The sequence below is a fragment of the Capra hircus genome, chromosome 21, assembly GCF_001704415.2.
Source record: "Capra hircus breed San Clemente chromosome 21, ASM170441v1, whole genome shotgun sequence".
Taxonomy (NCBI): Eukaryota; Metazoa; Chordata; class Mammalia; order Artiodactyla; family Bovidae; genus Capra; species Capra hircus.
Window position 1 is genome coordinate 48,423,239 of NC_030828.1, and position 144,179 is coordinate 48,567,417.

General features: G+C 37.8%; 4 protein-coding genes and 1 pseudogene across 6 annotated transcripts in view; 3 read left to right on the forward strand and 2 right to left on the reverse strand.

Moving 5' to 3' along the window:
* SEC23A (Sec23 homolog A, coat complex II component) lies at positions 37,850-95,994 on the reverse strand. The gene is made up of 20 exons (XM_018066347.1): positions 95,841-95,994; positions 91,815-92,056; positions 90,383-90,440; positions 90,068-90,154; positions 88,919-89,155; positions 87,064-87,143; positions 85,720-85,864; positions 79,213-79,371; positions 77,699-77,814; positions 73,157-73,280; positions 70,498-70,578; positions 68,526-68,615; positions 66,782-66,888; positions 61,865-62,018; positions 58,019-58,096; positions 56,166-56,327; positions 52,993-53,079; positions 50,642-50,797; positions 48,313-48,378; positions 37,850-39,397 (listed from the first exon to the last, which is right to left on the reverse strand). The coding sequence occupies exons 2-20, from the start codon at positions 92,033-92,035 to the stop codon at positions 39,308-39,310; spliced, it is 2,298 nt and encodes a 765-aa protein (XP_017921836.1). The 5' UTR covers positions 92,036-92,056; positions 95,841-95,994; the 3' UTR covers positions 37,850-39,307.
* LOC106503371 lies at positions 87,606-88,180 on the forward strand (annotated as a pseudogene). Its single transcript, XR_001919899.1, has one exon. The product of XR_001919899.1 is annotated as a 60S ribosomal protein L17 pseudogene (transcript).
* On the forward strand, positions 112,544-128,627 carry GEMIN2 (gem nuclear organelle associated protein 2). Its single transcript, XM_005695252.3, has 10 exons — positions 112,544-112,797; positions 113,177-113,261; positions 114,631-114,720; positions 114,990-115,049; positions 117,971-118,084; positions 119,655-119,699; positions 121,106-121,174; positions 122,445-122,555; positions 123,905-123,963; positions 128,213-128,627. Exons 1-10 carry the CDS (start codon positions 112,628-112,630, stop codon positions 128,250-128,252), a joined length of 843 nt encoding a protein of 280 aa, XP_005695309.1. The 5' UTR covers positions 112,544-112,627; the 3' UTR covers positions 128,253-128,627.
* Positions 132,822-143,831, reverse strand: TRAPPC6B (trafficking protein particle complex 6B). 2 transcript variants are annotated; one of them, XM_005695255.3, is made up of 6 exons: positions 143,445-143,831; positions 138,473-138,540; positions 137,431-137,548; positions 136,407-136,490; positions 134,658-134,751; positions 132,822-133,965 (listed from the first exon to the last, which is right to left on the reverse strand). In XM_005695255.3, exons 1-6 carry the CDS (start codon positions 143,523-143,525, stop codon positions 133,934-133,936), a joined length of 477 nt encoding a protein of 158 aa, XP_005695312.1. In that variant the 5' UTR covers positions 143,526-143,831; the 3' UTR covers positions 132,822-133,933. The 2 variants fall into 2 exon arrangements, with proteins under 2 accessions (XP_005695312.1, XP_013828560.1); XM_013973106.2 differs by lacking the exon at positions 143,445-143,831 and adding an exon at positions 143,326-143,436.
* The window catches only part of PNN (pinin, desmosome associated protein), an 11,331-nt gene continuing 11,037 nt past the window's right edge, over positions 143,886-144,179 (forward strand). The window contains exon 1 of the mRNA XM_005695254.3: positions 143,886-143,954. The gene's annotated coding sequence lies outside the window, so the exon portion shown is untranslated. The remainder of the gene's footprint in view (positions 143,955-144,179) is intronic.

Below are 144,179 nucleotides of genomic sequence, written 5' to 3' on the forward strand. Positions count from 1 at the left end.
GATGCTGTTTTTACTTTTAATCAAAACAATTCACCAAGTCTTTTAACAGCTTCTCTTCTCTCAAGGGCACCTGGAAGGGCTCCCTTTGTGGACAGCCCTGTCCTACACCTAATGAAGATTTACAGAAAGAAGCAGACGTGTTCCCTGACCTTGAAGAGCTGTTGGGAAAATGAGGAGAAATGGGCAGAGTTGATCTCTTTGCATTAGCTGTCTTCATGATCAATATCTGTCTCCACTAAATCGATTTTATGGAGCCTCAAACTGATAGCTAAAAGAACAGTTTGAATATTGCAACCATGCTACATATGTCCATTCATATTTTCCATGTTGGCTGGGCCAAGGGCTACACATTCTGTATGGTACCATTATTGGGGTTAAAATTAAATATATATAGAAGTCAATCTAGAAATGAATTGCTATTCTTCATAATTTTTCAATATGAGTAAACACGAAGATCTTGTTATAATTTAAGAAAAAAAGGAGTCAGGAACTATAGCCCAGAGACAACAACTTTCAGACCTAGATAAGACTTCTTAGACTTTCATAATGTCATTTACTTTTTTCACTCTCCATAGGAATTAACAACAGAAACATTAAAAGAAACAACAAAAAGACTCTGCTTTTTCTTTATCTTTGGGAACTGGTGGCCAGTAGGTCCTAATCTAAAGCAAGCACTCAGTTGTTTCATCATGATTTGTAACACTGTGGTCTGCAGGGAGAGAGCTGGGGAGGTAAATACCCCAACTTCCCTCCCTCCGACTTCCTGCCAGGGCTGAACCCAACCAGAAGTCACAAAAGCCCACTGAAGGGTTTCTACAGGTCACCCTCCTGGGATGTAGAGCAGAATGGAGAAGAGTAGAAAGGGAATCCAAGGAAGCAAATGCAGGCTATCTAGCCAGAAGACTTGAAAACCTTTAAAATTAAATTCCAGAAAAATCTTGTGCTTAGATGCAGTTGGTGGCTCAGATGGTAAAAAATCCATCTGCCTGCAATGCAGGAGACCCGGGTTCAATCCCTGGATCGGGAAGACCCCCTGGAGAAGGAGATGGCTACCCACTCCAGGATTCTTGCCTGTAGAATTCCATGGACAAAGGATCCTGGCTGGCTAAGTCCATGGGGTCACAAACAGTCGCACACAACTGAGTGACTAACACTTTCACTTTCATGCCACATTAAAATGGTTAGAAAGATGGGGTCTGGAGTGTCAATGACTCATTCAAATACATAGTACTTCTTTTAAGAAATATGGAAGAATTGGAGACTGACATGTACACACAGCTTTATTTTAACTGGATAACCAACAAGTACCTACTGTATACCCCAGGCAACTCTGCTCAATGTTATGTAACAACCTAAATGGGAAAAGAATTTGAAAAAGAATAGATCCATGTATATGTATAACTGAATCACTCTGCTGCACACCTGAAACTAACATAACATTAATTAATCACATATACTCCAATATAAAATAAAAAGTTAAAAAAAATAAAATAAATATGGAGGAATTTGAACCACTTAACAAGAAAGAGACATCTATTAAGTTGTCTTTGAAGTGAGAAAGATTATTTACTTTAATAACTCATAGCTAGGAAATAACACCCCAATTTTCAAACCTTCAGGCCAGGTGATCTGGGAGACGACAATAAGTCAGTTATCACACAGGGATAAGTAAACCCACTGGGTCTCTCACTTCAAACGCAACTTAATGGATGTCTCTTTCGTGTTAAGTGGTTCAAATTCCTCCATATTTCTTATTTTATTTTTTAACCTTTTATTTTATATTGGAGTATAAGTGATTAACAATATTGTGTTAGTTTTGGGTGTACAGCCTTTGTCAGCAATAAAGGCTCCTGCCTCTGTGATACTGTGCTCACAGAAACTGTTAATTAACTGAGAAAGAATGGAGAATTGAGCCCAAAAGCACAGATGTGAACACACACAAATACCCACCACCACACTGAAAGAGCAGAAGGAAAATTTCTACACTGGCATGTGTCTTCCTCCAAAGAGGGAAGCCCTTACCTCCAAAACTCTCTCTGCTTCCCCTGCCTCAGCAAGCACAAACCATGCACTAACGGAACCAGACACGGTGCCGGTGAGTTCAGCATCTTATTCCGTGAATTAATCTGGCTGTCACGTGTGGGTTGTTTTCTAGAACACACGATTACTACATTATGAAATGCTAATTGTTTCTGCTACCCAGCATGACCTGCCTGGAAGATGAGATGCAAATTAAGACATAATGTTGATATAATTATGGCTGTTCTCACGCTATTCCAATGTATTTTTCTTCTCCAACAGGCTCAGGTAAAGTGGTCCTTATTTTGTTTAATTCCCATAAGTCTCAACTCCTGCAGCCTATGGACTCTACCCGGTGAAATGTCTAACATTAGTATAAGATAATGAGGCTTCTTGTTTCCAACAAACATATCAGAATTTCTGTATCCAAACAAGTCTTGTTTCTAAATAATCACCTTGGGAGGATAATTATTTAGGTCACATGGCTGCATTTTTATACCAGTGAGATTTCATGAAAATACTGTGTCAAGACAAACTCTGAAAGAGAAAAGAGGCACCATCAGAGAAGGATGACACACATCAGCTTGCGGGGGCGTGTGGAAAGGCGGGGCTGTACACTGCCTTAATGACCATGGGGAGTTAGCCAGGCAGAAACCTCTCTTCCTTACCAGCAGCTTTTAAAGCATCCTCTTAGCCTCCTTAGCCAGCTGCCCACCCTGATTCAGGCTTGGTATCTTACCAGAACGGACTGAAATACATTGCTAATGGAAGTGTTTCTAAAAAAAGAAAGAGACAGAGGGGCGTGAGAAGAGAAAAGAAGTGAGGGCAGGAACAGAATGAAGCAGAAATAAATGTGTTTTGGCAAAGTATCTGAAAATCTCCTGTCAATAAGACATTAAGCACTTAAGAATGTTGTAGAGTGTGAAGCTGTTTATGATAGTAAATACCTGAAGTTGCTGAACTGTAACTGGTAAAATAGTTTATGGATTATCCATGCATTAGAGTAATTGGCTGTGATTTAAAGCTATTGTATACATCTATTTTCATTGACATGGACAGTTGTTAGAAGAGAAAATCACATCACAGACTACATGTACAATGTGATCGCCTTTTTAAAATATGTATGTTTGCACATATAAACGTATATGTGTACACAGGGAAAGAGAGATAAAACTACAGGAAACAGAGAGGAGGAAGGGAAGAGTCTCAGTAAACATCAAGATGAAAATGGATATTTTTGAGAGGCAAAAATTATGGTTTCTTTCTTCTTGCTCATTTCAATTATTTTTCTATAAGAGATATGACTTACAAATGTAAAAATAAAGAAGGCTGCCATAAAGAAAACTGAGTAGTTGTGGCTGAAGATTATCATCCAAGTAGTTTCCCAGCATTTGCTTTTGTTTGTACCAGTGTCTCTTTCTAAAAGCAGGCAATGTTATGCTGTAGATACAGTGATGAGATTTGTACATAAACCTCCAGAGTCCACATAAAGTGCTCTTATACAATCATAAGGCTTCTCATCTCTAACGTGTTATTAAGTGAAAAAGCAAATTGAAGAAGCAGATAATGTATAAAGTATGCAGCCAATTGTTCACAAAAGGATATATCAGATTGGCTTCCATGTGCATAAATATTATCTGAAAGGATAAATAAGAAACTTAACAGCGTTTGCCTATGGGGAATAATGACTGAGCTGATGGGGGACAGAGATAAACCTCTGTGTGTGTTTTTACATTTGAAACTCGTAAATTTATTACCTAGTCAAAAATAAAAACTTTAATTAATCTTTCATACTTTTTAATGATTTGTCATGTATCCTCAGAATTATAAGTGATGGGTTTAGTGATTTACTCTTGATTTAATATTAATTATATTCAAATATCCATCTCCATGACATTTTTAAATATTTCTACTTTCTCTCTTTCTGAATGTTAAAGATTAGATGACCTGGGTGGGTGTGGACAGTCTCAGCATCCTACCAACTGAATAGGACTGAATATTTTTGCCTCATGCTTTTCTTTTTTGGGGGGTGGGGTGGGGCACATGGCATGTGGGCTTTTAGTTCCCCCACCAGGGGCAGAACTCTTATCCTCTGTGTTGGAAGCATTGAGTCTTAACCACAGGACTGAGAGGGAAGTCCCTGCCCAGTGTTTCTCAATAACAAGTTTACCAAAAAGGTCAAATAGAAAACAAACCCTAGCTGGGGGTTGGCTGCTAAGAGGCATGAAAGAGGCCACGTTCTCGTTCATCATTCTATTTTGCAGCCAGTATTAACATCTCTTGGATGACAATGCTGCCTTTATTATTTCCCCCTAACATGGGGCACCCAATGGGAACATCTGCCCAACATTAATGAGCTATTCACAGGAGAAACAAGAACTGGGTACCAGGAGCCAAGACAAAACAATTAGAGGGAAAGGGAGCCTGTTGGCTCCTGACCGAAATTGAATTGCTTTTAAGAGACAGAAACAGATTTTTAATTATGTAATCCCTTTGTTTCTCATTTCCTTTAAAATTTAAAGGTCAAATTTCCCTTTTAAATGCTAAAGGTCAGATCTACCATTATTGTACCTGATGTTACTGTGTCTCTGAGACTTGCTGGACTGAACCCAGAAGAGGTGCCCTGTTCAACCTAGACGGATGCAAAGCATTTTGTTGTTATTATCCAGACCACTCTTTGGAAGAATTAGTTAATAACTACTGTCTTTCTCTATTTCATTTTAATTTCCAAATACTGTTTGAAGAGAAGATTTAGCCTGCCTTTGCTATGAAAAAGAACTGTTCGAAGGCATGAAGATTTGGGATAAGAAGTCTAGTTAACTTCCACTTCTGCAAGGCTTAACTTAACTAGGCTTTGAGGTTTCTTTAATCTACTCCCTCTCACATGTTATTGCTTGCATTATTTCATTAATGGAAGAAATTTTTCTTTCCATACACTTCTCCTCTACCCTTCCATCCCTCTTTTTCTCAGCGTACACCTTTATCCTTCCCAGCCCAGCTAAGTCCACTTCTTCAACATCAACTTCCCCAGTTTGCACAGCTCCCTCCGATCTTAATCTCTGACTCCCTGACTCTTTCTATTTATAAAACTCATTTGGCACTCAGGCTCACATTCTCTTCTCTTTCGCTGGCAAGAAGTCTAATAAATGAACTGCACTGGTTCCTAAGGCAGGAAAGAAAAAGAATTAAGGCCTAGCTGTGTCCAGAGGTTCAATCAGTGTCACTGGACTCTCTGCCTCCTTCTCCATCCCTTTGGCTCTGCTTTCCCTCTGTGCATTTTCTCTCTCAAGCAAGTTCTCCCTACAAGGTGTCTTATATAATCCTAACAGTAGAAAATCCCAGGAGAAAAGGACTCTCCTTCCCAGAGTTCTAGGAGAAGTCCTAGGGCTGTTGGTAGGAGGCCCAGCCCTGAGTTAGATGCTCACCTCTGGAACAGGGATCAAGATCAGTTCTACCCAAAATCCACGCACTACAAAGGAGGAAGCTGCTGCTGCTGCTAAGTCGCTTCAGTCATGTCTGACTCTGTGCGACCCCATAGACAGCAGCCCACCAGGCTCTGAAGTCCCTGGGATTCTCCAGGCAAGAAGACTGGGGTGGGTTGCCATTTCCCTCTCCAATGCAGGGAAGTGAAAAGTGAAAGTGAAGTCACTGAGTCGTGTCCAACTCTCAGCGACCCCATGGACTGCAGCCTACCAGGCTCCTCCATCCATGGGATTTTCCAGGAAAGAGTACTGGAGTCGGGTGCCATTGCCTTCTCCGCAAAGGAGGAAGGGAGAATCCTAAAAAGAAAGGAGGGATTCTGACAGCAAAGCCAACAGTGCTACACACACACACACACACACACAAATCATCCTCTCAAGTTAGCATCAATACTATTGATAATGACAATTTATATGCGTCATTCACCTAGACATGGTGAATTTCCCTGGTGGGATTTCCCTGATCTGCTTACGATGCAGGAGACCCGGGTTTGATCCCTGGGTCGGGAAGACCCTCTGGAGAAGGAAATGGCAACCCACTCCAGTACTCTTGCCTGGAAAATCCTGTGAATGGAGGAGCCTGGTGGGCTACAGTCCATGGGGTCGCAAAGAGTTGGACATGACCGAGCATCTTCAATTCACTTCACTTCATTTCACCTAGACAGTAAGTTCTTGGAAATCAGAGACTTTCTCTATCCTTCTTCTTCCAACCTATTATGAAACACATTGTTAGTGAATATTCTACACACACTCACTGAATAAGAAAATTCCTTTTACAAAGAAAGAGAGAGAGAGAAGCCCTGTGTAAGACTCAGAGTCTCTATAGAGCTGGATACTTCCATCAACATTGGAGGAAATTTCCATGTCTGGGGACAACAGACAGTGTTTTCAAGGGTGACAGACCCCAGATGCTCCTGATTCCCTATATGGAAATCCCACATGTCGGCCACTCCTTGTGCCGTAGGGAAAATTCCAGATGCTCAGCTTCCTTTCTGAAGAACCTACAGCAGGGACCAGTGAACTTCATCTGTAATGGAGCAGATGGTACAAATTCAGGTTCCGTGGGCCACATGGTCTCTACTGCAGCTATTCAACTCTGTAGCATGAAAGCAGCCGTCGACAACACATGAATGAACTGCATGGCTGAGTTCCAATAAAACTTTACTTATGGTATTGAAATTAGAATTTCAGACACTTTTCATGTATCACAAAATATTATCTTCTTTTGATTTTTCTTTCAACAATTTAAAACTGAGAAATACATTCTTAGCTTGCAGGTCATACACAAGCAGGCAGGAAGCCAGAAGTGGTTCAGGGGCCATACTCTGCCAACCCTTGTTCTAGAGTATTTCAGGTTTTTTAAGAAGGACCTGCTTCTGACTTTACTGGAATAAGATAAAAGCAAAAAGTAAATAAGACAAGTTTAAACTTCCACTTGAAGGTTAACTTTTTGAAGGGTGATAACCAGTTGAGCTTTCAGTGTGATGGTACATAAGTGTACTAAGCTCTTTCAAAGCTGTTCTCAGTCTGACAGCCTACAAAATACATTTAGCCATGTTCACTGGCGTTTTCGAGAACTGAAGCCATTGACACCTGATACCAAGAAAACATCTTCTGCAGATTTAAAAGTCTATCTCTAGCATACTGAATTTTAGATTACCAATACACATATGGTTAATTTAGGTAACAGTTACATTACAATTTAGTCAGCCTCAAATTGATTAAATAACCAGCTGATCCAGGGAAGGGGAGCTTTTCTAAATTGGTGCATTGATTCAGTTAACATCATTCAGATACTGGATAACAACAGCAATGAATATTCTCTTATTCTATAAAGGAACTGAGGTAGCTAAAAAAATATATATATGGTACTCATTTTTTCAGATTGTTTTGAGAATAATTGTGTCATTTATGTGTCATTATGTCATTTAATTCTCCCAAATTGATGAGTTAGTTAGGAAAGTTTATATTACTACAGAAATGCACTTCACTTTAAGAAAACAGAAAGCCAGAGAAGTTAAAGGACTTAAAGCATTTGAACTTGAACCTAGATCCTTTGGCACTAAATGCTTGTTCTTTCCATGATACTTGCTCAAGGATGGAGATTTTGTGTGTTAAGTCAGGTGGTTTATGAGCACCAAATATCTGTGGTGTGACTAAAAATTTAAGCTCCATATATAAAGTCAAATATAGAACAATGAGACTATTGGTCTCTTTGCAAAAGAATTTTAAATTGAAAATCCTACCTTGTGAGGCAAACAGTATCTTAAAACAGAAGATTAAAAAAGACAAGAAATATCAAGTGTTAGGAGAAAAGGAAACCCCTATACACTACTGATGGGAGTGTAAATTGGCACAGCCACAGTGGAAAACAGTATTTAGACTCCTTTAAAACAGAACTATAATACAGTAGTTCTAAACCAAAGAATCCAAAAACAGATTGAAAAAGATACACGCACTCTATGATCATGCAACACTATTTACATTAGACAAAACATGGAAACCTAAATGTCCATCAACAGGTGAATGGGTAAGGAAGGTGCAGTGTGTGTGTGCACGTATATTATACTTCTCAGTCATTAACTTTTCAGTCCTAAAAAAAAAGAAAGATGAAATCTCACCATTCGTGACAACATGAACCTCAAGGGCACTATACTAAGTGAAATAAAGCAGACAGAGAAAGACAAATACCATATGATTTCACTCACATGTGAAATGCAAAAAGGAAACACAAACAGAAAAACAAACTATATGAACAAAACAAACCACATAAAGACAAACAAGTAGATACAGCGAACAGAGCAGAGGTTACAGAGGGAAAGGGGGGGAGGGGACAAAATGGATAGACAGGATCAACTGTACGGTGACGAACAGAAACGAAAGCTTTGGCAGTGAGCACCCTGTAGCCATTACAGAAGCTGAAATGCAGTGTTTTACATGTGAAACTAACGTAATGTTATAAACCAATGTTCATGTTTGGGAACGCATGTAAGAATTAAAGATTTTAAAAATTTAAAAAATAAAAAAATAAATAAAATTTAAAAAAAAAAAAACATAAACAAAAAAAAAGTCTTTAAGAACAAAAGATAGCCTTAGTAAAACGGGGCCTTTGGAAAACTCAACAATGAAAATACAGGCATCATTCCTGAAAAAGCTACAAATGCATGTTCTTCTAAAGGTAGACCAACCCTAAAATAACCCTAACCCTGATTTGCCAAGTTTTATCCTCTTTGTTCTGACCACACACGTGCCCACACTTCTTTCCCTCCTGAGCTAACCTCTGCCCAACAAATCGAAATGCATCTGTGGACTGGTGGTAGCTTAGAAAGGTTCTAAAACAAAGCAGCTGCTCAGAAAGGACTTTAAAAAACATCCCAGCTGTGGAGCCAGCTTCCCTGGTGGCTCAGATGGTAAAGTGTCTGCTGCAACACAGGAAGACCCCGATCTTCCTGGGTCGGGAAGATCCCCTGGAGGAGGAAATGGTAACCCCCTCCAGCATTCTTGCCTGGAAAATTCCATGGACCTAGGACTAGGAGCCTGGTAGGCTACAGTCCATGGGGTCACAAAGAGTCAAACATGACTGAGCGACTTCACTGTGGAGTGTGAACTATTATAGAATTTAATGATCATTTAGGCACACAACCTACCTTCTTCCTCCAAGGGAAACTCCTACCTGTCTATCAAGAATCTACCTCATTCACCACATATCTGTGACCTTGCCTGACCCTCTATCCCCTATTAGCATGAATTTGGCACTCGTCTAAGGTCTTATAGCCTTAATTCAGTATTATTTAACAATACCTGTATATTCACCGTATCTCCAACTAGAATGTAACTTTTCAACATCAGTTTCACTTCCTTCTATCTCCACCCCTTTGTCGATATCTACCACAGCAGATATCATTGTGATCATCTATTATTAATATGCCAGCAGCTCCCAGTGACCCAAAACTCCTGATTTAAACATGCTCATGTACTTCCCTCCCCATAATTAGTATATACCTCATGATTAGCTTTAATCATAGAATATAGTGGTGGTGCCAGTTCCCAGGCTAAGCCTTGAGAAGACCTGGAACTTCTGCTTTTGAGTCCATGGAACCCGTGGAAAGTTGGGAGACTGCTGGAGAAAGAGAGGCCCCGTTATCTTCGTGTCCCAATTTAATCCAAGCCCCACCTGACCTACAAGTTGAATGAGTCACCAGAGTGACCATCAGCAAGATCAGCAGAACTCTCCAGGTGACCCCATATTGCAGAACTATAAGAAAATTAAGTCTTACTGTTTTAAGCAACTTAAGTTTTCAAATTTTTAATGTAATAAAAGATAACTGGGAAAAGGTACCTGGAAAATATATGTTGATTGAGTAAATTAACGAATGAATGAAATTCTTGAGTTGTTATTGCTTTGCTACAAAATTGCCATAGCAACAAATATAACATTAAAAACTCATAAAGATAATGGATTGAGAGTCTGGGGTTAGCAGATGCAAACAACTATGAACAGAAGGGATAAACAATAAGGTCCTACTGTATAGCACAGGGAACTATATGCAATAGCCTGTGATAAGCCATAACAGAAAAAATATGAAAAGAATGTACATATATATACACAAAATATATATATAACTGAATCACTTTGTGGTACAGTAAAATTAATGCAAAACTAAATTAATTATACTTCAATAAAATAAATCTTTAAAAAAAGTCATAAAGAGTGGATTGAGAAAAAGCAGAATGTAAGAAAAAAGAAAAAAATAACATCCCAGAAGTTTAGAAAAGCAAGAAGAGAAGCTATGTGCCCCAGTCCAATGCATCACAATACTGACCCATATCCGGGTGCCTCCATGTATATGCTGGCTCAGTAAGTCTGGTGTAACAGCAAAAATATATGTACTTTTTTCAAGCTCCCCAATTGATTCTGATACACAGTCAGGTTTGAAAACCCACTGTTCTGATCCATTAAAAAATATAACTAATTCAGGAAAAACTGTTAGTTTTTACCCTTCAGAGCACATGTCATACTAATGGTATGTGAAAGATGATACATTTTTAATTATGTGGACTCTCTATCTTGACATCTTCAATTCACTAGATGTCATCAACCATCTTCTTTAATGCTGACTTGTGTAAAATCGGTTTAGTATCTCAAAAGGTGAGTTTTTAAATCTCAGCAGTCAGCCTAAAGCTGGTACCATTACCCCATAAAACAACAAGGTAGATTTAGGCTTGGTTCTTTGAACAGATACTAATGCATCTTTAGTATAATGTTTCCAGCTGATATAGTACACTAGATTCAAGCATATATACCTTGCCCTCATGTTTCTCTACTTTGATAGTTAAATGTAATGTGTTATAATTTCCAGATCAATGTGGAATCTGGTTTTGTGATTAGTCACTCAGTCACGTCCGACTCTTTGTGACCTCATGGACTGAAGCCTGCCAGGCTCCTCTGTCTATGGGGATTCTCCAGGCAGGAATACTGGAGCGGGTTGGAATCTGGTTAACAGCCTCCAAAAAGATGCTCCTATGTCTGCACTAATAACCCATGGAAATATAAAACTAAATCCACCACACACACAATGAAGTGATCAACAACCTCATGCCACAATCAGTGGAATCAACACAAAGCCCAAGGCATTTGAAAATACACTGAGAAAAACCTAATTGCTCTTCATCACATCACATGCTCTGGTGCGAATCATGAAAAAGAAGCCACTTAAGGAAAAAAAAAAAATACACGACCAAGAATTATTTTAATCCTTTAAAAAATCTTTTTATTTGAGTAACATATAGAAAAGTTCATGCATCATTAGGGCATCATAGCTCAATGAATTTTCACAAACCAAACTCATCTGTGTAACCAGCATACAGATCAACAGCCAGAATAAGACCAGCTGCCCAGAGAGTTGCCTCAGGCTCCTGCCAACCACTAACCCCCACACCAAGGCTTGTAGCTTCATTTAAAATTCAAAAAAGATATTTATATTATCCCACTTTCAGTCCCCTGACTCAAGAGTCCAAAAGAACGAAGCCCGCGTGCCTAGAGCCTGGGCCTCACAGCAAGAGAAGCCGTTGCAATGAGAAGCCTGTGCATACCGCAACAAAGAGTAGCCCCTGCTTGTCACAACTACAGAAAGTCCCAGAGCAGCAACGAAGACCCGGAACAGCCCCAAATAAAAATGAAAAAATAAAAAATAATGTCACAAACAGAGACGAAGCCCTCCATGCCCCTTGGGTGTTTTTCTATGTGTGAAACACAAAACCACACAAGACTCCCCTTCCCTACCTCACTCCTCCAAATCTCTGCATCCAGGCAGAGTTAGTAAACACCAGAAAGTAGTGGGCAATAAGCATGCGTACTGAGGTGGCAGGAGATGCAGGAAGGGGCTGGGGACATCTGTGTTCTCTGCTATGAACACCGAATGCTGAGGATTGAAGCTTGTGTGCACCATAGCGATTCACATGTCACAGAATCAAGCATTAGAAACAAACAGTATGTCAACCAAACAAATGCCCGCTTACAAAAGTGAAACTGGGCTGAAAGCGCAATGCATCAACCTGCCCTTCACATGTCCTGTGAAAAAGTGATCTAAATATCTAAATATCTAAATATCTTGGAACCATATCAATACACCAATATGGTTTGTTAAAGATATGAGTAAGGAGGTAAGAAAAAGTCTACTCACCCTATCTGAAGACAAATACGGAGCTTGGATTCATCTCACTTTGTTCAAGGAAACAAAAGGAGAAAAAACCAACATGAGTCTATAAGGGGAAAAAATACAGGATAAAGAAAAAGAGAACAACATATATGAGAGTCCAGGAAAAAAAGAGCTAATGTCTGAAAATAAACTCTTTATATTCCAGCAAAAAAATTTCCAAATTCTGATTAGTCTTCAAGAACAATATAAAAAGACATCTGATCTAACAAAGAGAATCTGGACAAAGAAAGAGCAGGGTGAAATGAGAAGGTCAAATGAATAGTTTTAAGGAAATTAAAAGTACTATAGCACACAGTACTGTTCTGGTAAGTGGTCTGAAAATACCTACTAGACTTGATTATCTGTGTGCTGTATTAGTCAACAAACCTTCTAGTGGATATATAATATTTACCCTAAGAAATATCACAGAGTGCACCAGAATACAAACTTCAAGTTAATGATACTGTATTGGATACTGGAAACTTGCTTAGATTTCAGGTGCTCTAATCATTTGCCAACAAACGTCCGTCTAGTCAAGGCTACGGTTTTTCCTGTGGTCATGTATGGATGTGACAGTTGGACTGAGAAGAAAGCTGAGTGCTGAAGAATTGATGCTTTTGAACTGTGGTGTTGGAGAAGACTCTTGAGAGTCCCTTGGACTGCAAGGAGATCCAACCAGTCCATTCTGAAGGAGATCAGCCCTGGGTGTTCTTTGGAAGGAATGATGCTAGAGCTGAAACTCCAGTACTTTGGCCACCTCATGCGAACAGTTGACTCATTGGAAAAGACTCTGTTGCTGGGAGGGATTGTGGGCAGAAGGAGAAGGGGACGACAGAGGATGAGATGGCTGGATCGCATCACTGACTCGATGGACGTGAGTCTGAGTGAACTCTGGGAGTTGGTGATGGACAGGGAGGCCTGGCGTGCTGCGATTCATGGGGTCGCAAAGAGTCGGACATGGCTGAGCAACTGAACTGAACTGAACTGAATCATTTAAAAAATGAAACTATACAAAGGAAAAATATGGTAATTAGCTTGACGGCGGTAATTATTTCACTATGTATATGTACATCAAATCATCATGGTATGTACCTTAAATATATATAATTTGTACTTTTTTACAGAATGCTAATAGCAGCATTTTTTTAGTAGCCAAAAACCATAGTCAACCCAACTATGTGGACCCAACCTAACCCCTGCTGACAGGGTAGTATGGTGCTGCACATACCGATGAGACACCTATCGTAGAGAAACAAAAATGCAGCAGACAACACCTACTCACCCCCCCACAGAGGAGTGCCACAAATACAATGACTTACGGAAGAAGCCAAACAATTCACACTGGCTGATTTCTTGTACATAAAGTTAAAAAGCTAAACTGCAATATTTAGGGATGTATACATAGGCTTCCAAATGATTAAAAAACAGAAACCAAGGCAGTGATTACCAGCAACGTCAGAAGACCATTACCTTTGAAAGGAACAAGGAGTTTGTCCCTAGGGATGGGGCATGTGGAGACTCCTGGGGTGCCGCCATGTTCTGTTTCTAACCTCCTTCTTAGAGAATAAACTTTATTCTCTTAGAATTTCTCAGTGTGTGCATTTAGGATATATACTTTTCTGTATGTGCATTACATTTCATGACTTTAAAAGTTTTGGAAACACATTAGCAAAATTAAAATCTAGGTTGAGAGAAAATGCAGGTTTGATAAAAGAAAAAATGAGAATGAATTTGTATACCTTTTTTTCAGTATTTATTTATTTGGCTGTGCCAGGTCTTAGCTTCAGCATGTGGGATCTAGCTCCCTAACCCATAATCAAACCCAGGCCTGCTGCTGGGAGAGCAGCATCTTAGCCACTGGGCCACCAGGGAAGTTCCTGAACTTGTATACTCTTATAAAATATAAAACAATAAGAGTTAACACGATGAAAGCAGAAGAAAAAGAAAAGGAAAGATTGAAATGCAGACAACTGACATCTCTGGAAAAAACAGACAGAAGGGAAAATCAAGTAAATAAATGAGTAACGTTACTAGGTACTGCAGGCTTCCCAGGTGTCACTAGTAGGAAAGAACCCACCTGCCAATGCAGGAGATGTTAAGAGATGCAGGTTCAATCCCTGAGTCAGGAAGATCCGTGGAGCAACCCACTCCAGTATTCTTGCCTGGGAAATCTCATGGACAGAGGAGACAACCAGGCTATAGTCCATAGGGTCCCAAAGAGTCAGACAATGGAAGGGACTTGGTAAAGCACAGAACAGAATGATAAGTACTGGGCTAAATATAGAAATTAACTCACTGAATGCTTACAATAACTCTATGAGGTTCCATACCATCACTGGGTTTCTTCCTCGTGCTAGTGGGAAAACTGAAGCCTAACTTACCCAAGATCTTATGACTGGTAATTGGTAGGCAGGTAAGTGGCAGATAGAAACCCTAAACCGCTGTCTGTGAAGTACTAAAGTCAGTCCTCTGAAACACTATACAATACTGCCCCCTCTTTTTTCCTGTCCTGGATTAAAATAAAATGTACTGCAACACTCAAGGCCAAAGGACAGAGGAAAAAAAAATAAAAACTCTTTAAAAGATTTAAGGAGAAATTTATTTTTCATTTGTTTATTTATTTGTTTGGGCATGATTTTCAGTTGGATTTTTTTTGTTCATTTTTTCCAGAGTTCATTTAATCCAATTCTAACCATGAACACTCATTACAAAAAGTATTTATTCAAACTAAACAGAATTAAAAATATAGATTTTCCTGAACCAACAACTATGAGTCATTTATTACAAAACCAGATGTATTCAATATTTACTACAGAGTCCAAAATTGATTAAAAAAAAAACTTTAAATAAGTCATGCTTGAATGGGTAAAAAACACCTTTTACTTAATGTTCTTTATAAAAGAAAGTCAAGTTTACCTTGGTACTAACTGGGAGTAGCAATAACACGCTCTGGTTAGAAACACTAATTAATTTTCAGGTTCTTTGCCTTTGTTCTACAGAATAAAGTACAAAGTAACCAACGACAATGGCCCTTAAATATTATGCTATTTTAGTTATTCTGTTCAGAATATATGACCCCGTATGTATTTTTTAACCCTCTTTTGCCGGAAAAGCCTTTCAAAGCAGATCATGCATCTCTATAGGATATAACTAGGTCGTGAAACAATGAACAATCAAAGCCATCCTATATTTAGTACAAAACACTTACCACTGGAGCCAAGCCTGGGCACCAGGCGCTGCTGCGGGTGGACATCAGCTACACTAAGACCACCGCGTACCGGCCGGCGCTCCTGGTTGGCTGCAGGGGCCACACGTGACCCACTTGCTGCCTGTGACCCACCTGGCGCAGCAGCGGCACGTGGGGACTGCCCGTGGGGACTGCACGTGGGGACTGCACGTGAGCTGCATACAAGACCAGGACCCAGCAGCTGGGCGGGGCAGAGAGGGTCTTAGACCACGTCTCGGAGCGCAGGCGGCGGGTGAGCTGTGCAAGCGCAACACCGACGGCCACTTCCGCATAGGCCTTCTGGACACTGGGCCGCGGTCTCGGGGCGCCGGGGGGTATAGGTGCACAGAGCCCGGCTCCGTACACAGCCTCAGCCTTCCACAGAGCTCACGACTACTCTGCGCCAGTCATCAACACGTGGGTCATCCACGTCATCAACACGTGGGTTGTGCTGGGATTTTTGCGAAGCATGCAGACCACCTTAAGGAGTCGGCCGCCTGACTGACCCTGGAGACCCGGCGCCGCAGGGACTCTACCAGGGCCTCGCCCTGCACAGTCGTCCGCCAGAGAACCCAGATGATCTTGAGTCAGGGGCCGGGTCCTCCACAAACCCTCTCTGCTCTCTCTTCACCTTCAGTCCTGGAGCCTGAAGGACAAAGCCCTTCTACTTAATGTTCTCTATAACAGTGCAGTGCAGAGATGTTTGCTGGGGAAAAGGCAGCAACTGGCCGGGCCTCCAGGCCACCGATGGTGCCAGTTCAGGGACCAGGCCACTCTGAGGAGCACCATCAAGTGTGCATGACCTTGTCTCCGCCCTGTTACACCTGAGGGGAAATTCATGGTGATCCAAGAATTTTATAACAGCTGTTGACTAAGGAGGGGGTGGGGGGAGCCTTAAATTTGATAATTGTGTTTTATTCTGAAGATATTCTGAGAACTTAAGCAAAGCATTCAACTAGCTGGAAGAGACTGCTCCAGCAGAAGTTAGAGAGGAGGTATGGTATATATCAGTTCGGTTCAGTTCAGTCGCTCAGTCATGTCCGACTCTTTGCGACCCCATGAATTGCAGCACACCAGGCCTCCCTGTCCATCACCAACTCCCGGAGTTCACCCAAACTCATGTCTATCAAGTCGGTGATGCCATCCAGCCATCTCATCCTCTGTCGTCCCCTTCTCCTCCTGCCCCCAATCCCTACCAGCATCAAAGTCTTTTCCAATGAGTCAGCTCTTCGCATGAGGTGGCCAAAGAGGTTTGCAACAAAAACCAGGTAGTTGGAACATCAAAAGATCACTGTTAATTAAAGAAAGTCAGACATCTGAAGTTAATGAATTTAGCACATTTCTCAGTAGGGGAAGATGCAAGAGTCTGGGCTCATTAAAATCCTGTCTTTGATAGGCCGTGTGGGGCGGGTGTCCTGTTTTTGTCCATCCTGGATCCCCTCAGGGGGCACGGTTAGGTGTGGCTGTAGTGGCCTCTCTCTTGATAGCCACAGCATCCTTCCTTTACTGGTATGGCAGGCAGCATTTTTCTCATCCATCCACCCAAGTTGTTGCATACTTGTGAAAGCAATAAAACAGACGCGGGTGTTTCAGAAACTATACCCACTCATATTTTTAAAACCTTTTTAAAAAATAAACATTTGAAAACCAATTTCAACTGGCCAAAAGAAGCCTAGAAGGAGGTAAATATGAAGGAGGCAAACATAGAAGTATTCCAGAGCTCCAAAAGTGGCTGAAAGATGGATTTAATCATCTAGGGAGAATTTAAAAAGAGAAACTAAAGCAGTCTCCAAATATTCCTGATGCTACAAATAAAAAGAAACATTTTTGAAAGAAAACATTTTTAAAATTTATATAATAATCTAAATTTTAAAACTCAGATTTCATTAAGAAGAACTGGGTGGGTGAGAGGTAATAAGCAAGGAGAAGGTGATGGTGGTTGTTTAGGTGCTAAGTCATGTCTGACTCTTTTGAGACCCCAAGAACTGTAGCCCACCAGGCTCCTCTGTCCACAGGATTTCCCAGACAAGAATACAGGAGTGGGTTACCATTTCCCTTCCAGGGGATCTTCCCAACCCAGGAATGGAACCTATGGCTTCTACCACATCTCCTGCATTGCAGGCAGATTCTTTACCATTAAGCCTCCAGGGCTCCTCAAGGAGAAGTCGGAGGGGAGTTTAAACTGCTCTAAATGATAATCAAAGATATGGTTTTACTCTTTGGGAGTTAGACAAATGTAAATTTATGAATGCTTTTGAAAAACTTTGAAAGCTAAGTACCACTAGCAAAATTTAAATAGGTGTGTGACTATCTCCGAAGGAAGATAAAAGCAAAGAAAATGAGATCCATATTTCAAAACAATGAAAATGCACAGAAATAGGAAAACAAAACATGAAACAAGATGACAGGTAACACCAAACATATTGAAATCAGAGGGTTGCAGATCGAGTCCCAAACTGCTGAGTTTAAGAGCCCTATATAATATCAAGTGACATAAAAAGGAAAGGAAAATGTATGAAAAACAAGGGCACAGGAGAAAGAAGCAGTGATGAAAATACTAATAACTAATTCATCCGGTCCCATCACTTCATGGGAAATAGATGGGGAAACAGTGGAAACAGTGTCAGACTTTATTTTTGGGGGCTCCAAAATCACTGCAGATGGTGACTGCAGCCATGAAATTAAAAGACGCTTACTCCTTGGACTGGTTCCAAATAGGAAAAGGAGTACGTCAAGGCTGTATATTGTCACCCTGCTTATTTAATTTCTATGCAGAGTACATCATGAGAAAAGCTGGACTGGAAGAAACACAAGCTGGAATCAAGATTGCCGGGAGAAATATCAATCACCTCATATATGCAGATGACACCACCCTTATGGCACAAATTGAAGACAAGCTAAAAAGACTCTTGATGAAAGTGAAAGAGGAGAGTGAAAAAGTTGGCTTAAAGCTCAACATTCAGAAAACGAAGATCATGGCATCTGGTCCCATCACTTAATGGGAAATAGATGGGGAAACAGTGGAAACAGTGTCAGACTTTATTTTTTGGGGCTCCAAAATCACTGGAGATGGTGACTGCGGCCATGAAATTAAAAGACACTTACTCCTTGGAAGAAAAGTTATGACCAACCTAGATAGTGTATTCAAAAGCAGAGACATTACTTTGCTGACTAAGGTCCGTCTAGTCAAGGCTATGGTTTTTCCAGTGGTCATGTATGGATGTGAGAGTTGGACTGTGAAGAAGGCTGAGCGCTGAAGAATTGATGCTTTTGAACTGTGGTGTTGGAGAAGACTCTTGAGAGTCCCTTGGACTGCAAGGAGATCCAACCAGTCCATTCTGAAGGAGATCAGCCCTGGGATTTCTTTGGAAGGAATGATGCTAAAGCATCATTAAGAATTAAGAGGAATATAAGGCCAAAAGCATTATATAGGATTGTTTTACATTAAAATAGGATTATTTTTCATTAATAAGTGATACAGTCCTTAGTACATGGACAACAGTCAAATCTCTATATGCCAACTAGGATTGTATCGAAAACACACACAGGAAATATGTCCATAGACATACAAGGATACATTTTCAGCAATGCAATAGTAGTAGAGAATTTTGACACTGTCTGCATCTTGGCCAATCAGATATAGGCCAAAAAAAAAAAAAAGATGATATTTCAAGAAATACAGAAGATCAGTTTATTGGATATGTGTATCATATTATTTATACCACAAACCGAACACCAACTCCTATAAACCTCCTAAAGTAAAACAGAAATCATTAAGATCAATTTAGAAATAGCCAAAATGAGAACACTTACACATTAAAAATACAGTATCACCAGTGAGGTACTCTGAGGAAAATATTCACGAACACTCAAAGAAAGCATCATAATAAATGAGCTGAGAACTCCTAAGAAAGCAATAAAGCAGGACATGGGTAAGCACAAAGGAATTAATAAGAGAGGAAAGTAATGAAGACAAAAATAGAAAAATATCAGAATGATAACCCCAAAGATGGTTCTTTGAAATTTAAAAAAAAAAAGGACAAGTTTCTGTTGGCTCTAATCGGAAAGCAAAGACAGAAAGTAGTTACAGAGGATCAAGAATCTAGATAAGAGACACTTTTTAAAGGAAAAGATTTAAAAGTTTTGAAAATCTCGATCAAACCATGGAATACAGCTTCACACCAATTAGTCCAGCAAAAATCATAAAAAGCTAACCAGTGTTGCGCATGTGTGGTGGATGCGCCGAGAGCGGCTTTGGTTTGGAGGGCAGGAAAGACCGGAGGAGACACCAAGTAGCTCAAAAAGTTGCTTTTCCTTTGATCTGCTCCCAATGCAGCGAAGAGTGCAAAGGGCACGATGCAGGCGGGTGGGTGTGGCTGCCTGTAAGTGCTCCTGCTTTTTCGTGGTGGCACACTAGAATTCCAGCCCACCATGTTAGAGAAGCACAGACTGGAGTGATCCCTGATGTTTTCATACACTGCTGCTGCTGCTGCTAAGTCACTTCAGTCGTGTCCGACTCTGTGTGGCCCCATAGATGGCAGCCCACCGGGCTCCCCCGTCCCTGGGATTCTCCAGGCAAGAACACTGGAGTGGGCTGCCATTTCCTTCTCCAATGCATGAAAGTGAAAAGTGAAAGTGAAGTCGCTCAGTCGTATCTGACTCTGAGCGACCCCTTGGACTGCAGCCTACCAGGCTCTTCCGTCCATGGGATTTTCCAGGCAAGAGTACTGGAGTGGGGTGCCATTGGCTTCTCCATTTTATACCCTAAGATACATTAAAATCCGGACTTAGATTTTGCTTTGCAAAAAGTCAAGTTGCCTTGCTTGTGCTTAATGTTCAGATTGACATTCCTGCTGTGCCAGCTCTGGGCCAGTCTCCTTGTCTGGGTCAATACTCTAGCACTGTAGGATCCAGGTGTTTTCAATCATGTTGACTCAGGGGATTTGGGTGCCAAAGCACAACATGGCATAGCTTTCCAGAGTAACACCTAGTACTCTGATAGGTCTGTTCATTTGTTTATTCACCCATTCATTTGTTAACCAAATATTTAACAGACTTTTATGTGTCAAGCAATGGAATAAAGTCTGCAAATACTTTGGAGGAAAATTACTGCCCTCATTAGGGACAGCACAATCTAGTGAGAAAGACAGACACGGTAAAAAAAAAAAAAAAATTATCATATCAAATGTGCACAGGTAAGCTATGGGAGCAAGCCATGAGAAGTAAGGGAAGTCTTAACTGGGGAGCTCTTTAAGGACAAATATACAGTATTTGTCTTTCTCTGGCATATTTCACTTAGCATAATGTCCTCCAGTTTCATTCATGTTGTTTCAAATGGCAGGATTTTTCTCTAAGGTTGAATAATATTTCTCTTTGTGTGTGTGTACACGCATATACATATTTTTCACATTTTCAACAATACTATATTGCACACTTGTAATTAGCTAAGAAGACTAATTTCAGTTTAAATCTTCTCGAGATAAAATTGTAGATGCAACTGTAACTGTGTAGAGCTGATTCATAAATTACTTAGCTTGATTATGGTGATATTTTCACATTTATCAAAACATCAAGCTGAATACTTTAAATATATACAATTTTATATGTCAAATATATCTCAATAAAATTGTTTTAAAAAATGAAAGAATAAGTATGAATTTTCTGGCTAAAATAACTCCAGGCAGAGGCAGCCTGTCTCCTCTCCCTCCTACATGAGTCTCTGAATTCTATCCTTCTCATTACCCCTCTCCCAGCATCATCCCTCTTGCCTAGATGTCCACAAGTACTTCTCAGCTGTCCTCCTTTTTTCAGGTATGACCTAAATCAAATCCCTTATGACTATACAATGAAAGTGACAAACAGATTCAAGGGATTAGATCTGATAGACAGAGTGCCTGAAGAACTATGGACGGAGGTTCATGACATCATACAGGAGGCAGCAATCAAGACCATCCCCAACAAAACAATATGCAAAAAGACAAAATGGTTGTCTGAGGAGGCCTTACAAACAGCTATGAACAGAAGAGAAGCAAAAGGCAACGGAGAAAAGGAGAGATCTACCCATTTGAATGCAGAATTCCAAAGAATAGCAAGGAGAGATAAGAAAGCCTTCCTCAGTGATCAATACAAAGAAATAGAGGAAAACAATAGAATGGGAAAGACAAGAGATTTCTTTAAGAAAATTAGAGATACCAAGGGAACTTTTCTTGCAAAGATGGGCACAATAAAGGACAGAAATGGTATGGACCTAACAGAAGCAGAAAATATTAAGAAGAGGTGGCAAGAATACACAGAAGAACTATACAAAAAAGATCTTCATGACCCAGATAACCACAATGGTGTGATCATTCACCTAGAGCCAGACATCCTGGAATGGAAAGTTATAAGTGTGCCTTAAGCATCAGTACGAACAAAATTAGTGGAGGTGATGGAATTCTAGCTGAGCTATTTCAAATCCTAGAAGATGATGCTGTGAAAGTGTTGCACTCAATATGCCAGCAAATTTGGAAAACTCAGCAGTGGCCACAGGACCAGAAAATGTCAGTTTTCATTCCAGTCCCAAAGAAAAGCAATGCCAAAGAATGTTCAAACTACCACACAATTGCACTCATCTCACACACTAGCAAAGTAATGCTCAAAATTTTCTAAGCCAGGCTTCAACAGTACATGAACCATGAACTTCCAGATGTTCAAGCTGGATTTAGAAAAGGCAGAGGAACCAGAGATCAAATTGCCAACATCTGTTGGATCATTGAAAAAAATCAAGAGAATTCCAGAAAAACATCTACTTCTGCTTCATTGACTATGCCAAAACCTTTGACTGTGTGGATCACAATAAAGTGTGGAAAATTCTGAAAGAGATGGAAATACCAGACCACCTTACCTGCCTCCTGAGAAATCTGTATGCAGGTCAAGAAGCAACAATTAGAACTGGACATAGAACAACAGACTGGTTCCAAATCGGGAAAGGAGTATGTCAATGCTGTATACTGTCACCCTGCTTATTTAACTTATATGCAGAGTACACCATGAGAAATGCTGGCCTGGATGAAACACAAGCTGGAATCAAGATTGCTGGGAGAAATTTCAATAACCTCAGATACACAGATGACACCACACTTATGGCAGAAAGCGAAGAAGAACTGAAGAATCTCTTGATGAAAGTGAAAGAGGAGAGTGAAAAACCCGGCTTAAAGCTCAACATTCAGAAAACTAAGATCATGGCATCTGGTCTCATTACTCCATGGCAAATAGATGGGGAAACAATGGAAACAGTGACAGACTTTTTTTGGGGGGGCTTCAAAATCACTGCAGATGGTGACTGCAGCCATGAAATTAAAGACACTTACTCCTTGGAAGAAAAGTTATGACCAACCTAGATAGCATATTCAAAAGCAGAGACATTACTTTGCCAACAAAGGTCCATCTAGTCAAAGCTATGGTTTTTCCAGTAGTCATGTGTGGATGTGAAAGTTGGACCATAAAGGGAGCTGAGCACTGAAAAACCGATGCTTTTGAACTGTGGTGTTAGAGAAGACTTTTTAGAGTCCCTTGGACTGCAAGGAGATCCAACCAGTCCATCCTAAAGAAAATCAGTCCTGAATATTCATTGGAAGGACTGATGCTGAGAAAGATTGAAGGCAAGAGGAGAAAGAGACAACAGAGGATGAGATGGTTGGATGGCATCACCAACCCAATGAACATGAGTTTGAGTAAATTCCATGAGTTGGTGATGGACAGGGAGGCCTGGTGTGCTGCAGTCCATTGGGGTCACAAAGAGTTGGACACGACTGAGCAACTGAGCTGAACTGAGCCTTACCAACCTCCAGATTGTCCACTCCAATCAGACATTTTCCTGCTTAAAATCTGCCATGGGATTCTCAGTGCCTTTAAGATAAAATCTAAACTTCTTAACCTGGCTTGCATGGCCCCTCAATATATGACCCGTGTCTATCTCAGCTGTTTCATCTACTGTATTTTCCCAGTGGATAAATTTGGAGAAGCAGATATTGCCCAATTGAAATACCCCCCTAGACTCTTGTAAGTTAGATTTTCTTGCAGGTTCCAACAGTCTCTTTGCAACACATCCCTAATGTAATACCCAGGTCTGGGAATTTGCTGTATATTCTCAGTGATGGTGACGATGCTTGTAGCAATGATAGTACTGGAAACAGACTATATCTCCATTTAAATTAAAGAAATCAGTCTGGGTGGAGAGGGAGAGGAAAATAGGTGGGAGGTGGGTGGGAGTGAAAGAGGGATATCTAGGACATATTTGCGAGGTTGAGCACCTCAACTCAATAGCAAAACACCCGCGGTGGAGGAGATAAGCAGCAGAGGGTTCTGGTAAGTGTAAATCCCAAATCAATAGGAGTTTGAGTCTTTGTTCCTGCCTGGAGTTCTATTCTAACAGGCAATCATCATGAAGGAGACAGCAGTGTGCAGAAGGTCTATGAGAAATGGTGTACCTGGATGTAGGCAGAGAGCTAGAGAGAGCAACCGAAGTTTTCAGAAACTTTACTGAAGGATCCTGAAGTTACTTGAAAAATCACAAATCAGTATACCAAGCAAGAGGTCACTGCAGCATGGGGCAGTGATGGAAGCCCACAGCCAGAGGCCAAAGTGTGGACCGACTGAGTTTGGGAAGATCAGTAGGACCCCTGCAAGCAGGCGTGGGAGCTGGTCAGCAGGGGCTCCTGGCTGGGCTCTCCTGAAACATCACCAAGAGAGACAGTCCACAAGATACAGGGGCCACAGGCAGCGAGGGGAAGGCTGATGACCAAACACCAAATGGAATGGCCTTCCAGCCGAGCCAGTGATGACCAAATGACACTTTGTTGGTTCAACTGGCCCCATACACTTAGAGCAAGGAAGAATTGAGGAAAGGGGCAGACCACTCCAGATTGGTGGGTGACAGTTTTAATAAACAAGAAAATTTGCATGCAAGACTTGTCTCAGGTGCCCTCTAGATGAGCTGATCTCTGGACTCACCCACCAGAACCTTAAGAGCTTATACAGAGGCTTTAATTAGGTTCTGTCACCTTTTCAGTTCAGATAGTCTCATCAACACCTGTTCTTTTAAGGCTGTGTCTTTGAAAGAGCCTCTAGTGTGGGAACAGTGGGCAGAGCATCAGGGGCAGGGGTGAGGAGCATTGATTGTATTGGTCCAGTTCTCCATGCAACTGGTAGTCACATCCTTTCAATGAGTTCCTCCCATACCCTTTCCTCATCTCAGGACTCCATAGAAGCTCCATAGGAACTTTTAATCACCCCCAGGGAAAATAGCAAAAATAAGTCATGGATTCTAGGGCAAATTACCTGGACTTACTCAAGTCTATCACCAAGTAGCTATGTCATCTTGAGTGAGTCATTTGATCATTCTGTGCCTTCATTTCCTCATTGACAAAATGAAAATAATAATGGTGCCTGTCTCAGAGGCTATCCTTAGCACATGAAACAGTGCCTGGCACAAAGTGAGTGCTCAATTCGTTATTAATTACTATTAACTTTGTTATTCAGTTACAGTTCATGGTGTATTTGTATACAATCAGTTTAATATAATCCATGTACTTTACCACTTATCAGGCATGCACACTTTCATAAGGCCTTTAAGTCTTAGTTACTTTATCTGTAAAAGGCAGATAATAACGTGGGGTGCCCAACAGACAATGAACAGTCAGAGAGGAGTAAAGCCTCCCATGACAAGGATGGCAACCAACACTTACAGGGCATTTAATAAGCGCCAGGCACTGTTCTAAGCATACTACAGGCATTTAATCATTTAATGCTCACACAACCCTATGAGTAGGTACTGTGATTTTCCCCATCTTACACCTGAGAAGCAGGTTCAGAGAGATTAACGTGCCCAAAGTGATTCAGCTGGGGAGTGGCAAAGTTGGGACTCAAACCCATGCAGTCATGCTCCTAAACATCTCACTCGGCACCCTCTGTCCCCTGCGTGTGTGCTTAATACCAACACCCATGGATTCTTCTTCTTAAAAGAGATAGACTATCTGTTTCCCCTTGTTTGCTAGATAGACAAACATTGATTATACTAAAGAAAAATAAAAGAGAAAGCATCTCTTAATCTAAACTCTGTTGGTTTACTCCTGCTGGAAATAGCAAATGCTCAACCTTGATGTTTAAAAATAGATGAAACACCCACTATATCTAACATTTACCAAAGTTGTTTATCCCTACAGATGATCTCCATTCATATGATAAGTTCACTAGAGCATGGAAACATAAGTCAGAGAATTTTTGGCATTTTAGGATCTTCTACTAAATATAACTTTCTTACACAAATTCTCCTGGTTATTTTTATTGTGCTTTTGCTTAAAAAATGAACATCATACTTTAAATCTATATTTAAATGGTAACCAAATGAAACATGACTGAAATATTAAATATTCTGCAAGAAATTGTAGGTCAAAAACGTGGTCAATCTGGAGATTTTAGGGTTATGTGTGACCTTGGAATCCCCTCCCAGTCTCTCTTAATTGTGCTGCAGAGTCCACAGTTGTTTTTGTTTTTTCACAATTGCTACTTTTAAAAGAATTGATTTACAGAAAATTTTAAATTTTATGTATTTGTCATTTTCTTCTGGGAACTCAGATTTTTAAAGTTTTGCATGCATGATGTGGAAATTAACTCAGACTTTCCAAATCCGTACACTTTCAACAAACTATTTTTTTACTTTGAGGGTCCAATTATTTTAGACAGTAGTAGAGATTAGCTGTAAAAAAAATCACACACTAAGGCATGAGCATTGGTGTTTTTTAAAATCACAAAAAATAATTAACAATGTCCAGAATTTAAAGTGGAGGAGAAATACTAAAAAATGACTTGTTTCCAGTTATGTAGTAGCTGCTGCCCCTGTGTGGTGAAAAAGTGTTAGTGCCTTCAAGCTACTTTCACCTCTTGTTTGAAATTTCTTCAACATTTTCTAACATTTCTCTGAAACGTTTTCCTTGTTATTTTTATTATGTCATTATTTCCTTCCCTTAGTCGTTTTCTCTTTTGTTTATGGAAGGCCTAACAATATTAATGTAAAAAAACCACAGTGAATTAAAATTTTCACACAATTCAAGAACTAGTTCAGCAATTCTACAAATCAGTAGAAAGTGAAAATAATACAGAGAAATGTAATGACCTAGCCCTTAACAGAAAAAAAAGCACAGAATAATTTTTGTCTCTTGACAAATTTGTTTTTCAGTCCTTCTAAAATCTAATAGTAAAGAAGACATGGCAGGAAATATTTTAGTATTAATTTCATTTAAGAACAAAAGTCCGAAATAAAGGACAGATACATTCTAATGTATGAGTCATCTACCATAGAAATTTTTCACTGATTATTTGAAATGAAATTATAATTTTCTTTACAGGAAGGATAAACGAGAAAATACTTCATGTCTCCCTCCCTGCATATATCTGACTGGCAGGTTAGTTCTTTTTCTAACTTTCTAGAATCATCAGCAACTGATGTTTTTAGCACAAGGCTTTGCTCTATAAATAATTTTCATCTCTAGTCTACAGCACTTATGCAACCTACATAGTATTGCTTATAAAGTGAGTGAATGACAGTATCTCTGAGAGAGTTTTTAGCGACAATTACCGAGGAACACTTAGTGGTTACACAAGGTGTCATAGACTTGTGCAAAGGAGCATCCAGTTTCAGCATGGACTCCCACCAGGGTGGGACTCTCGTCACTGAAACACCCTTCCCGTGGTTACAGCCCACAGAGAAGCCCCACCAGCAGGGCAGACCCAGTGGGCAGAGGAGAACATAACCACCAACATTCTGCACAAAGCCGCATGTCAGGTCACCACCTTCATTAACAGGAAAAGCAGACAGATGGCCTTGGCTAGCATCTGAGAGGCAAATGTAGCCTTCCACTCGAATTCATTGATAAAGATTGGTCTCTTTGGGTTTACTTTGAGCTGTTTGTAAGCAAATCCTGTGACTTGGAATAAAGGTCCTAAAGTGAGAATTGTGTATCACAGAGCAGATGCCGTGGAGGAAGAGGTGAACAGGTTGGACCCAGGAGGCAATCTCCAGGTCCCAGGAAAAGAGTATATGGACACTAGAACTATTCCCAAGACATGCTGATTAGGAAGCTTCACTGAGAGAAGAACCAGAGACTGACAATGGAATTCTCTGTGTCTGTGTAGTTTATACTCTTCTTGTGGATAAATGTGAAACAAGCGACTTGGACTAAGCTAACATAGATAGCAGAATACAACGTGAGCCACAAGATAGACAGCATGCAGAACTGTGAACAAAATGATGAACGCTTTCCTCCTAGCAAGGATATGGCTATTGTTAAGTGGGACTACGTCTATGACTTAAGAGAGATCTATTAGGTAGAAGTGGCGCCCAAGTTATCAACCTGCTAGGGTCTTCCTCATGTGGTTGATGGATAGAAAATTACACACACTGAACAAGCTTAAAGGGACAGAGAAAAATACAGTAGCTCTCAAAATTATGATTCATGATCTCTGCTCATTCAAAGCACTATTAAAGACGTAGAGTGAATCATGTGTAATTCCCATTACTCATCGATATTAAGATTTTTTGTTAGGAATCCTCTTGGATAGTTTTAGAAAGACACCCAAACCAGGTGAACCTTATCTGTTCCAAGTGAGCAGATAAGGCATCTTCTGGGACTCAAATGTGCCACCTATCTTGCTGTCTGATTAGTGTTCTCAATGCTGAATCCCTTTTCTTTCCAACAGCCAGATGAAAAGGTAGTATCATCATTGGCACTGTGACCACTGTTTCACCAACAAGTTAAACTCTTTTTCAATAGTGGGGATTTGATGTAAGGGCACATTTGCAACTGGTTCAAGAATCCGCCTGCAACGCAGGGGACAGGTTCAATTCCTGGGTTGGTAAGATCCCCTGGAGGAGGAAGAGACAACCTGCTCCGGTATTCTTGCCTGGAGAACCCCATGGAGCCTGGCGTGCTAGAGTTCACAGGGTTCCAAAGAGTTGGACACAACTGAGCGACTAAACAGCAACAACGACGACACATTTGGGAGTAAGGGTAAAGGATTCCATAAATACCCACGCTTCAAGATTCAGGGGCACCTAGGAACCCTACCCAGCCATGGCTCATGAACCTTCACCCTCTGGTTCTACAATCAACATGCCTCTTCCACTCTTTGTTTCTTCTCTATCATTTTTCCTCTCATTACAGAACAGCTGCTGCTCTCTGAGTTTTCCTATTCAAATTTTAGAGGAAAGGAAGTATACACAGTCTAATTAATTGCCAGTACCCTTACTGGGATATCCTTACACTTGCTACTTGGAAGAAAAGCTATAACCAACCTAGACATCATATTAAAAAGCAGAGACATTACTTTGTCAACAAAGGTTCATCTAGTCAAAGCTATGGTTTTTCCAGTAGTTATGTATGGATGTGAGAGCTGGACTATAAAGATAGCTGAGCACCACAGAATTGATGCTTTTAAACTGTGGGGTTGGAGAAGACTCTTGGGAGTCCCTCAGACTGCAAGGAGATCCAACCAGTCTATCCTAAAGGAAAATCAGTCCTGAATATTCATTGGAAGGACTGATGCTTAAGCTGAAATTCCAATACTTTGGCCACCTGATGCAAAGAACTGACTCATTGGAAAAGACCCTGATGCTGGGAAAGGCAGGAGGAGAAGGGGATAACAGAGGATGAGATGGTTGGATGGCACCACCGACTCAATGGGCATGAGTTTGAGCAAGCTCCAGGAGTTGGTGATGGACAGGGTAGCCTGGCATGCTGCAGTCCATGGGGTCACAAAGAGTTGGACACGAATGAGCAACTGAACTGATCCTTACTGGGAAAACTTTTTCATGCCAAATCACTTTATGGGTTAGCAGCCAGTCTGCAGCTTAGAGATGCCTTTAAATGATCCCATGCCTTTGTTTAAGGAAGAACCTGGGACTGACTGCTTATCTCAGCAGAGGGGCCGCAAGCAGACGACTTGCTGAGTGTTATAGGCGTGCTGATTGATATGTCTAGAATGCCATGTTAAGGATTTGGTTTTCTTACCCTGTAGTGGCAACCTTAGATTTTATTTATGAGTGGGTTTTATCTATGACAGGTGCAGAGCCATATATAACATGCAGCATGGCTACTTCATTATTAAACATATATTGTGATTATATTAATAAATAAAAGTAAACTCTGGTCATGTTTAAACATATCTCTTTTCAGCCATCACAGTTTCATGATCTATTTAATCATAAAAAATCCTTGCAGCATTCCACATAACTATTGTTTTGTGGAACGTCTTCCAGAAAGGTGGAGATTTGTTTGAATCCAGTTACTTTCCTTTATTAGACAGCTGGACAGCTAATAATATGGACATATGGACTTAAAACTGAAGGGTGCAGATGGAGAAGCGGATGTAGCTGTCTCCCATAGAGGCTGAGTAAGCACAATGGGCACCGTGAATATTCTTGCCAGAGAACCTGTAATAACAAAGCGTGAGCTCCCTGAAACCATGCTGGACTTTAGACTCCAAATGGAAACTAATCATTAGAGTCATTTACAAGCCACATCAAAAGCTGTATGATACTCAATAAGTGAACATAATTGAAAGTGCAACTGTAAATAAATATATAAGAAGATGACAGAGTGGGAGGTGGGAGGGAGGTTCAAGAGGGAGGGGCATCAGTATACCTCTGGCTGATTCGTGTTGATATATGGTAGAAACTAACACGGTATTACAAAGCAGTTATCCTCTAGTTGAAAATAAATTCAAAGAAATAAAATTTTTAAAAAGGAGATGACGTAATACACACAGAACAGCAGTCTGTTGGTGTAGAGACTGCTCAGACTGTTGAGTTCCTTTTTCTAATTCCATGCATATCCACGTCTGTCTAACCCATAATGGTTACCTAGTGTGTTAACTGCTCAGTCATGTCTGACTCTTTGCGACCCCATAGACTGTAGCCTGCCAGGTTGTCTGTCCATGCGATTTCCCAGGCAAGAATACTGGAGTGGGTTGCCATTCCCTTCTCCAGGGTATCTTCCTGACCCAGAAATAGAACCCAGGTCTCCTGCACTGCAGGCAGATTATCATCTGAGCCACCGGATATCCATGTCTATCTAACCAATAATGGTTGTCTAAGCAACTAATAAATATTCAGTTCAGTTCAGTTCAGTCACTCAGTCGTGTCTGACTCTTTGCGACCCCATGAATTGCAGCATGCCAGGCCTCCCTGTCCATCACCATCTCCCAGAGTTCACCCAAACTCATGTCCATCGAGTCGGTGATGCCATCCAGCCATCTCATCCTCTGTCGTCCCCTTTTCCTCCTGCCTCCAATCCCTCTCAGCATCAGAGTCTTTTCCAATGAGTCAGCTCTTCGCATGAGGTGGCCAAAGTACTGGAGCTTCAGCTTTAGCATCATTCCTTCCAGAGAACACCCAGGACTGAGCTCCTTTAGAATGGACTGGTTGGATCTCCTTGCAGTCCAAGGGACTCTCAAGAGTCTTCTCCAACACCACAGTTCAAAAGCATCAATTCTTCAGGCTCAGCCTTCTTCACAGTCCAACTCTCACATCCATACATGACCACTAGAAAAACCATAGCCTTGACTAGACGGACCTTAGTCGGCAAAGTAATGTCTCCGCTTTTGAACATGCTCTGTAGGTTGGTCATAACTTTCCTTCTAAGGAGTAAGCGTCTTTTAATTTCATGGCTGTAGTCACCATCTGCAGTGATTTTGGAGCCCCCCAAAATAAAGTCTGATACTGTTTCCCCATCTATTTCCCATGAAGTGATGGGACCAGATGCCATGATCTTCATTTTCTGAATGTTGAAATATACCTAGTGAAGAGCATTTCATAACATGCCTTCACTTTCACAGTCCTAAAAAATGGGATGTATCTTTCCTAAAATAAAGCTATTCCATAGTCTATTACTCAGAATCTTATTTCCTCAACATCTTTATCAAAATATACAAGCTGATTCTGGGTATTGCCAAAACCCAAGATTCAATAAACACATTCTCTTTGGGTACATGATACTGTACTCCCATTAATATTTCAGTAACTTAATAACCTTTGTAATAGAGATACTTACTTGCTGAAAAGGGATATTTGATAAATCAGTTGGCTTAATATTCTCATTAAAAATATAATTTTAGAATGATACATTTCAAGAGATCATACAGGATGGAATAACCTGGGCTCAGCAGAGGAGGACTGTGTCTGACTCTGTACTCCCCACCTACCTTGTTAGAACTTAGTCAAAATCTGCATTTATCATCACCAGGTGATTCTTATGCCGGGTCAAGCTTGAGAAGCACTGTGCTATGATTCTCTCATCTCCATTGAGTTTTTCTTCCCAGACGTTTTCAAACATGCAAATAACTTGACCTGTCAACATCTCACAAGGATTTTATGAAGATTCATTTTCTGCAGATTAAGTTATTTTTAAATTGCCTTCACGACAGGAACTATCAGCCCTAAACCAGTAAATCTAGTGAAATGTGATCGTCACTCATTGGAGGTTCTTCAATCAGAACGCTTATCACTTCAAATGATGTCTTTGCTGTAACTCCTAAGTAATCTACAGATTTGTTATCCTTAGAAAAATGTCTGACCCTTACAAAAATTGTTGATTTTATGGATTTCCCTGTTTTGCTAAAACAAACAGTGCAGTCCTCAGACAAGTTTAAATGTACACATAGGATTCTACTGTGGCTGCTTCACCCTGTTAAGGCAGCTGAGCAAGATCTTGACACAGATCAGAAAATAGAATTCATCCCAGCAGCAGCTCAGGTCACATTTTCCCTAGGAAACAGATTCGCACCCCCTGGTTTTTCATGCCCTTGTCTCTACCTAGAAGTGTACTGTGATTACTGCAGTTGGGAAACACATAGGACTCTGCCGGGAAGTAGGTACATGATGTCCTGCTTGGAAAGTGTATTGCTAAACTAGCACAGACTTCCTGCATTACGGGCTGCCCCGCTCTCATTTAATGACAATATCAGAGGGCCAGATGGCTTTGTAGGTCAATGGTTATAGTCCTCAGAATGTTGTGTAAAACAGATTTAAATATTCACCATCAAATTCTGGTCAGGGCTTCTTTTTGGTATGTCACATATTAATCCTTCCCAGTTCACTATCTTTTCTTTAAAAGTGTAAGTCACTTGTAGGGCTCAGCTATCTACAGCTCTCCTGTCTTAACTGTCACTGCAAGTGACCTACAGAGGTCAATCAACCATCAAGGATATTGTGAGGGAATTCTTGAACTGGGTAAGGAAATAGGACTTAATGATCTCAATGGACTCTTTTAACTATAATTTCTCAACTTCATTAAGTACTTCTATGTTCATAAGGAGTAAGTATATGATTTTAACATCAAGTTTTCCCTGAAATTCATTACAGAATAAATTTTAGATGGCTTGGTAATTAAACAACTAAACAATTATGCTTCTTAATTGGCCTGGACCAAAAAATTTGAATAATTGTTCATTTAAGATTTCCATTAAAAAACTATTCAGAATATGAGCTGATACTCAATTTCCTTCTTTGCTTTCAAAATGCATTTAAGATTTTCAAAGCTTATTATCTTTTTGGTTTTATGAAGCATCTCCATTTATTTTCTATCTCATTAAAATTCTTATTTTACCTTTATTCCCTTTCTCCTTCTTTCCTTAATTTGTTGTTCATTTTCATTTTCCTGAGTTGATACAAAGTTCATCTATTTTCAATCTTTTTTCTCCAGTTGCCTTTAAAACAATATATCCCTATAATAATTTTTTTCCATACCACAAGATTTGATAGAGTACTTTTATTGTTCAATTCTAAACATTTTATAATTTTCATTGAAATTTCTTATATAACTCATGAGAAAATAACCTTGTTTCCAAGGACAGCAGTGTAACAAAGTCAGAGCACTTGGTTTGAGTTTTATTGCCATAAGCCAGCAATTCCAAATAATATCAGTGATAAAATACTCCAGCTTGAAACAAATTTTATTGGTCTACAATCTATACAACTGCTATGGCTACCTCTGAGTTATAATATGTGTGTAACTTTCTGATTATTACATTGAGAAAGTGAAGAGGAACTAAAAAGCCTCTTGATGAAAGTGAAAGAGGAGAGTGAAAAAGTTGGCTTAAAGCTCAACATTCAGAAAACTAAGATCATGGCGTCTGGTCTCATCACTTCATAGCAAATAGATGGAGAAACAGTGGCTGACTTTATATTTTGTGGCTCCAAAATCACTGCAGATGGTGATTGCAGCCATGAAATTAAAAGACGCTTACTCCTTGGAAGGAAAGTTATGACCAACCTAGATAGCATATTAAGAAAGCAGAGACATTACTCTGCCAGCAAAGGTCTAGTCAAGGCTATAGTTTTTCCAGTGGTCATGTATGGATGAGAGTTGGACTGTGAAGAAAGCTGAGCCTGAAGAATTGATGCTTTTGAACTGTAGTGTTGGAGAAGACTCTTGAGAGTCCCTTGGACTGCAAAGAGATCCAACCAGTCCATTCTAAAGGAGATCAGTCCTGGGTGTTCATTGGAAGGAATGATGCTAAAGCTGAAACTCCAATACTTTGGCCACCTCATGAGAAAAGCTGACACACTGGAAAAGACCTTGATGCTGGGAGGGATTGGGGGCAGGAGGAGAAGGGGACGACAGAGGATGAGATGGCTGGATGGCATCACCGACTTGATGGACATGAGTTTGAGTAAATTCCGGGAGTTGGTGATGGACAGGGAGGCCTGGCGTGCTGCGATTCATGGGGTTGCAGAGTCGGACACGACTGAGCAACTGAACTGAACTGAACTAAACTACCTATCCTTTCATAAACATTGTGTTTGTTCCATACTCGGAACTTAATTCAGAGAAATCCCATACAATCCAGTCCCAACATACAGACACCCTTGCCTTTGGAAGGTTAAATTAGTAACAGTTTTTGAATCATTTCATCTCCCTTGAAGAGATTTTTTTTTTTTTTTTTGGTCTTCAATATCCATTGGTCAAAGTATCCTAGTGTTTAAACAATAGGTTCAATAAACAGTGGTAATTACAATCATGAAGAAACAATTCACTCAGTCTTTATATGGTCACCCAGAGTTTTTGTTTGTGGTTAAATTTTTAAACAGTGAAACAGTGTGAACTTTGAGGTGTAATCTTTTTTGCAAGTGCAAATTTTAGTGTGCATATGGAAACCTTTACTGAGTTTTAGTATCTTTACAATTAAAACTTTCTTTTTGAACTGTTTTAAAACTTATGGACTGACCAAGAAAATAAAACATTACATTAATGGCACAATTTAGAAATTTTTCTTGGTGCAAAGTTTTAGATGTGGTTGATCAGAAATTAAAATAGTTGCAGTCTAAACAGAACTAAACAGTGTACAGGAAAACATTTTTAAAATTGCTCCTCCATTTTTAAATTGTGAAGAGCAGCACACAGCAGTTGTAGAGAATCAGCTATGCGATGACAAAAATGTTAAGATATGCATTTACGTTGAATAATCAAATTTGAAGAATGCCAGGAAAGCAACAGATGTTGGTCTTAAATGATCAAAGAAATTAAAAGAGCAATGCTCAAATGCCTTGATCATTTTCACCATAAAAGGACATTTGTTCTAAATCAATGGATCAAATAATGTCAATGTTCACCAGCACTGAGGTATTTGTTCTCATTTTTGCAAAAGAAAAATTTTGGAGGATTTTTATCAGATTTAAAAGGAATTTATCTTCAATTCTCTGGTTTATATATATTAGTGGAATTTTTTAGTCCAAGAAGCATTTTGAAAGCCATTAGGATAGATCCTAAAGAAAGTTTTAAGAATCCAGGAATTGTGAAATGGAATATTTATGAATACCTATGAAACTTAACTTTATTTTCCTATTTGTGTTTCTGTTGCTTTAAATAATAAAGCAATTACTCACTCTACTATGAATAAAGAATGATCAACCTGGCTATGAAAACACCAGTTTTTACAGTCTCAAGACACATTGGCAGAATGTTCAAAAACAGTACATGTAACGTTATTATTATAGTGAAAGGCCAATAGATATTTTTATATATTCATAAAATACACTAACAAAGTATTAATCCACTATTTCTTCCTTTTTGTGTTCATTTACCATGCTTTCCCATTTGCCATACTGCCTTCTTAATCTTTCTTGCTTTTTCTTGATTGAGCAAATTACTTTCATTGTTTTTTTTCCTCTACCGGTTTGGAAATTACATATTCTGGCTTAAAAAGTATGTATCCTGGTTTTATCTTTGTTATCCTTAACTTCTAAAAATACATAGCTAATGTTATGTTGATTTAACAAAACCTAAAGTTAATATTTCTACCCATCTTCCAAACACTTCAGATGTATTTGTTACTATATATGTTTTTCTATGTTTACTTATGGAAAAACATCCTCAATTTCCCAAGTATCACATTCTCAACCCAAATAATTTGTCTTTATTTCAGTATTAGCCATAGATAGGGATGGGGGAGTAAAAAATGTGATTTAGCAATGTAACTTCAGTATTACACACTTGTTATTGCATGCCTATTATTACAGTCACCAGATAATATGTTAAACTTAGACAAGCTTTTAATATGTTAAACAAAGAAGGGACAATGCACATACGAAAGGAGAATGTATTAATTTCATAGACTATTAAAAAGCAAACAAAAAAATAGAAATATCTCTGAAATTACTTGATAAAATGCTCAAGATGAATACAAACCAAATATATACGAGTACAAGAAGTATGTATGCATGTGCATCAGAAACAGGGATAATATAGACATTAGAAAACAAATAATCCTAATTTGTCAGTATTGCTTGAAAAATAACAAAAAATATGTTCATTTGTTTTTAAAGCCCAGTGCAATAAGCCACAGCACTTGATCTGTAGCAGGCAATAAAGAACACGTCTGCTCCCGTCACTATACTGACCCCAAACAGCACACCTAAGACTAAAGCCTAGGCAGAACTAGAGACCACCCTCCAGCCCCACCTTTTCAATTGCTTCCTTTGTGCTATTTCTAGGGAGAGCTATAGATCTGATATATAGTATACATTGTTACCAGGTCAAAGTGTTTGGATTTTATTATGAGGGCAAAGGGAATGACATAATCATAACCCAGGTTTCAGTAAACTGAGGAGATGGAGAAAAAGAGACTGGGGAAAGCAGACTGGTTAGAAAACTAGTTCACCAAACCAGGGGAGATATAATGAAGGTAGAACAGCAGTAGAACGGAGACCAGCCAACAGCGGCTTCCCAGGTGGCTCACAGGGTAAAGCGCCTGCCCGCAATATGGGAGGCCCAGGTTCAATCCCTGGGTTGGGAAGATCCTCTGGAGAAGAAAATGGCAACCCACTCCAGTACTCTTGCCTGGAAAATTCCATGGATGGAAGAGCCTGGCAGCCCATGGCGTTGCAAAAAGTTGGACACAACTGAGCAACTTCACTTAAACTTAAAAAAAAAAAAAAAAAACAGATTAGGGAGATACTAAAGAGCTGGAATTGGTACATCCTGGTTACTAAAGATATTGAGGAGAGGAAGAGTTGAAAATGATTCCTTGGTTTCTGGTCTGGTCTGGACAACAAGCACATTCCTTAGATGCAGTCTGGGCTAGGAAATTTGAAACCGAAGTTTATCAAGTGGAGAAGTAGATAGAGAAAATATCAGATCGCTTTTGCAATCAACCAATAAAAGAATAAATTCATTCTGTTACAACAAACTATAACTGTGCATAGATGAGATCTAAATGCATTTTTAGAGATAAGGACACCAAGGGTAAGTAGGCTCAAGAATGAATTCCCAAACAGTTCTGGACACACCAAAGTTTCTCAGTGCTGCTCATGATTTAGCAAATATTCACTATCCACTCTAAATTCATAGAAAGGGTTAACATTTCTTCCTTCAAGTCTATTTAAATAGCTAGCATTTAGTAATAGCTAAAAAATAATCCAGATGACTTCTTTCAAATGGTAAGTTAAAAGGATATGATGATATATTTGTTCATCCTTACCCCTTAAATACAGAGGTATTAACACTTTAGTTCTCTCAGCTGTAATGAGGACAGTTTAGGGGTAAGTATCAACTCCCCACTCAAGAGAAGAAACAACAATACATTCTTGAAGGACCCAAGTTGAAGGGGCCAGGCCAACTAAATATGGATCATCATCACAGGGACTCTTCTCAGGTCCTGACAGCAAAAACAAATAACTACGTGGGGGATGAAAATGCTCTAAAATTGATTATAGTTATACCTACACAACTCCATGAATATTTAAAAACTAGTGATTTGTGTGAGGTGAATTAACTCAATAAAGCTGTTATTTGTTTTTAATAACTGACTTTTTGATCCATCAATAGCAGGTTTTATAAATGCTCTAATTTTACACTAGGCTTTTCAGGCTTACTAGATTTCAAAGTAAGCGGGAAAACAGAGAAAATGTATATTTTATTGGTATTTAGACCTATCATAGTTCAAATAAAATGGAACAGAGCAATTTATTTATTCTAATCAAATAAAACATAAACAATTCATTTAAAGTATCTGTTTTTACCATCAAATGATTGTGTTCATGCAAATACAATCATTGCACAGTCCTTCTAAGCCCATATAGTAGCACCACCTTTTATTGCAGTACTTGATGTAAATTTCATTGTCAAACATATCTGGCTTTAGCAATGTAAACATCTGCTACAAGTAAACTTTAAAAGGTAAAAGTGAATGATACTAATGAATAAATCAAAAGAGAACTGAGCATCATCACATGATAAAATTCAACAAAATATTAGATAATACTGTTTCAATAAGAACTACAACTTAATACAGTTCACGAAATGGAAGCAAAAACAGAAAGTAGTGTGTAAACTCCCAAGAGTTTAAAATACTGAAGGATATAATATAAAACTTACCTCAGAAAAACAAAAGGAAATAACAACAGCATGCAGTGAATATTAAATTTGGTTTAGAAGTTACAATAGTCTTTTTACCGCAAAGCCTTTCTAAAATGTACTGTGATGAAACTATTTCTTTTCTATTTCCCCTTACTAAAAAAAATATGTTTAATCACATAGTTGGGTCCTTTGTGGGAATTTCACATGTTATCAATTATGGGAATTATCACCCAAAAAAACTTTCATCTCTAAACTATTTTTTTCAAATGGCCAAAAACATTAAATTATCTTCATGAAAACTGCCATATATAAAGTCAAATAATTCCTAAACAAGTCATCATAAAAATAAATCTGCCTTAACAGAGTAGGTACAGAAGAGGTGTATACGTAAGCGCTGAATATCATGGAAAAATATTCAATGAATAGGTAAAATCGCTCACATTTATCATTACTGTTGATTTTGTTTACTTTCTGATTAAAATTAAGAAACAAGTTTTCAAAAAGTCAGGAACATTCAGTGCCACTTTGAATTTGTCTGCAACATACAAATGAGTTATATCCCTGCAGTGCAAAGCAGACTCTATTTTTACTTTTTAACATAATTAAGTTATAAAGCATCACCGACTAGATGGACATGAGTTTGAGTGAACTCTGGGAGCTGGTGATGGACAGGGAGGCCTGGCGTGCTGCGATTCATGGGGTCGCAAAGAGTCAGACACGACTGAGCAACTGAACTGAACTGAACTGAAGTTATAAAGACCTCAAATTTCTAAAACCAGTTATAATACTGTGGCAAGGAAAACAAATTTGTTCGTATTGCTCTTATACTCTAGCTTAATCTACAAACATGAACATTTTTCCAAATGCTGTCTCAAACCATACTAATACAAAAAGCGTCTACAGAGATCTCTGTTGATTTCCACAGAGTAAGTGAAAAGAAGAGAAAAAAAGAAACAAATACTATTTCATTCTCTCAATCTTAATAAGTTCAGCACATCAAGCAGCACTTGACACAGCAAGTTTTTTCAAGTGATCCATGAACACTTGCAAACTAACATCATCTGTGAGAATCGGTGCTCCAGACTCCTAGAAGAAAAGAAAGATATTTTCTATAATTAAAAACACAGGATGATACCTTAAAATATATAAGCAAATGTGTAAAAAAAAATAGACACGGAAATCATTTTAAGCAGAATAATGTCTACGTTCTTGTATAATAAAGAATCTGACTGGTCTTTGTCCCAGATTCCTGAGGGGGAGACTACATCCTTGGAATTAACCGACAGCAGCATCTGTTATTCATGAGCCCTTCAGATCACACTAGACTTTATGCTGTGAGATGAGATGACTCAGGATAGGGACCAGTCACCAGAAAGATCAACCATGTAATTAGATGGCTGGGCTTTAAGAGAGCCTGACCTCCAGGGAGGAAGGGATGGGGTGGGGGGGGGGGGCTAGATTTTCAATCAATCATACAAAACAAAGGCAAAGGCAAAAAAAGAAAACCCCACTGGATACCAGAGTCAAGTGAAGATTCCTATTTGAGGAATAAACACATCAATACATCAGCTGGAGAGTGACAAACCCTGATTCCATGGGAAAAGGAATTATCAGTTCTACAATAAAACTGTAATCATAAATACAGTGCTTTCCTGAGTTCTGTGAGTTGTTCTAGGGAATTTCCAAACCTGATGGGGGGTTGTGGGAACCCATCCTCTTATTCACCCCACCTACCCATCTCCCATCTGAACACTCTCCCTTTCTCACCACCCCCCACACATGAAATTGTAGCCAGCCGGTCGGAAATGTGGGTAACCTGGGATTCAACTTTCAGCTGGCATCTGAAGTAGGGTAGGTCTTGTTGTGGACCATGTCCTTTAACTTTTGGGGTCTGCACTAACCCCAAGTGGTCAGAGTCAGATTTGTACTGCAATTCATCAATTGGCATTAGAATGGCTCCATATCCAATTTAGTCTTTAAAGTAGTAAAGTGTTAATTTGTCTTGAATGTATTGGTGCTTTTATCTCTACTAAGAAGTAAGCCTCCCTCATTGCTGCCTGTTTACTAAAATAAAATTTCAATTACACATATTTTAGCAGAACTGCCAGCTGGAAGGAAGAGAATTTATATCATGTTTTAAATAAAACACACATATATTTTCATTCAAGTCATTTTCATTGATTCTTGTGGGTTCTATGTAATTAACAAGAGTTAGGGAAAATCCCTGACTTTTATTTTAATAAAAACCGTGTTGATGAAATGATCTTAATAATCCAATCCACTAATAATGAAATTTTATTGTAGCAAGAAAGTTTCCTGAAGTATTTTATATCTGGATTTTTAAATTCTTCACCTGATATCCAATTTCTTATTTATAGGTATATATAAAAGTCTAAAATGAGGAAATTCAGTAATTTTCAGAGGATATCAGCAAATTAGTGGCAAACATGAGATAAGAATGTACAGCTCTTGTGGTTCTTATCTGGCATAGCCACAGACATGCCATAACCTCTCCTGAAAAGGAAAATCAATCTTATTATGTGTTTTCATAGGTGAATTCATAAGAACTTGAAAAACTACATAATGAAGGGAGACAACAGCCCTGGCATTAAGAGCTTAGAGACTGGAGCCAGACAGACTGAGCTCAAATCCTGGCTCTGCTGCTTACTGCCTGTACGACTTTGAAGAAGTGACTTAACCTCTTTGAAGTCTTAGTTTCCTCATTTGTAAAATATAGATAAGAACAGAACCTATTGCATGTGGTTGTTATATTGATTAAATGAGTTAAATTGTGTAAAGCAAACAGAACAACACCTGACACACGCAGTTGGCCTACAACATTATTAGCTATTTTAGAAAATCTGTTCTTTTATAGGCTGAAATACTTCTTATTCTACGTTCACAGTTAACACAGGAAGTAAGGTATCAAAAATGTGACTTAAACTAGTAATAAGCCCATAGCTCCTTTTTTTTCTTCCTGTAATTATACCTGATTTTTCTTCCACTTTACACATTTTCCACCTCAATTCACCTAATCCCAGATCTATCTTTCCTAGTAAAGACAAAATATATATGGGTTTTCTACTTTATATACTGTGACCTTATTTGAAATGATAAATACTAAATGCTCAACTCAGTCTTATCAAAAATTTCCAGTTGACTGATCTCAGTTTTTCAGCTGTACCCTTTTTCTCTTTAACAAACACCCAGGATTGGGCAGAAAGGGCCAAGTTTTACATCATTTAGTATATGAAGCTCTACAGCATGAGAGGCCTCCAGCACCATCACAGAAGCAGTGTGGCAGCGGTGCCCCCTTCAGGTCATCCATGGATAATACCTACACTGGATTCTTGATTTCTGACAAAAAGAAAACTAAGGTATTAGATTTCATAATTTTTAGCAAAATGCTTGGCTAAAGCATCATGTTAACTCCCTATATTTCAATCATCAATTTAGCTTGATGGTTAAAAATTCGGATTCTGGAGTTAGAATGACCTAGGATCAAATCCAAACCCTTGTCACGGTTCATGTGATTTGGAGAAAGTTACTTTACGAAAGCGTCGATTCACTCTTCTGAAAAATAAGATTAACAGTACTCACCTCATAAGAGTGTTTTAATAAACAAGAGTTTATGAAAATCTTAGTATAATGACTAAAACTGTACAGATTCAGCTTATTATCTATAAAAATACTAACATAATTTCTCTTATAAAAGTCATAGTCAAGAAAAACCTTAGGCTCTTGGTTTCTTTCTCACTTCTAATTATCACATTTATTTAATTTTGACATTTCACACAGCGTTACAAAAAAGGGATGCTTTCAAATTTAACAAAATATAAAGACTGAGAAACACTGATTTAAATACTTCAGACCAAAATTTCATTGTTTTTAGACACATGAACTAATTCAACACAGACTGAAAGATCTTTCAAATAGTTTGGAACCAATCTAAAAGGAGTTGTTTGTTTTGTTTTCATAAGATTCTATTCATAAAAGATAGGATCAAATGCCAGCTTCCCCCAAAGGTATAACTGTGACTAATTCTTAAATTTTCCTAAACCGGATGCATTTCTGGAAAAGATTATTACATTTTCTAAAAATGTAATAATGAGAAGAAATCCAAACTGCTTTTAACTACCTCTTTGAGGAAAAAACTTTATAAAATAATCTAAGGAGAGACAGACCTGATAACATAATTAAAACTACCATATAGTGTAAGGATATAATTTAACCGAATGATTGCAAATATTTAAACAAGGTTTTATCAAATGAATAAAAAGAACTCCTTTAATAACAACAAAGCATATTTAAGTTTCTCCAAAGACGATGGCTTTCAAAATTGATAGATGGATGGGTGGATGGATAAATGAATGAGTGAATAAGATAAACAATATGTATGTTTGTTCCTTGGACTGGGATTTCCTTCTCCATCATATTCACTCAATGAAATGATCTTCCTCCTTCAGGGTCTGGCTTACAATGTTAGGCCTCTAATGTTTCTATTTCCAGGCAGTAATAATTAAGTTTCAGTTTAATTATTATAGATTATATTATTATAGGTTTTCTTTCCTATCTTAAATATCTTTAGAGAGAGACTGTTTTCTCCAGTGATAACAAGGAAAACTAATAACTAATATTTACTGAGTATTACTGGGCATATCAAGTAAGTGTCATCAAACTCTATAATAGATAAGGAAAAGAAGGCATATGGAAGTTTAGTAACTTGCAGAGTTTTCAACTACCAGCTCAGAATGACACATGGATTGATGCCTTTCCACCTCAACTCACCCAATCCCAGATCTATTTCTCCTAGACCAGACAAAATATATATGGGTTCTCAAATTTCTATACTGTGATCTTATTTGAAATGATAAATACTAATGCTCAACTCAATCTTTTCAAAAATTTCCAGTTGATTGATCTCTATTGTTCAACTGTACCCTTTTTCTCTTTAAAAATATATCCATGATGGTTTTCCACCTCAATTCGCCCATAGGTTATAATAATATAACCTATAATAATTAAACTGGAACTTAATTATTACTACCTGGAAATAGGAACACTAGAGGCATAAACAGCCCTAACATTTAAGCCAGTTCAACAGGTTCTTTATAAGCCTTCCATCTACATCTCCAAGTTGTAATTTAAATCCCCCAAAACAAAGAACAAGTCATTATTTCCAAGAACTAAACCATGCTTTCTTAATGCAGAAAATCAGCCACAAGGAGATATGTTTTATTTGGACTTCATAACGTTAGCTCACAACACTTTGTTAATTGAATTACGTGAACACCAATAGTCATCTGGAAGGGAGGAACAACTACTCCCTTTAGAGAAAGATCTGTGGACCTGCCCCATAAACCCTAGTCTGCCACAGCCCCCGTCCTCAGGTGTTGCTTTCTGACACTGAGACTGACAGGGGCTCTTATGCGCAGCCAGTTTCACTCATTTGCTCACCTAGTCCCTACGGGCAATTGATAAATGACCCCTGATGAATACTGTTTTAAAGTATCCTTTAACTTCCCCTTCATATTGATTATTTACTATTTTCATTAACTCTATTTATTGATGCTATATTTTCTATATCCTGTGATTTTCTTTTCTTAAATTAGTTCCTCTTAACTTGTGGGATCCAGAACCAAAACCAATACTCAACTGACTAAAGCATAAAAGAAAGGCTAACTCGTGGACATCCTGTAGTCCAAACTTCCACATCACAGTATTATACTTGGCTTTTTGTCTCCCCCCACCCCCAACCAAGTGGAAGACGGTGAAGGATGATATTCAGAATCTATATGTACATGTATTATGTGGAGACAAATTTTTCTCACACGTGCTATGTAGCCTTTGAACAATTTCCAGGAGTAAGTTCCTTTCCTTGCTATTTAAAAAAAAAAAAAAAAAAAAAACCTCCTCACTTTTCAGGACTGTTAGACCATGGACTCAATTTATCTATCTATATCACAAAAGCTTCTTAACTCCTAAAGCATCTCCACAGATTCCCCTACTCTGATCTTTATTCTCCTGTCCAGATATATTATAGTCAATATGTGCTAATGTTTAAGGTACTGCAGAAAGTCAAAAATGAAAGTGACACAGTTTTTACCCTCAAGTAATTTATATTCTAATAGGAAAAATAAGTGCCATCAGGAATGGATGGAGAAAGAGAGGGGGAATGAAGGGTCAGGGATATTCCATAATACCCAGTCATACAATCACAGAAAAAGTTTCATGGAGTCAGTAAACTTTTAAAACTGAGCCTTGGGGGATGGCTGCTATGTGTGACAAGTAGTGACAGGGGCAAGTTACATGCTCAGTATACTCAGAGTGCGGTAGGAAAGCCAGTTTGATTTAAAAGACTAAATAGTAGCTAAAAGTGGGCAAAGCTATGTGGAGCACACTACAAAGGACCCTCAATAGCAACACAGAGCTTTTAGAAACTCAACAGGGGGTTATTAAAGATTTCCAGGCAGTGCTTTGACTCAGAACTGTTTTAGGGAGACCACTCTGACCAGTGCCAAAATGGGAGGAAACGGCTAGAGCGGAGCCAGCAGGTAATTCCAACAGTCTATGTGAAGAGTAACAAGGGCCTAACCTTGATTAGTGATGGGGACAGGAGGGAATGGCCAGGGAAAATAAGTCAATTATTAGGGGCAGAAGGGAGAAAATGTACATGACTAAAGTTCCAAGCCCTGGCAACTCAGAGAATGGTAGGCTCCTCTGTAAAAAACCTCCAAGTCAGTAAGTGCAAGATGGTATGAAAGAGCTCAAGTTGGGGCATGCTGCTTATGAAACGTCTACAGGAAACTCAAGTGCTCTGCACCTGGTGGTTATAAACTCCAGCCTGCAGGTCACCGTGAAGCCAAAGCAAAGATGGAGACTTATAAGTTAGACTCAAATGAAAGCTGAAGCCACAAGAATGGATACAATCACCCAGAAAAAATTCTCTAAAATGTAGAGAAGTCAAGGCAAACTTTTGAGGCACCTCTGCATTCAAAGGGCTTCCCTCATAGCTCAGCTGGTAAAGAATCTACCTGCAATGCAGGAGACCTGGTTTGATTCCTGGGTGGGCAAGTTCCCCTGGAGAAGGGACAGGCTACCCACTCCAGTCTTCTTGGGTTTCCCTTGTGGCTCAGCTGGTAAAAGAATCCGCCTGCAATACGGAAGACCTGCGTTCGATCCCTGGGTTGGGAAGATCCCCTGGAGAAGGGAAAAGCTACCCACTTCAGTATTCTAACCTGGAGAATTTCATGGACTGTATAGTCCGTGGGGTGGCAAAGAGTCGGACACAACTGAGCAACTTTCACTCACTCACTCACTATATTCAAAGAAAAGGGCCTGAATTCCAATTATTGCTTTATTTCTCTTCTAACCAGCCTGGGCCCCATAGTCAGCTGTTTAACAATGCTCTCAAATATTCTACTGTCTTTGCTGTGTCCATCTTTCTTACCTCTAGTTCTAAATTAGCCCCAGTTCTTCCATCTTTGATGCAATGCCTAACTACACAGCGTGGCTAAAGAACATTACAGAACCATGCTCAAGAAATTGTTAGTAAATAAAATGGACCCTCAACACTGCTGTCTTTTATTCATCCTCTATTGTTTTCTTATATTCCTTATTGCTGTTTTTAACTTGTTCTGTTATCCAGTCCTTAACCCCAGCATTTCTCACTCTAGCAAATAATCTATTACTGAAAAGAAACAGGCTTCTCCAATGAGAGCTTTTCTCACCACCTCAAAATCTTTCTGTCTTCACCCTTCTTCTCACTCTTTGCTTTTGCAGAAAGAAATGTCCTGCCTCCCTACCAGTGCTTAAACTCTACATAATGTGATCACACTGTCTCCTTCTGAGGATCTTAAACATCCATACAGTGTTCTTCTGGATCTCCCCAACAATAGCTCCTTACACTTAGTCTACAAATAAGTTTTGTGCCCTTACTCTAATAACAATCATCCTCCTACTATTCATTCAGGCTAAATTTGCAAAATATTCATTTATACTTAATGACCTCCACTTCTTCACCACTCATTAATTCTTTAACAATCTATCCTCTACACAATGACTATATTAAAACTGCTTAGCAAGGGCACAAATAACCGCCTCGTCCTCAAACCAAGTATCTGCAGCATCTCAGTATTTGTTGCTCCCTTCTTCCTTCTGTAAAGTTCTCCCTCACCACTTAGGACATGGTGCTCCTCTCGGTTTCCTTCCACTTCTCTGATTACGTATAAAACACTCCTACCACTTGTACTTCCTCAAGGTTCTATCTCATCCTTCCTTTGCCTCTGTAGTCTCCTTGGACAACCATCCACTGTGCTAGCTTTCAGTATCACTTGTCTAATCCTTGCCCTGACCACCAAACCCAAATTTTCAACAGCCTACTCATTTGGGCATCTAGATGATATCTCAAACTCAAGGTCTAAAATGTTTTCTTTTCACTCTCATTCTTACTGGCACATGTTCTCCTCAGTTACCCAGGCTCAGAACGCCTTACTCCCTTGTTCTCCCTCAACTATTTTTCAAAAATTCAAACCTTAGAAAGAAAGTACAATGAATACCAACATAGCGTAAACTTAAAATCAATGATGAATATTTTGCCACATTTTATGTTTGTATGTATTTTTTCTTTTCTTTTTCTCCTTATTGAATCATTTTTGCAAGTTGAAAACATCACAATATTTTATCCCCGAACACTTTAGGATGTATCTCCCAAGATCACGGACAATCGCCTACATAACCACAACACCGTTATTACTCTTAAGTTATTTATTACTATACTAGTATCTGACATACAGTCTATATATTTCACAAATCATCCCAATTATGTTCTTTATAAGCTGTTTGCTCTAATCCAGAATCCAATCAGAATTCAGATTTTGCATACAGCTGTCTGGCCCCAGAGTAAGTTTTACTTTCCTGCAACTGTTAATCAAATCTCACTGAGTCTCCTCTCGAAATATAACTCAAATCTATTCTTTTTCACCATCTCATCTTCTTTCTCTCTCACTTGGATTACTTCAGCCGAAACAGTTCCAACTTACAGACTGCTTCCAACTAATCTTAAGATTCAGCTGTATTATCCAAGAGCCAAAATTGGCCCTCTGGCCAAAAAGCTTCAGTGACATTCCATAACTTAGCAAATAAAAACTTAGCTCCTCAGTCCTCAGCCTGGTATTCAAGAGCCGCCATAAGTGACTGCACAATTACATTTCCAGTTTATTGTTCACTGTTCATCTTGACATATACTCTTTATCTTAGTCCATACTGTCGTCTACCTAGAATTCTGTACCCCACACAATTTCTACTTATTGCAGTAATAAGCACTCTAAAGGAAATATCTTTTCCTCTGCCATCATGAGACCCTTTCCCCTCCTTCTCCTCTCTCCCCCAGTAACACCTTAAATTTTCCTAAAAGCACACAACCCAATCTGCCTTGTATTTTTAACAACTTAGGTATGTGTTTTATTTCTAATACTAGACTACAAGCTCTTCAAAGGCAGGGATGATAGCTGGGATCCTGAAGTAACCAACACAGAGTCCTGCAGATTGGACACTTGATAAGTGGTGATATAGTGTATCAAGAGGCAGAATTTCTACCAAATTAAAATATATTAATAATGATGTCCAGGCCTCTAGCCTCTCTTGTTCAACCACAATCCCTGACCACTCCCAGCGTCCTGTGGCCTTTTGCGGTTCACAGCCTAGCATTAAGTCTGAATCATCACCTTCTAGTTCATTTACTACACACTTTATTGCTTTTTGTCTCAAGGGAAACATGTTAGCTTGAAATATGAAAAGTTTCTATATATTTGATATAATCACTTTTGTATTTTCTGTGGTGCCACCAAATGCTAATTCTATTTTAACCTCTTTTTTTTCATTATTACTTTTCCAACAGAAACCATTACCAAAAACAAAGGCAAAAAATGTAGCTTTCACTAAAATAACGAACTATAAAAAACACAAAGAAATAATTTCCACGATCTGCTATTTACACTTACCTGTCCCCAGGCATACATATTATTATGAGTCTGTGAGGGGTTAACTTTTGAAAGCAGGAAACGAGCCTTAAAAGCAAAGAAGAAATAATATTATCCATCAAATATAAGATTTGGTCAATATAAGCTAAACAAATACATTATGCCATATAAAATCAATTCTATTTACTATATTTTCATAATTAATTTTATTAAAATGAAACTTTAAAAAATGAGATAAATCTTGAAATATGTCGACCACTATATGTTACAAATAAGTGTAACCTCTCCAAATCACACATACATAATAACACTTGCAGTAACAAATACAAATTGTAGAATTCAAAACTCTGCATATAAAGAGTGTGTGTACAACAATTATGACAAAGTTAGTGTGACATTTACCAAACACCTGGTCTGAAACATCAACAAAGGTTCAAAGTCTCCAAAGGTTCAAAGTCTCTACATGTTCTTTCACTTTAAAAATGACTCTCAAACTTTTTCAAACTATAGGCTATTCCATGAGAGCACTTGCCCAACATTTTGCCCATCTATCCACCATGCCTTATCATCATGAAATAATAATCAGAATTGAAAAGGAATATAGAAGTACATGTGGTGAGACATCAATGAGAGAACAAGTCATAAATTATTATTTCACATTAAAAGAACAAGACAATCCTATCATTTGAAATTTAGTACCATACAACATCTTTTTCTACTTCTAAAGAACATCTCGGAGAAGGCAATGGCAACCCACTCCAGTACTCTTGCCTGGAAAATCCCATGGACAGAGGAGCCTGGTAGGCTGCAGTCCATGGGGTCGCTGAGAGTCGGACACGACTGAGCGACTTCACTTTCACTTTTCACTTTCCTGCACTGGAGAAGGAAATGGCAACCCACTCCAGTGTTCTTGCCTGGAGAATCCCAGGGACGGGGGAGCCTGGTGGGCTGCTGTCTATGGGTTCGCACAGAGTCGGACATGACTGAAGCAACTTAGCAGCAGCAGCAGCAGCAAAGAACATCTGGATTCAAATCCCAATTCCTCCATCTACAGTTTTCCTTGGCCACAAGTAACCTAAGTCTCAGTTTTATTATCCGTAAAATGGAAACAATAATAGGACTGCTAGAGAATCAAATGAGAGAAGTTATGTAAAGCATTATCAGCTTTGCAAATTCTCAATAGGGTATAGTAGCTTCTATTATAAATATAGTAAAACCCTAATAATAATTGCTATCATTTCTGAATAATAGTTACTGATATCTACTACCTACTTTGTAATACAGTGTTAGGCACTAGGGATACATCAATAAAGCAAGGTCTGTACTTTCTAGGAACGAGTGAAAAAAGCTTACAATAACCTATAATTAATTTCTATACCTCTAATGAGAATTAAAAGGCAGCAGTAAAAGTGATTCAAGAGTTGGGCTTTCCTAGTGGCTCAATGGTAAAGAATCTACCTGCCAGTGCAGAAGACACGGGTTCAATCCCCACTTTGGGAAGATCCCACATGCCTCGGAGCAGCTAAGCCCGTACGCTACAACTATTGAGCCTGTGCTCTAAAACCTGGGCGCCACAGCTAAACGCGTGTGCCACAGCTGCTACAGCCTGCACACCCTAGAGCCCATGCTCCACACTAGAGAAGCTCCTCAGTGAGAAGCCTGCACAACAGAACTACAGAGTAGGACCTGCTCACTACAACCAGAGAAAACCCTGTGCAGCAACAAAGACCCACTGTGGCCAAAAATAATAAATAAAAAAAAAATTTTTTTTAACAGAAAAAAAAAAAAAATGAGTGTACGTTATGGGGTCCTGAGTCTTCTGTAAGGCCAAAAGGGCTATATGTACGTTATTTAACCCTCATAACTCTAAAAATTACACACCTTTTTATAATGCCATAATGCTTTCCTACTACATGACATTTTCTAGAAAAATGAAATGATAGAATAAGGACAACAAAAAATATGTTACCACAAACTTTATATTCACAGACTTTGTCAGTAAACAAAGAGATCTGAGAAAAGTACACTAAATTATTTCCTAAGTTGTTCATATCTACTTGCTCAACTAAAGCTGGCATATCACCAAAACACCACCCTGGCTCTTTACTAGAGCTGAGCTGGAGGAAGAAGATGGGAGAAACCACCACCTGTAGTCAGCTAGTCAATGATCTTACTGGTCTGCTCTCAAAACTAAGGCAAGAAGAAAGCACACTTTCCCCTGGAAACCATCTACCCATCTCTTTCCTTTTCATTTGCCTGGGGAAGCAGTCTATTCAAACTAACGTCAGAAGGCAAACAACAACTCATTGTAAAATCAGCAACACACATGCAAACAAACGCAGAGTATTACCTGACTGCCACCATGTTCAGTGTCAATGTATCTCGGCATTGGAAACCTGGAGTGAAGGATTTCCTGGGCATCATCCACTGGGGCTTGCAGAAGGTGGCGGAAGTTTTCATATTCTGGCATGTCCTGGTATCCTGACTTGCGCCACTGAGCTATGGTCTAATTTTAAAACGATTAAAGGAATTATTACTTTTTTTCTTGCCTAATCAAAAAAACTTTTTTTAAAATGAAACAATCCTCAGAAAATAAGAAAATCACAGAATATTATCCCGTTTATTTTTAAGTTACTAATTTTTTAAAGTTGCAATACTAATTTCAGTATTCTTGAGTAAACAGATGCAAAATTAGGATATTTCTTCTTTAAAAGTAAAAAGAAATAATAATGAAGAAAAAATTTTAAAACACTACACATCATATTAAAGTTAGCTAAAAGGTATCGCTGGGCTTCCCAGGTGGCTCAGTGGTAAAGAATCCACAAATCAATGCAGGAGACAAGGGTTCAATCCCTGGGTCAGGAAGATCCCATGGAGAAGGAAACAGCAACTCACTCTAGAATTGTTGCCTGGAGAATTCCAAGGACAGAGGAGCCTGGTGGGCTATAGGCCATGGGGTTGTAAAGAGTCGGACATGACTTAGCGACTGAACAACAACAAAAAGGTATCTACCTAAGCTTATGATAAGTAAAGGGGATTTCTGGTACAGAAGATTTCCTAGAGACTTTAAAATTAATTACTCTTATATTATGAATCTTTACCAATGGAGTTACATTCTCACAAGATACATAAAGGTAAAAACTTTAATAATAATAGCAATAATATTATAAAGATAATATACCTATAAAAGAGCATTTGAATCAATATTTTTAGGTAAATGACTCAAAAACGCCATTTAATTAAATCATCCAAAGATTTAACCTGGCTTGATTTCTAAGTTAAGTGAATCAATATATAGAGATATACTTATATCTCTATATTTAACAGAGGAACAGTCATCTGAATTTCTGATTTCTCATTTATGCATGTTAACAAGCTATTTGAAGAAATAAAACTACTGAAAGACAAAAGAAATAATCAACAATCTAGCTCTGTCACAGAGCTAGTGTCACAGGCATTATTCTTATAAGTTAAATAGCTCTAGTAACTGGTATCAATTAAAAATAATAATCAATAGGTCTTTAAAAGTCCCATATATTTAAAGTGATATTTTGAATAAGATCTTCCTTGAGTGCATGCATGCCAAGTCACTTCAGTGACATCTGACTCTTGGCAACCTTATGGACTGCAGACCGCCAGGCTCCTCTGTCCATGGGATTCTCCAGGCAAGAATACTGGAGTGGATTGCTTTGCCTTCCTCCAGAGCATCTTCCTAACCCAGGGATGGAACCCTGGGTTATGTCTCCTATGTCTCCTGCACTGGGAGGTGGGTTCTTTACCACTAGCGCCACGTGGAAAGCCCCTTCCCTATTACAGTGCAAATCTAAAATCATTTACAGTTATAACACTGGAAAAATATATCTGCACAAGTTACCTGAATACTAGACTATAAGCTTGAGTATAAGTTTATGAAAAAGGAGATCTGTATTTCTCAAAGTATCTAGATTTCAGTGCTTTCTTACACAGAGGAAGCACTTAAATACCGCCTGAATGAATAAACACAGGAATGAATAGAGTTATGCTAAATAACCTAGATTAACTCAATTGCTACTCAAGTAGTCTACTCTTTTCAATCATTTACCTATCCAATTAAGTTATAAATTTTAATTAGCTTGTGCTTTAAATGAAATCTTTAAGAGCAACTGAATTTTTTTTTTACTTTAAATACTTTGCGTGGAATATTTGGAGGGTGGGGATGAGATCTGTGTCAGGTTTTAGTTGCACCATGCAGGCTCTAGCTCCCTAACCAGGGATAAAACCTAGCCCCCTGCATTGGGAGTATGGAGTCTTAACCACTGGACCACCAGCGAAGTCCCAGAATACTTTTTAAATGGACACATGAAATAATAAAAAGGAAAGCCCGCCTACTGACTTTTCCCTTCTAAGTGTCTTAAGGTAAAACCCAAAAGTATGATATGCTCACTCTTACTTTCACAGCTATGCTTTGTATAAAATTCATTTCTCCAATTATGTGCAGACAGACGGACAAAATAACCACAGACAGGTCAACTGCAAATTAAGTCTAAAAATTCACAAAAGGAAGAACTGCATTTTACACATAACTTAATAAAAGTGGAAATAAAGTTTATCATAGAGGAGACACTAGTCATATAGTAAAGGAAGGAAAGCTTCTAGCAATATGAATTAAAATATGAATTTACTGAAACTACATGCATAGCTTTAAACACAAGAGAATCTTACCTCACCATGATAAATCAAAATCTGGAAAAATGTGTCCATGAGGAGAATACGATCTGCAAGAATGCTGCTGCTATCAAGAAGAACCGGCTGATGTGAAGATAATAATGAAAGAGGAAGAAGGAAAAATTAATTACTTAAAAATACAAAATTGATCTTTTTAGAATCTTTTAAATTTTTTAAATGTATTATCTTACTACTTAAAACCTCTTGCTATTATCAATTCTTAAAGGATGTTTCAATTTAATTTTCTGAGGAATCGCTAAACTGAAGTAACAATTGAAAATAGAGTCTCAGTTCAGTTCAGTTCAGTCACTCAGTCATGTCCGACTCTTTGCGACCCCATGAATCGCAGCACACCAGGCCTCTCTGTCCATCCAACTCCCGGAGTTCACTCAGACTCACGTCCATCAAGTCCACGATGCCATCCAGCCATCTCATCCTCTGTCGTCCCTTTCTCCTCCTGCTCCCAATCCCTCCCAGCATCAGAGTCTTTTCCAATGAGTCAACTCTTCTCATGAGGTGGCCAAAGTACTGGAGTTTCAGCTTTAGCATCATTCCTTCCAAAGAAATCCCAGGGCTGATCTCCTTCAGAATGGACTGGTTGGATCTCCTTGCAGTCCAAGGGACTCTCAAGAGTCTTCTCCAACACCACAGTTCAAAAGCATCAATTCTTTGGCGCTCAGCCTTCTTCACAGTCCAACTCTCACATCCATACATGACCACTGGAAAAACCATAGCCTTGACTAGACGGACCTTAGTCAGCCAAGTAATGTCTCTGCTTTTGAATATGCTATCTAGGTTGGTCATAACTTTCCTTCCAAGGAGTAAGCATCTTTTAATTTCATGACTGCAGTCACCATCTGCAGTGATTTTGGAGCCCAAAAAAATAAAGTCTGACACTGTTTCCACTGTTTCCCCATCTATTTGCCATGAAGTGATGGGACCAGATGCCATGATCTTAGTTTTCTGAATGTTGAGCTTTAAGCCAACATTTTCACTCTCCTCTTTCACTTTCATCAAGAGGCTTTTTAGCTCCTCTTCACTTTCATCAAGAGGCTTTTTAGCTCCTCTTTACTTTCTGGGATGTTGGCAATTTGATCTCTGGTTCCTCTGCCTTTTCTAAAACCAGCTTGAACATCAGGGAGTTCACAGTTCACGTACTGCTGAAGCCTGGCTTGGAGAGTTTTGAGCATTACTTTACTAGCATGTGAGTCTAGTCAAGAGGAAATCAGAGATGACTCCTAAGTCTGATGGTGTGCAGCACCACTGAGAGGGGAAAGGCTTTGGACAGAGAAAATTTGGAGATGGAAACAAGGTTCTGAATATGAAATAGAAGGAAGTGGCCTGAACTGACATAAATTTGGGTATCACATGCATGAAGATGGCAATTAGAGCTATGTAATTAGACTGTACCACTTCAAGGGAATCTAGAGAAGCCAGAGGTTGAGCCTGGAGCACACCAACATTTAGAGTTCAGAAAGGGAGAAGCCAGCAGGGGGAGTCTGAGAAGGAACAGGCAGTGGGGAAGAGGAAAACCAGTAAGTGCTGTAGGCACTGGAGAAAGTGAAAGGTGAAAGTGAAAGTGAAGTCACTCAGTCATGTCCGACTCTTTGTGATACCGTGAACTGTAGCTCACCAGGCTCCTCCGTCCATGGGATTCTCCAGGCAAGAGTACTGGAGTGGGTTGCCATTTCCTTCTCCAGGGGATCTTCCTGACCCAGGGATCGAACCCAGGTCTCCTGCACTGCAGGCAGACACTTTAACCTCTGAGCCACCAGGGAAGCCCTTGGAGAAGCCTAGAGCAGAAGGTTTTCAAGGAGAGTCCTCACTGTGTAAATGCTGTGTGAGTTCCAACAAGACGAGGGCTTGGTGGCCTTGATAAGAGTTGTTTCAGAATAATCTCAGGGACAAGAGTCTGACTAATATAGGTTGAGAAGAGAATGTAATGTGGGACCATATAAACAACAAGGAACTCTCTGCATTTAGCCATGACTGGGACCTGAGCAATGAGGCGGCAATTAGAGACAATGTGAAGTCCAGGGGCTTTTGTTTAACAGGAGTGACACTAAGGGTTCTATGTTAATGAGAATGATCATGAGGAGAGAAGTGACAATGCAGAAGAGAAAGAGGATAACTTCAAATGCAAAGCCTTAAGAAACGAAAGGGATTCATGGATTAAATGGAGAGTTTGAAATCTGACAAGAGCAGGCAGTGCAATTCCATTTTTCTTCTAAACAGTTTTTGACATTTTCTAGATGTTTACAACTTACAAATATTACTTTGAAATTGTTTTTTAAAAAGTATTTCTAAAACTTACTTTCCTCATTCAAACAACTATGAGACCAAATGTATAGCTAGACCAATTAAAAATGCATTTTCTAGAAAAGTAAAAACTATGACAAATTACTTTAAAAAATAGCAACAAAATATAACTTTTTACCCACTATTTTTTTTACAAAAGTGAATAAAGGCAGCATTAGAGATCATTAACCAATAGATATTATATTCTCTTTATACTGACCCTTCCTAAAGTTATTATTTTCAAATACAGTCATTACATACTTTTAAGTAAACAAATTGCTTTAATCATGAAACAGAAAAACTATCTACTTGAAAATAGGTTAAAATAATTGGGACAGTTTGCTAAGAAGGCAAAATGGATAGCTTTATCATTTTTCTGAGTATATATCTTTATAATCAACTATATCTTATGTTCCAAAAGACTATAGGAGAATGGGACTGTATTAAAACAAGAGGTTTTCTTTATACAGAATGCCCTAATTGTCAGACACGAAACTCTGGAATACAGTTTCTAGAATCATCATCACCTGTAGACATTGGTAAAGACATAAGACTAGTCATGAGCCCTACAGGATTTTTATCAACCCAATGACTAGACAAAACGATCTTTAAAAAGTCTGTTAAAAAAATTTTTTTAATAAATAAAAAGTCTCTTATAGCTGTTTATTTTTTGAAATAACTTCCTAATATAGCCTAGCATTTTATCTAGCATATAGTAAGCACTCATAAATATTAAGAGTATACATGAATAACAAGATATTCATGTTTGCATTAAATTCTCATATTTAATAAATATATTTCAAGAAAAACCTAGTTGTTTTAATAGCACACAGCACAGTAACAAAACCAATTTCTTTTTCTACCCCTCTTACCTCTGGTGGTCCACTAAAAGAATAAGCGTATAGAATAGGCTGAATCATGATGAGAGACTGGGTCAAGTCTTGACGCATAAAGTGGTGACGATAATATGAACTCTCATCAGGACTATTGTTGAAAACTTGCAAGAAAGGAGATCTTCTTAAATGAAACATAAACTACAAGATAAAACATGCGAGATAGCTTTTACTGATTTTAATATGGCAACAGAAGTTTACTACTATGAACACATTTTATTACAACTATGAAGACAAAAAAACAACTTACAATAAGAACATTCTAAATTGTATTTCTCAGAATCTTACCCATATTTATCAGTTACTTAAAAATGCAACTCAACAACAACTAAAAAGTAAAAGAGATGACTCAGAAGAAAAACAAGACTAGGGACAAAAACCCCTTGTTTGGATCTAAGTCAAGTATTTAGACTAAGGGCTTCCCTGGTGCCTCAGTGGTAAAGAATCCGCCTGCCAATGCAAGAGACACAGTTTCAGTCTCTGGGATGGAAGATCCCCTGGAGAAGGAAATGGCAACCCACTCCAGTATTCTTGCCTGGAGAATTCCAAGGACAGAGGAGTCTGGCAAGCTACAATCCACAGGATCACAAAGGAGTTGGACATGACTCAGTGACTAAACAAGAATAACTTAGACGAATGCCCTCAATTCCCTTACTATTTCCTGATACGAAGTGAGGTCCGAGAATTCTCAAAACACAAAGGGTTGCCTCCCTTAAGACAAGTGAGTGAGTGACAGTCACTTAGTTGTGCCTGAATCTTTTCAACCCCATGGACTATATATAGCCTGCCAGGCTCCTCTGTCCATGGAATTCTCCAGGCAAGAATACTGGAGTGGGTAGCCATTCCCTTCTCCATTAAGACAAGTAGACTCTGCCTTATTCTAATTCTCCAAAATCTCAACCAGAGACTTGGGGAAGTCTCCCCCTAGAAACATGGAGTTTCTAGGTTACAGATCAATAAAATATTTTCAAAAAATAAGAGTATCTCTGAAAAGAAGGTCGAAGCTTTAAACAAAGTTTTTGTGAGGAGCAAAAATTTGAATTTCCGTATCTCAATATTAATCATCTCTCCAGGTTAAGGTAAAATAAAATACCACTTGTTCCATAAAGATATACCAAATAATCCATTTGGAAGGATTCTTTAAAGTTTCCTTTAAATATTGTGTCTCTCTTGTAGTGTTGAATCTCACTTTCTTTTCTACATTGTTTACATATATTACAGATCTCACCCTTCAAAATGAAAGCTCCTTGAAAACAGAATCCATGTCAACCATCTTTATTCTCCTAAATTACTTGCACTTCGTATATACTCAGTTGAATAAATATTATCTCTATTACTCATCATATAAACCTATACTTTAAAGAATATCTACCAAAATAACAGACAGACAGACTCCACTATCCAAGCAGAAAGATTCTGTAAGATAAAGGTTCTTTTCTGTTTATCTGGGATGTCTCCATAAATCTGTCCTCAGGCAATGATACCATAAGACTAGCAGACTGTTAAAATTACTTCCTTTTGGCAGTACTGCAATTAGTTAGATCCCTTTTATCCGATGGAAAGCTAATCTGCTTCATACCAAATTGTGCTCCCCAATAAGGTTTTGGTGTAAATTTCTACTCACCACAAATATATGCTATATTCAAGGTTATCATAAAAATACTACTTACTTTTCACTAACTATTCAATCATAATACTATTTTCTTAGCTATCTCAAAACTTAAAACCTAACCAAAAGAATAATCCTGTAAGACGAATAATAAAAGAAAACAGGAAAAGTGAGACCCAACACTACTGTCAACACTAAGAACACAGATCTTTTGTCTACTCACCTGTGGATAAAGAGAGAAAGTTTCTGAAAATCTGAAGGAACTTGGATCATCTTTGTGATACTCGCCAAACTTCTGACACTAAATAAAATAAAACTTGTTAGTAATACATTCTCTGGCACAGAGCTAAAACTTCTGCCTATGTGCTTTCTATTTTTAAAAAGTTATTCTCTTTAGGAGGCAGATACTTGATACAGGATAAAACTGGGATATTATTTATAGACTTACCAAGAGAATGATTACCAAAAAAAGACAGAAATTTTAATTTTGGAAGCAAACAATACATTTGCTTCAGTGCAGAACAACTCATCTTAAAAGTGTTTGAATTTTTTTAAACTAAGTGTCTCTGATAGCAAATGAAGAGCTCTGGGTGATGGCCCAAAAAGCTCAATATGTGCCCCCTAAGACCCTACCTAAAAAAGACAACAGTCTACAGACAGAAAGATGTACTGTCAAGATACCATAGTGGCTCTAAAGGCAAAATGATGGTATAAAATTGGGTACACTTGAAAAAATGCCAAAAAGAAAGAGCTACTGAGGAAAAGAAAATCAAGATCAACAGGTAAACCAGTAAAGAAAGAACACAAAGGCAGAAACTAAAAGGCAATAAAGGAGACACATGCTCTAGCGACAGGGAAGTAAACCCTCCATGATAATATAACAAAAGGCATCAAAATAACTGAGATAATCCACAGGAGAAAGTGCGCAGCACAATGCCTGACACTAAGCACTCAGTAAATGGGAGCTTCCTCTTTGTTCCTCAGCAGTCTCTGACCTGAAAAGTTTCTATAGTACTTATGTAACTGGTCTGCTTCCTGGCAACATCTATCAGTACTTGCATATGATCGAGGGCAAAAATAACAAGCAAAAAGTAACAAAAGGTTCACTGCTGAAAGTAGTACAGGGCTTTCGTAGCCTAAAATGTTCAACTAAATCATTTACATAGCTATCTGTGCCATAAAGAACACATAAAAGGCATAATTGGTTTGATCACATTATTGGCTTTCAGGAAAAATCATTTCAGAACCACAGCTAGCCAAAGGATAAAAAAGCTGCAGTCGCAGCACTAATCCTCAGAAAATAGATCTTGGTATCTGGGAATAAGAGTATTTCTGACACAATGCGCCCTAACAACATTTCACTGATAAAACTTATAGATTAGGATAATAATTTTCACTGTCCAATATGAAAAGCCACTAGCTATGATAAATTTAAATTAATTAAAATTAAATTAAAATCCAGCTTCTCAGTTGCACTAGCCATATTTCAAGTACTCAAGAACCACATGTCGGCAGTAGTTCCATAATGGACAGTGCCGACGACAGAACATTTCTGCCATTGTAAAAGTTCTCCTGAAAGCACTGGTCAAAAATATAAAATATACGTGAGATCTAGAACATCAAACACGTTGAAAAGATTCTTCAGAAAAGCCATGTCACACATCGTTTGATTTTATTAAGAGATCAGCAAGTTTTTCATGTTTTTCATTTTCATTTTTATTGGTCACTGCTTTCCTTCTTTTGCTAATTCCTTGTCCATGATCTTTGCTTATCTTTTACCCCAATACTACTGATTTGCAATAGCTCTTATAGATGAAAATTTTCACATGTTGCCATACATGTAATAAAGTTGGTAATAAATTGTGCTAATGGTATTTTTAACCACACAGACTTTTGTTTCATTTGAATGTAATAAATCTTTTAATATTTTTATTTATGGCTCCTGATTATGTTTCATATTTAAAGTCCTTTTTCATCCAGAGGTTAAATACATATTAACTTATTTTTATAAATATTGCCTATGCCACAGATAACAATATACATTTTGTGTAATATACACATACATAAATTTCTAATCTTTGGGTTACTTTTTAAAATTTTATTGAACACTCAAATGCCCTAGCATTAATTACTGGAATTGTGAGGAGTTCTTATTTACAACCCAACCAGAACACTACCACAAATGAGAAAAAAAAAAAAAAAAAACTAAAGCAAAAAGGAGGTATATCAAAGATCCACTGTTTCAGTTATTTGGTAGTAGTAAGATTGGGCAAATAAAGCGACAGTAACACAATTTTCTCGGAGAAAATAACAACACTTGTAAGAACTTTAGTCTTTAATTCAGCTATTAGTTATGCACAAAGCCAGCCACATAAATGGGCCCAAAGGGTCAAAGCCTAATCTCTATAAGAAAATGGTAATGATGGAAACAGTCCTTAAAAACAGCACAACTAAAGTGCCTGGTCCTACCAGTATACCAGAAAAAGTCCAGCTTCACACTGAAAGCTACTTATCAGTGGGTTTTACACAAGTTGATAACCCAAGTTGTACTATCCAATTTTGTGTCATATGTCATAACCTACAAAAGCAGTGACAGCTCCAGCAAAACGGAAAAAAGTACTTCACTACAAATCATAACCATATGGCAAATAAATGTGATTACTTCAAACAGCTTTTAGATTCTCAAAGCAGTAAAGTATTTGTTAAAATTACATAGTCACAATCAGTGAAAAAGCTCAGGAAACAAGATATTTCAGAGAAAAATTTATTATCTAGAAAAGAAAAAGTCACACAGTGGATAAGAACCTAATAATGACCACATGTAAAATTAGAGTAAGTAAAATGCTAGGATAAGATGAAGTCTGAGAAATTAGAAAGGTTCCATTGTAAAACAATATAAAAAATGAATGCATTCATGACATGTTACATGATGTTGAAGAGGTTTGTATAATTGGCTTAAAAATAACAGCTTCCCTAATCAAGCAAACAAGTCAATAGATTTCACCAATGTCATGCCAAGTTGCTAAATAACAGTGAAATTGCAGAGGACTTTTCTGCTGCCCTAAACAAGCAAAGGGCAAAACATATTTAATGCTTGGACCTTCTTATATGGAAACCGAAGTCTACCTTGGAGAAAATATGCTGGCATTTGTACTGATGGTGTCCAATTAATGGTTGGCTCCAAGAGAGGTTTTATGACTCTTGTCAAAAAAAGACAGGCTGATGTTGTCAGAACACTGCTTTCTTCACAAAGAGGTACCAGCATAAAAACGCCCTCAAAAGTGAAAGAGTGAAAGCACTGGAAGATGCTACAAAAATGGTTAACTTTATTAAACAAAGACTGGTTCCCTCAATAATGTTTTAAATATACATGAAAATTTAGACAACACAAAAACTTCCTGCTAAAAAAAGAAATTTGATAGCCTAGCAAAGAGAGTTCTCAATAGAGTTTTCAAACTCAAGGAAGAACTGAAGAAGTACTTTCAAGGAAATCATAGGCCAGAATTTGCTGAGTAAATAGGAAGCATTAACCAAGCATTCTAGGTCATAACATAAGTGATGGGTTCCTGACATGTTAAAGCCCAAGTATAATTATCATTCTTAACAACTTTACTAACATATACTTTGGTAGCCTAGATACAGATAATAAAGACTTGTCTATGTTTTGTATGTTAATGTGTATAATTTTTATATCCTAATTAATTTCTCTTCAAACTTCCACTAAAATAAAAATAGAAAATTTAAACCACAGCAGTGGAGGAAACTATGTAAAAATACAGTAAAAACAAATACAGCAATTAAACTGGGAATTAATTTGGTATCAGTCCCCCCAAATAATAATAGGTTACATCATTGTGACTCCTTCATTTTAAGGAAGAAAGGCATTTTCATTTACTGGAAGAGATCAATGAACTCTACTATTCATCACTATGCCTTTCTCAGCAACTTGATCAGTAGTCCCTCACACAGTCCTTCAGTTACACTGTCAAGTACCTTTGAAACAGATTATCAGAAAACACTGACCATAAATAAATGCATACCGATTCAGAACAGTATGTTTACTTCTTACCAGTCTAATGAGCTGTCTGTCTAGCCATCTAAGCACATCTGGACCTTCTTCAGTTTCAGCTCTATAAATCGCCAGCCGAGCCATAAGAATGGCAGCTGCCTCCTGGTCAAAAGATGCAGCAATGTTTTGGATCTGAGTTTGAGCATCTGCCCAGCTAAAAACAAGAAGAAAACACAGAATTGCTGCTAAATTATTGTGTTCATGATACCTTAGTTGGCTATTACACAGATTTAAATTTAAAAGATACAGAAAATTACTTCAATATTTCAAAATTCCAATATTACCTAGAAAAATTAGGTTTAAAAAAATCACTAATAGTAGTTTCAGTATAGTACTCACTGTTTTTCAGAAAGAAACATCCAAACCTAATAAAATCCTCTAAAATAATTGCATGCGCCTAGGTGCTTCAGTCCTGTCCAACTCTTTGCGACCCCATGGACAGCAGCCCGCCAGGCTTCTCTGTCCGTGGGATTCTCCAGGAAAGAATACTCGAGTGAGTTGCAATGCCCTCCTCCTGGGGATGTTCCTGACCCATGGATGAAACCTATGTCCCTTACTGCTCCTGCACTGGCAGGCAAGTTCTTGACCACTAGTGTCCGCAGAAGCAGTACATTTCCAAACACATTCCTTAAAACAGTAAGATCATTACACATAAAAATAACAGCACAGGTATGTGCATACGTATGCACACAGATACACGGGTTGGTATCACAACAAACTATGGAAAATTCAACAGTTAGAACTGGACATGGAACAACAGATTGGTTCCAAGTCAGGAGAGGAGTACATCAAGGCTTTATAGTGGCACCGTGCTTATTTAACTTACATGCAGAATACATCATGAGAAACGCTGGACTGGAAGAAACACAAGCTGGAATCAAGATTGCCGGGAGAAATATCAATAACCTCAGATATGCAGATGACACCACCCTTACGGCAGAAAGTGAAGAAGAATTAAAGAGCCTCCTGATGAAAGTGAAAGAAGAGAGTGAAAAAGTTGGCTTAAAGCTCAATATTCAGAAAACGAAGATCATGGCATCTGGTCCCATCACTTCATGGCAAATAGATGAAGAAACAGTGGAAACAGTGACAGACTTGATTTCTGGGGGCTCCAAAATCACTGCAGATGATAACTGAAGCCATGAAATTAAAAGACATTTGCTCCTTGGAAGAAAAGTTATGACCAACCTAGACAGCATATCAAAAAGCAGAGACATTACTTTGCCAACAAAGGTCCGTCTAGTCAAGGCTATGGTTTTCCCAGTGGTCATGTATGGATGTGAGAGTTGGACTATAAAGAACACTGAGCGCCAATGAATTGATGCTTTTGAACTGTGGTGTTGGAAAAGACTCTTGAGAGTCCTTTGGACTTCAAGGAGATCCAACCAGTCCATCCTAAAGGAAATCAGTCCTGAATATTCATTGGAAGGACTGATGTTGAAGCTGAAACTCCAATACTTTGGCCACCTGATGCAAAGAAGTGACTCATTTGAAAAGACCCTAATGCTGGGAAAGGTTAAAAGCAGGAGGAAAAGGGAACGACAGAGGATGCGATGGTTGGATGGCATCACCGACTGAATGGGCATGAATCTGAGTAAACTCCAGGGGTTGGTGATGGACAGGGAGGCCTGGCGTGCTGCAATCCATGGGGTCGCAAAGAGTTGGAAGTCCATGGGGTCACAAAGAGTCAGACATGACTGAGCAACTGAACTGAACTGAACTGACATGCGTTGGTATATCTGACTTTAAAAATTCATTTATTCAATCTTATAAAATCTTCAATCTTATAAAAACAGAAAAATGGAAACACAAAAAATAAAATTTTCTCCCAGACTAAATAATTATCATTTCCTAAACTGGAAAATGAATAAAGTATCAGAATTTTTTCTCATTGGTCTTTAATTCAATTATTAGTAATAAAAATTACCTAATTAAAATTATTATGTATTCTTTTCTCTCCATATGACACAATAAAACCAATCAAAAATAATAAGTAAAATTTTAGTCTAAGTGATTCATTTGCTATTATATATAAAATAGCACAATTTATTAAACCCACCTATTCTATAAATTTAATCCAGTCAAGCTGATAACAAGGAGACCCAGCAATAGCTCTTGTTTGTTTGTCTAACATTTCACAGGCAGAGTTTTTTAATACTTCAGCTGATCCTGTTCCTAAAGTACCTCACTTAAAGAAATTCTGGCAATACTTATAGGTTCATGAAAAGCTGAACCACTTTTACATGACTTAGAGCTCTAAGAAGGGATCCCAAGAAAACTCAGGCAGCAGCGCTCAAATTCTTCTCCTTTTTCTCTCTGCTTTTAATTTTTTTTCAAGTAGACAAATAATTGTTTACTATTTTCCAGGTGACTTATAGCCATAGATTATCTCAGTGTAATGAAATACCAAGAAGCAGAAAACAATGCGAATGAATAAAGGAATAAGAACTGATAATTTTAAAGGTTATTTTTAGTGCAATTTAAACACAGTGATTATACTAATAGTTTAATTACTTTTTAACTAAAAAAATATCATAGAACTAAAAACAAAGCTGTTGCTTGTTTGGCCACGCAGCAGGGCTTGCAGAATCTTAGTTCCGCAACCAGGGAGTGAACCAGGGCCCACAGCAGCTGAAGTACCAATGGTTAGAACCACTAGAACACCACGGAATTCTCCAAAGCAAAATTGTTTTAAATGGGAATTTCCCCAACTTGTACGACCATGATATTCACTTGCTGAAACATTTTTCTCCTGAAAACAATATGGCTCAGCAGTGAAAAATATATTAGCAAGCAAACACATACAAATTTACTACTTAAAAGTTATTTAGCCATAAATTTAAAATTTTATTCCTAAAGTTTAAAGGGTTTGTTCACATGGCAAAATCTGTCTTCTGTATTTTCAATACTCATTCACTATGATTCTTACCAGTAGTTTCAAACCAAACTTTCCAGATCAAAGTTATTTTCTCTATACAACAAAGGATAACTTGACTGTATCTCAGGAACTTAAGTCCTTTACTTTCATACGGTTTATTCACTTAACAAATGCACTTGCCTCAGCCCCTAAAGTCATATTTCTAATAAATAAAGGGAAAAAAATAAGACTCGATTATTGAAAATGGCCAGGATAAGTTAATTTGAAGAAGCAGGTGCTTTGGTGAGACACAATGATATAAATGGCATCAAAACACATACGGTATCTCTCTACAAATAGCCACAAAAATTCGAAGCAAAAAAAATTTGAAGATCTATAAATCCATGAAAAATTTCTTACAACAAAAGTTCCCCTTCTCTTGAAAGATTAACCTCTTTTTAAAACTTTTCATTTTAAGAGTATTTCAAACATAAAAGCAATGAGTAGAATGATCTATATATTCATCACCTAGATTAAACAATTGGCAGCACTGTAACATTCTGTTTTGCCATTCTCTCTTCCTTTGTACACACACACTTTTTCTTTTGCCAAACTTTGTGAGAGTAAATTAAAGATAAATATATCACCTTCTCCTTAAATACCTCAGTGTGTCTCTCCTAAGAATAAAAAAGTTCCCTTATACAGCTCCAGTTACAAAATTAATGAAATTAAATACTGACATAACTCCAGTATTCCTGTCTGGGAAATCTCATGGACAGAAGAACCAGGCAGGCTATTGTCCGTGGCATCACAAAGAGTCGGACACAATTTAGCAAATGAACACCACCACCAAACCACACAATCTGGAGACTAGGATTTGGGGAAATAGTTCTTGATGGAAATTTGGCATAAAATGGAAAGTGAAGTGACCTAGCAATATGGAATATAGACTTTTGTAAGAAATTAAAATTTGAGTATAGAATAATAGTTGCAAATATTCAAACAATAAAGTCTGTGGTTAAAGGAAAAAGATAAAACATTATTATCCGATACGTAGATCAAATTCAAATTGCCCCAATTGTCTCAACAATGTCCCTATAGCAAAAATTTTCCGGACAGGATTTTATCCAGGATTGCATACTGGCTTTAGTTGTAACATCTCTTTCGTCTCCTTTAATTTGGACAAGTCACTAACAGTTTCTTTGCCTTCTAAGACATTTTTGTTGTGTCTAAGCCAATGGCTTTGTAAAGTATCCCTCAATTTGACAAGCTCAGTTGTTTCCTTAAGCAAATATTTTGAATTCCAAATTAAGTTATACATGCATGTGGGGGTGGGATGTGTACATGTTGCTAAGTCACTTCAGTCATGTCCAACTCTGTGCAACCCCATAGACAGCAGCCCACCAGGCTCCTCTGTCCCTGGGATTCTCCAGGCAAGAACACTGGTGTGGGTTGCCATTTCCTTCTCCAGTGTGTATGTTGAGGGGGCATAAATAAATTGACCTATTTGCCAAGAATCAATACTTCAAAATTTATAGTATGAAATCTGAACAAACATAAAGGAAAGCTCAATTGGCACATTTTCTTCAAAAGAATAATATATTCACTTAACATTCATTCAAGGATTTTAAGTCAGAGCAAAGTTATAGCAGGACAATATATCTCATCTCTCTACATACTGCCCTCTACTATTTAACAGGCCATCTAACACAACACTCTGTTGAAACATTAGGCTGTGTCCATCACTCACCAAAATAGTCTCATGGTTTTCAGAAATGAAGCTGGAATTTAAACACATTTCAATACAAGGAGAGCTATTTCCTTCAGTGTGCATTTTCTAAACCATACCTAGATCAGGTTAAGTTTATACTGACCAACACTTCCTACCCAGACAATCAAGTCCAAGACAAACAAAAATAGACCAAAAGCCTGTTCACATCTAGACTCACCTCATCTAAGAATTCTTTCCAGACTAACTTCATTCCAAAATGTCATTCAAAATAGGAAGCCAGTTTTGGGAGCATGACACATAAATTAAATCTCTAACAAATACAACTTACTTCCTAGCAATGGTGGTCACTCGTATACGTCTCTGCCCACTTGAATGCTGATACTGAGTCACAAACTGGATTGCACCACGCCCTCCTTGAGGAATTGGAGCATTATGCTGCATAAAAATAAAAGAGCAGAATCTAAGCACAGTCTATTACAGTGTTGTCATATACTCATGGATTGCACATCCTAGCACTAACAATTCATTCTAAAATCTATCAGGAGGATGCTTATTTCAAGGGCATACAGAACAATGGTGATTCGCCACATGAAAGAGAAATATATTGGGGAGAGGAGAAAAATTATGAAGGATAAGAGGGGATTGAGTCAAGCTAGTAAACCGATTTCAAGTAATATATAATTCAGAGAAACATGAAAAAGCAAAATGAAGGGAGAAGCATAAAGAAATTAAAAGATTAAAAAAAAAAAGCATATGTGAGGCAATTCTGCCTAACAGTAACTGGATAAAAAGAAATGGAGCTAACATAAAAAAGAATGAAATAATGCCTTTTACAGCAATATGGATGGACTGAGATATAATCATACTAAGTAAGAGAGACAGAGAAACATGTATATCATATGATAACATTTATATGTAGAATCTAAAAAAAAGATACAAATGAACTTATTTACAAAACAGAAATAAATTCACAGACATAGAAAACAAATTTATGGTTACCAAAGGGGAAGGTTGGGGTGGGGGATTAGGGTTTGGGGATTAACATAGACACACTACTATATATAAAACAGATAACCAACAAGGACCTACTGTATAGCACAGGGAACTATACTCAATATTTTGAAATAACCTATAAGGGAAAAGAATCTGAAAAAGAATAGAAAAATATACATGTATAACTTTGCTGTAGACCTGAAACTAACACAACATTTTAAATTGACTACAATTCAATAAAAGAAAGAGAACTTGAGCTAAGTTCTCCTCCCCTAGGTACATAAGATGAAAACAGAGATTTTAGGAAGATAATCACATGATGAACAGATGACCAACAGAAAACCATTAATGAGAAGAGACCAACAGTAATATATGATAATAATCCTCAGAAAGAAACAAGACGGTCAAAAGGGAAACTTTCTTCATGCCCTTTGACAACAGACATTCTTGCTTTGTGGTTGTTGTTACCGTCTGTCAATAAGAGCCACTATCTTTTTCACAAATTTTAATAGTTAAAAAAAAAAATTACTGCATCTATTTTAGGCAGGCTCACTACTAATACTTCATAATTCATTTTATGCCCCATAACTACTGGTATATCAATATTTATACGTTATATCATTCCTTAATATGATAATGTTCTCCTGCAGCAGAACAAAATATCTTTCCAAATATTGACATCTTTTACCTTCCAATCTTTTTCTATAAATTTTGATATCTTAAACTTTCTTTCAAAAGGACTCATATATCAGTATATACCTTGCAACACCTAGGAGGAACTAGATACCTACCTACAAAAATGCATAACTAGAACAGAATTTAAGATTTTATTTATGCTACAGTTTTAAAACAAAAGACTAAAAGCTGGGTTCCCCAAAAAGGTTGGGTATTTGCAGCTCTCCCTGATGTCTCTTATTATATAGTATGTCCTCTCACCAAGGAGTATAGCCTTGAGAAATAGAAAATGACAAAGAAAAATTTCAAAACAGAATAATCTTTTGGTCATAGCTCTGGAAATACTCATGGCCTAAATTATGTTTTCAAATATACATTTCCATATTCAAATATAAAAGTCATACCTGATTGACAACTTCAAAATATATGGCTAAGGTTGTAGTGGGACTGAGTCCACATATCTTCCACTGACAAGTGCCACCTGTTCCTATCTCCTGTAAAAATAAAACAGCATATTTGAAAGCTAGAGAATACAATTTATCTCTGGTGGTGGTGGTGGTGGTTTAGTCAATAAGTCGTGTCCGACTCTTGCGACCCCATGGACTGTAGCCTGCCAGACTCCTCTGTCCATGGGATTCTCCAGGCAAGAGTACTGGGGTGGGAATTTACCACTGCTGCTGCTGCTGCTGCTAAGTCGCTTCAGTCGTGTCCGACTCTGTGCAACCCCATAGATGGCAGCCCACCAGGCTCCCCCGTCCCTGGGATTCTCCAGGCAAGAACACTGGAGTGGGTTGCCATTTCCTTCTCCAATGCATGAAAGTGAAAAGTGAAAAGTGAAAGTGAAGTCGCTCAGTCGTGTCCAACTCTTAGCGACCCCATGGACTGCAGCCTACCAGGCTCCTCCACCCATGGGATTTTCCAGGCAAGAGTACTGGAGTGGGGTGCCATTGCCTTCTCCAATTACCGCTATATATATATATGTACGGGCTTCCTTTGTAGCTCAGTTGGTAAAGAATCTGCCTGCAGTGCAGGAGACCTGGGTTCGATCACTGGGTTGGGAAGATCCCCTGGAGAAGGAAATGGGAACGCACTCCAGTATCCTTGCCTGGAAAATCTCATGGACACAGAAGCCTGGTGTGCTGCAGCCCATGGGGTCGCAAAGAGTCGGGCATGACTGAGCGACTAACACTTACCTATTTATACACACACACACACACACACACACACACACATATATGCATATATATATAAAGGTGGAAACGTAGAAAAAAATACCAGTGAGAAAAAATTTACTTCAGGTTTCTAACTAATTCTCTAAATGTCAAATGTCTATGATTTTTTTAAGATCATATAAACATGCCATGAAATAAAATTAAGCAGTTTTCACACAAATAAAATTAATTCAAATCCTTGCTAAGTAAATTGTAAAAATATTAGCATAAGTTCCTCATATTGTAGACATTAAAAGTATACTCAATTTAATGAAGTACTTTCAACTAACATTATCCTTCTATCCAATGATTTAATCCACTTAAAGAGATAGTGATTTAACATATGCATATATGAATACAGGTTCTTTGGATCAGAACTGTGTAATTTGAGCAGTCTAATTTCCAAGAAAACATCTCAGATATAAATTTTTACCAGGCAAACTGCTTAATTAATTTTTAAAGTGTCATTTCAAAGATGATTGCACACTTTGTATTTTATCACATCATTTTCTTCACAGCTATATGATTCTACCATTTCAAAGTACGTTATACATCTCCTAGATAGAATAATAGTAAAGAAAGGAATTAATTCAGCTTGTGGCTTGGCTGGTAAAGAATTTGCCTGCAATATGGGAGATCTGAGTTAGAACCCTGGGTTGGGAAGATCCTCTGGAGAAGGGAAAGGCTACCCACTCCAGTATTCTGGCCTGGAGAATTCCATGGACTGTATAGTCCATGGGGTCGCAAAGAGTCAGACACAACTGAGTGACTTTCACTTTCAAAATCTTTAATTTAATTACTCCAATGTAATCTCTAATGAAAAAAATGGGGGGATTAATTTTGACTTTCAGAAATCTCCAACTTTCCAAATCATAATAGTTGCTTTTTCCCCTCCAGGCACAATGGGGCAAGGAATAACTTAGGCATGAAAAATAGAAGACTAGTGACAGTGCAAAAGTTCTAATTTAGGGACGGATGGGAAAAGTAGTATGTGGAAAGAACAACCACAAACAGAGGTATACCAATGGGAGCTGAAGTACGTTCTACTGAAAAGCACCCACACGGTCATTTTGAAAGGAATGCTACATACTGCCACCCCAGGTCTCTATTGGATCTGCCCTGAGAATTAATGATTTTCTTTTTAGAAAAAAAGGCCGTGACTTACATTTTCAGACACACAGGGTCCTTTAGAATTGAGAGACACACAGGGTCCAATAGCTCCTGAAATCTTTATTTCCCTTGAGGTCTGCAAAATAAGAATATACAGTCAGCCCTCCGTGTTGGTGGGCTCCACATCGGCATCTGTTTGAATGAGAGCTTTCTGGATACATGTGGCAATTTCTTAAAATAAGACAACAATGAAGTTTGCTGCATCAAATGACTCTTCTTTTCACAAGCAATTTCTCTGTAGAATGCAACACTGTTGGACAGCATTTTACCCGTTAATTGAACCGCTTTCAAAATTGGAGTGAGTCCTCTCAAACTCTGTCACTGCTTTATCAACTAAATTTATATAATACTTTAAATCCTTTGTGGTCATTTCAACAGTCTATACAGTATTTTCACCAGTAGATTCTATTTCAAGAAACCCCACTTTCTTTGCTCTTTCTGAAGAAGAAACTCCTCTCCATTCAAGTTTCATCATGAGACTGTGGCAATTCAGTCACATCTTCAGGCTTCATTTAAGTATTTATTTATTTCGCTGCACCAGGTCCTAGTTGCAGCACACAGGATCTTTGATCTTTACTGCAGCATGCAGGATCTTTTAGTTGTGGCACGTGGCTTCTTTCAGTTGCAACATACGAACTCCTATTTGCGGCATGTGGGATCTAGTTCCCTGACCAGGGATGGAACCTAGGCCCCCTGCATTGGGAGCACAGTCTCAGCCACTGGACCACCAGAGAAGTCCCCAGGCTCTAATTCTAGTTAGCTCTAATTCCCCACTGCTAATTCTAGTTCCCTAGTTGTTTCCACTATATCTATAATTACTTTCTCCACTGAAGTCTTGAACCCCTCAGAGACCCATGAGGCTTGAAACTTCTTTCAAATGCCTGTTAAGGCTGATATTTTTTTACCTCTTTCCACAAATCACATATGTTCTTAATGGCATCTAGAATGGTGAATTCTCTGCCAAGATTCATCAAATGAATGGCAGCCATGACCTTATGAAACATATTTCTTAAAAAACAGGACTTGAAAGTTGAAATTACTCCTTGATCCATGGGCTGCATAACGGATACTGGGTTAGCAGGCATGAAAACAACATGAATCTCATTGTCCATCTGTATCAGAGCTCTTGGAGTACCAGGTGCATTTTCAGTGAGCAGTAGTATTTAAAAGAGAACCTTTTTTTTTTTGAGCAGCAGGTCTCAACAGTGGGTTCAAAATATTCAGTAAACATGCGGTAAACAGATATGCTGTCATCCAGACTATGCTGTTCCACTTGAAGAGCATGGAGAGAAGATTCTTAAGGGTCCAGGGATTTTCAGAAATGGTAAATGAGCCTTAATTCAATTTAAAGTCACCAACTGCATTAGCGCCTAACAAGAGTCAAGACTGTCCTTTGAAGCCAGACACTGACTTCTCTCTAGCTATGGAAGTTCTCAATGGCATTTTCTTCCAGCAGAATACCATTTCACCTACATTGAAAACTTGTTTTAATTAGCTACCTTCATTAACTATCTTAGCTAGATCTTCTGGATAATTTTCCTGCAGCTTCTACATCACCACTTGCTGCTTCCCTTGCAGTTTCATACTTTCCTTAAACCTTATGAACCGACTCTGTGCTAGCTTCCGATTTTTCCTCTGCACCTTCCTCACCTCTCTCAGCCTCCCAAGAATTGAAGAGAGTTAGAGCCTGCTCGAGGTTAGGATTTGGCCTAAGGGAATGTTATAGCAGGTTTTATCCTCTACCCAGGACACTAAAAATATCCACAATCACGCTATTTCACTTTCTTTTTTGCTATCATTCATGTACTTTTAATTTCCTTCAAGAACTTTTCCTTTGCCTTCATAACTTGGCTAAATGTTTGGTGCCAAGAAGCCTAGCTTTTGGCCTGTCTTGGCTTTTGACATGCTTCCTCAGTAAGCTTTTGATTTAAAGTGAGAGATGTGGGACTCTTTCTTTCACTTGAACCCTTTAGAGGCCACTGTATGGTTATTAATTGACCTAATTTAAAATATTATTGTGTCTCAGGGAATGGGAAGGCCTGAGAAGAGGGAGAGAGACAGATGGAGTGATCAGAACATATACATTTGCTGATTAAGTTCACTCTCTTAAATGGGCATGGTCCATGGTGCCCCAAAACAATTATGGTATTAATGGTAACATCAAAAATCACAGATGACAAATGCAATAATAATGAAAAGGTTTCAAATACTGTGAGAATAACCAAAATGTGACAGAGACATAAAATGAGCAAATGCTGGTGGGAAAATGGTGCTAACAGACGCTCCACACAGGGCTGCCACAAATCCTCAACTTCTAAAAAACACAGTACCTGCAAAGCACAATAAAACGAGGTATATCTAGCCTTAAAAAGTTAAACCCTATATAAACAAAAAATGGAGTCAAAGGAAATTTTACTTACATGATTTTTTCTTGTTTTAACAATTATCTATGGATACTCAAGTAAAATTTCATTATATGTTTAATAATGAACAGTATTACAGTGAATAAAATCTCTAACTCCAGGTTTCAATATAAAATAACCACTATTTTTAAAGTATATACGGAATTTGACTGATGGTATTTTAAAATTATGATCAAGCCTACAAATTTCTCTCTTGGTAACATACCACACATGTCAAGTTTTAGCTCTTACCTTTATTTCTAATGTACCACCAAAGCCCATCTTAAACTGCCCATGCATATCTTTGGTAAAAACTCTTTGAAAGGTCTGCTTGAATAAAGAAGTGTTGAAAGAGTCGCCCATTACCATGTATCCTCTGCATGAAAAGAACAAGAGACAATGTGATGCCAGTACTTGGGTCCATGTGGTAAAACCAGAAAAGCAAATTATTTCTCAACACTACTAACAACATTTTAAAGATATTTCCTAAAATGTGTTTATTAACATTAATTTTAAAAACTCAATTATATGAAAATATTCCTATCCCACAAATAATCTCAATCCTGAGGGTACCTGAGTGCCCCTAACACTTCTATTTGTCCTCAGTAATTTTTTAAAAATCTTTTTTAAATACGTTATACATCATACATTACAAAATTCAGAAAGCAAAAATAGGTACACAGTAACATGTGTTGGATGTGAGAGTTGGACTATAAAGAAAGCTGAGCACCAAAGAATCGATGCTTTTGAACTGTGGTGTTGGAGAAGACTCTTGAGAGTCCCTTGGACTGCAAGGAGATCCAACCAGTCATCCTAAAGGAGATCAGTCCTGGGTGTTCAATGGAAGGACTGACGTTGAAGCTGAAACTCCAATCCTTTGGCCACCTGATGTGGAGAGCTGACACATTTGAAAAGACCCTGATGCTGGGAAAGATTGAGGGCAGGAGGAGAAGGGGATGACAGGATGAGATGCTTGGATGGCATCACCGACTTGATGGACATGAGTTTGGATGGACTCCAGGAGTTGGTGATGGACAGGGAGGGCTGGCATGCTCTGGTTCATGGGGTCGCAAAGAGTCGGACATGACTGTGCGACTGAACTGAACTGAACATATGTGTCTCTCCTACCCCAGTTACCCAGTTCTCCCTGCTAGTGAAGACAGCTGAGTTAATGGCAGGCATTCTCATTTTTAAAAACAAACATCTACATGTGTATGTGTATACACATGTATTTGTCTCTGTGTGTCACAGCAAACTTAACGGTATTATACACAGTAATGAGAATACAGGGATACTTTGGGAGCATTTTCACTTTATGCACTTAAATACTGTTAATTTTTTTCCATAACCATGTACTTCTGTAAATTTAAGTTTTAAAAAAACATTATCAAATAGAAACTATCTGAGATGCCATTTCCACCCTAATAAATCAGCAAAGCAGTCTGACAATGTATTCTGTTGAGGAGATTGTGGGAAAAGTAGGCACTTTCATAACTGCTGATGGGAACGGAAAATGATGCAACCCCAACGCAAGGGAATGTGACAATATATAACAAAATTAAATATGTATTTTCTCTTTAATCCAGCAAACACACTATTAGGAATCCATCCCAAAGATCACTAGCAAACAAAACCAAAAAGCAAAATACAGGCACAAGTCTATTCACTTCAGTATTTTTACAGTAATAAAAGATTAGAAATAATCCAGATGATCATCTGTTGAACTAGCCAAATAAAATACAGTATATCCACACAGTGGAGTAATATACAATTGATCCTTAAACAACACAGGTTTCGAACTACATGCGTTCACTTACATGTGTGTTGTTTTGTTTTGTTTTGTTTTTCAGTAGTAAATACACAGAACCATACTATCCACTGAGGGTTGAATCTGAGAATGTAGAACTGCAAATATGGAAGAACCACAGATAACGAAGGGCCAGCTATAAATTATATTCAGACTTTCCACTATGCAAAGGGTCAGTTCCTCTAATCCTCAAATTGTTCAAGAGTCAACTGTATAAATCTATTTCCAGGATGTGAGTAAAAAATGCAAAGTAGGAAAAAATGCAAATTAAGGGAAAGTGAAGTCGCTCAGTCGTGTCTGACTCTTTGTGACCCCTGGACTGTAGCCCACCAGGCTCCTCTGTCTGTGGGATTCTCCAGGCAAGAATACTGGAGTGGGTTGCCATTTCCTTCTCCAGGGGATCCTCCCAACCCAGAGATCAAACCCCGGTCTCCTGCATTGCAGGCAGATGCTTAACCCTCTGAGCCACTAGGGAAGCCCAAAGTAGGGGAAGGCATGTAAAATTTCTGTTTACATTAAATGGGGGATTAAAAAGACAGTTTTAATAAAAAATTAAAAAAGGACACATATACTCATAAACAACATGAGTACAAACATTTATAAACATTTTATATAGTTTTTAAATAATAAAAACATTTTGAGCAGTTTTAAATAATAAAAACAATCAAAAATAAAATTAGGCAAAAGAATAAAACTGATGTGGTACAATTAATCAACGGTAATCTTTTTAATGAGATTGTATTTATTTATTTATTTATTTATTTATTTATTTATTTATTTGGCTGTGCCAGGTCTTCACTGAGGCACGCAGAATCTGGTTCCAGGACCAGGGATTGAAATCAGACCCCTTACATTGGAAGTATGGAGTCTTAGCTACTGAACTACCAGAGAGGTACTCAACAGTAATTTTATTTTTAATATTGCTGAAGTCCTAATTTATATCATCTCTGATGCAATCATAGATTGTATGTTGTTAAATTTTGTTCACTCTTTATTGTTGACTCTTGAACAACCCAGAGTTGGGACACAGACCCTTATGCTCTAGTCAAAAATCTATGTAAAACTTTTTAGTTACCCCTTTGTATCCAGGTTCCACATCCCCAAATTCAACCAACTAAGGATGGTGTAGTAATTCAGTGTATATTTACTGAAAAAATATCCACATATAAGTGGACCTGTGCAGTTCAAACTCATGGTGTTCAAGGGTCTACTGTATTTGTTATTGGTACACAAAAATATAATTGAAGCTTGTACACTGACCCTGATTTAGAAGTCCTGACAACCTAACATACTGATTTTACAGTCGGCATGTACATTCTTTCAGATTTTCTACTTTTGTAAACATACCATCTCTAATGATCTACGTTATCACTACACCTAGTTAAGCATCCTAAATTAATGGCAACATATACCGCACCCTATTATCTGCTCCCTTTTACAACAAACTTTTAGGCAAGAGCTGTCTATACCCTTCCTAGTCAGTGTGGCCCTTGATCCATCAACATTAGCATCACCAAGGGGTCTTGTTTGAAAAGCAGAATTTTAAGTCCCATCCTATCCATACTAAACCCAGAATCTGCATTTTACCAAGATATCCTTCTGACGTGTAAATGTGAAATGGAAGTCTGAGAAGTTCTGGTCTATACCAGCTGCTCACAATCCCCTCTCCTGTTCCTTTTCTTATTCATTCTAAGTCAACTTTCAACGCTCTTAGGAAAGTCACCAATGACCTTCACAGTGATAAATTACACAATCTTATAATCTCATCCACTTTTACTACTTTAAAAAAACATGTAATATTCTGGCAACTCCCACATTTATATCTACAGATATAAATCCAGACCTGTCTTCTGCCTACCAGGTTCTAATATCCAACTGCCTACTCAACTCCTCCAATGGATGTCTACTGGCATATTAAACCAAACACGTTCAGAACTGAACTCCTAATCTTCTCCCCAACTGTTCCTCCCAGTCGTATCCATTTCAATAAAGAACAGCACAATCCCTTCTAGACTCATTTGCTTTTCTCAAACCCCAGATCCAACCTATCAGCAAATCTTCTACCTTCTGAATATATCCAAAATCCAACCATGTCTCACCACCTGTGATACCACCACTTGCTATTCCTGTATCTCACTGCTGAAGACAACTGAAATCAATGACCCTTTTAAAACATTTAGTCAAATCAAATCACTCCTCTCCCGAAAACTCACTAATGACTTCCCATCTCACTCAAAGTAAAATCCAACAAACTAGGGATAGGAACATATTCAACTTGATAAAAGCATCTACAAAACCCACAGCTAACGTTATTCTTAATGGTGAAGGACAAAATGGCTTCCCCCCAATGTCAAGAACAGTCAAATGTATAGAGACAGAAAGTAGTTCAGTGGTTGTCCACGCTGAAAGGGGAGGGCAAGGAAGGAGAAATAGACAGTGACTGCTAATGGGTACAGAGTCTCTTGCTGGGATAATGTAGATGTCCTAAAGCTAAATTATGGTGACAGTTAGAATATACTAAAAAAGTAAATTATATGCTTAGGGACGTCCATGGCTGTCCAGTGGTAAAGACTGTTCTCCCAATGCAGGGGGCACCGGTTTAATCCCTGGTCGGGGAACTAAGATCCCACATGCCGCATACCATGCGGCACAGCCAAAAGAAAGTAAAATAAATTCTATGCTTTCAATGGGTAAATTTTACGGTATGTTAATTAAATTTCACAAAAGCCACTAAAGTAATAAAATACAACAATGACTTAAGAGTATCAAGATGAGCTTTTCAAACAGAAATTGTGCCTTTTTAACTGTATTTTAGAAAAAATTTAAAGTGAGCATCACTGAAAGGAGTATAAGAAACTTAACAGCTGTTGCCCTAGAGTGGCAGGATGATGACTCGGTTACTTTTTCCAAAACTGTCATTGGTTTATATTCGTAAACTCTCATTATTAGTTTATAATTGCAAAACTTATAAAAATGTGCATACATACCCGGTAAGGTTAGGACAGCATTTCATCTCCAGGAGACCTGTCTGATCTAATGCACATGCATAGATATCAATAACATGACCAGTGGTAGCAGCACGATTAGCCAATGCTTCAAAATGCTACAACAGAATTTTTAAGATCAAATCAGAGTAATGTACAAACATCATCATCCTATAACTCTTTTACCATTAATAGATCAAGATGATCTAAGAAATGTTCAGAGTCTACAATAATTTAAATGGGATCTGTCCTAATTTCACTTTCTATAATGTCTCATAAAATAATACAATAAATTCTAGTAAGTCTGGCACTTTCTTTACTTTAACTGCTATTCTTTCTAAACTCCTCAATCAAGTTAACCTTGAAGAAAAGCATAGTGAACATCTTGCTCTTCATACATAAAAATAATAGAAGAATCAACACAGAACTTTTTCTTGGCTAAATCTATACCCAAGTAACATCAAAAATAGAGAGACAATAACAAAAGCGTTAAGATAAACAAATATAAAACTTTTTTTGTAGCTCTAAGAAATATTCCAAGCTCAAAAGGGAAATTAGGTGTCAGGAAAATAGTATCCATTAATAGTAACAAAAATTATCTGCTATTAACTATGCACTAAAAATTGAATAATGACTACCAAAAAGAAACATGAGACAAAACAGCACAACTAAGCTAAAATTGTAAACTTTAGAGAATTTTTTCAAAAGGGGGAAGGTTGGGAATTAACAAGCAGAACCAATACAAGGGTGTCAAGAATCGAAAGTAGTAAAAATGTACTGACACAAACTCAGGTAAAATTGAAGTTTCATGAACAGAGAACAACTTATGAGAAAATGACGGACTATTCAAATTACGAATAATATTCACATCTAAAGGGCAGCCTCTTGAAAATGAGAATTAGGAAAATTTAAGAAATTCTTCCTTATGGGAAAGATATTCTTTAACATGAATATTAAAAAGACACACAGGTTTTCTCCCAGGATTAATTTTTAAAGAGACACCTACTGGTGTCCACTATTAAGTTTTTAATTAAAAAGTTAATATTTAAGTTTAATTTAAAAATATTAAATTTTTAAAGTTTTTAATACTTCGGCTATCTGATGCAAAGATCTGACTCATTAAAAAAAGACCCTGATGCGGAGAAAGATTGAAGACAGGAGGAGAAGGGGACAACAGAGGATGAGATGGTCAGATGGCATCACTGACTCAATGGACATGAGCTTGAGTAAACTCCAGGAGCTGGTGATAGACAGGGAGGCCTGGCGTGCTGCAGTCCATGCGGTTGCAAAGAGTCAGACACAACTGAGCAAGTAAACAACAAAATTAAGTTTTTAAATATTTAAAACCAGAAAAAAAATACCCTAAGTTATCAAGGAAAAAAAGACTATTTCTCTAATTCTGAATGGCAGCTATAGGATCATCACAATATCGGATTTATCATCAAGTAATTATATTCCTCCTCCTTCATCAAATGAACTTTTCTAATAAGGCAAAAAGACTTAAAAATCAAACTTACCTTAGTTCCCTTTTTGACATATTTGGCATTGTCTTTTTCAATGTCATGCCATGATCTTATGGGTGTCTTCAATTCATCTCCAACCACCATTCCAGGCCCCTGAGTGGCTGGACCACCAATGAACATCATGATACGAGCACCAGTGTTCGGAAAAGTACACTATCAGGAGAAAGTAACCCATGAGAAGAGTTTAAAGGGAAACATATGGATACACATTTCTGATAGTGAATTTTGACATATTCTTTCTAAACAACAGGAAAGCACACATATCTCAAGAATAATCAAATGTTTAAAACAAAATTTAAACACAAGATACATCTTTCTTTTGAAATTCTATTCTAATAGCCATGCTTTCCTAATTTTATTTTTTTTTCCTAATTTTAAAATTATCTATAAACCTGATCCCTATAAGCAAGGTTGTTCCTCCAGACAGGAAGGAGTAGGGAAAGAAGAAGAAAACAGGGCACTCTATTTGTTCCACAAATGAATAATATCATATTCAAAATGCTTTTAAATTTCTATAAGCAGTTATTGAAAAAAAATACAGAGTGCATTTTCAAGCTACTTATTCATTACATTCAGAAAAGAATATATCACTTCTCGGGCTTTTGGCTAAGATCAAGTGCAGAAAAGAATGTAAGTGATATAAACTTTAATAATAATTTTAAAAATCACATACTTAACAAATCTAGGGAAGAGCAAGGAAAACTGCCTTTTAATTTTCATTTTCATATATCCTTGTATATTGTTTGAATGTTTTTATTAGTTATACTTATTACTTATATGACTTTCTTAAATTAGATTAATAAATAAAAATATTCTTTTCATCCTGGGTATCATCTTGCTGATCTAATAGCAATCATGTAAAGCTGAAACATCAGTAAAGAAGAACAAATAAAAGTATACAAACAACACATCTTCATGACTAGAACACAAAAAACATTTAAACTCTGAATTACTTATAAGGAAAAAAATAGACACTAAGTCCCAGTGAGCCATCTCCCATGAAAACCTTCACACAGAGCAAGGGCAGTTTGGGGCAAAGTACAGGGAAGAAAGAAGGGAGCTAGCAACCAGCATAGAACAACTGCCAGATTTAAATTAAAACTTAAAGGAAACTGAAGAAAAGCAAGAAAATACCCGAGAGCATAAAAACGAAGTAAAGAAGAATAAAAGGGCAGAGACAAAGTGGCTGAAATGGAAAACTAGCAAAGATCCGATTTATGTGTAATTGGAGTTCTTAAGGAAGATAAAACAATGAAAAAAACTAACACTTAACACTATGACACAAGAAAACTTTATAGAAACAAAAGTTTTGAATACACATATAAAAAATGATCACCAGACCCTGGAGAAAATTTACCCACAAGACACTCTACTAATGCTATTAAGATAATAAAGATAAATTGCTCAAGACCTCCAAGCAAAATGATCAAATAATTTACATGGGCAAGAGAATTAGACTGGCATCAGTCTTCTCAAAATCATCAAAGCAAGAAAACAATGGAGCATCATTTTCAAAAACTACCAGAAAGAAAGTGAAAAGCAAGGCTTTCTATATCCTGCCAAGTTATCCTTCAACTATTAAAAAAAAAAAACAAAGAAACAGTGTTTAAACACTAGACAGTTTATGAATTCTGTACCCTTACATCTTCTTAAGAAATTTACTAGAAGACAAATTTCATACAACAAAGGGACTAACATACTCCGAATATATAGTTTTGTACAACTTTGATTTGGAAGAATGTTAATGTTTCACTACACATATATACACATGCAAAACAAGAATGGGATTTTTTTAAAAGAAATGTACAGAATGTGCAACAAATGAAAAACATAACCACACGAAGTGGGGGGAGGGTGTGGATAACTAACCCAGTTCACTTTTGAGTATAGTGTATTTTGTCTCATATATCCTCAGAACGTTAAATAAACCTTGAGCCCTAACTCCTAGGGTTTTTCACAGAGGTCTGAGCTAAAAATTCTAAAACTAGTCTATCTGTATTTTAGGACTGAGCAAACAGGTAAATATATTTTGAATAGTCACAGTCAGCTTCTCACGGTCAAAGAAAGAATTAGAAATACGCAAAGTGGGAAGGACAGAATAAATCCTGTGGTACTAAATTGGAATTAGATATATCTGAAAGAAATCTTGATTTTTAATATATATAGTGTTTATGGTTTTAACAGAGATAGACATAGATGTTTGCAGTGGAATGTAGATATATGTGTAAATATATGCACACATACACTTAATTATACGGGTATGTGTGTACATATATAAATATACAGCTATAGAGAGAGACGGAGAAGGCAATGGCACCCCACTCTAGTACTCTTGCCTGGAAAATCCCATGGACCGAGGAGCCTGGTGGGCTGCAGTCCATGGGGTCATGACTGAGAATCTTCACTTTCACTTTTCACTTTCATGCATTGGAGAAGGAATGGCAACCCACTCCAGTGTTCTTGCCTGGAGAATCCCAGGGACAGGGGAGCCAGGTGGGCTGCCGTCTATGGGGTTGCACAGAGTCAGACACGACTAAAGTGACGCAGCAGCAGCATAGAGAGAGAGGGAAACATACATATAGATATATCTATTTATCTTCTTATACATATCTGCTTCTTAGCTCTTTTCACTAGGACATAAAAGCAATGACATCCTAGTAACAGTGAGCACATGAACCATCAGTTCAGTCACTCAGTTGTGTCCAACTCTTTGTGACCCCATGGGCTGCAGTACGCCAGACTCCCTGTCCATCACCAACTCCCGGAGCTTGCTCACTCAAACATGTCCATCAAATCAGTCATGCCATCCAACCATCCATCCTCCGTCATCCCCTTCTTCTCCTGCCTTCAATTTTTCCTAGCATCAGGGTCTTTTCCAATGAGTCAGTTCTTCACATCAGGTGGCCAAAGTATGGGAGCTTCAGCTTCAGCATCAGTCCTTCCAATGAATATTCAGGACTGATTTCCTTTAGGATGAACTGGCTGGATCCTCTTGCAGTCCAAGGGACTCTCAAGAATCTTCTCCACCACCACAGTTCAAAAGCATCAGTTCTTTGGCACTCAGCTTTCTTTATAGCCCAACTCTCACATCCATACATGACTACTGGAAAAACCATAGCTTTGACTAGATGGACCTTTTTTGGCAAAGTAACGTCTCTGCTTTTTACTCTGCTGTCTAGGCTGGTCATAGCTTTTCTTCCAAAGAGCAAGCATCTTTTAATTTCATGGCTGCAGTCACCAGCTGCAGTGATTTTGGAGCCCAAAAAAATAAAGCCTGTTTCCATTGTTTCCCCATCTATTTGCCATGAAGTGATGGGACTAGATGCCATATCTTAGTTTTCTGAATATTGAGCTTTAAGCCAACTTTTTCACTCTCCTCTTTCACTTTTATCAAGAAGCTCTTCAGTTCCTCTTCACTTTCTGCCATAAAGGTGATGTCATCTGCATTATCTGAGGTTATTGATATTTCTCCCGGCAATCTTGATTCCAGCTTGTCCTTCATCCAGCCTGGCATTTCGCATGTTATACTCTGCATATAAGTTAAATAAAAGCAAGGTGACAATCTACAGCCTTGATGCACTCCTTTCCCAATTTGGAAGCAGTTTGTTGTTCCGCATCTGGTTCTAACTGTTGCTTCTTGACTTGCATATAGATTTCTCAGGAGGCAGGTAAGGTGGTCTGGTATTCTCATCTCTTTAAGAATTTTCCACAATTTGTTGTTATTCACACAGTCAAAGGCCTTGGTGTAGTCAATAAAGCAGAAGTAGAAGCATGGTTATGTTCCAAAAGAAACAGAGCTAAAAGAAACCAGGGCTTCTAAATGGCTGATTTCAGGTCAAGGGCAGGGAACAAGTAAGATGAGCCTTGAACATCTTACTATATTAGAAAGCAAGTAAATGTTCAAACAGTGATGAGGACATATAATAAGGACCCAGGAGCCAGCTCCCATTGCCCAAATCTGGACAATTTGAGTTTCAAAATAAATAATGACAGTAAAGGAATATAATCCATTGGATGAAATAAGAATTCACACTGATATAAACATAAATGAAGAACAGAACACTCTTCCTCAAGTAGAAAGTCAATAAATGTAGAAGAAATGATGGAATTAGAAAGTCACTATTTAGCCCCCCTCCCAATAATAATTGATCAAGCAAGAATCAAGAATGGATGCTAAAACTACTGGGTAAAAGTTTGATGAGTATACAAGGAATCTCCCCATAGATACTTACAATGGGAAAAATATAACGCTACATTGAAGAAACCTGGTTGAAACCACTTTGACCAATTGATCAAAGCTAAGTAAACCAGCAGTAATAAAATAAGTTAACGTCACATCATGGACTTCCTGAGATGCTGCACTAAGCAGATCGCAAATCAGTATTTGCATTTTTTTTTGCAATATTCCTGCCAAAAGTGCAAAAGCTCAATCTACTCATGAGAAAAGATCAGATAAACCCAAACTGAAAGTCATTCTACAGAATAACTAGCCTAAACTAACACAACATTATAAAGCCATTGTCCTACAATTAAAAATTTCAAAATTAAAATAAAAAAATGACTAGACTGTACTCTTATAAAATATTAATGTCACGAAACACAAAGAAAAACTGAGGAACTATTAGAATAAAAGACACTAAAGAGACAAGACAACTGAATACAATACAGAGTTAGGATTAGGATAACTGGTGAAATCTGAATAAAGTTTAAATATTTGGAAAATAGTGTTCTATCAATGTTAATCTCATGACTGTTAAATGAACTGCATTATAAAAGGAATGTTTTGTGTAATTAAGAAATACACACTAAAGTACTTAGAAGTAAAGGGATATATTTACAACTGACTTTCAAATGGTTTCACTATCTATATAAATATCTAGAGAGAGAAGGACAAATCAAACATAATAAATGTTAACATTTGAGGAATCTGGTTAAAAGATATAAAGGAATTCTTTGAACGATTTTTGTGACTTTTCCATACGTGTGGAATTATGTCAAACTAGAAAGTTAAAAGAAAAACAAAACTGAAAGTCACAGATTATAACTCATAAAACAGGAAACCATCAATCCACAGTGGTATTAATAAATAAAAGAGTAAATTGAAAGTTTGATGAGGAATGGGATATTTTCATGGTTTTAAAGATCCTCACCATCTAACGTTTATTAATCATAAAGGGAAGAGAAATGAGAGTAATTTTACAGTGGAGACTTCTGCCAGACACATTTTAATGAATGATCAAAGTGCTCATCATCAATAATGGGGCAAATGAAAATCACATGTCACCTGATAGGCTATAAAAAGAACATAGCATTACTTCTGTGATCTTCCTGCCAATGATGCAAGACCTCAATCTAATTGTGAGGCTACCATCAAGGCAAACCTAATTTGAGAAACGTTCTATATACTGGCCTGAATCTTCCAACATGCCAAGGTCATGAAAGTAAAGGCAGGCTGAGGAAACGTACTCGAGTGAAGGAGACTAAACAGACATAATCACTACAGGTGCATGCATGCATGCTGAGTTGCTTCAGTCGTGTCCAACTCTTTATGACCCCATGGATTGTAGCCCACCAGGCTCCTCTATCCATAGAATTCTCCAGGCAAGAACACTGGAGAAGGTTGCCATGCCCTTCTCCAGGGGATCTGCCCGACCCAGGGGTCAAACCTACATCTCTTATGTCTTGTGCATTGGCAGGCAGGTTCTTTACCACTAGTGTCACCTGGGAAGCCCAACCACTACATGCCTCTGAATTAAATCTTTTAAGCAAAAAAAAATTATTGAGATAATCAGTGAAACTTGAATGAGTTCTGAGAATTAGATGGCAGTAATATATCTGTGTTATGTATTGTATAATTCAGTGGATATGAACTTGAGCAAGCTCTTGGAGATAGTGAAGGACGGAAACATGGTGTGCTGCAGTCCATGGGGCTGCAAAGAGTCAGATGCAACTTACAATTGAACAACAACAACACAACAACACATCAGTGTCATGTATTGTATAAAACATCTATATATATATATATATATATATATCACATATTTTAAAACCTGATTTTAAAAGCTGTATTGTGGTTATGTAGGAGAATATCTTAGTTTATAGAAAATACAGCTAAAGTATTCAAGGAGTTAGGAACATCACTTAATCACAAATAGTTCAGAGAAAAAAGTCCTTTGCAACTTTTCTAGTAACATTTCAAACTTTTATAAAAAAACTTTTTTTTTTTTTACAAAAACTCTTCTAATTATTGAGATAAAGCTAAGATATGTCAAGTTTAAAATTTTCAAATTGTATTTTGTAAAATTCTCCTTATCCTGCTTGGGTAAACATCATTCCAGAAGCTTCTCTACACACAAAAGGATATAGCACAGATCAAACTTTAAATAAAATCATGTATGTGCTGTCCCGGGACCTGATTTTTCCACCCAGCATCATCTTGTGCATATCAGTCCATACATACACGTACGTATTTACATTCCAAAATAAAGTTACTGTCACTACCTCAAGGAGTCCTACAGCTATGGAAAGTGCCACCCCAGAGGAACGCAAAGGTCTCTTTCCCTGTGGTACAGGCCAGGGGTCCCGCTGAAGTTCTCCCAGAAGGTCTGTGAGATTCATGTCTATCTTCTGTACTGGCTGTAAGAATCTACAAAACAAAAAAAATAAAAAGCCATTGATAAATGTTAGTGGGTGAAGGTTTAAGAAACAAATTGTCTACTTTCTTAAGAACAGAAAAAGAAGCTGAATACAAGGCAGACCAAATGGTTCTCAAACTTTTGTGTCTATCAGAATCGGTGAGAGGGTTTGTACTGACACAGATTGCTGGTTCCAGGGTTTTGTTTCAGCAGGTCTGGGGTAGTGACCAAGAATCTGCATTTCAAGTAAGTTCCCAAGTGATGCTGTCTACTCCTGAGGAACTCAGTGCGTACAATTACTGTAAAGAAAACACTCAAACCAAGTATTACTTTGGGACTGCATCTTCCGTTTACCAATCTAGTAAGTTTTAGAGTTACTGAATTAATTATGAGAAGATATATCAACTCAATTTTACTAATACCACCTCTGATTAGTTAAGTTTAGCAGAAAAAGCTACCCACAAAACTAAGAAGGCAAAACTAAAAGCTTACGGGGACCTATTTTTGCTTGGCTGCCCTCAAGCACAAAAATTAAATTTTTTGAACTTAAAAACAGAAAATCAGGAATATATCAAAACTACATTCCAGGGGCTTTCCTGGTGTCTCAGTGGTAAAGAATCTGCCTGCCAATGCAGGAGACACAGGCTTGATCCCGAATCCAGGAAGACCCCACATGCTGTAGAGCAACCAAACCCCAATGCCACAACTACTGGGCCTGTGCTCTGGAGCCTGCGAGTCTCAACTACGGAGCCCATGAGCCGCAGCTACTGAGCCCGTACACCCTAGAGCCTATGCTCTGCAATGGGAGAGGCCGCTGCAGTGAGAAGCCCTCGCACCAAACAGAAGAGTAAGCCCCACTCACAGCAACCAGAGAGAAGTCCGTGCGACAACAGAGACCCAGTACCATTCAGACAAACAAATAAATAAAACGCCCCACGTAAGTTAAAAAAAAAAACCATACTCCAATATTTAAAAAAAAATTTAAAGACCATATCAAAACTAAAGTAACGCCTTACATTGTAATGATGAAAAACCAACCATTTCAGCAATGTGATGTTACCGCAACTCTTTAAAAAGTATACTAATTCAGTATTTATATTCTTAAAAATATTTAATGGTATCGGATCACTGAAGGCCTGTGTTCAAGTTAAGGGTGAAGACAGATGTATCAACTGTAAAACTGGGAAGTTCTTTTTGCCATATTTATTACCTATTGGAAGGAGGTGGCTGCTGTACCTGAGGACCACGTGTTGCTTGAGTAACTGGTACTTTAGAGAGCCCCAGCATTTCCTGTAAAGAGATTATTTCTGTGATGTCCGTTTAATTACTCCCACAAAGATGTACTAACTATTTATGGCATGGAAGGTGCTTCCATAGACATTAGAAACACAAAAATAAAGAACACAAAATCTCTTCCCTTGAAAGCAAAAGTTCCAGTTGGGAAGACTATCAGGTAAACAGTAATACAATGAAATAAACATCGTAAGAGAGCAAAGTACAAAGTGCTATGTGAGCAAAGATGGGGAAACTAGCTCAGAATACTTCATTTCTAATAGTCAAAATAAACTATTGTGTAATTTGAATGTCTGTATTCTTAACTTGTATTCATTTATTCCTTTCAGCAGCTATATACTTCAAGTATCTGTTATGGGCCAGGTATGCAATGGTGAAAAATATAAACAGTCCCTGACTGTATGAAAATTTAAATCTGGTGAAACCAACAAAAGTTAAAGCATTAGCTAAATAAGTGTAATGATGCTTTTCCACTAAGCAGCCTGAGGTGACCCCTAAAAATGGTGCGCTATTCACTTGACCCAGAAAACCCCACAAAATCATGCAAATCAAGAGGTTCAAATCTTCGTGTTCACTTTAAGAACACTCGTGAAACTGTCCAGGCCATAAAGGGTATGCATACCCGAAAAGCCAGCAAGTATCTGAAGGATGTCACTTTAAAGAAGCAATGTGTGCCATTCCGCCATTCCAACGGTGGAGTTGGTAGGTGTGCACAGGCCAAACAGTGGGGCTGAATTTTTACTACACATGCTCAAAAATGCAGAGGGTAATGCTGAACTTAAGGGCTTAGATGTAGATTCTCTGGTCATTGAGCACATCCAAGTGAACAAAGCCCCCCAAATGCGGTGCAGCACTTACAGAGCTCATGGTCGGATCCACCCCTACATGAGCTCTCCCTGCCACACTGAGATGATCCTTACTAAGAAAGAACAGATTGTTCCTAAACCAGAAGAGGAGGCTGCACAGAAGAAAAAGATATCCCAGAAGAAACTGAAGAAACAAAAACTTATGGCCCGGGAATAAATGCCGCAAAAGTAAATGCAAATAAAAGTAAAAAAAAAAGTGTAATAATAAATATGATGGAGAAATAATAAGGAATTGTATAAAGGGGGGTTATAAAGTAATAAACATCTTGCATATCTATGCTTCTTAATTCTCTGACTTATATGAACATTCTCTGCCCTCTCAACCATCTTCTAATCTATGAACATATTTAAAGTAATATGAATATCTCTCAGCATCTATCAAAATATCTAGACAGAAAAAGATTTTGAAAAATATACCAAGATAATCCTAGTATGTTGCACATAACTCCCCCAGACAAGGCTTTAATTTGCTCCAAAGACAAAAATATCCCAGTGTATGAAAATATATATATATATTCACAGTTCACCTATTAACTTTCAAGACTTAAAATATCTCCCCTTGCCAAACACAAAGTGTTTAGTTCCTAAGTGACATGCAAAGAAACAAAAGTGGTTGCCTTCTCTCAGTCTTCAGAATGACTCTTCTACAAACCTTCAAATCTTTAGTAAAATAGTTTCAGTTTCACTCTAAGTTTTACAGATACTTCAGAAGTGAAGGGTCTTCAATCTCTATGATTACAGTGTAAGGCAAACGAAAGAAAGCTGAGGCCAACACTACATTTAAAGGCTTTGTTATAACATATTAGTCATTCATAATATTTTCTGGAAACATATATCTAGAAGGCGTTTTTAGACATACACAGAGTGATACGCAGAGACAGGCAAACTACCATTCTTGTTGCTTACCTGCAGTTGTTTGGCAGACAGATCTTTTGTTCCTCTGAAGACATAGCTTTTTGAAATGCCCTCACATCCAAGTTCATGAACCTGCACCATTCTCCCAAAAGTAATTAAGCCAACCAAAGCTGTAGCTGGTAAAAGGCTTAGTGACATCTGCATAGATTCTTTCAGGGCTTGTAAATCTTCGTCTTCCATGCAAGTATCAACCACATAGAGGAATATCAAAGGCATCTGAGGACCACGCTTTTAAAAAATATTGTGATTAAAAACATGTTGTTTTAAATGTTGTTTTAAAAGTATAACACTTCAGCTCAATATATAGGATAATCAATAGAGGACTAATTAAATAATATATTATATGTTTCACAATGGAATTCTAATAAAGCCATTTTACAAAGGAAATATTATATATCCAATACATCATCAAGTGAAAAATTAAGTTTATGAGCATTAGTCATGTTATAAGAAAGATATTTTCACTTTCAATTTTACTTAACTGCACGAAGTTTCATTTCTTACAACAAGCATTTCTTTTAAAATAAGAAAACAGTAACTTTAAACCTTAAAAGCAAAATTAGGTGACTTTTATAAAATAATTATCTTATCTGAATTGCATTGTAAGGGAACTAGAAATTAGTCAGAGCAGACAAATTAGTGACAGACTCAAGTGAGTCATATTCTGCTTTCTCTACAACATTCATGAGACATTACCTTAATACTTAAGTATTAAATTATGTAAAGCTGTTCAGAAAGGGATGAAAAATTATTTTCCTAACAAGAACCAATTCAAGAGTAATTTCATTATTAGAATTGGGGATATATCATTAGGCTCCAGTATCATATTGACCAAGTATCTGTAACTAACCTTTCAACTACAAACCAAAATTGATACTTTACTATTTTTGACCTACTTGATACAGCAAATCAAACCTCCCCGCCCAAAATCCTGGCCACCTTTCAAATAACTACAATAAAAATTACCTTGCTCAAACTGACCTTGACAGTTCTTACCTTTGAAATGCTCAATCAATTCAATGTGAGAATGAAGAATGATGCCTTTTAAGTCAGCTCAATTGAATAATTATTTTGGTATAAAGTACTGCTAAATTACTGGATATTTTAAACTTCCTTAAAGAGTTACTCTTATGTTCTTACCAGAACTACATATTCAATGCTAGAAAACTGAGGTAAAAGTTCAGCAGGTTGATTCAGTTCAGATATACCAGCGTAAGTCGGTGGAAACTAGAGGTAGAAAAAAGCAAAATTTTTTAACAAATTATTACCAAGTAATGAAATTTTAAACTGAAAAGAATTTCCTGATCACTTAATTACTTAAAAATAGACACTTTTATCATTTATTTATTTAATCCTATAAAAAATTAGTCTTTATTTTTAAATGTGTATTTTCCTGCATCTATAGACCAGTACTGGTATTACAGCATTAACATCTACAATTGGGGGCTTTCTTACCTGATTCCTCTGATAACAAAAGTTGCAAGCCCAGAGTTTCGCTCGATAATCCACTTGACTGTTTTAAGAAAAGATACAATAGCTCATGATTCAGTTAAACTGTGCAGAAATTTCAATTTCAATAAAATTAACTTCTTTCTGAAAATGAATTAATTCAAACTGACAGTGAAAGCAATCCTTAAAAGCCATGTATCTTTAGGTGTTGCCAATATTTAATTCATACTTTTAACACATACAAGCTCACCAAAATGAATATACTGTAACTTTTAATATTCAGTAAATACCAACAATAAATTAAGATAATCCTATTTTTTTCTCCAAGTGACTCAGTAACTTCTAAACTCAGCTCTAGAAAACACATATTCAATAAAAATATATATAGTTATTGAATGCCATTATTCTAGGTGCTGATGATAAGTAAATGAGATCAAATGTCCTACTATCATAAAGCTTATATTCTAGAAATGAAAGACAATAAACAATAAATGCATAAATGCAGAAGATACTTTTAGATAGTGATAATAAAAACTAAAGATAACAAGACATGAGAAAGTATTTGGGAGGGCAACTTTAAAGGAAAGCCTTAATTAAGAAACAACTAAAATGTAACTGAAATTAAAAGAAACCCGTTACAGGAAAATCTGGGGGCAAAGCAATCCAGGCAGCATGTATAGCAGCTATTGCACAAAGTCTGTGGCAGAAATAAGTATATCCAAGAATAGAAAGAAGATAAGGTATAATGTAGGCGAAAATGAAGAACATGGATGATACAGATGAAGGCAGAAATATACACAGGCTAGATTATATAGAGCTTTACAGGTCTTGATAAGGGGTTTGGATTTTTCATTATAAGTGTAATTCTCCACTCTTCTGGGTGGAGAAGAGACTGATAAAAGGCAAGAATGGAAACAGGAAGATCAGTTAGGAGGATAATGAAACCACCCAAGAAAAGATTACCATCTTTTGAAGCACCATGTACTAGCAGAGAATGAGAATAAGAGACAGGATCAGTAATGTTCTTGAGACAGAATCCACCAGATTTGCCAGTGGATTGAGTGGAAAGAGAGGGAGTAGAGAGAGGAATAAAAGGCGATTCTTCAGAGTCTGGCTTATATAACAAGAAATCACAACATTTTTGAAACACCATACCACTCCATTATGACTTTACAAATGACACAAAATGAGGTGATAGCCAGCATCAGTATCTAGAGAATACTGATAGAATCTAACAGTTTACATACTGACAATTCTGTATTTGGTTTCTTTTTAACTCACTACAACCTGTATGCGTCTAAAATTTTATAGCTCTTTGGTTCTACTTTAATTTGAAAAAATAACTATAAACAAAAACACTGTATATAAATGAACAAGTAAGAAACTACATTTTTAAAATCCTAAGGACACTTTAGTGTTTTCCATATACTTTAATTACCATAAAGGATTCAAAACGGCACGGCAAGTGGTCCTACTACAGAGAACAGGTTCATATTGAATGGGCGGCAGATCTGGTCTCTCCCTCAGCGGCGTAAATAAGGCTGCTACTGGAACGACCATTCTTGTAGCTTCCAATCGACTCGACGGCCAGACGTTCCAACTAAATCGGACTCCATCTCGTTCTTCATTTTGCTGGATGAATTCCAAATAGGTTGTCATGGTAGAGCTTGATTCTTATTTCTGTAACAAAATTAAAAGATAGTTTTAAATCCTATTAAGAAAATTCAAAGTAAGTATGTTTTCCCAAGTTCCACTGATGCTCATCCATTAGAAATCATAAGAAAATAATTATCTCAGAAAAAAATTAGCAAGTGAACAATGACCTCAATTATAACAAAATAATGAATGGCTCTACAGAACCCAAAGCTCATTAGGCCCCAAAAGAAGTATTTTTTCCTTTTTTCATTCACTCTTGAAAAAAACTACAGAAAAAATAATAAATGATAAAATTGATGTCCTATTGATTTAGGTCAAAAATGGGGAAAATCCAGGTCCTAAGTTTTCTGTATCAACCTTGTGAGTTACATCGTTCTAATAAACAGATTGTCAAAAACATTAAATTCTAAAATTCACATGCTTTTCTACCCAGAAGGCAGTAAGCTTCCATTAAACTTGCTAAAGATAATGCTTAAGAGTACACAACAGAAAGATTTTTCTAAAACGAGGTACTTCTATTTTAGACAGGCCATTTTTTATCATACTAATACAGGCCATTTGAGGAACAAGAAATAAACGCATGATAAGTGTGTTCCATGTGATGTATACATCACTTACTTCTTTTGCAGAAACAATTCAGAATACTTCTAACATTCCAACTTATGAGAGCATTTTAAACTCTAATTTGAGATATATAATTTCAATATAATCATTTAAACTCACTACCAGAAGAGGGAGATGCCATTTTGGTTAGGGCCTGGTATCAAAAGACATCTTCATCTTGTTATTCTCTAACTGTTTGACTAGGATGCCAGCTCTCCTACCTAGGCAACAGGTCTCTCTCATGCTCTCAAACTGCAGCAGTGGTTAGTGATGGAGGGAAATTATAAAATTTAAAGGTCTAAGAAGATAGAATCTCAAGTACTATCTGGCTGGCTAAAAGATTTGTGAGAGGGATGAATGGCATCAAGAATCGAAGAATTATCAAGGTAGGGTAGCCACAGAGCCAGCAAGGATGCTGAAGTTGCTAAGAACAATGATGGGATGAGGAATTGATTCTAAATTATAAGTGAGGGAAGAAAAGGTATTATTAGATATAACAGTTTTCAGAAAAATGCTCAAATATATTTTGATAATACAAATTACAGAAACTGATGCTTAACAAACCTAAGTATCTTAAACAGCTAAGAACTTTCCCTTCTTTAAAAGAAGAATGTTATTAGTCAATTATATCCTAATTGAAAATATAAGAAGAAAATAACAATTAGACACTGTGTTTCCTCCTATCAGAATTTCAGAGACAACTAGGGAATTTTATACTAAGCAAAAGCAACCATGGATTTTTCAAAGATTGACAAAGGGTAGAGAGAAATCCTAAGATAACTAGATTTGTTTAGAAAAGATTATTTTAAAGCTAAATATAGGAGGTGGCTTTGAGAAAAACAGAAGCATTTGAGAAAAAATGGCTGTTGAAAGATAATGATAAAACAAAGGTCAAGGATAATCAGAGGGGAGTTAGAAGATGCCAACCTTAGTTTTAGCATAGGAAACAATATGAGCTTTCCAGCTACATGTTTATGTGAGGCCAGATTTCCTTCATATTCAACCAGACGACATATCAAAACAGACAGCAAGTAGATCCGAAAATCCACCTGTCTTCTATTAAGCCTGATTCAGCTGGTAAAGAATCCTCCTGCAAAGCAGGAGACCTGGGTTCAATCCCTGGGTTGGGAAGATCCCCTGGAGAAGGGAAAGGCTACCCACTTCAGTATTCTGGCCTAGAGAATTCCATGTACTGTATAGTCCATGGAGTCGCAAAGAATAGGACATGACTGAGGGACTTTTTTTTTTTTTTTCTTTTCTTTTCTTCTGGATCCTCCATAATGTTTAAGAATATAAAGAGGCCCTGAGAATCACTTCCTTAGGACTCTAGGGCTTAATTTAAAAGCACGGAAGCTGGTAGAGAAAGGCTCTATGAAACTTATCATGAAGACATCTACACACAGGCAATGGCCAGGTGTAAGTTTCTACAAGAGGCAACAAGCCTGGATTCTAACTTGACATCCTTACTTTTTATTGAGACATACTTAGTATCACCTGATTGATATTTAAGTACAATTCCCCTCCTCTTCCTCACTGTTTGTCTCCTCAATCGCTCTGCTCTAAGATCATATTTGTTCTCTAAATCACATCTATTTATTTCTTACATTATCACTTTTCAATAGCAGTCTGAAAAATGTCCCACATTTTTCATCTTAACTGGTCCGATTACAGAGACATGCAAAACACCTCCCCAAATTCCCTCACCTTTCCAAGGGAGAAATTAATCTTAAAATCACTCACTCTAAAACAAATCCTGCCAGGCTTGGTCCCATATTCAACAACAGCATATCTGAAACAAAGTCCTTTTGCAAACCAGCTCTTTATGAAATGGCATTATTTGAAAAGCATTCTCTCCCCTCGTATTGTCTGTATAAAAGCATAAAACTAAAAAAACTTTGATTCAAACACTAAACTAGGATGCAGACAATATACTAGTCATTACATTTTATTAAGTGGTACAAAACATAAAAGACCATTCTAAAGAAATGTCTCCTTTTCAGCACAACTTACAATCACTGGGAATGTACTTTCTTATGGTATAACTAAAAGTAAAGAAACATTAAGTCACTTTAACCTAGCACATCAGATATATGCCCATTAGCCATTTTATAGATAGCTAAGTGAAATACATTGTAAATTGCAAGTAAAATTTGAGTTCCTTCCAATCAGATATATCTGTTAACAGACAATTAAATGCAGCTTTCCCACTTTTCTGTCCTAAAATCCTCAATGAAGTGTCTTCAACTACTTCCCACGACTAGATTTATTATACTGCACAAATAGCTTAACCTCTCTGATCCTCAAATTCTCATCAGTAAAATGAGGGGTTTGGGTTGGAAAACTACAAGGCCCCTTCCAAATCTAAAATTCTGAGCCAATTAAAAATGACTGAACTTCCAAAATGATGTCAGTTAAGACTACTGGAGAACGCAGAAAAGGCAGACTTAACATACATATATAATTAAATCTTAAACTTCTTTTAACCAAGTTCACTTGGCTAGTTATCCACTCCTTTGAGGGGTGGACCTTGAGGAAGCTCCCGGATTCAACATACTCACTCCAGTGATTACAAGCGGATTTACTATGACCTTTCCCTTCCCACCAAAACGGGAAAACATTTAGGGCCAAATGGAAGTACGGAAGATGGGTCCAATCTGAAAACTTAAGTCTTTGTAATCAAGGCCCAAGGTGTGAGCTCTACCTGGCACTTTTCTCCTTACCCCCTTTAACTCCGAAGGCCAAACTACGAGTGTCAAGTCACCTCGGGTCAAAGTCTAGAGCTTTTCTGAAGAGACAAGGAATGAACCAAGAAGCCAAAGTACCCAGAAGCGGCGATGGGGTGGGGTGGGGTGCGGTGGGGAAGGCAGATCGGCCATGAGCGGAGGGCTGGGTGCTGCGAGAGATGCCCTAACTGCTGTTTTTCACTCGACTCTCATTTTTCACTCATGATCGGGGGGAGGTGGGTGAGGGAGCCGGGTTCCCAGGCCCTTACAGAACTAAGCAGAGGTGGTAGGTGAGAAGGTGACAAGTTCAGGGCTCAAGGCAGCCCCCGACGGGCCGGGTCGCAGCCCCAGGGCACCCCTACCTGGCCCGGGGCACCCAGAGGGCAGAGTGGGCACCACCCTCGAGACCCCGGCCCGCGGACCCGCCGCCGACCTTCCCCCGCTTCCCAGCGAGCGCTCGCGGCCCCGAAATCGATCCTTACCACAGTGCCACCACGTACGAGATCCGCGCCTGTCGCAGCCTCTACCTGACAAATCCGTGCCCTCCGCCGAGCGGGAGCGGCCGTGGCACCGCAATCCCGGACCGCGCAGCCCCGCCCCCGGCCTGCGCACAGAATTCCGCTGGACCAACATGGCTGGTGCCGCCTCTGCCACGTCAAAGGGAGGGGGAGGGGCGGGGCCGGAGGGGTGGGGCGGGGATGGGGCGGGGCCATTCTGGGGGCGGGGCGACCGAGCCGCAGAACCGCAGGGGAGCGAGCGGGACCGCGGCGGAGCCCGGAGGTTGGAGAAGGGGACGAGAGAGGGGAGGGGAGAGAGGCGGCGACGGAGCTGGAGGGGCGGGGCGACAGTGACAAACCTGACGCGGATACCCGGGGGAGGCGCCGAAACCCGGTGGAACTAAAACGCTACGGTGGGGTGCGTCGTGGCGATGCGGTCTCCTCTCCCGGGAGTCACGGCGGATCCCAGTCCCCGTGGGCCTCCACGATGTACGACCTTCTGTCGCCAGACTCCTCACCTCGTTGAGAGAAACGAAGGTGTTCCCTAGGACATCCTCTCCTCTAGGGCCCCGGTTGATTCCAAGAACAAGCCGCATCTCCCCTGAAAAGCAAAGTGAGAAGTTCGTTCTTTCGCTTAGTGCAACAAACATTTACTCAACATTCGTCTGCTTTGTGCTAGGCACAGTAGCGATGCTATGATACCGCGTAGGCAAAAAAGGCCAAATATTCGATCTGGAAGAACTTACATACTGTTTATACACTGTTGATGTATTCCCAGTCAGTTTACCTACCCTCCTACACTGCCTCTGCCACCTCTCCCCCCTAAACACACACCAACACACACATACACACCCTCTACAATCTTTGGTTGATTCATCCTGATGTGTTTTCTGCTTCTCTTTTCAAGAAAAGAATTGAACAAAATGGGAAAGACAGAAACTGGCTGGAAAGACAGGAGTTTGATAGCCTGACTACCCCACCCTTCAGTGAGGAGTTTGTTGACTAAAAAAATAATATAGTCACAACTTTAAAGTAGAGAGGTATTTTATTTGGTGGGAATGTTAAGGACTTTGAGCCCAGAAGCAGCATCTCACTAGACCCAAGAAAATTGCTCCAAGGAGGCAAGAGGGGGAGTCATGCTATATACAAGTTTCCAACAAAGTGGGGCAGGCAGTGTGACCATCAAAGATTATTGTGAGGTAAGGGAAAACAACGTTCAGAAAACTAAGATCATGGCATCTGGTCCCATCACTTCATGGCAAATAGATGGGGAAACAGTGGCTGACTTTATTTTGGGGGGCTCCAAAATCACTGCAGATGATGACTGCAGCCATGAAATTAAAAGACACTTACTCCTTGGCAGGAAAGTTATGACCAACCTAGACAGCGTATCAAAAAGCAGAGACATTACTTTGCCAACAAAGGTCCATCTAGTCAAAACTATGGTTTTTCCAGTAGTCATGTATGGGTGTGAGAGTTGAACTATAAAGAAAGCTGAGTGTCAAAGAACTGATGCTTTTGAACTGTGGTGTTGGAGAAGACTCTTGAGAGTCCCTTGGACTGCAAGAAGATCTAACAGTCCATCCTAAAGGAAATCAGTCCTGAATATCCATCGGAAGGACTGATGCTGAAGCTGAAACTCACATTCTTTGGCCACCTCATGTGAAGAACTGACTCACTGGAAAAGCCCCTGATAAAATAAAATTTTATTTGCAGTAGTTACATGGGTCCATTGAACTCTTGTAAATCTAGGATACATCATGGAAACTTACTGATCTTATTTTTCCTGTCTTGCAACATTCTGCTACTTCATCATCCATGGAATTATTTCATCATTAATGATTAATTGTTCCAAACTATGCTTTACAATATACTAAAATAATAAGAAAATGGAAAATGATATAATTACCTAAGATGATAGAATAGTGAGGTAAGTCATATTGCATTATCCTTCCGTTTTCTTTTTGCAATGCTCCAAGTACTATAACCTTTCAAGATCTTTGTACTATGCCTCTAGCTTTCATTGAATATAGTTGAGAATTCAGAAGATGAACACAGAAATAGAGAGAAATACAGAAATTGCTCTCTAATAATGAGAGCAAAATCTTAAACTAAGAATCTTTAGATGACCATTTCCTAAATGAATGTTTCTAAGTAAAGAATTAATGAGTCAACAATATATTTCTAAAGACAAAAACTGTGATATTCTCATTTAGTTATTCATTCAAAAGGAATAACTTCATTCCACAAGATTTGCAACAAGCATCTGCATGATCTTATTTTGCTAAGAGCGCATATGGAATTCTTTCATCTTTTATGATGTTTATATGGATAATTTACTTGATAAGATTCTTAAAGGGATATTTGCTAATGGCAGTTTTGTATACAAAGATGATAAGAAGGAAACAGATAACCAGGAAATTAAAAATTCTTTGAGTTGCTCATTTATTAAACTAAAAATACAGATGTTTTGCAACTAGGTAGCAAAGAAGATATGTCCTCTATTCAACAAAACGACGAGCCTTTAAAGGTTTCAGAAAATTCTTATGTTTTGATGATGCAACTCCAAAAAAACCAGAAGTAACAATAAGCAATTCATAGTATGCAGTAGTAATGTATTTGGAATTTGCAGTCACTGTATGTAAGATGGATGTGTTCCAGACACATTATTGCAGGCAATGAGAAGGTAGTTGCATTCAGAGCACATTGCCTATTTGGGGTATATCTTCAAAACCAGGAAAATAGGGAATAAAAACTGGGATTTTCTATGCTTAGATTACTTATTTAAATTTCCAATAAAGTTGCTCTCTATTATCCTTTTATTCTTTTTTAAATAATGACTTTATTGAATATCCCTTTAATCTAAATATGTATCAGTTATTCATGAAATGACTTGAAGATATAAACTTAAAAAGGATAATGAGTCCAGATGGTAAACGATGAAAACTATTTTTTCTGATATATTGAAAGTAAAGTAGTTTTGATCTGAAGAAGAATAGAGAATGGGAAAAAAAAATTTAATTGAAGTATAGTTGATTTACAATGTTGTGTTTGTTTTTGGTCTGGTATACAGCAAAGTGATTCTGATACATAGATATAGATAGATATGTGTATATATTCTTTTGACTAGATCAGTCTGACTTAAGAAAATACAGCTAAGATTCATAGTAGAGAATGTTTTGCCTATGTTCTCTTCTACGAGTTTCATGGTATCATGTCATTTAAGTCTTAAGTCATTTTGAGCTTATTTTTGCAAATGGTGTGAGAGTGTGTTCTAACTTCATTGATTTACATGCAACTGTCCAGGTTTCCCAACACCACTTGCTAAAGAGACTGTCTTTTCCCCATTGTATATTCTTGCCTCTTTTGTTGAAGATCAATTAACCATACATGTGTGAGCTAATTTCTGGGCTCTCTCTTTTCCGTTCCATTGATGCATATGTCTGTTTTGTGTAGTACTACCACATTGTTTGGGCTTCCCTGGTGGCTCAGAATAGAATCCACCTGCCAATGCAGAGGATACAAGTTTGATCCCTGGTCTGGGAAGATTCCCTGGAGAACCCACTGCAGTATTCTGGTCTCAAAGAGCTGGTCACGACTTAGCAACTGAACAACAAACAGCACTGTTTTGATTACTCTAGCTTTGTAGTAATGCCTGAAGTCTGGGAGGGTTATGCCTCCAACTTCATTCTTTCTCCTCAGGATTGCTTTAGCAATTCTGGGTCTTCTGAAGTTCCATAAAATTTTTAGGATTATTTGTTCTACTTCTGTGAAAAATGTAATGGGCAATTTGACAAATATTGCATTAAATCTGTAGATTGCTTTGAAGAGTATGGCCATTTTAAAGAATGGAAAATTTCTTGAGCTCCTGAGAAAGGAGTCAGACAATGAATTGGAAAAAGGGAAAATCTCCAAAAACAATCTTTACGGGCTTTCTATTTAATTATAGACATCCCTAGACTAAGGCATTTTAGATCAATATGTAAACCTGAAAGCTACTAGTTAAACATTTACCAACATGCAACTGATTATAACTGTTTGCTTTCAGTTACATCACCCTGTAAGTCCTAGCACAAAATGACTGTTCCCTCAAATATGAATTGAGCATGAAACCTAAACAATTATAAAATACTGTTTTTATCATTATCATTCTTATGTATTTAGATTGACTGTAAAACTATAAAATCTGACATAAACCTCCCCACAGAAAAAGTCTTTTTTAAAAGCAAATACTCCTAAGATAATTACTTCAAACTGGTATTTTTTGAAAATGTCAGAATAGCCTGGCATACTGCAGTCTATGTGGTCACAAAAAGTTGGACACAACTGAGTGGCTGAACAACAGCAAATTAAGAAAAGAGAGGAAGAAGGAGAGGTCTCATGGTCAAATAAAGTCTGGAAATGCCAGTTATGTAAAATAGGTCTCTTAACTTGTCAAGAGTTTTAATATGTTAATACTCATTGTGAATCTTTAAGAGTGGCATTTGTGTACAGTTCCCAAAGATATTTGACCTTGGACTATTTCCAGGGACTATCTAGGGGCAAGTGTTCTAAACAACCTATGACTTTGTCTTCGGTCATTAGTCACTTTAATCACTAGTTAATGTGTAACAGCTAATATTTTCCTTCCCACTTTTGAACCCACAGGTTTTTCCAAACTGGAGATTCCAGTAGTACAGTCAAAGAATGCAAATTTCTTGAAATTGCATAGGGTCACCAGCAGATGGAGCCTTCGCCTCTACTTTTTCTTTCTGGTTTAATCTGTTTTTTGGTTTTTGTCCTGTGGGATCTCAGTGCTCTCTCTGCCCAAGGATTGAACCTGGGTCACAACAGTAAAAGCACCAAACCACTAGACCAGGGAATAAATGAACCACCTGTAGTTTTTTCTAACATGGATTGTCTTCTGTTTGTTCAGATGGTGACATTATAAGACACTACCCAACTATTTTTGGAGTACTCACTAGAAAAAGTAATACTAAGCACCAGCAGAGTGTCCATATATATTGCATATGTGATATCATAGTCCATACAGTGTTGTAGGCTGCACATATAACTACAAATGTTGTTGTTGTTCAGTTGCTATGTGTGTCCAGCTCTTTGCGACCCCGTGGACTGCAGCATGCCAGGCTTCCCTGTCCTTCATTATCTCCTGGAGTTTGTTCAAACTCATGTCCATTGAGTCTATGATGCCATCCTCCATCTCCCCCTTCTCCTCCTGCCCTCAATTTTTCCTACATCAGTTTCTTTTCCAGTAGGTCAGCTTTTCACATCTGGTAGCCAAAGTATTGGAGCTTCGGCTTTAGCATCAGCCCTTCCAATGAATATTCAGGGTTAATTTCCTTTAGGATTGAGTGGCTTGGTCTCCTTGCTGTCCAAGGGACTCTCAAGAGTCTTCTACAGCACCACAGTTCAAAAGCATCAATTCTTCAGCATTCAGCCTTCTTTCTGGTCCAACTCTAGCATCCATACATGACTACTGGAAAAACCATAGCTTTAACCCTACGGACCTTTAGCAGCAAAGTGATTTTAAAAATCCGAAAAATAGTCTTGGAATGTTATATTAACTTCATAAAATAGTTTTCCATTATAGTGTTATCTAGTTTTAAATCACCTTGAATGATGAATCCTTTTCAATTTCAGGATTTCATTTTGTGTATTCTTATTGCAGTATACACATGATAATAAATTTTCATTCACATTTGACCTTAATGAAATGTAGATCTATTTTATTAGTTCCAAAAATGGGCAGAAGACCTAAATAATCAACATCACAATTTATTAGAGAAATTCAAATCATAGCTACAATGAGGTACCACTTCACACCAGTCAGAATGGCCATCATCAAAAACTCTACAAACGACAAATGCTGGAAAGGGTATGAAGAAAAGGGAGCCCTTCTACACTGTTGATGGGAATGTAAGTTGGTGCGGCCACTGTGGAAAACAAGATGAAGATTCCTCAGAAAACTAAAACTAGAGTTACCATATGATCCAGCAATCCCGCTCCTGGGCACAGATCCAGACAAAATTCTAATTGAAAAACACACATGCAGTCCTATGTTCATAGCAGCGCTATTCACAACAGCCAAGACATGGAAACAACCTAAAGGCCCATTGACAGATGAATGGATAAAGAAGATGTGGTACATACATACAATGGAATACTACTCAGTGATTTTAAAAATGCCGGGTGCAGCTAGAGATTATGATACTAAGTGATGTAAGTCAGAAAGAGAAAATCAAATAACATAAGATACCACTTACATATGGATTCTAAAATATAACACAAATGAACCTATCTATGAAACAGAAACAGAAACAAAACAGAGAACAGACTGGTGATTATCAAGGGGGAGGGGATGGAGTGGGAGGATGGGGCTAGCAAATACAGGCTTTTATGCACAGAATGAATAAACAACAAAGTCCTACTGCATAGCACAAAGAACTATATTCAATATGCTATGATAAACCATAATGGAAAAGAATATTAAAAAAGAATGTATAAATATATAAATATAAGTATAGTGATTTCATTTGTACAGCAGTAACAAACACAAAACATAATTCAACTCTACTTCAACAAAAAAATTGATAATCTGCAAAAAAGAATTATACACGAGAGTTATAGAATTCTAAACTCAAACAGATCTCAGTGATCAGTTAGTCTAACCCCTGTACATAACAAATGAATGTGAGGATAATAGAGTTTAAGTAGCATATCCACGGTCAGGGTGTTTATGTCCATTTAACACCTAGAGCACTTAGTATTAGTTTCATGCCTATCATAGCCTCTTTAAATGTTGGCGAGACTTGGCATTAAAATTTATAGCTCTTGTTCAAACAGCAATTGTTTCTATTCCACAGAGTGCCCCACCAGTATTATACTTCAATATCATTTCATTCTGCCACTCTGACCAAATCCATAATTAATTACTAAGAGTACACGTGATCAAACAAAACAAATGAAATTGTACGATCTATTCTTCATTCAGTTATAGCTAAAGAAGCAGAACATGGTTATTTTTAAATATTTTTAAAAGTTTTTTTCCTTTTCTTTTATCTAATGTTTATTTGATTTCTAAAGAACATAAGAATTATTAAAACCATGTAGCAAAGAAGAGAACTCCTACTTTAAAAGGAAGGACCTAGATTTGTATTTTTACTTTAAAAGAGGAGTAAAGTTTTGGGTTTGGGGTTTCTATAATTAAATTAGACCTTGCTTCAACTTTCTGGCATCAAGTAAGCTTTGTGGATCTGGATTCAAAAACTTACAAATAGCATTCTCAGAGATAGAGACTGACTGTTCATGCCCAAAGGGTGTGACCTTGCATCTAATAGAATTGCCTCTCTCTAATCTACAGCCAGTTCCAGTTCCAGTTCTGTCGCTCAGTCATGTCTGACTCTTTGCGACCCCATGAATCGCAGCACGCCAGACCACCCTGTCAATCACCAACTCCAGGAGTTCACTCAAACTCATCTCCATTGAGTTGGTGATGACATTCAGCCATCTCATCCTCTGTCTTCCACTTCTTCTTCTGCCCCGAATCCCTCCCAGCATCAGGGTCTTTTCCAATGAGTCAACTCTTTGCATGAGGTGGCCAAAGTATTGGCGTTTCAGCTTTAGCATGAGTCCTTCAATGAACACCCAGGATCTCCTTTAGAATGGGCAGGTTGGACCTCCTTGCTGTCCAAGGGACTCTCAAGATTCTTCTCCAACACAACAGTTCAAAAGCATCAATTTTTCAGCTCTCAGCTTTCTTCACAGTCCAACTCTCACATCCATACATGACTACTGGAAAAACCATAGCCTTGACTAGACGGACCTTAGTTGACAAAGTAATGTATCTGCTTTTCAATATGCTATCTAGATTGGTCATAAATTGCCTGCCAAGGAGTAAGCATCTTTTAATTTCATGGCTGCAATCATCATCTGCAGTGATTTTGGAGCCCCCAAAAAAGTTGGACATTGTTTCCACTGTTTCCCCATTTATTTCCCACGACGTGATGGGACCAGATGCCATGATCTTTGTTTTCTGAATGTTGAGCTTTAAGCCAACTTTTTCACTCTCCTCTTTCGCTTTCATCAAGAGGCTTTTTAGCTCCTCTTCACTTTCTGCCATAAGGGTGGTGTCATCTGCATATCTGAGGTTATTGATATTTCTCCCGGCAATCTTGATTCCAGCTTTTGCTTCTTCCAGTGCAGCGTTTCTCATGATGTACTCTGCATAGAAGTTAAATAAGCAGGGTGACAATATACAGCCTTGACGTACTCCTTTTCCTATTTGAAACCAGTCTGTTGTTCCATGTCCAGTTCTAACTGTTGCTTCCTGACCTGCATATAGGTTTCTCAAGAGGCAGGTCAGGTGGTCTGGTATTCCCATCTCTTTCAGAATTTTCCACACTTTATTGTGATCCACACAGTCAAAGGCTTTGGCATAGTCAATAAAGCAGAAATAGATGTTTTTCTGGAACTCTCTTGCTTTTTCCATGATCCAGTGGATGTTGGCAATGTGATCTCTGGTTCCTCTGCCTTTTCTAAAACCAGCTTGAACATCTGGAAGATCACAGTTCACATATTGCTGAAGCCTGGCTTGGAGAATTTTGAGCATTACTTTACTAGCATGTGAGATGAGTGCAATTGTGCCATAGTTTGAGCATTCTTTGGCATTGCCTTTCTTTGGGATTGGAATGAAAACTGATCTTTTCCAGTCCTGTGGCCACTGCTGAGTTTTCCAAATTTGCTGGCATGTTGAGTGCAGCACTTTCACAGCATCATCTTTCAGGATTTGAAATAGCTCAATAGGAATTCCATCACCTCCACTAGCTTTGTTCGTAGTGATGCTTTCTAAGGCCCACTTGACTTCACATTCCAGGATGTCTGGCTCTAGATGAGTGATCACACCATTGTGATTATCTGGGTCGTGAAGATCATTTTTGTACAGTTCTTCTGTGTATTCTTGCCACCTCTTCTTAATATCTTCTGCTTCTGTTAGGTCTATACCATTTCTGTCCTTTATCGAGCCCATCTTTGCATGAAATGTTCCCTTGGTATCTCTAATTTTCTTGAAGAGATCTCTAGTCTTTCCCATTCTGTTCTTTTCCTCTATTTCTTTGCATTGATTGCTGAGGAAGGCTTTCTTATCTCTTCTTGCTGTTCTTTGGAACTTTGCATTCAGATGCTTATATCTTTCCTTTCCTGCTTTGCTTTTCACTTTTCTTTTCACAGCTATTTGTAAGGCCTCCCCAGAGAGCCATTTTGCTTTTTTGCATTTCTTTTCCATGGGGATGGTCTTGATCCCTGTCTCCTGTACAATGTCATGAACCTCTATCCATAGTTCATCAGGCACTCTGTCTATCAGATCTAGTCCTTTAAATCTATTTCTCACTTCCACTGTATAATCATAAGGGATTTGATTTAGGTCATACCTGAATGGGATTTCTTTGGAAGGAATGATGTTAAAGCTGAAACCCCAATACTTGGGCCACCTCATGCAAAGAGTTGACTCATTGGAAAAGACTCTGATGCTGGGAGGGATTGGGGGCAGGAGGAGAAGGGGACGACCAAGGATGAGATGGCTGGATGGCATCACGAACTCGATGGACTTGACTCTGAGTGAACTCTGGGAGTTTTTGATGGACAGGGAGGCCTGGCGTGCTGCGATTCATGGGGTCACAGAGAGTCGGACATGACTGAGCAACTGAACTGAACTGAATGGTCTAGTGGTTTTCCCTTTCTTCAATTTCAGTTTGAATTTGGCAATAAGGAGTTCATGATCTGAGCCACAGTCAGCTCCCGGTCTTGTTTCTGCTGACTGTATAGAGCTTCTCCATCTTAGGCTGCAAAGAATATAATCAGTCTGATTTCGGTGTTGACCATCTGGAGATGTCCATGTGTAGAGTCTTCTCTTGTGTTGTTGGAAGAGGGTGTTTGCTGTGACCAGTGTGTTCTCTTGGCAGAACTCTATTAGCCTTTGCCTTGCTTCATTCCGTACTCCAAGGCCAAATTTGCCTGTTACTCCAGGTGTTTCTTGACTTCCTACTTTTGCATTCCAGTCCCCTATAATGAAAAGGACATCTTTTTTAGGTGTTAGTTCTAAAAGGTCTTGTAGGTCTTCATAGAACCATTCAACTTCAGCTTCTTCAGCGTTACTGGTTGGGGCATAAGCTTGGATTACCGTGATATTGAATGGTTTGCCTTGGTAACAAACAGAGATTATTCTGTCATTTTTGAGATTGCATCCAAGTACTGCATTTCAGACTCTTTTGTTGACCATGATGGATACTCCATTTCTTCTAAGGGATTCCTGCCCACAATAGTAGATATAATGGTCATCTGAGTTAAATTCACCCATTCCAGTTCATTTTAGTTCACTGATTCCTAGAATGTCAATGTTCACTCTTGCCATCTCCTGTTTGACCACTTCCAATTTGCCTTGATTCATGGACCTAACATTCCAGGTTCCTATGTAATATTGCTCTTTACAGTGGGCCATAAGGGCTCTCACAAGAGATGAGCTGTGTCTTGCGGAGTATAGTAATTTTTAGAGCAATGGTTCATTAATCTGACTACCTAAGATGGACTCTCACCTCCATCCACTTCCTAGCTGTATTATCTGGGCATGTTATATAATCTTTTCTGAGCCAGTTTCTTCATCTGAAAATAAATATAATAATTGTACTTACTGCTTAGAATAACAACATATCATGATAAACTGTATAAAACATTTAGCCCAAGAAAGAGAAAAGCAGTTTCTGAGAAACTGAAATTAGCCTGGCTCTATCTTTCGGTCAGGAAGATCCCCTGGAGGAGGACATGGCAACCCACTCCAGTATTCTTGCTTGGAGAATCCCATGGACAGAGGAGCCTGGCAGGCTACAGTTCATAGAGTTGCAGGGAGTCAGACATGACTGAAGCGACTGAGCATGCACACATGGTCAGGCCTAAAAAATCACATATAAGTATTTAACCAAGGAACAGGATTCATCAGAATTGTCCTCCTCAAAATTGTCCCCATTTCATGACAGCAAACCTCCACTGTCCCCATATTACCTAATAAAGCCCAATCCCTACGACAGTGTCTGACACATAATAGAAAACTGATAAACCTAGACAGCATATTAAAAAGCAGAGACATTATTTTGTGAACAAAGGTCTGTCTAGTCAAGGCTATGGTTTTCAAGTAGTCATGTATGGATGTGAGAGTCAGACTGTCTTTATAGAGAGACTGTCTTTATAGAGAGAAGGCTGCTCACAGAATTGATGCTTTTGAACTGTGGTGTTGGAGAAGACTCTTGCGAGTCCCTTGGACTGCAAGGAGATCCAACCAGTCCATCCTAAAGGAAATCAGTACTGGGTGTTCATTGGAAGGAGTGATGTTGAAGCTGAAACTCTAATATTTTGGCCACCTGATAGGAAGAGCTGACTCATTGGTAAATACCCTGATGCTGGGAGGGATTGGGGGCAGGAGGAGAAGGGGACAACAGAGGATGAGATGGTTAGATGGCATCACTGACTCAATGGACATGGGTTTGGGTGGACTCCGGGAGTTGGTGATGGAGAGGGAGGCCTGGCGTGGTGCGATTCATGGGGTCGCAAAGAGTCGGACATGACTGAATGAGTGAACTGAACTTAATTGAAACGTTAATTGGATGACTGAATTTATTAAAGTTTAATGGTATAAAAGTGAAAATTGAAATTTCAGACTGTGGCCAAGGAGAAAAGAACTGACAAAGTATGGTAAGACAGAATTCTAGGGTGTCTGATAAGTTGTTTGAGTCATGTCTGACTCTTTGAGAGCCTATGGACTGTAGCCTGCCAGGCTCCTCTGTCCATGGGATTTTTCAGGCAAGAATACTGGACTGGGTTTTCACGCCATCCTCCAAGGGATCTTGCCAACCCAGCGATCGAACCCATGTCTCTTATGTCTCCTGCATTGCCAGGTGAGTTCTTTACCACTAACACCACATGGAAGCCCCAAATTCTCGGGGAGTAAATCTTAAAGAATAAGGAGGAAAAGATAAAATGGATGGACTAAGCTATGTTTCTCACTTGGAATGCTTTCGAAAAATTTCAGGTTCAGAGTCCTACAGCCAATAAACAGAGTCAGAAACTCTGGGGGAGAGAGTTATAGGACCCAGGAGCCTGTATTTTAAAGAATTTCTTGCAGATAATTCTTATATACACTAATACTTGAAAATAACTGAGCTGCTTAAAAGGACATTAAGTACAGGGACAAATTTTTCATTTAGCTCTGCAAGTTTGACTTAGCAGATGCTTCTGTCATCAATAAACAGACATTCTGTGCTCACAACCTTCATATTACTCCCACAGCCAAGCACCAATGTAAGAAACATTGAAACATAAAAATCTTTCCACTGTAAACTGAGAAGTGACTGGAAATCTTTAAAAACAGGGCCTCAGAAGCAGTTAAGTATCTTAGAAATAGTTCTTCCTAGGAAGAAATGGTTATTATAGTTTTAGAAGTTCAGATTTCTAAAAAGTTAAGTTTCTCTTCAGAATAATTTCATCAACAAAATAGAGTTTCTTCTCAACTGTCTCATATCTCAATCAAAACATTCAAAAATACTTAGTGCAGAGGACTTCCCTGGTGGTCCAGTGGTTAAGACTTCACCTTCCAATACAGGGGCTGAGGGTTCTAACCTGGTCAGGAAGCTAACGTGCCTCATGACCAAAAAACCAAAACATAAAACAGAAGCAGTATTGTGACAAATTCAATAAAGACTTAAAAAAAATACTTAGTGCAATTTCCTATTTATAACCATATTAAACGTGTTCCAAAATTCATTCCTTAATTCTTTTAAGCCAGATATGTTTTAAAGACCAGACAGTAAGCCTTATAAATGTTTAAATTAATTTCCTCTCTCTTGAGTGAATTCATTCCTGTGTATTTAAAATTTTAGAACCATTTTAGAATTATTGATGTCCTTTATTACACACTTCTTTTGAAAAAATTTTCTTATTATTTCCTGGGACAAGCTTTGTTCCATTTTGTTATCTCTATCCTTGTTTCCTTCATCCATGTGTAGTTTTGCCATGCACTTATATATGGAGTCCAGTATTAAGAACTGTTCCCTTGTGGTTGACCTAGTAGGTTCTTTTCTACAGAAAAATGGGGGGAAATTGCTAATAAGCTAGTTTCCAAAGAAAAAAGTATGTGTAAGAAAATCCAGAAATGACACATTATGATTTCTAATTTATTCTTCATCATCACCAAAGTGTTCGGTGACAGGAGTGTTTCTCTGCATCCCTTATAAGTTGGTTTCTTCTAAAATCAGCAAGATTTTTTAACCAAAAAACTTTTTAGTTTGCAGCCAGGCAGTTTCTTTCCATGTCTCCCAATTGTTTAGTTAGTATTTATAAGCACTAATTCTTAAGCGCTTAACCTAAAGATTGTCCTTACTTTATCTTCAGTTTAGAAAGTTACATTCTGGTTTTAAAATTAATTGCATTTTTTCTAAAGACTGATTTAAGAACAAACAAACAAACAAAAGCCTGAAATTAAACAGACCTTAGAAAACAATTGTATTCACTCGGAGCTTGTTTAGAAAAGACCGAGACATAGTACTTTCATTGTTTCTTGCAAGTTGTGACCTAGAATAAGTTAACTTAATCCATTCCTGCCTTGTTTACTCACTTGTAAAGTGGAAATAATAGGACCCCCTCACAAGATTGCCCCTGAGATTAATAATGATAACTTCTGGGTGTTGGCATTAACTTTGTTCTTTGCACTATTTAAGAAATCTCTCTTAAAAGGAAAAAGGGATGGCTACTCTATTATACAGTCAACAAAAACAAGACCAGGAGCTGACTGTGGCTCAGATCATGAACTCCTTATTACCAAATTCAGACTTAATTGAAGAAAGTAGGGAAAACCGCTAGATCATTCAGGTATGACCTAAATCAAATCCCTTCTGATTATACAGTGGAAGTGAGAAATAGATTTAAAGGACTAGATCTGATAGATAGAGTACCTGATGAACTATGGAATAAGGTTCGTGACATTGTACAGGAGACAGGGTTCAAGATCATCCCCATGGAACAGAAATGCAAAAAAAGCAAAATGGCTGTCTGGGGAGGCCTTACAAATAGCTGTGAAAAGAAGAGAAGTGAAAAGCAAAGGAGGAAAGGAAAGATATAAGCATCTGAATGCAGAGTTCCAAAGAACAGCAAGAAGAGATAAGAAAGCCTTCCTCAGCGATCAGTGCAAAGAAATAGAGGAAAACAACAGAATCAGAAAGACTAGAGATCTCTTCAAGAAAATTAGAGATGTCAAAGGAACATTTCATGCAAAGATGGGCTCGATAAAGGACAGAAATGGTATAGACCTAACAGAAGCAGAAGATATTAAGAAGAGGTGGCAAGAATACACAGAACTGTACAAAAAAGATCTTCACGACCCAGATAATCATGATGGTGTGATCACTAATCTAGAGCCAGACATCCTGGAATGTGAGGTCAAGTGGGCCTTAGAAAGCATCACTACGAACAAAGCTAGTGGAGGTGATGGAATTCCTATTGAGCTATTTCAAATCCTGAAAGATGATGCTGTGAAAGTGCTACACTCAACATGCCAGCAAATTTGGAAAACTCAGCAGTGGCCACAGGACTGGAAAAGATCAGTTTTCATTCCAATCCCAAAGAAAGGATATGCCAAAGAATGCTCAAACAACCACACAATTGCACTCATCTCACATGCTAGTAAAGTAATGCTCAAAATTCTCCAAGCCAGACTTCAGCAATATGTGAACCGTGAACTTCCTGATGTTCAAGCTGGTTTTAGAAAAGGCAGAGGAACCAGAGATCAAATTGCCAACATCCACTGGATCGTGGAAAAAGCAAGAGAGTTCCAGAAAAAGATCTATTTCTGCTTGATTGACTACGCCAACGCCTTTGACTGTGTGGATCACAATAAACTGTGGAAAATTCTGAAAGAGATGGGAATACCAGACCACCTGACCTGCCTCTTGAGAAATTTGTATGCGGGTCAGGAAGCAATAGTTAGAACTGGACATGGAACAATAGACTGGTTCCAAATAGGGAAAGGAGTACGTCAAGGCTGTATATTGTCACCCTGCTTATTTAACTTCTATGCTGGGTACATCATGAAAAACACTGGACTGGAAGAAACACAAGCTGGAATCAAGATTGCTGGGAGAAATATCAATAACCTCAGATAGGCAGATGACACCACCCTTATGGCAGAAAGTGAAGAGAAACTAAAAAGCCTCTTGATGAAAGTGAAAGTGGAGTTTGAAAAAGTTGGCTTAAAGCTCAACATTCAGAAAATGAAGATCACGGCATTCCCATCACTTCATGGGAAATAGATGGGGAAACAGTGGAAACAGTGTGAGACTTTATTTTGGGGGGCTCCAAAATCACTGCAGATGGTGACTGCAGCCATGAAATTAAAAGACTCTTACTCCTTGGAAGAAAAGTTATGAGCCACCTAGATAGCATATTCAAAAGGAGAGACATTACTAAGACATGCTGACTAAGGTCGTCTAGCCAAGGCTATGGTTTTTCCTGTGGTCATGTATGGATGTGAGAGTTGGACTGTGAAGAAGGCTGAGCGCCGAAGAATTGATGCTTTTGAACTGTGGTGTTGAAGAAGACTCTTGAGAGTCCCTTGGACTGCAAGGAGATCTAATCAGTCCATTCTGAAGGAGATCAGCCCTGGGATTTCTTTGGAAGGAATGATGCTAAAACTGAAACTCCAGTACTTTGGCCACCTCATGCTTAGAGTTGACTCACTGGAAAAGACTCTGATGCTGGGAGGGATTGGGGGCAGGAGGAGAAGGGGACGACAGAGGATGAGATGGCTGGATGGCATCACTGACTCGAGGGACGTGAGTCTGAATGAACTCCGGGAGTTGGTGATGATGGACAGGGAGGCCTGGCGTGCTGCGATTCATGGGGTCGCAAAGAGTCGGACACGACTGAGCGACTGAACTGAACTGAACTGACCTCTATTCTTATTAGATAATTTCGGATAAATATAAAGTGATCTTTGGCACAGCCAAGTAGAAGAAATTCCTCTGGGAAACTAATTTTACATTCATTTGGCATCAGATAAATCTGGGTTGGAATCGGCTCTTCTCTTTTGTTGTTCTTGTTCAGTGGTGTCTGACTCTGCGATCCCATAGACTGAAACACGCCAGGCTTCCCTATCCTTCACCATCGCCCAGAGTTTGCTGAAACTCATGTCCCTGGAGTTGGTGATGCCATCCAACCATCTCATCATCTGTCACTCCCGTCTCCTCCTGCTATCAGTCCTTCCCAGCGGCAGGGTCTTTTCCAATAGGTCTTCCTTAGAAGAAAGTTACAATTGTCCTTAACCCCTCTTTCAGTCGATTTCCGTCCCCACAAACTTTGCATAATACCACTTACTTTAAAAGATAGTAAAAATTAAATGAGGAAATGCAGGTGATGTGAATTTAAAGCTCAAGAAATGATTGGTACAGTAACTGCTCATTAACTTAAAAAGTACTTACAGTTCCCTCAATACTAACGATGCATAAAAGTTAATTACCCTCAGTCTTAGAAAGGTATAATAATAAAACCCAGAAAAACTTCAGAACCACTTCTACAAGGAACCAAGTTCGCAGTCTTCACTACAGTACCGGACCCTTAAACTCTGGGACAAGCTTCAGGTTTGCTCATGCGCAGTTACGCCCCCTAAGGCCGGCCTCTTGCTCAACTCCGCGCCTAACGCGCCTCTACGTGCGCCTGCGCTGTGACCCCAGCTCTGGCGCATGCGCTGGGTGGGACGCTCTTCATTGAAAACTATGGCGTGGGTACCTGCGGAGTCTGCGGTGGAGGAGTTGATGCCACGGCTTTTGCCGGTGGAGCCCTGCGACTTGACGGAAAGTTTCGATCCCAGCGTACCTCCGAGGACGCCCCAGGAATACCTGAGGCGGGTCCAGTGAGTATTGGACCCTGTGCGGGTGGGCCGGTTGTCCTTACGCCCTTGGGCACATCGCCCGTACCCCGCTCGACCCCAAAGTGCGATAAAGCCCCACTTCTTTTCCGTCCCCATACTCGGGCAGAACAAAATCCCTTGATTACATCTTTGTGTGAGCGAGTTTCTGTGAACTTCATTTTATTAAACCTGATTACTGATGACAAGATACATGCTCTTAGATTGCTTTCAGTCCAGATAATTTCAGAAATTTATTGTTTAGAGCTTCCATTGCAATTCTGAAGTTTGTAATTTTATATTGAACTGTAGAAGTTGGATCGCTTGTTATACTACACATGAACAATAGTAATCACGTTTTTTTGCATTTATCACTTGTTTGTAGGATCGAAGCAGCTCAATGTCCAGATGTTGTGGTAGCTCAAATTGACCCAAAGAAGTTGAAAAGGAAGCAAAGTGTGAATATTTCTGTGAGTGTTATTAGGCATCAGGGGATTTTTTTTTTCCTCCCCGCAAATTAAAAGACGGAGGCTCACCCTATAGTGTCAGAAAGTATCGGACAGGATCAGTTAAAATGTAAGATTTTATTGCTGTATGTTCAGTTAGACAGTTGCTTGTACTTTTTCCCCCAAAAGGACAGCTGGCGTTTACTACCTGCAGAGAGACTTTTAGTAACCCTGACATTCCTGGAGCTCGTAACACTTTAGGAGCATGACCCGATCTTCATGGAGTCTTTAAATAGGTTATTTATGCTAGCCTTTATTTTTAAGGTACCTTTTACCAGTTCACAATTATTATTGGGTTGGCGTTTAATCTTACTTAGAGTAGTTTGTATGTTTTGAATTTGACTAGGTTTTGTTTTTTAAAAATAGAAACCCAAGTATCACACTTTTCTACCTACTTGCCCACTGTGAACCTTTTCATTCATTTATTTATCCAGCACATTTTTTAACTAAGCAACTTATGTGCCAGGCACTGGGAATACAACAGAGGATGAGACAGAAAGTCCCTACCCTTGTAGAATTTTCCCTTTCTCCTGAGGAAGACATTAAAAAAACAAACCGTTATATATTATGTCTAAAGAAAGTTAACATATAACGACTAGTAAGTAACAGGGAGAACTAGTCTGGATGGAGTAGCCACAGAAAGTCCACTTGATGCTGTTTAACCTATGGTGGAAGGAGAGCAGCAGTTTTTAAATTACCACAGTTCCTTTTCCTTTTGTGTTCTAAGTAATTTATTTATCTGATGTTTATTATCAGGAGATTTTAACTCAGACACTATAATGTTTCATATAATTCCTTTACAGAAATTTTTAGTTGATGACAGATGGTATCTTGTATACCTGACTTTTGAAATGTTACCATACTCAGTTTTATTTCAAGGCAATATGTGATCAGTTGTGACCTATGTGCTGTTTTAAGAAACAGAAGTAGCCCTTGTAAAGTCAAATGCTTTTAATTATTTGCATTCTGCTCATACCAGAATGTTTTATTTGCATTATGTCTTTTTGCTTCAAATAGTTTTGCTATTATAGAAAGGTAGTACTGGGTTATATCTTTAGGTCTCATACTTGGATTTTGTAGAAACTCCAACTATAAACTGTTCCAGATTGCTTTTACTAAAGCAACTATATAAGGATCTTTTCTTGATGTTTTAAACTGAGACATAAATGAATTGCATCCTTTTTTACATCTGCAAAAAGTACTTCCTTTCTTGTGTAGTCTTACTTGCTTTATTACTCATTTTTCCTCTTGATTCTGCTTTTACTTTGCAGAGGCTTGAGAGTCTAGTGGTAACACTTAACATTGATTCTAAAATTTATGAACTGATCTCTAGCTTTCAGGATGCCAGCCTGCCCCAGAAGGATACTCCCCTACTCTGCAGTGGCAACAGCAACAAGTGGCACAATTTTCAACTGTTCGGCAGGTAGCTGTGCTTTAATCATTTAATCAAATTAAAGCCTTCCTTCAGATTTATTTCTGTTCTTAGACTGTAGTTGGAAAAATTGGGGCTGCTAAATATGTAACGATAAGAATATTCATGAATCAATTACCAAATTATTATTATTATGATCACTTGACATAATACAATTTGAAACATTTTCCAGGCTTTAAGATTGTTAGAATGTTGTGCAGCAATTGATTTCTTTTGAGTTATCCATTCTATGATCATTTGTCTGATTTCTCTTCCTTTAGAGTGTGAACAGACATAGAAGTCACTGGAAATCACAACAGTTGGATAGTAACGTGACCATGGTATGTAAGTTTCTCTCTTTAGATCGTAACTATTATAACTATTGATTGTAACTTGAAATAGTCCGTATTTACTTCCAGTTCTTAAAGATTCTCTTGTTTAATCCATATTATTTTCATTCTCTCCCATCTACTATTAATAGTAACAGTTCCATTGTCTTTTCGCCTGAAAAGGATAGAATAAATAATGCAAGTTATGTTTATGACACCCTTAATCCACATCTTGAGAGACTTTGGATCAGTCTCTACAAGTCTGTAAAGGTTCTTCTAGACATTTGGTTTTCAAGAAAGTAAATACATTTTCAGTATTTACAAAAAGATTGAATAAAGGCTCCTTGGATTTTCTTGATGAGGTAATGGTGCCAATACCAATGATTGACTTTTTAGTAAAATTTGTCATGCTTACTGGAAAGTACCATTTGATGTTTTATCAGCTTAGACTAATTTTTTAAAATTTGTAATTGGAAGATAACTGTTTTACAATATTGTGTTGGTCTCTGTCCTACATCAACATGAATGGTTTACATATGTCCCCTCCCTCTTGAACCTCATTCGCACCTCACACCCCATCCAACCCCTTTAGGTTGTCACAGAGCACCTGATTTGAGTTTCTTGTCTCATCCAGCAAATTTCTACTGGCTGTCTATTTTACATAGTAATTTATATGTTCCATGCTGCTCTCCCAATTCTTCCCACCTTCTGCTTCTCACACTGTGTCCACAAGTCTGTATCCTATGTCTGTATCTCCATTGAAAAAGTGAAAGTGTTTGTCACTCAATTGTGTCTGACTCTTTGCAACCCTATGGCCTGTATCCCACCAGACTCCTCTGTCCATGGGATTTCCCAGGGAAGAATACTGGAGTGGGTTGCCATTTCCTTCTCAAGGGGATCTTTCCAACCCAGGGATTGAAGCCAAGACTCCTGCATTGGCAGGCCGATTCTTTACTGCTGAGCAACCAGGGAACCTCTTTAACCTCTTATGGAGTCTCATATTCTGGAGAATCGAATGAAAGCTGTTTATTTTCAGAGAGGGGAAAACACACCTATTCATACAATTTTGCTCATTGTTTCAGGTGGTTCATAGATTTCAGGGGGTTCTTTTGGCCATGCTGTGCTCCCCGTGGGATCTTGGTTCCCTCACCAGGGATCAAACCCATGTAGTGTAAGCATGGAGTCCTAACCGTTGGCCCACCAGGGAATTCCCCTCAGATTTCAGATTTTAGAAGCTTCTTCTAGGCAGTGCTTCCTAACATGTTTTAAATGGTGTCACTTTGGGATAAATGGAGGAAGCTGTTCTCATGGCCTAAGACTACCAGCTGAAATCTGAGAGATTCAGTGTAACCTCTCTATATGCTTCTGTATACTTGTTGGACGCTCTGCTCTAGGAAAAGTGTGAAAGACACTAACATCACTTGCCCAAGACCATTTAACTCCTAAAAAGTATAGCTGAGATAGAGACCAAACTTTGTCTGATTCGAAAGCCTTTCACTGTACGGTGAGGTCTCCTGGTAAGAAGAAGGAGAGGACGGTAGGTAGGTAGATACATTTTTTCCTTGCTCAAGGTAAGGACTTTTGGGTACCTATATAATTCAAAAAGAAGCTGCACTAGTAACAGGATGGTGATATAATTTTGTCAAAAGAGAAATGACAGCATAATTAATTGATTTAATAAATGAAGATCCTCCATCAAAACAATGGAATATTACATAGCAGTAACATATATATTCATCATGGCAGATGTGAAACATGTAAATAATAAGATGAAGAATTTTTAAAGCAACCTCTGAAGGCAACTATGTAAATATGAACATTGATTGATTGATTGATCTAATCATTTGTTAAACACCAACCATATGTAATAATTAGGATTTTCAGTGCTACCTGAAGCAGAAACAGTCTCTGACCTAATGGAGTAATGGGAAAACATTGTTCCAGGACAGTAGGCTTTTACTTATTAGGGGTTTTGTTCTCCTTCTGAGGATCTAATGAAAGCTCTTTCTCCTCGGGGGAAAACTGCATATGTATGTAAAATGATTTGTGAGGTGATGTGCCCAAATAAAAATTGTTCTGTTAACTGAATCACTTTGCTATACACCTGAAACTAACTCTATTATAAATCAACTATAAATAAATTTAAAAAATTTAGGTTCTGTTAGGGTTGAGCTGAAAGGTCATGCTTTTTTCATCTGACAATGTAGAATAAATCTATTCCCTCTTTGATTGGACAGCCTTTTATGTGAAGTATGTAATTATGTCTCCTTCCTTGGGATAAATAGGCTTCATTCTTGTAAGCATTCTTAGTGTATTTTTTTTATATCAATTTTACGTCTTTATCACCCTCTTTTGAGCACTTACTTGCTTGTCAGTGTTCATTAAAGTATGATCCAGACTAAAAATGTCCCACATATGGTGTGACCACCTGGGTCCTGTTCTGGTTTGCTAGGACTGCTATAACAAACCACCACAGATGGAGCGGCTTACCAAACAGTAAGGTATTCTCACAGCTTTGTGGGTTAGAGGGCTAAGATCGAGGTGTCAGCAGGTTTCTCTCAAGGCCACTCTCTCTGGCTTGCAGATGACAATCTAGCTGGGTCCCCACGTGGCCTTCTGTGTGCGTACACATCCCTAATGTCTTTTTATCGGAATTTCCTCTTTCCCAAAAGAATGTCAGTCAGATTGGATTAGGACCCACTCTACCCAACTCATTTTAACTTAATCACTGCTGTAAAGACTCAGTCTCCTAACCAGCACATGCTGGAGGTGAGGATCTCAGCATAGGAATTTTGAGGGGACACAGTTCACTCCATTACAAGCACTATATGTTTGTGTGAGATGGTGGGAATATGAAGGAATCCTCACTTGTTTTTTCATTGTTCAGTATTAAAGAAAATACATAAGTAAATTCTTTTTTTTTTTTCTTTTAGCCAAAATGTGAAGATGAAGAAGGCTGGAAGAAATTTTGTCTAGGTGAAAGGTTATGTGCTGAAGGGGCTATTGGACCAGCCGCAAGTGAAAGTCCTGGAATCGATTATGTACAAGTAAGTGATACTGTGACTAAACAAACAAAAAACAGGTCATAGTTTTGGAGCGAGATTTAGTATAGAGACTTAGCAGAATATAGCTTAGGCCAAATCCAGTCTCCTGACTGTTTTTGTAAGCCCATTTGCTAAACATAGAAGCATAATAGCTTTTTTGTTTTCCAAGGTTGTAAAAAAAATTTAAAAAGCAACTAATATATGACTGATGTATAACAGCCTATTTTCTAAAACAGTGTGTGCTTTAGCTGTTTAATAATTTTTTGAGCTAGATAGGACTTTTTTTTTTTTAATGATTAGGCAAGGGTCAAACAGTGAGTTCTGAGTAGTCAGAGAAACAAAGGAAAACTCAGGTGCTTAAAAACTCAGGTGCTTAAAAATGTTTAATAAATTGCATATTCTGGTGGTGAAATGTTGAGGCTATGTTTAATTTATATTTTATAAATATAAAGATTATTTATATTTCATATGACTTTAATAATAAAGTATGTGGCCAGCTGCTTCTTGTCCTTCAGGATTCGCCTGCCCCCAAGCCTGCAGATGTTCACACATCTGCATTACTGGTAACTCCCTATACCATGTTGTCTGTTGTGTTGAATAGGTATTTATTGTTTTCTCTTTGGTGCCACGTTTTGTTTTTCTCATTTAAAATTAGTTTATCCCCTAAATGTAAAAGCTCTGAAAATCACTAAAAAAGACCCAAGACCTCAATTTAAAAAACAAAAACAAGCAAAGGGTGTAAAGAGACATTTCACAGGAAGGAAATGCAAATTGTTCTTATATGAGAAGATGCCCAGACTCTCTTAAAATAAAAACATTACTTACATCTCCACTGAGCTGGCATTTTTCAGTTAACATTGGTAAAACAAGTTTGACACACTGTTAATAAATAAGGGCTGGGGAAACAGGCAGTCTTAATGCATGGTGGTGGGAGTGTAGAAAGATTCAGATCTCTGAGAGCTAATTTAATGCTGTTTCTTATACAGCATTTCTTCTATTGGATTATATCCCTAATGTATGTTACTTTTCAAAATTTTTTAATTTGGCAAAGAATATATATTTATTCAGTTTGTTATTGCAAAATACACTTTAATGCGTGTCCACTTAAGTTTCTTGAAAGTCAGTACTGTTTTCATAATCAAAGCTCCCAACATTAAAGTCCAAAATAACTTTTTTTATTTAAAGCAGATTAGGTTTGAAAGAACTCATTCAAGTACCCTTACCTCCCCAGAATGTTTGCTTAGCTAAAGATTTTTGAAAGAGTATGCACAACTTATTAATATCATACTGTTTTTTGTTACATGCTTTATTTTAATATCTTCATTACTCAAATCATTCTATATTTTTTACATTTATGTATTCAAATGTCAAGACGTTGTTTTCTTGGGTATTATTAGCATAGTAGTTCATGGAATGTTTTATTGTAATATATGATGAAGGAATTTTATCTATGTTTTGTTTTCATAAAATAGCATGTTGAGAAATTCACCAATTTAAAAAAAAAATGAAGCCCCCCCCCACCCTCCCGCTTTGTAATACCACTTAGTAAACTTCAGTCTCATTTTTCTTTCAGATTGGTTTTCCTCCCTTGCTTAGTATTGTTAGCAGAATGAATCAGGTAAAATATAGCTAATAATAATAAGAATATATGCATTCTTCTGTTTGCAGTGTGTGTTAAGATATTTGAATACATTTATTTAATATTTACAGTATGTAAGACCCTGTCCTAAACTCTTTAAAATTCTTATTTAATCCTCACTACAACCTTATATGGGGAATTATTATTAATATACTTTTTGTTAATAAATGAGGAAACGGTTGGCGATTAAGTCATTTGTAGGTGGTTTATTGGCAAGTTTTAATGGCAGCACTGGAATTCAGTCCCAGATTGATCTCACTTCAGAACTCATGCTCTTTATCATGGTGCTAAACTATTCATACATTTATGTTTCAGTTATAAGTCTTAGATTATGGGGTTTGAAAAAAAATACTAAGGTTAGATTGCTCTTTCTAGTTCCAGATGTTGGGCACACTTCATTAAGAATGAAATTTGAATTTCTTGGGTCAAAAGGGAAGCAGTATGAATTTTAGTTGTTCGGTCTCTCAGCACTAGGAACTCTGTTGCCCACTTAAAGAGCAAATAAAACTTTGATGGTTTTGTATTCACATATATTGGATACCCTTGGAAGATAAATTTTTTTAACAAGTCATACTCTGTTGTAAATAATATACTGGCCTATAGTTTTACTTACTTGATCATTTACATTAAGATACTCTAATAATTATACTAAATTCAATGAGAATGACTTTTGTAAGTGTCCCATCTATATTACGGAGAAGGCAATGGCACCCCACTCCAATACTCTGGCGTGGAAAATCCCATGGACGGAAGAGCCTGGTGGGCTGCAGTCCATGGGGTCGCTAAGAGTCGGACACGACTGAGCGACTTCACTTTCACTTTTCACTTTCATGCATTGAAGAAGGAAATGGCAACCCACTCCAGTGTTCTTGCCTGGAGAATCCCAGGGACGGGGGAGCCTGGTGGGCTGCCATCTATGGGGTCACAGAGTCGCACGACTGAAGCGACTTAGCAGCAGCAGCAGCAGCATCTATACTAGAATAAGCTAGAGAATTTGGTAGATTATATTTCTCTAGCTAACTTTGTATTTAGATTTGTACTTTGATTTAATGAAAATAAGCTGAATTTATGCTAAGACTATTTTTTAAGAGAGTGGAGTTAAAAAAAATAGTTCTGAACTAAATTAGTAGTTACTAAATCCTAGGATTTGGACTGTGTTGATAATTGAAAATATATAAAAATATTTGTCGAAAAAGCCTTATCTCACTGAGTGTTCCATCTAATCAAATTACTAAATAGAGTCAAAGGTTTCTCTCTTAAGTCTAAAGAAGTCCATTTTAAGCAGAGTTGTTTTCTCACTGAACTTAATGTAACTCAGCTTGAACTTGTCAGTGTTTTATTACTAATGCTGTTCTTCCATCTCTTCCCCCTCCCCCTTTTTTTAGGCAACAGTAACTAGTGTCTTGGAATATCTGAATAATTGGTTTGGAGAAAGAGACTTTACTCCAGAATTGGTAGTACTGCATCTTTCTTTTCATAATGCAGACAAAATTATATATACTTACCTTATATGTAAGCTATGGTTCTGTATTATTTATATATATGTATGTGTTATTCATCTATATGTATAATGCAGACAATGCTTGTTTGCAGTAAAATAAGGAACTTACAATAGAATGTTAATCAACATAGTACTTCCTTCATTGAGAATCTTGCGTTGGGGAGAAAAACCATCAGCCAAATAGCTGGTTTATATCCTGGGAGAAGCTGCTTATCTTTTCACAGATCAGTAACAAACAGAATGGCTACCAGTCTGCAGACCCCATTTCAAATAGTCCTGGCTTAGAGAAGTTTGAAATGCATTTTCTAAAATGGCTTTGAAATCCAGTCCACTAAAGAATATCAGAAATAGGAATAATAGCAAATATATGTGCCAGGCTTCATTCTAAGGATTTTATGTATAATAACTCCTCGAATCACCTATGAGCTGTTATTTCCATTTTACAGATGAGGAAACTGGAGCACATAGGGATTCAGTAACTGGCCTGAGGGCACACAGATTATAACTGGCAGAACTGAGACTCATGCTGAGGCAGTTTGGCTGTACTCTGACCAACTCTACTGTACTGCCCTTCTGTTTTATTGCTTTACACTCACAGCTTAAAAATTTTTCACCTTCAAAATTGGGTAAATTTGATAGATGTTATGTAAATGAATTGCCCACTTAATCCCCTAATAAGAAATTTTATCATCCTTTGCAGTTAGATTTGATTTTAAAAACAAGTATTTTTCACCACTGAGGATATTTGCAAAAAAGAGTGTATCTGAAGCTTCAAGGCTTCCAGTCAAAACACAAGATATAATCCTTGCCGTCCAGAAGCTTCTGGTCAAATTTAAATATATGCTTGCTCTTTTCACATAAAAGAGAATCCCACTCACTCTTTGTGAAAGAAACCTGGCTGTGAATCTTTTTGTTCAAGAGAAAGTCATTGAAATAAAGCTTGAATAGAGTGAAGCCATTTTTTTTTTTAAATGGGAAAAAAAACCATTGACTTGGGGTTGCTTAAGGAGCTAACTTAGTGTGTTGTACAAATTGCTATTTAAACTTCGTTCAAATACTCTTGCGTAGTCCCTGGAGTGATGTGTTGCTCCAAATAAACTCAGTCGTGCGTACTGCTGATGGAATATAACTTGATAACGGCCTTTCTGAGGTACAATTAAGTGATTATAAATTAAACTTATGGTGTAGTTTGCCTACTTATTGCTTTCTTAAATCCTGTATAGGGAAGATGGCTTTATGCTTTATTGGCTTGTCTTGAAAAACCTTTATTACCGGAGGCTCATTCACTGATTCGGCAGCTTGCAAGAAGGTGCTCTGAAGTGAGGCTTCTGGTGGTAAGTTCAGACTCTCTGTTCCACATCGGAAGCACTCAGCAGCTTCTGTGGTGGTAAAGAACGATCTCAGTGAAGTAACAAAAGGTGGACTATGTTGTTAGTCAAGATTAGATTTAGCCGCGTGGTAGAAGAGTCCAAAATAACATTATCTTAAATAAAATGCAAGTGTTTTTCTCAGACAAAGGGAGTATGAAGGTAGGCAGATTAGATCTAAGGAGGCAGTAACCCAGGCCTTCGAGTTCTGCCGCTTGTGGTTTCCCTCCCCAAGCTCACTTCATAATCCAGGTTCTGCCAGTATGTTTCACTAAAGGAAGCTGGGAAGAAGAGAAGGTTCTCCCCTCTAAAGAGCCTTTCCCGAGCCTCTTACAAGCACATCTGGCCAAAACAGCTCATTGGCCAGAATTTGGTCACATGACCATAAGGAACTATAGGAAATGTTTATTTTAGTTGGGTGACAGTGTACCCATCTAAAAATGAGCTTCATTTGCTACATAATATGGGGAATCAAGAAGCCACAGTGGTCAACTAACAGTCTCTGGCATAATAATGGTTTTGAATTTTTCCATTTAGACCCTTCCTCTAACTCATGCCTGCAGCATTACGATATAAATTAATTCGATGCCAGACTAAACTGATTTTTTTTTTCATTCCTCCTTTCACCTGCACAAAATAAAAAACTGTTCTCCACTGACTACTCCAAAATAGTTTCATTAAACTTCCATGAGATGGCACAGACTAATTTACATGGCCTGTACTCCAAGCAAAATGTAACTTATTACTCACTGTATATTTAAAGTGAATTTTAGGAAATGTATAGTTCAGGAACAACTTCCTTCATCATTGAGAACCCTGATCTGAAATATTTTCTTTAAAATATGTTTATATATGTTTATTCCATTAGTGTCCAGTTAGGACACAGGCTTTTTTCAGTCTTACACTTGGAATCAGGAAAAGTATCTCTCCCAAGTTATCCTCCTTAGAGCCCTCAACTCTTATTCCTTTCTAGGATCTATTCAGGAGCTTTCTTTAAAACAAGATCTTAGATGTTTCTCAAGGAATCATTAACTCTACAGTTTCTCTGTTTTCTTTGATGTTTTCTATATCCATGTCATTATTATTGTCATCTAATAAAATGTTCATGTTTTGCACCGTGAAAGGAAACTTCCTTCAAAAATATTAGGTGGTTGGGACTTTGCTGGCAATCCAGTGGCTCACAGGGAGCATGGGTTTGACGTCTGGTCAGGGAACTAAGATCCCATATGCTGCGAGGCCACAATAAAAGAAGAAGGAAAAATTAGGGGATAACAGTCTGCATTTCAAGCTTTCTTTTTTTTCTTTTTGCCTTTTAGGACAGCAAAGATGATGAAAGGGTTCCTGCTTTGAATTTATTAATCTGCTTGGTTAGCAGGTAAGTAATCCTTGACTTCTTGCTTTATAATAGCATTATTAATGGTGGTAGAAAGTATTGTTTCCATTTTACAGTGAGGAAGTTGAGGCATAAGGAAACAGTATTATATGTATCACAATTCCCTTTATTTCTAGTGTTTCTCTGTAAATAATGCTGCGTTGAAGATTCTTATACATACAGCTCTATTTATTGCCTAAGGGGAAATTCCTGGAAATAAATTAAAGGGCTTGCATGTACTTTTAAAACTGAGATATTTATTACATTTGCCTTCTAGAAAGATCATACCACTCTGGGTTCCGACTAAAATGTTGGTGAGAGTGCCCATCTCCTGTTATTCAACACTGAGCGTTTTCAGTTGATGTAAATATTTCCATCAGATTAATTGTATTTGCTTTGTATGGTTATCCGTAAGGATAGAATATGTTTCATTTTATTGCAGTTTTTTTAAATTGCTCATGTCCTTTGATCATTTTCAGTTATTTAGTATATTTTTTATTTCATTTCTTACATTAAAATTCCACCTGGAATTTACATGAAAATGTCTTCATATTCTAAATTCTTAAATGTGAATATGTGTATACACACACACACATATTTATTTTAGGTCTCTTTCTGGACTTGCTATTTTTATTCATTGGTCTGTTTTTATTCCAACACTAATAACTTTTTAATGCTTTATAATATATTTAAATACTGGGATATTAAGTAATACTGTGTTCATTTTTCCCATTGCCAAGCGAGATACTTTTTCAAAATATAAACATGTTCAGCATGTAGTTTCTTGATCTATAATAATTATGCTAATGATGATAATTAATACTTAGTGTTCAATTTGTGCCAGGCATTTTTCTTAGTGCTTCAAAATAGGAACTCATTTAATCCTTAGAAGGTAGGGCAGAAGTTTCTGAGGCTATAGACTTCACTTAGGAAAACCTATAGGTTATAGCAGGTTTGAAAACCAGATAACATAGGCCTTGACACTATTCTAACAGCTTCAGTGTAAGTAACTTACATGGTTATAAGTCTTCTGTGTTTTTTGTTGTTGGGTTTCTTTTGATAGCTTTAAGGCAATAGCTGCTAATTCATAGAAATACCCTATCAGATGAGTAGGATCGCATTCAAACAGGATCCAATAACTGTTGTGCGGGCATAGTTGCTTCAGTGTAGTGTCTGACTCTTTGTGACCCTACAGACTGTAGCCCACCAAGCTCCTCTGTCTGTGGGATTCTCTAGGTAACAGTTGTGGAGTGGGTTGCCATGCCCTCCTCCAGGGGATCTTCCCAACCCAGGGATCTAACCCAGGTCTCCTGCATTGCAGGCAGATTCTTTACTACTGAGCCACTGGGAAAGCCCCCCAGTAACTGTTAGGCACCTTAATTATTTTACCAATCATAATTATTTTTTATGCTCCTTATTATAGAGGTTTTAAAACACATAAAAATATAGTAAAATAACCCCCCCAGACCAATCTACCACCCAGGTTCCACAGTTACTAACTCTACACCAGGATGTTTCATTTATCTGTTTTGTTAATATATTTTAAACAAATATTGGACATATTATTTCTCCTGTTTCAGTGTATCTGACTGATAAAGGGCTTTCCGGTAAATTTAGTGATAACTCAGTATCATCTGATGCCCAGTTGTGTTTCATATTCCCTAACATTGTCCCAAGAATGTCTTTTTATGTTTGAATTGTTCAAACCAGGATCCAAGTAGGATGGACTCGTGGCGTTTGTCTGGTATGTCTGTTAAGTACCCCCACCAGCCCTTTTGGTTTTTTTCTTTGCTATTTATTTGTTGAAAAAACTGGATCCTTTGACTTGTAAAATTTCCCGTATTTTGGTTTTGACGGCTAACTACATGGTGATGTTTAATGGTTCATTTATCCTGCATGTTTTCTGTAAACCGGTAGGTAGGTCTAGAGGCTCGATTATATCTGATAGGGTGTGTTTGTGTGTTTGTGTACAAGACTGTGTGCTCTCGTGTCACATCAGGAAGCATACAGTGTCTAGTTGTCTCTCGTAGAGTGGTGTGAGGTTGATTTTCACGTTCAGGTAAAGGGATATAGCAGTCATTCTTTTTGATGCTCAAATTGGTCTATCTTTGGATAGTGGGAGCCCTTCAGATCAGTTCCTATGCTTTTTGGTCTATAACCTCAGTGGTCTATCAAAAGAAAGCTATCAAAAAGCTTTCTTACTTTCTGCTCTGCCAAAATGATTCAGTTATATCTTGGGCACTTCTGGCTCCAGATCTGGAATTAGTCTCTTCTCCTGGGAGTGCTGGTTCCTCTTTCAAAGTAGAAAATGGTATCTAGAGTCTACAATTTGAACATTAGGGAAGCTAGGTGTTTTGGGGTTGGTCATTGCATTTAGGCCTTTTCACTGAACAGAGCTATGAAGTATGTATTTTTTAGAAAGAAAAGTAAAATCATAGGTCCAAGTCGATATTTCAGTTCTAACTTAAGATTACTTGATTTTTCTTAACATAATTATTGACTTTATCCTACAGTATGCACATGGTAGTTTCAGAATAACAATACTAACAATATGGCCAGTTGTAAAACTGTTGAAGTCCATTTAAGAATTCTTTGCAGTTCTTTTTGTTCATGGTATATCTTTCTAGTTACATATATTGGAACATCATGTTTAAGATTACTTGGAATTATTCTCCTGTTTGGTTTATGCCACCAACCTAGTATAGGAGAAGATTCATTTAGTGGAGTCTGGTTAGTGATTTTATTTTTACTTTGTTTCATAATTTCATAAAATGCTTAAATTGTTCCAGAGTTAAAATTGTAATTTGTATTGGAGCATTTTAGAATCCACCTTTATCCTCTGTAGTCTCTTCTCTCCCTTTTGTAGTTATCTGTTTTATTGTTAATTTTTGATTTATCCTCCCATTCACTGTTTCTTTTAAAAAATATAAGCAAATATATGTATACCCTGCACATGCTTACAAAACATAGCATACTTAGCTTTCCATTCTATGCTTCGTTTTTTTCACTTACTGAATCCTGGGAATCACATGGTAGCAGTGTAGATATTTTCCTCATTCCTTTTTTTAGAAAAGCTTTGTAATCTTTCACTGTGTAGATGTGCTGTAGTTTATTCAGCCAGTCGCTTTATTAATGGATATTTGGGTCATTTGTGGTTTTTTGCTATTACAAAAATATTATTTTTTATAGCTGAGTAATATTCCTTATATATGTATATAGATGTATCTTTTTGAATGTGCTGCAATTAATATTTTAACTATACATTAATTTTTTTTAATTGAAGTATAGTTGATTTACAATGTTGCATTAGCTTCTGGTGTATGGCAAAGTGATTCAGTTATGCATATATATGTATACATATTCTATTTTTCAGATTTTTTCCCATTATAGTTTATTACAAGATTTTGAATATAGTTCATTGTGCTGTACAGTAGGACCTTGTTTATTTCGTATGTAGTAGTTTGTATCTGCTTATTGGGAACTCCTAATTCATTCTCCCCTGCCCTGCCCCTTACCTTTCTCCTTCAGTTACCATAAACTTGTTTTCTATGCCTGTGGGTCTGTGTCTATTTTGTATCATTTTGTTTGTTTGTATCATTGTTTAGATTCCACATAAGAGTGACATCATATGATATTTATCTTTGTCTGACCTACTGCACCTTGTATGATAGTCTTTAGGTCCATCCATGTTGCTGCAAATAGCATTATTTCATTATTTTTTATAGCTTCGTAATATTCCTTATATATGTGTAATGGACCTTTTTAGCATTTTCTCCAGATATATGAACAGGAGTGGGATTGCTAGATTGTATGGGAACTCTCTTTTTAATTCTTTTTAGGAACCTCCGTAGTTTTTCCGTAGTGGCTGCACCAATTTCCATTCCCACCAACAGTGTAGGAGAGTTCCCTTTTCTCCATACCCTTTCCATCATGTGATGATGGCCATTCTGATTGGCATGAGGTGATACCTCATTGTAGTTTTGATTTGCACTTCTCAAAAAATTAGTGATGTTGAGCATCTTTTCATATGCCTGTTGGCCAGCTGTGTATCTTCTTTGAGGAAATGTCTGTATAGGTTTTCTGCTCATTTTTTTTAATTGGGTTTTTTGGTTATTGAGTTGCATGAGCTGCTTTTTTTATTTTGGAAATTATACCCTCATGGATCACATTGTTGGCAAAGATTTTCTCCCAGTTCATAGGTTCCCTTTTCATTTTATGCTTTCCTTCGCTGTGCAAATTCTTTTATCACCAGGTATTTTGACCAGCGTGACTTAGCTGATGAGCCGTCCTGATGAAGCTGATCTCTCAGAGACAGAAGATATTGTGATGAAGACGCCTGAGTCTGAGGAAGTGCAGTGCCAGTTAAGTGCAGATTGCCTCACATTTTCAGCACCGTGTGACGAGTCTTCAGCTTAACCTGTGCAACTCAGGTTGATCTTCAGAAGATAGATTGTATTATTTTGAATATCTGAGGTATCTGTGAAAGATCTTACCCAATTTTTAATGAATAAGCAGTTTTCTGTAATCACGTGCTTTTAAAGCAAAAGTGAAAGATTTACTGATGAAGCATCCTACACAGAAACTGTATGGTGAAATTGTACAGAGGTCTTTGGTGCTGTTTTGTTGTTTATTTACATGTACACATATAAAATTTTATTGAAAATGTTTTGGTTACTAAATTTTGTTTGACTCTTAAACAAAAGACAACAGACTAATGTCCTTAGTATTAGAATTAGGATAGTCTAGTTTATATGGCATGTGTATTCATAGTTAGCAACAAAAGTAGTCTGATGTTTTCTCTTTAAGCTCAGTACTTTTATTTTTAAAAGCTTTCTTACATAAACGCAATTTTTTCTTTACAGATCATTTTCTGTAATATGGTAAAAGGTCAACTCTTTCAATTTTTATGCCACATCTTTTATCATATCGTTTAGTTTTTCTACTTCTCTATCAGGTAGGAGTGTTTCATACTTTAAGTGACAAAAGATCCAAGTAGCAATGGTTTTTCAAATAGGGATTCATCTTTCTCATATAACAAGAAACCTAGAGGAGTTGGCATTGGTTCAGTGACTCCACTTTACCAAGGTGTTTGAAAGTCTCTTAGTTTTTCCTTCATAGTAAGATGGCCACTGCAGTGCAGAGCAGTGTGTCTGTATTCAAGATAGAAAAGGTGGGGAAGGAGGCAGAGCCTCCCACATCTGGTCCTTTTCTCATAAAAGCATAACCTTCTCCAGAAATCCACAGCAGACTTGTGTTCATCTGTTGGCCTTGAATGTATAAAATCATTACCTCTAGCTCCAAGAAGAATGGGGAAATGAAACTGTAGCTTTTCCAATCTTTCTAATGGGAAATGGAAAAGGAAGAGGATTGGGAATAAACGTGGATTGGGCGACCAATAGTTTTGCCACTAGTTATAAATGGAGCAGATATAATTTTGTATTTTAATCTTTTCTACCACGTTGTCTTCCAAAAGTTGGTTTTGGCAGTGGGGGAGGAGGGTCGCACCCAATGGCTTGTGGGATCTTAGTTCCCCAACCAGGGATTGAACCCCAGGCCCTCAGCAATCAAAGCAAGGAGTCCAAACCACTGGATTGCCAGGAAATTCCCTCAAAAAACTGAATTTTAGATGGTAGCCTAGTAGTCTTAAGTTGTGTTTTACCAGAATTTAAACATTCTCTCATTGTTGGATATTTAACGTTTTCAGTGCTAATCCAATATACAAAATATCTTTTATGTACAACTTTTTCCTTTCTTCGACCAGAAGTTCCCAAGAGTAGGATTGAAAGTCATGAGATTCCAACAGTTAAGTATTGCTTTTGCAACTTGACTTAACTGAGGTTTTAAAAATTAAGAATTTTTTTTTCTCATTAATTCTGGTTTGAGAAGTTCAGGGCTGGTATAGCAGCTGGCTGTAACAATATCTTAAATATCCTAGGCTACATCCAGATTTATCTTTCATCAATCTTAGAGGATAGGTTTCATCTTTTTAGTCATGATATGGTTGTTTTCTCTCTTTGAATCTACATTCCAGGGAGGATAAAAAGGTATCACACTTCTTGATGTCCTATCAGGGGAGAAAAGTATTACAAGAAATCCTCAACTTACACATTATTTGCCAGAATTACGATATTTTCTACTTAGAATGAAGGCTGGGAAATGTAATTATTGGTGAGCACATTGTCACTCCTACCAAACATGGTTCTGTTAGACAAGAGTGTTGAGTAGGCAGCCAGCAGTGTCTACCACGAAGAGTTTAGATTTCCAACCAATAACCACAAGTAGCCTTGTAATAGACTCATGTTCTTTGCTATTTGATCTTTACTCGGTAAGGCTAGGGACTGATTGATTAATAGTAAAGGTCTAAACTGGCAGTTATTGTTGTAACTAATGTGTAACTTTTCCATGGCTAGTGGCTGAGCATGTATTTATGGTCACTACTCTGGTGGCTCAGATGGTAAAGCGTCTGTCTACAATGTGGGAGACCTGGGTTCGATCCCTGGGTCGGGAAGATCCCCTGGAGAAGGAAATGGCAATCCACTCCAGTACTGTTGCCTGGAAAATCCCACGGACAGAGGAGCCTGGTAGGCTACAGTCCATGGGGTTGCAAAGAGTCGGACACGACTGAGCGACTTCACTCACACAGAAGAATTAACATTCCTGAGGACTAGAAACAAAAAAGGCAATTTTGCGTGTACAGAAGACAAGTGGTATACGATATTATTTTAATGCTGTTATACCTCTGTTTTCCAGCTAGTTGTAGGTCTATAATATTTAACTAAAAACTTATTTTTGTAATAACTTAACTTGGCATAAGGATATTTTTCAGGAATACAGAAACAAGATATTTTAAGTCACAAATATATTTAGGCAGACTACCAATATAGCTGAAGGGTTTATCAAGTCTTTAACAAATAAAAGTATCTTCTGATGTTAATGAGAAATTGAAGAGGAAAATTTTTCCAACTCTTTGACACAGAAATGTTTCAAGTTCATTGAGAAATTACACATTTTAAATACAGAATTTAGAGGTAATTATTTTGAAAATAACAGCTACCATACAGTAGTTTAATCAGGTCTGTGGGGGTATGGACCAGATAAATTGGATTGCACCTATTTTTTTTTTCATATAAAGATTCATTACTTCTTTTGGTCAGGAGGACATTATGCATTCATTAAATTGTTTGTACTTTTATTGTACGCATTTTTTTTAAGATAAGATTACTTCATCTGTGTCTCTTAGCAGAATAAGTCAATTAGAGACTGAACTAGATGAAAAGTGGTGTAAGTTACCAGTTTTACCATCTGGGGACAAAAATAAAAATGCGTTAGAAACTGAGAAAGATGAGTATAGCAGTATATAGTAGACAAGCAGCCCAAATGGACCAAGACAGGTTCTGATGACATCTCCAGGCTTAAGTTCCTTTATAGAGGTTTGGCTAGTAGACAGGGGTTCAACTGTCATCATGGTTAGTATAGGCCACTGACTAGAGTTTATAAAAAATAGTTTATAAAGCTACCTCACAGTTTGTCATTCATATAGTATATTTACTTTTGAAACATACATCTGCTCTTCAACACAGGTTTACTGTTCACTTAGGGCTGTTGATGACCATAATTAAAATATAAAGTTGTACAGAAGGATACCCCCAAAAAATCTTTATTGTGGGATTACTTTAATCTGCTGTACAATTTACTTATAACTTTCAAGTCTCTTGGATACACTCAGTCATGTATATTTATATTTTATATATTGCATGTGTAGTATCCTGTAAGAAAACAAAAACTTTCTCTCAAGACCAATTAACATCATTCCATGTAGTACATACAGCTCTATTTCATCCTTTTTACTGGCTGCACATCCTTGTTTGCCGGTACAAATCAAGTGCCATCAATGAATATAATCAAATAGTGAAAATCCTTATACATACAATGAACATTTAGGGTGGTTCCACTTCTTGGCTATTGTTAATAATGCTGCAGTGGACATGGGAGTGCAAATAACTCTTCAACATCCTGATTTAAATTACTTGTAATAAATACTCTCTCAAGTGGGATTGCTGGAATATATAGTAGTTCTACTTTTAAATTTTTGTGTAATCTTTATACTCTTCCACAGTGGCTGTATCACTTTAACATTCCCACTGAGAGTGCACAAGGGTTCCAATTTCTTCATATCCTTGCCAACACATATTTTCTGGTTTGGGTTTTTTTAATGGCCATCCTAACTGGTGTGGGGTAGTAACTAATGGTGGTTTTGATATGTATTTCCCTCATTAGTCAGGATACTTAGCATCTTCATATACCTGTGTATGGTATAAGGGTCCATTTCCATTCTTTTGCATGGGGATTATTCAGTTTTCCCAGTACCGTTTCTTGAAGATATGCTATTAATTTTTTCTACTATTTTGCTTTATTTGATTTTCTACAAGTCTTGAAAAGGCCTTCTCTACTACAAGATCATAAAACCTCATATTGTCTTTAGCACCTCATAGCTTTATTGTTTTAAATGTAACCCTTTGTCTTCCCCTCCCCCTACAGAAAAGAGAAAATTCAGTATTCCCATACTGTTTCTTTCTTGTATAACTTAACTTTTGCCTCACCTCTACCAAGACAGGCTTATATTTTGGCTACAAGTGGTGGCACTAATGGTAAAGAATCTGCTTGCCAATGCAGTAAACACAAGAGATGCAGGTTCAGTCCGTGGATTGGGAAGATCCACTGAAGAAGGAAATGGCACCCAACTCCAATATTCTTGCCTGGAGAATTCTGTAGACAGAGGACCCTGGCGGGCTACAGTCCATGGGGTCGCAAAGAGTCAGGCACAACTGAGCACACACACACAATAAAATATACAAAAGGGAGACTGAACAATACAAGGAATTTATTATAAAAGTCCAAAGGTATAGTAGTTCCAGGATTGGTTAAGTCAAGAGCACAATTCAGGTGCTTTCTGTCTGCACCTGCTATCCTCAATATGATAGCTTTCATCTCCATGCTTGTCCTTTCATGATCATCAGATGAAAGAAGAGATAAGATACACACTAGATGAGCACTGACCTCAACCCACAGAAGCTTATGGGCCCATGAATACTGGTGTGACTATCGGTTCATCCACCCTTCTGCCCTTGGGGAAGACTAAAAGTAAGGGGAAAAAATAGAGATGTTAGAATCTTCACCAGCACTTCCACATGTGGAGAGAGAAACGGAAAGTCAAGACTGTAACAGGAGTAAGTATAACATTTCCTTCCTCAAATACCTATTATTCTTTGGCTCTGGGGTCACTGAATTCACATCTGTATCTGACTTTATCTAGATTATATTTTACTTTATTACATTAATGGAGCTTTCAAGAACTGAATTATATGAAAGTAAAATAAAGTTTTAAAGCAATTTAGGCAGTTAAATATATCACACACACAACACACAGTGTATATAATGAAATCCTTATACATGCATAAAAGCTCTTAGTAATAAATTATAAGCAATAAGACAATAAAGTTTAATATTTAGTGTACTATTTGCTTTTTTAATAACTAAAATTCATAAACCAAAATTTGTTCATTTTTACACAAATGATTCTGATTGGTACATACTTTTCATTACACTAATTTACCAAACCCTGAGTTTTGCTTCTCCATTTCTGGTTAAATATGTATCACTCTAAGCAAATAAAAATGTTTGAACAAGAGTCCTGCATTGGTGTTTAGTTATTTGAAATTAGGTTTTCATTCTGAATAGTTTCAGTAAAGTATATGTTATAGTAGAATGTCTCTACCTGCTTTAAGGTCTGTCTTAAATTGATAAAATACAACCTTCCTCCTGCTTAAGAGTGCATCTTTCATTATACAAGTTAGCAAATAGCTTATATCAGTACAAATGTCCAACAATGGAATTAAATCATTGCCATCTGAAATACTTTATACAGGAATAATTTATCTCTTTACACTGGTAAAGCCTTGCATTTCAGTAGGTTCTATAGCTTCTGGATCATCACTTGAAATTTACCTAAAAAGGAAAACATGAAAATCATTTTGATTTCAGGTAAAAGGTAAACATGTCTAAACATCCATTTTCTGCTCTATTTAATAAGTTGTTTCAGTCAAGAAACTTGCTATATCAAATGACTTCGCACTATTTGACAGTCAATTTCATTTTTATCATGATTATCTGGTTTGTGAATGAGTGCCTTTGTTTCTCTGATTTCTATATTTTATGTATTTCATTTCTAATTACTATGAATAGAAAGGAAATACAGTGATGCCCAAGCCAATTATTGGTTAGTAGCTGTGGTGAAGAGATTTTTGAAAAGGAGTTTAGTGATGACTAGTTGGCTTTATCTAGTTTTAAATAATAGATGTGTTTGAGAAAATTTTAAAAAATCTTCAACATTATAAGGAAATTTGCTATCTTAAAATTTTCCTTTAAAATTAAGAGTCACCCTTTAAGCTGTCTTATAAATTTACATTTCCTTAGCACATTTTCTTAAATCATTGTCTATTATGAATTTAAAAATCATTGACTATAAATATAAGTATGCTACATATTACTGCATTGTGTTAAAACTGACAAAAGTAAAATGAAATGGTTTTAGCATTTTAAATGTCCTCTAAGTAACAAAAACAAGAAACAAACACACACCACCAGACCTGATAAATAACTGCTAAAAACATTTGTTAAGAAATATGAAGTCAACTTACAGGCAGGCATTGAAGATACTTCAGCTGTTACAATACTTTTTATCCCCAAGTTTGATAAGCCACCTCTGATTAAGCCACATGTAAATGCTAAATACTAAAAGGAACAAAAGTATAAAAAGTATTAAGGATTTACTAAGACAGTAAAGGTATTGATAAATATGACATTTAGTTATACCTTGATGTTAATAAGTCACTTATTTGGAAAAGCTGTATAATAATTTTTCAAATTATTAAAAATTCTTAATAGATTTCCCAGCTCCTTGGCAACTAAACATGGACACATGACTTAAGTTCAGTCAACTCACTGGTCTAGTCCATGACCCTGAATCTACGAGTGACAGAAACAAGCTGGAAACAGGTTAGAATTAGTTCTAGAGACAGCAAAGGTGGTTTGTGTCTACCGTCAGTGCTGCTTGAAGGATTCTAACTAGACTCTCCTTGTGGAGTGACCTGGCTGCTTTAACTTCCCATGGTGTCTTTTTTCCCTCTCTAATTTTGGCCACACCATGTTGACCACTTGTGGGATCACAGTTCCCTGACCAGGGACTGAACCTGGGCCATAGCAAATCCTAACTACTAAAGCACCAGGAGATTCCCCTAACCATGGTTCTTGCCTGTTTTCTGAGCCTTCCCATCAATTCTGTAAGCTAACTAATACGATTCCATTCAATCAAGATTGGTTTCTGCTTTCTACAACCAAGAATCTTGACTTGTTCAAGACGTATGGCCTGCCACAACAAAGACTTACTAAAGGATCAAAATGCCAATGTTGACAAACTGCTAAGGAAACAAGGAAATGGGACTAAGCCATAGCAGAGACAGCACAAAAATGAGAACCAAAAAATCAAATAGTCCAAGGTATTTTATCCTCTAGATTTTTGTATTGCATGATATTCAACTATGTATGAATAATAAATTATAATATACATAAATGGGTACTGATAGTTAATCAGATATGGAATTATGAAGTTATAAACTGGGGGAGAACTTGGAGATTGTTTATAATATATTGTTACAATCAGTTTTATTAATAAGGAAACTAAGGTCCATAGGGGATCTGTAAGTTGTGGAGTTAGCTTAAAATCTAGATTTCTTTGGTCCCAAGTTCATACTCTTCCCACTACACGAAACTGCCTTTGTGTTAGATAATTTAGGTGTGGACAAATTTTACAGATAAAAAGCAGCTTTTACAGACTGCCCAATGTATTTTAATCATTTCAAAGGAACCCTTATATTAAAACTTGTCAGCTTTTCTGTAATACATCTGGCCTATTTATTGATTCCTACTTGAGACTGAAAAAAAAAATACAGGAAACCCTGAAATGCACATATGCTTAATACAAAACATATTCTTAGGAACAAATATTAACTATACTAAAAAAAATTTTTAATTTACTGATGGATAAATATGAACTCTGAGGTGAGTAATTTTATATATAGCTAATACCAGTTTTTTAAGCTTGAGTATCTTTTCTGATGTATCCGTACTATATTTGAGAATCTTATCATCTACATTTTTAATGGCATTTAAACTATAGAGTTTCTTGAATTGGTCATCATAAGCCTACTTAGTTACAAGTTAAACTATTTCAATATGATAAATATCTTTCTATTTCATAGAGCAGTATTTAGGCAAAAGGAACAATTTTAAAACATTTTGAATTCAAGTCTGTGATTAGCATTGTACTTTTCCCTACATTTCTACTTGTTTCATAATAAAAAAAAACAATCTTTTATTCCATTAAATACCTTTGATGCATGTTCTAAATATTGTTTTCCTGCAGACATTTGAGTAAGCAGGCGAAATTTGTTGTCCTGAAGTACATAGATGCCCTGTCCCAAAAATAGAAAAACATCCAAAGTCAGTGTAATCTGTACTCTTCCCTTCAAAATAATTTAAGAACTTTTAGAAGTTATTAAAACTCTCCCTTCCATTGGTCAAATTTTCTTTATACAAAGAAGTGTTGCAGTGTTCAAGTTGAAGAGTTGTTCATCATTTATAACACTAATATTTACTGAATGCTTTGAAGATACTGAAGATACAAAGATACATAAAACAGTTCCTGTCCTTAAAGAATTCAGTCTAGTGTGAAAGAAAAATACATTCTAGGTGAAATTAGCAGCTATATATAATTAACTCATACCTAGAAAGCCAATAATCAGAGTCACTTTTCCCTATAAGCATTTCAAGTACTTCTAGGCTAAGGCTGACATTATCTGAAAAAATGAATTTTACTGGTAGCTAAGAGATAACATTATTTTCATTTTTTATACTTCAGTAAATGCCAAATATATTCTAAATATCTCCTAGAATTTTACAAAATAAGTCAATTTTTGCATAATCTCTCAGGCAACCTATTAACTTTTAATATTTTAAGAATAAAAAATACAATGGCAACTAAACAGGCAAGAATTACAATGAGACTTCAGGAATTACTTGAAAGACAGAAATGTGATGTATCTGTGGTTCTGCATATTATCACCACTAATAATAATGAAAGAACCAAGTCCTAAAACTGTTATCATTCTGATATTTGCTACTTTTAAAAACTTAAAATTTTATTGAGAGAAATGGACAGCTGTCATTATAGATAACTGCCCTTGTCTTTATTCACTATACCCTATTAGAGAAAAAAAAAAGATGTTTTAATAACATAGAAACATTCCTAAGTTTCTGAGAAATTAAGTTTTATATAACAAGTAAATCACTAAAATAGGACATTTACATTAAAATAAAGGACTTTAAAAACTAGGCCTTAATTTATCTAAATACCTGATGATTTGTCCTTAGATTGTCGATTTGTTTCTTGAATACTGTAGTCCAGAAATCTTTACAAATGAACTTCATGATATCTAACTCATCCTTGAACCTTGCAGTATCTTTTGTAAACCTAAAAAGATCAACTAGAAGTAATACAGTACTTTTCATCCTGAGAAAGCAGGAGGGGCAAATTATTCACTAATTTCCAAATGCCACAATAGCACTGAACATTTACTGACAGTCATAAAGTGATAAGCACCAAGCAAAGTAGTTCCCACTTCAATGAATTCACATTCTGTTATATAATGATGGGGCTAAAATTAGTCTAACAGCAATTTTAGGTACAGCTGACATTTTTTTTAAAGAAGCTGAGCATGATCATGGTACTGTTATATAAAATATGAAAGAGAGGTCGCTCAGTCGTGTCCGACTCCTTGTGGCCCACGGACTGTAGCCTGCCAGACTCCTCTGTCCATGGGATTTTCCAGGCAAGAATACTGGAGTGGGTTGCCATTTCCTTCTCCAGGGGATCTTCCCAATCCAGGGATCTAACCCAGGTCTCCTTCATTGCAGGTGGATTCCTTACCACCTGAGCCACGAAGGAAGATCAGGAAAATATTAAGAGTTCAGTTATTTCAGATAGTGAGAAAGGAATACTAAAAGAAATTGACCTGTAAGTTTGAAGATGATCACATGCATAAACAGAAACTAAGGTACGCATTTAAACCATATTCCGTTTAGGATAAAGAACCTACTAGCTTAAGTAGGAAATGCAACAAGATTTTAGATGGTTGTTTCAGCACACCAAAGTTTTGAGGAAAAAAATTTAAAACAAATACATATTTTCTTCAAAGTTTGAAACATGAAAGTTGGATAACTGACTTAAAATAGCATCAGACCTAAAAGGAAATTTCAATCTGTAAATAAAGAACAGAGAATAAATAAAATTTAGGAACTAAAATGAAAGTATCTCAAGTTTTATGCAATCTTTTGAAATGGATCATCTTTGTTCATAACCTACCTGGAAGAAAATTTTCAAATCCATACTGCTCACCTTTCTATCAATCCTTGTCCCACTCGAAACCCCATGTTTTCCAGTTTAGTTATACAGCGTCCATTTTCCTATTTAAAAAAATAATAGTTTTGAATGATTTTAGAATGCCAGAATGTAAATATTTCACTGAAACATTGTGAGAAAAAGTGAATTACAGGTCATATTTGAATTTTCTTAATCATTTTCATAAGGCAATAAGATAAACAGAACTGTTACTACTTTTCAGAAATGCCAAAGCCTCTTCCCAATTACTTTTCCTGCTTTCCCTGGCTTTTTCCATTTTCAACTATTCTTTCCAATATAAGACAGGTCAAAGTATTGCTTTTGACTTTTTTCTGTCATTCCCTTTGTGCTGTCACCAAGTTCTCAGTTCTGCTTCAAAATGTTTCTTAGAGTCGGCCAAGCCTTTCTATTTCCTAGTGTATCTTAGTTGGCGACCCCCCATCCTATTTCTGGAATCATGCAATTGCTTCTCTCTTCCCTTGACAATCTCATCCACTCTTAAGGCTTTAAATAAAACCTATGTCAAAGACTCTCAAAATTCTCTGGATGACCTACAAAGCCCTATACAATCCAGACTTCTGTGCCTCTCTAACCTCACCTCCTCCTCTTCACTCACTCCATCCAGCTTCACTGATTTCCTTGCTGTCCTTAAACATGCCAGGCAGGCTCTAGGCAGCTCTCCATCTAGAAACTCACATGACCACCTCACCGGCTTTAGGTCTTCACTCACATGTCATCATCTCAATGAGGCTAATTTCAGTCTTTTAAAACAACAGTATCATTCCACTTCAGAAACTACCTAATGATTCTCAAAGTGTGTCCCAAGACTAGCAACATCAGCATCACATGGGAACCTGCAAAACTACAAATTCTGTAACCCCACCCCCAATTCAGTGACTCAGAAACTGCAGGTATGGATCAGTAACCTGTGTTTCAAGAAGCCCTCCAAAAGTGATTCTGATGCTCTGATTTCTCTGCCTAATTTGTCTCCAAGGAACTTCTTTCACCATTTAACCTAATACACATTTTACTAATTTTATACTGTTCATGTTCCTCCATCCCCACCTACTAGAATACAGCAACAAGAGGGCAAGAAGTTTTATATATTTTGAAGCCTTTGTCTTCCATTAACACCACAGGCCTCGTTATCTGCTGAAACTTCTTCTAAGTACTCCACTAACAGGGCTAACTACTAAATCTTTAGTACAGATTTTAGCAGACACAATCATCTAGTGGTCCCACTGTGTGCGTGCTCAGTTGTGTCCAACTCTTTGCGACCCCGTTGACTGTTGCTCATCAGGCTCCTCTGTCTGGGATTCTCCAGGCAAGGATACTGGAGTGGGCTGCCATGCCCTCCTCCAGGGGATCTTCCCGACGCAGAGATCGAAGCCATGTCTCCTGCGTCTCTTGGGTTGCAGGTGGGTTCTTTACCACTAGCGCCACCTGGGAAGCCCTGAGGTCCCACAGGCCCCTTAAATATGGCATGTTCAAAATGATACTATCTTAGCATCCTCAGCTTGCTCTGCCTCCAAAATTCTTTAACCTCATTAATGGCACCACCATCTATCTAGTTACTACAACCAGACAACTTCCATTTCCTTCACCTCTGTGCTGCCAAGCCTACATGCACACTGCAGTCCTGTGGGGCCTATCATGTACATGCTTTTCCAAATCGATCTTCTCTCCTGACTGCTTAAATTAGCTCTTAACCTTTCTCTCCTGGTCTTCAGTTAGAGCCTTCCAACTGATCTCCTTGTCTCTCCAGTTTTTTCTCCTTTGATTTATTTTCTGTATTTATGGTATAGACTTTCTAAAAACCAAATCGTGTTGTTTCTCCACTGGACCATACAGCACCACTCTGTTAATTTCCACACCCGTTTCCAAACATGCTCAGGTAGAATGACCTGTAAATCATGATGCTGTTTGTGAAACAATCTGTTCTTTGTAGAATCACCCAGGAATATATTGATAAGCAGGAAATATGCTTATATGCAGACATTCTCAAATCTTAACTATGAATCACATGAACTTTTGAATTAAGCCCTAGGAAAACCTTCTGATGTTGCTACCTGTTCATTCACTTTGGCATCTATGAGTGCTCACTAGTAAGTACCAAATTTTTAAGAAAAACTTAGGAATATTTTATCCATTAATGTAAAAAAAATTATTCCCAATAAACTGCTAAATGTCCAGTTATTCAATTATTAGATTTAATACCTCTTTGGTGCAGTTGGAAAATTATTGATTTAAGTGTGAGAACATTAGTCTTTTCCTTGATTTCACTTACACTTATGACTTCATGTCTAAAAAGATACATAAAGACCATCCCTGGATGATAGAATTATGTCTTTCGTTTACATTTATTATGAAAAACTGGAGGCACACTCAAAGTAGAGACGTTAACAAACCCTCATACACCAAGATGCTAGTATGGATTCTAGTCTTCAAGCCTACTACGTAACTTTTTAAAGATACTTTTTGCTTATATGCACTTATAATTTTTTCCCCACCATACACAAACTGCAATAGGAAAAGAAAGTTATTTTTAATGATTCAAAACTTTTGGATTTCCTTTCTCTTATAGGACTAGCACATCTCTCAAAATTATCAGTCACGATTAGAACAACTGGTTTTGTTTTAGTTTGGCTAACCCATTGAGCGGGGGAAAGGGATTGTTAAAAAAGGTTTTCCTGGACAAGAGCTGAAAGAGGGAAAGAAAGTAGAGTAGAATGAAGCAAGCTGATGCATATGTGGTGGGGCAGGAAGCAGGGATTTTATGATAAAAGAGTAAAAGAGGTGTGTTACTAATTATTCTCTGGGGAAAAGGATTTAAGGAACGCTAACTCAACACAAACACAAATGTCTGCTATTCAGCACTAGCACTTAGATGCTAAACATTAACTACTTGTTGTTAATGATGTTAAAGTCAAAAGTTTGTAATTTGGAAAAAATCTCTTATTACTGATGGATCAGAATAATAGGCTTTGTGGGATTCCCTGGTGGTTCTGTGGTTAGGACTCACTGCCGAGGGCGTGAGTTCAGTCTGAGAACTAAGATCCTGCATGCTGCAAGGTGTGGCCAAAAAAAAAAAACAGGATAAAATTTGCTTTATTTCCAATATTCTTCCTGATGTCTTCCTATTAATGTCTCTAATGCATAATTAATACCAAAGACTTAATGTATCTCCCCAAAATTCGTATGTTGAAATCCTAATCCCCAGACAGTATTAGGAGGTAGGGGCCTTGGGAGATGATTCTGTCTTGAGGGTGGAGCCCTCAAGAAAAGCATTAGTGTCCTTATAAAAGATACCCCAGAGAGCTAGCTAGTCCCCTTTCACCGCGTGAGCACACAGCCAAAACACATCTATCTATAAACCAGGAGGAGGCTTTCACCAGACACTTAATTTACTGGTGCCTTGACTGTACTTCCCAGCCTTCAAAACTGCCAGAAATGAAGTTCTGTTGTTTATAAATCACTTTGGCATCTTTGTTACAGCCCCCTAAAACAGATAGTATCCTGCTTATAGTTCACAAACTGACAGTACCTCTTCCTGGATGTCCTAAGGTGCCACAAATTCAACCAGTGCAAAATAATTCAGTATCTTCACCTCTTCTCTATTCCTTCTCCATCCAACCCAGTGGCTCAAGCTAAACACCAGGGGATAATTTTCAATTCTCATTCCTATACCTAATCAAATCTTAGAGATTCAGCCTCCTCTCTCAAACCATTCTCTCCTCTTCTCTTTATCCAGATCTTCTTCATCTCCTGCCTGGACTCCTCCAGTAATGGAGCTGCTCACTACAAGAGCTTCCCTCTCCAGTCCAAAGACTACTTTTATCTTTCTGAAATGCAAATAGACTGTATCATTCTTTTTAAAAATCCTCCACTGAGAAGGTCCATGTTTTTAATCATAACAAGGTTCTTCCTAGCTTTAGGTTTCAATACTTTTCACTCTCCACCTATTCAATCTAGTCACAGTGAATATTCATATTCACTCGTAAATATGTAGGCATATTATAATACTCATAAATATGTAGACATATTTAAATACTCTACACCTTTCATTCCACTATGACTTTACCTTTGCCTAGGATGCTTGTCCTGCCCTTACTTTCTACCCCTCTTTATCAACAGCATTATAGAAACTAGAGCTTCTGACCTAAGCATGACTTTAGAATACTTTATATATGAAGTCCTACAACTCCATTATTTCATACCACCCAATACTGTTAATTATTCATTGAACCCACATTCCCCAATGAGGCAGGGACTTCATCTTATTAATCTAACAGTGTCAGGCCCACAATACACTTAACATATTTTCTAAATGAATCAATTAGTGTGAATGAAGACTCACATACATTAGAAGTAACCTCCAGGAGGATGGGGCCATTGTTTCCTTCATTACTATATCCCCAGCGACCAGCTCTGACATATAATGCACACTAAATTTTTTTACATTGTGTCTCCTAATCATAGTAACACATGCAAAGTTTCCTTTGCTTCGACCTCAAATCCCATTAACCTTCTTTCTCTGAGTTTCCTGGAGTGTTAGTGAGGGTTAGGGATGTGGATGGAGGGACAGGATTCTCAGGCTAGGAGAGGTCTGTCCAGTGGACAGCTGCGCAGTGCTGGAAGTGACAGTGGAATTAAGTCGGGGTGCCAACATCAGCAGTTAACTCTGCCGCAAATCAGGGCAGGGGCAACACATGGAAGGGACAAAACTAAGAAAATCCGTGGCCTGCCAGACACAGATACAGGACTGGACAAAAAGATAGCATAGAGTAGAAAATACGAAAGAGACAAGAATGCAAGACTGGACAGCTGACAGGTTCTAAGACTTAGGATACCTGAAGGTGGACCAATTTGTCTACACTTCGGGAGGCGACGCGTGGCATGCGACGGGACAGGGGTTGAAGGAAAGAACTGAGTGGAAACAAGGAGTGTCAGGGCGTGTGGCAGCACTCACCACCTCCCCCTGCTCCGCGGACTTGTACACTCCAGACACCATCTCGTTATGCAGAAGCAAAAACAACGCCTCGTCCGCCATTTCCTGCTTATTCTTCCAAGCTCGAGGTTTCGGCTCCCGTTTGGGTCCGGCTTGGGGATTCTGGATAGCGCCCCAACTGCTTGGACAGCTACGCGGCCGGCTCAGTCCGAGGCCAGGCCCTCGTTGCTAGGAGACCAGGAATCCACGCAGCTTCCTAAAGGCTGGTAACGGAGCGAGTCTGGTCCCGGGGCGAGCTCACCCCCGGGCCACTCAGCCCTACGGCTGAACGGGAGAGTCTGACAGCAACGGAAACCAAACCCAGCCGGTGGAGACCCGATCCGGCCCCTAGGCGGGGAGGTGAAAAAAACAACATCCGGTCCCCTCTACCCCGGCATTCCGCCAGCTCTATGGTCGCAGAGTTGCTTGCCCGGGGTGAACCACTGGCGCCGATAGGAGGAAGGATTTTTCGTGTGCTAAGTGGAGAAGTTGGTAAGATAAGAGCTCCCGCTGCCATCTCTGTTAATTTGTTTTGTTAGAACTGACAACGTTGTCTAATAGTTTCATTAAAAGCTTCCACTTCTGCTATATGCTCCTAAATATGAAAAGTTGTAAGGAGTGAATAAATCGTAAGTTTTCAGGCTATAAATTTTAGGTTGGTGATGGACAGGGAAGCCTGACGTGCTGCAGTGCATGGGGTCGCAGAGTCGGACACGA

Coding starts and splice junctions, on each gene's coding strand:
- SEC23A (XM_018066347.1), bottom strand. CDS start 92,035: ATGACAACCTATTTGGAATTCATCCAGCAAAATGAAGAACGAGATGGA. Junction 85,865..87,063: donor CAGCCACCTCCTTCCAATAG/GTAATAAATATG, acceptor TTTGTTTTGTAG/ATTCTTACAGCCAGTACAGA. Junction 58,097..61,864: donor ACAGACAGCTCATTAGACTG/GTAAGAAGTAAA, acceptor TATTTTATTTAG/TGTCAGAAGTTTGGCGAGTA.
- GEMIN2 (XM_005695252.3), top strand. CDS start 112,628: ATGCGCTGGGTGGGACGCTCTTCATTGAAAACTATGGCGTGGGTACCT. Junction 112,798..113,176: donor GAATACCTGAGGCGGGTCCA/GTGAGTATTGGA, acceptor ACTTGTTTGTAG/GATCGAAGCAGCTCAATGTC. Junction 114,721..114,989: donor AATTTTCAACTGTTCGGCAG/GTAGCTGTGCTT, acceptor CTCTTCCTTTAG/AGTGTGAACAGACATAGAAG.
- TRAPPC6B (XM_005695255.3), bottom strand. CDS start 143,525: ATGGCGGACGAGGCGTTGTTTTTGCTTCTGCATAACGAGATGGTGTCT. Junction 134,752..136,406: donor ATTTAGAACATGCATCAAAG/GTATTTAATGGA, acceptor TGTTCCTTTTAG/TATTTAGCATTTACATGTGG. Junction 133,966..134,657: donor AGTATCTTCAATGCCTGCCT/GTAAGTTGACTT, acceptor TTTCCTTTTTAG/GTAAATTTCAAGTGATGATC.